This window comes from Ranitomeya imitator, chromosome 4 (genome assembly GCF_032444005.1).
Source record: "Ranitomeya imitator isolate aRanImi1 chromosome 4, aRanImi1.pri, whole genome shotgun sequence".
NCBI classification, from domain to species: domain Eukaryota; kingdom Metazoa; phylum Chordata; class Amphibia; order Anura; family Dendrobatidae; genus Ranitomeya; species Ranitomeya imitator.
Genome location: NC_091285.1, coordinates 610,004,979 through 610,149,157, shown reverse-complemented (window position 1 = coordinate 610,149,157; position 144,179 = coordinate 610,004,979). Strand labels below are relative to the sequence as shown.

The 144,179-nt window shown below is 45.3% G+C and overlaps 1 protein-coding gene across 2 annotated transcripts; it reads right to left on the bottom strand.

The window, feature by feature from the left end:
• Positions 1 to 23,351: 23,351 nt before the first annotated feature.
• On the bottom strand, positions 23,352 to 142,719 carry SLC23A2 (solute carrier family 23 member 2). Of its 2 annotated transcripts, none has more exons than XM_069766582.1 (16): positions 142,543 to 142,719; positions 105,305 to 105,582; positions 83,200 to 83,298; positions 72,488 to 72,604; positions 67,577 to 67,734; positions 66,263 to 66,351; positions 54,214 to 54,281; positions 53,905 to 54,086; positions 51,026 to 51,146; positions 49,817 to 49,973; positions 42,048 to 42,195; positions 38,801 to 38,906; positions 37,163 to 37,292; positions 36,946 to 37,083; positions 30,021 to 30,116; positions 23,352 to 24,739 (listed from the first exon to the last, which is right to left on the bottom strand). In XM_069766582.1, the coding sequence occupies exons 2-16, from the start codon at positions 105,407 to 105,409 to the stop codon at positions 24,507 to 24,509; spliced, it is 1,947 nt and encodes a 648-aa protein (XP_069622683.1). In that variant the 5' UTR covers positions 105,410 to 105,582; positions 142,543 to 142,719; the 3' UTR covers positions 23,352 to 24,506. The 2 variants fall into 2 exon arrangements, with proteins under 2 accessions (XP_069622683.1, XP_069622684.1); XM_069766583.1 differs by lacking the exon at positions 142,543 to 142,719 and adding an exon at positions 127,323 to 127,398.
• Positions 142,720 to 144,179: the final 1,460 nt, after the last annotated feature.

Below are 144,179 nucleotides of genomic sequence, written 5' to 3'. Positions count from 1 at the left end.
GAGCTATGCAAATCATCTCTTTCCACCCCAGTCTAATCCACAGCGCTTGGAACCGCCAAGCGTGCAATGCTGCAGATTAGTTTCTAAATTTACACAGCCAACCAATTCCTACCTGTGGACACATGTTTCGGGCTTTAGGCCCTAATCAGCACAGGGCTGGAATTGGTTGGCTGTATGGAGTGGGGCTGGGTGAGCAAGCGATACATATATGCTAGCCACCTTAGGGAGAGACCCAAGTTGGGCTAAATGTAGCGGGACAAAAGAGACCGAAAAGCCCTCTACTTAAAGGAAATACATAGTGGATGCTTTCCTGAAACGGAAAGTACTTGCAAGCAGCATAATACAAAGAATAGCAGGTTTACCCAGAATCCTTTGCAGTAGGCGGAGCTTCAGGAAAGCATCCACGATGAAAATAAAGTCATTTAGCATATTGGCTTTTTCCTCATCCTCATCCACCATTTCACCCAGACTATTTTTAAGGGGGTCAACACTATAATTTTTTAGTTTCTTACTATTTATGTAGAATATTTTGGGATTATTTTTACTCTCTCTGGCAATGAGTCTCTCGGTCTCAATCTTTGCTGCCTTGATTTGCTTTTTACAGAATATATTAAATTTTTTATATGTATTCAATGCCTCATCACTACCTACTTCCTTTAATTCTCTAAATGCTTTCTTTTTGTCACTTATTGCGCCCCTTACAGCTCTATTTAGCCATATTGGTTTCCTCCTATTCCTAGTATGTTTATTCCCATACGGTATATACTGTGCACAGGTCCTATCCAGGATGCTAATAAACGTCTCCCATTTTCTTTGTGTATTTTTGTGTCTCAGGATATCATCCCAGTTAATTGCACCAAGATCCTCTCTCAACCTTTGGAAATTTGCCCTCCTGAAGTTTAGTGTCCTTGTAACCCCTCTATTACACATCTTATTAAAGGAGACATGAAAACTTATTATTTTGTGATCACTATTTCCGAAGTAATCCCCAACCCTTATATTTGCTATGCGGTCTGGCCTGTTGGTTAATATTAGGTCTAGCAGTGCCCCCCTTCTTGTTGGGTCCTGAACCAGTTGTGAAAGGTAATTGTCAAAAACCGATTACCTTTGCTGGAACTGCAGGTTTCTGTTCCCCAATCTATTTCAGGGTAGTTGAAGTCCCCCATAATAATGACTTCTCCTTGAGTGGCAGCTTCATCTACTTGCTTTATGAGGATAGTCTCCATTGCTTCCATTATTTTTGGAGATTTATAACAAACCCCTATCAGCAATTTATTATTTTTCCCCCTCCCCTTATCTCCACCCACAGGGACTCTACATTTTCATTAAATTCACCTATATTATCACGCAGGATGGGTTTTAAGGATGATTTTACACAGACACACCCCTCCCCCTCGCTTATCTGTACGGTCATTTCTGAACAGACTATAACCCTGTAAGTTAACAGCCCAGTCATGGCTCTCATCCAGCCACGTTTCAGATATCCCCACAATGTCATAACTATGCTCCAACACCATTAATTCTAATTTGTCCATTTTGATGGCAAGGCTTCTGGCATTAGTATACATACACTTTATGTATCTCTATGCACCTCTGTTGTTTCTTAGATTATTAATTGTTCCAACCCCACCTCCCATCCCACCGCTCTGGAACCTGTATACAGTGTTTCCCCGGCTGTACTGATATGCCGCTATCTCCTCCCCCCAACCTGTAATATGTTATATTGCTCCGGACCATGGGTACAATGTGACCCCGGCTACACCGGTATAACGTTATCACCCCCATCCCGACCTGTAATATGTTAAATCGCTTCAGTCTGTGTACAGTGTGACTTCGGCTATACTGATATAACATTATCACCTCCCCTCCAACTTGTAATATGTTATATTGCTCCAGAGTCTATGTGCAGTGTGACCCCGGCTATACTATATAACATTATCATCTCCCCCCGACCTGTAATAGGTTATATTGCTCCAGAGCGTTATCACCTCCACCCCTCCCCCGTGGGACACTGTATGCAGTATGACCCCGGCTGTACCGATGTGCTGCTATCCCCTCCCCCCGACCTGTAATATGTTATATCGCTCCGTACCATGGGTACAATGTGACTCTGGCTACGCCGATATAATGATATTACCCCCTCCCCCCCCCCGACACAGTGTGACCCCAGCTGTACTCATGTAATGTTTTCACCTTCCCCCGACCTGTAATATGTTATATCACTCCAGAGCTTGAGTACAGTGTGACCCCGGCTGTACCACCATGTGCCCAATTTTCCATGTGTGAATACAGTCTTAGGCTATGTGCACACGTTGCGGATTAGCCTCTGGAATTTTTTGTGCGGATTCTGCATCTCTTGGCAGAAAACACAGGTGCGAATTTGATGCGTTTTTTTGTGCGGATTTACTGCGGATTTTGTGCGGATTTGCTGCGTTTTTACCCCTGCGGATTTCTATAATGGAATGGGTACAAAAATGCTGCAGATCCGCACAAAAGAAGTGACATGCTACTTCTTTTAATTCGCAGCGTTTCCGCATGGAATTTTCCGCACCATTACCACAGCATTTTTTTTTTCATTGATTTACATTGTACTGTAAATCACTTGCAGATCTGCAGCGTTTCTGCGCCACAAAAAATGCTGCGGACCCGCAGTAAATCCGCAACTTGTGCACACAGCCTTAGTCCTCTATAATAAACTGCTTTAGCTCCTTCACCCGAGGCCATTTTCCATTTTGTTTGTTTTTCCTTTTTGCTCCCCTTCTTCCCTGAGTCATAACTTTTTTTTTTCCGTCAATATAACCGTGTGAGGATTTGTTTTTTGTAGGACGAGTTGTACTTTTGAACAACACGTTGATTTTACCATATAATGTACTGGAAAATGGGAAAAACTTTCCAAGTGCAGTGAAATTGCAAAAAAGTGCAATTCCACAATAGTTTTTTTTTTACCATGTTTACTATATGGTAAAACTGACCTGCCACTATGATTCTCCAGGTCATTACGAGTTCATAGACACCAAACACGTCTAGGTTCTTTTTTATTTAAGTGGTGGGAAAAAAAATCCAAAGTTCGTAAAGAAAAAAAATGGCGCCATTTTCCAAGACCTGTAGTGTCTCTATTTTTCGGGATCTGGGGCTGGGTGAAGGCTTATTCTTTGCGCACTGAGCTGTCGCTCTTATTCATAGTATTTTGGTGCAGATACGATCTTTGATCGCCCGTTATTGCATTTTATTTGAATGTTGTGGAGACCAAAAAAACTTAATTCTGGCATTTAAATTATTTTTCTCGATACACCATTTGCCGATTGTGTTTATTATTTTTATATATTTATTGATTGGCGTTTTGCAACCCCAATGCAAATGCAGCGATACCAAATATGTTTAATTTTTTATTGATTTATTTTGAATGGTGGGGGTGATTTGAACTTTTATATTTTTTTCAGATTTTTAAAATATTTTTTTCTACTTTTCACTGGCTTCAATAGTATCCATAGGAGACTTGAAGCTACGATCTTTTGATCAATTGTGCTACGCAGAGCAGGGCTACAGCCATTCTTTGTGTAGCAGAAATGCTCGTCAGCAATGAACACCGGGGGCGGCGCTCATAGCAGATCGCAATGACAACCACGGGGGTCTCCTGCAGACCTCTGGTTGTCATGCTAACCGCTCGGCGCCCCGAAATCATCTGACGGGCGCCGATTAGTGGGGTTAGTGAATATTGACAAGTTTCTGGTGTGAGCATGTTAAATGCTGCTGTCAGAAATTGACAGGGGTATTTAACATGTTAATAGCCGCAGGTGGATTGCTATTCCACCCATGGTTGTTAGGGGCACATGATAACTGATGTGCCAAAAAAGATGGGGGCTCAGCGCTGGAGCCTGCATCAAAGGAGGATACATGACATATGACGTATGTACACGTCATGTGTGGTGAAGGGGTTAATAAACTGTTGTAATTTTATCCATGTGGGCAATTTTCTATGTGGGCAATCTTCTGTGTGTAAGCGAAAACCAGGAGTGGAAAAGTGTAATAGAAACTCGTCACCACTTCTGTATTTGTTACTCACTCCTGGTTTCGGCTTACAGATACTGAGGTAAAATACTGACTGTGTGAACGTGGCCTTACAGTTCCAGCAAAGTGGATGTGACTAATCTATATATTAGACTCATTCAAGTACGGTAAACTACATACGCAAAGCACTAATTATATATCTTACAGATATCTATCACATTTATTTACATATCATGTACAGGTGCTTCTCACAAAATTAGAATATCATCATGAAGTTAATTTATCTCAGTTCTTCAATGCAAAAAGTGAAACTTCTATATTATATAGAGTCATTACAGAGTGATCTATTTCAAGTGGTTATTTCTGTAAATCTTGATGATTATGGCTTACAGCCAATGAAAACCCAAAAGTCATTATCTCAGTAAATTAGAATACTTTATAATAGCTTCTTGAAAAATGCTTTTAAAACCTGAAATGTTGGCCTACTGAAATGTATGTTCAGTAAATGCACTCAATACTTGGTCCTATTGCATCAATTACTGCATCAATGCGGTGTGGCATGGAGGCGATCAGCCTGTGGAACTGCTGAGGTGTTATGGAAGCCCAGGTTGCTTTGATAGCAGCCTTCAGCTCGTCTGCATTGTTGGGTCTGGTTTCTTTGATCTTCCTTTTGAATATTCCCTATAGATTCTCTATGGGGTTAAGGTCAGGCGAGTTTGATGGCCAATCAAGCTCAGTGATACTGTTGTTTGTAAACCAGGTATTGGCACTTTTGGCAGTGTGGACAGGTGCCAAGTCCTGTTGGAGAATGAAATTTCCACCTCCAAAAAGCTTGCCGGCAGAGGGAAGCATGAAGTGCTCTAAAATTTCCTGGTAGACGGCTGCACTGACTTTGGTCTTGATAAAACACAGTGGACCTGCAACAGCAGATGACATGGCTCCCCAAACCACCACTGATTGTGGAAACTTCACACTAGACCTCAAGGAGCTTGGATTTTCTGTCTGTCTACTCTTCCAGATTCTGGGACCTTGATTTCCAAATAAAATGCAAAATTGACTTTCATCTTAAAACACCCTGGACCACTGAGCAACAGTCCAGTTCTTTTTGTCCTTGGCCCAGGTAAGACGCGTCTGGCGTGGTCTATTGGTCATGAGTGGCCTGACACAAGGAATGGGACACTTGTAGCCCATGTCCTGGATACGTCTGTGAATGGTGGCTCTTGAAGCAATGACTCCAGCAGCAGTCCACTACTTGTGAATCTACCACAAATTTTGAATGGCCTTTTCTAAACAATCCTTTCAAGGCTGCGGTTATCCCGGTTGCTTGTGCACCTTTTTCTACCACACTCTATCCATCCACTCAACTTTCCATTAATATGCTTGGATACAGCACTCTGTGAACAGCCAGCTTCTTTAGCAATGACCAATTGTGGCTTCCCCTCCTTGTGGAGTGTGTCAATGACTGCCTTCTGGACATCTGTCAAGTCATTAACTGTCTGAAGTCATTATCATTGATATCACATTAAATGCGCCAATTCTGGGATTTTGACCGGCGGTGGCAATCGGGGTAATGGTATTTGGCTTTGATGACAGCTACCATTTCTTAAAAATGACAACTGGCATCAAACAGTGGGGCTAGTAATGCAGAGACCAAATAATCAGGGACCTTCCCATTCTAGTAATATGAGCCCACAGCTGCTTCACCTTGGCTGGTTATCAAAAATTGGGGAAACCCCAAGTCATCTTTTTACATTGTTTATTTTTTTAATAACCGGCTAAAACACCTGCGTAAACGCACTTACAAAGCATCACTTTTTTTGACCTCCGCATTATGACCCTCTAGAAATTATGAGTGAGTGCAGCATAAGGACCCTGTTGATACAGTGAAGTATATATGTAGCCATGAAAAGAACTTGTTTTAACAGTGTAGCAGCGGTATACAAGTACTGCTTATATGCCTGCTCTAACTCTCCCTGAACTGCTTCCTAAGTACAGTGTGCAAAGCATCACAGGGTCTTATATAAGACCTGATGACACGATGCGGCAGGCCAGTCACGGTAATGCCAGTAGCCAATATGGCTACGGCATTACAGTGTATGGCGGGCAATCCTCGCATGTTTATTGGCAGTCTAACAGTCAAAAACACGCGGGGTGCAGGCTTGAGCATGGCACTCAACCACCTGCGACCCTCGATCGAGTGGTGGCGAGAACGCTCGCTCATCACTAGTTATGGCCTGATTTTGTATTATGAGATTTTATTTATACCATTTGGGGATACATGATATTTTTTGATGACTCTTAAGGCTAGGTTCACATTTATTGTGTATTAGATGGAACCAATTACTATAATGAGGACGATGGAGTCACTTTAGACTCCATCCAGCTTCTTTTGCAGTAGTTTATTGGGAACTACTATTTAGGTTGGGAACAACAGGTTCTCCCTGCTATGTCCTGCTTTTTTACTATGAAGCCTCAATAAAGGATGGACACTTTTTGCATGAATGGTGAGTGCTCGTATTCTTTCATATTTTGTTTACTAATGACCATCCATTGCCAAAAGCAACCATTCACACTATGCAATAATGTGAAATAGGGAGTATAATTTTTCCTTGCGGAGAATGACATGCTAAGCATGCCGAACTTAGGAGACTTAAAGCCGCAATGCTCCTCTGGGAAATATGCTAATTATGAAAATTGTCTCTTCAGAGAGGATGAGATCTAGAACTCTAGTGCCACCTATTGAAAGTAATCCTAAAAGTCAATGTCAACCCTTTTAGCAAGCCTTGTCACATGACTTAGGATAATAGCCAAACCAGAAGCTCAGTTTGCAGACACTGTGTTTCGGGGTACTGCCCCTCATCAGTGCAGAGCGGAGATCTGGTTTGGCTGATTGAGAGGCGTCTGACCGGGATCCAAGAAGTATCGTTTCTCCTTGCTAGAGTTCTAGATCTCTTCCTCTCTGAAGAGACAATTTGCATAATTTGTGAAATAGGGAGAACCTTCTCTCTAATGAACAATGACTCATCTAAGGGGTTAAACGACTGATCAGTTCTTGCACCTATTGTGCTCATTATAGTGAGAAGTCAGCTGATGCTCAATGCATCCTCAGGCAATGGGGAGCGCTATTCTCTCATTTCTCAGCACCATAGAAAGCACAGAGGAATAAAGACCATTAATGACCATTGTGAAAAGGTGTATCACGGTCATTGAGTAATAAGGGAGATATTAGGGGAGATTTAGGATATTAAGAAGAAAAACTGCTTTGTTGTTCATAGCAACCAATTACAGCTCAGGTCTTATTTAGTATTCTGCTCTTGAAAAACTAAAGCCGAGCTTGGTTTCTATGGGCAGCAGAGACACAAAGGCCTTTTTTTTTTTTCTTCTTGACAGTGTAGTTTGATTGAGTATGCCACCATTTTTTTTTTTTTTGGGGGGGGGGGGGGGGAGGGTTTGAAATCTGGCAGCAAAATATCCTCTACACCTCTGAATAAAATTAGGGCCTACTGATTAACAGTGAAGACTTAGGCCCCAATTTATAAACACTGGCATTTTGTGTGCCAGTCTTGATGATGTGCATGCAGGAATAAGATGCACCTAAATCTTTAAGGAGGTGTACGTCACTTAAAGGGGTTCTCAGAGAATGTAATAAAACCAAATACATATAAATAGAACAAAACAACAAAAAAGAAAGACAGGGGGCCAACATGAAGCTGCAGACCACTGATAACCACAGTACGGCTTCAAAGCTCCAAGATCTCGGGTGCTATATCCAGAAAAAACAAATCTGTTCACTTGTACAATAGAAAAAAGAAAAGCACTCACCGATCTGAAAAATCCTTAGCTTTATTGCGTCTTCATTAAAAATAGTCCATGGCCGGGAGAGTGAGGAAAGTTAGTGCGAGCAGATCAGAACGACGGCCGTTTCGCGCTATGCCAGCACTTCTACGGGTCCATCTCTAGAGGCAGATTCTCATGCAGATCAGTGTCCGGCCCATTGTCCTGCACAGCTTATTATAAGGAAAACTGTGGATTTCTTTGCAATAAGACATCAGATCACAGATACCAATGCTTCGCTTTATTCAGCTTCCCATGACCTAGATGACCATATAGACAGCTTAGGAGGGTTTATCCTACCGGCAGATTCCCTTTAAACATTTCCAGAAGTGTTAATTTTCTCAATTTTTTTTCAGCCTTCATTAGGATTCCATCAGGAGCCATTTTGAAGAAGTGATATGCACTTTTATTTCCCACATGGCATTTTTCTGAACCAGAAGTCGAAAAACATTCAAAAGTTATAAGAACAGTCTTTTCGTTGCGTCTTTGGAGCAGAAACTCAAAGTTTGAGGATGATTTGGCGAGTTTCCATTCCAGAACTACTACATGGAACATAGTCAAAAGCCTCAACATATGAACTGCAGATTGGTTGTACAATAGGAATTAATGGGAAGAGTCAAGTGTTTTTGTAACCATGTCAGGCCCACACACACAAAAAAAAATTCCATGCACATATACCTTTAGCTCTCCTGACACACAAGGTCTTAGAAGTGTATGACTACATTACCATTTGGCAATAGGGTGTGCTCCATAGTCTCGCTATCAGAAATGGACAGTCAAGGGGTGTAGTGTGGTGCGGTGACCCACGTTACAGCCAGGGGGCGCTGTGTGTGTGCACTTCAAGATGCACTTGGAGGCATAAATGTGATGAGACAAAGTCCGACAGGAGTGTAAATGGCCGGTGTGTGTTGCAGAGGAAGACACTCTGCGCTGTCAGTCTGAAGTTTGGTTGGTGTTCTGGGACCTGTAGTCCCACAAGTAATTGTGTAGTTCTAATGGGAGATTCGCAGGGCTAGTTATGAGAGATGGGAGGGTCGGACTAGTCACACCCACCCACAGGAATGGTTACAGGTATGTAATGTGACCAGGGTGTGGGTTACATGTTCCTGTGTGATTCCTGTGTATGGATATGTTTGGTCCATGTGCAAGGTCCTAGATGGTCGGTGTTGGAGTCTCCTGGCATTGGAGAAGTCCTGCATGCACTGAGACCGTGGACCTGATGAACGGTCAGTGTTGGATTGTCCTGGTATGGGCTGGAATCCTGGAAGCACTGAGACCGTGAGTCCAGCATTAGCCTATGTGTTGGATTGTCCTGAAGTGTGCTGGAGTCCTGGAAGCACTGCTGAGGCTATGGACTGAATGCTCGAGGGTGTTGGATTGTCCTGGAGTCCTGCAAGCACCTGGTAAGAGTGTGAGTCCTGGAATGGTCAGTGTTGGACTGTCCGCCGATGGACTGGAGTCCTGCAAGCACTTGGTAAGATCATGGACTGATGGCCTGTGTGTTGGAAGTGCCTGTGACTGGTCTTCCTGGAAGCGCATGGAAAGGCTGCATCTACAGAGCCTGAGACGGTTTCTGTGTTGGGGAAGCTACAGTTCCTACTGTGGGTCTGGACTATCCGAGGGCCCTGGTCACAAGGACAGTGATCCCAGTGAGGCAGTTTCCCTGTAAACCAGCACTGGCAGGAGGCAGTGTGTGGAGCCGGAGCTCCTGTAAGGTAACTCCAGGTAACAAGGGGTTACTGGCAGACACGGACCTACCATTGGAACAGACTATCGGTGGTTAATGTGTGCCGTTGATATAAATGATGAACTATTTGTGTTATGGTTTATGACGTTTAATAAACCAGAATAGACTGTTTTGTGGAAAAATCATGCCTGTATGCGTTATTCCCATACAAAGCGAGTGTTCCCCAAGACCCGAAGTAAAGGAAACGCTACAGTAGGGACAGACCACACTGATAAAGGGTCTTCACCCTTAACATGGGCTGATAATTGTCTGGACAAGCGTTCATAAAACCACTTATTCCCAATCATTGGCCAGTGGAAACATAGAAGCAATTGTGTCAGCTAATGCCTGAAAAAGAAAATTCTCAGTGTTGTAGGACAACTTCCCATGTAAACAGGCAATGCCCGGCAGATATTATGCAAACTGTATGGGGACAGAAGATCAGTAAGTCTGTATCGGCCATATTCTTGATCAGTGCTAGATGTTGCATGTCAAAGGAACCTAAGGCTTAATGGGTTGTCCGATTTCAAATAATACTGGTCCATAAGCTGAGATACATATGAAATAAAATGAGCTTTTAACTTCCCCTGGTCTAATGACGCCTGTTCAATAATGTTCCCATCTTTGTTGATTGGTTGTTTTTATTTTTTTTCAGCAGTCAACATGTCACGGCTGCAGTCTATCACTGAGCTCTATGGCTTTGCCGATGTAGCACACACGAGCTATTGAACTCAACAATTGGCTGAAATGTGGTTTATGTGACATGAGCACTACAGCCTATCAAAAGGACAAAGAAGAGAGGTATCGCTGGACCCAGGAAAGGCTAGTAAAAGCTCAATTTCATATGTCACTGAGCCCATTTGGAAAGGGACAACTCTATCATCAAGTTGTGAGTTTATTCATACATTTTTTAAATTAGTAGTAGGTCATCAGCACCAATGTAATGTAAAGGATTTGTGCCAAGCATTTAAGTTATCCTGATTGGATCTCCCCAACCCCACCGCTCTCAAGAACAGGACTCAGAACACCATTTGAATGGAGTGGAGATCCAGCATGCGTACCCTCTACTCCATTCATTTTCAAAAGAAATGGAAGAAAATATCGTAGTTACTTACCGATAACGGTATTTCTCTGAACCCATGACGGCACTAACGAGAGAGAGGGATCCGCCCTCAGGGACAGGAAACCCACAGGTTAAAAAGGCGGGACCTCTCCTCCACCTCAGTTGGTTTACAGAGCCTTGCAGGGAATTTCTGCTGTAACTTAATTGGTTATTTTTACACAACAAAATATAACTGTATAACTTATATAAGCTCCTCTATATATATATATATATATATATATATATACACTTTTTTTTTTTTTTTTTTTATGCACACCTCGTGACTTAATTTATAAGTAGTGTGGACACCCATACGTGAAGGGAGGGAATATACAGGTGCCGTCATGGGTTCAGAGAAATACCGTTATCGGTAAGTAACTACGATATTCTCTTACCCCATGACGGCACTAACGAGAGAATTTCAAAGAATGAAAATTTTAGGGTGGGACTACTGCCTCAAGAACTCTCCTACCAAAAGTTAAGTCTGAGGGAGAAGATAGATTAAGCTGATAGTGCTTGAAGAATGTAGAGGGGGAAGACCAAGTGGCTGCTCTACATATTTGATCTATTGATGCTCCACCACGTTCAGCCCAAGAGGTTGCCACCGACCTGGTTGAATGGGCCTTAATTGTGTCCGGAGCTTGTTCTCCGGAAGAGGTATATGACATCTTGATGGCATCTCTTACCCACCTCGCCAACGTGGCTTTCGATGCCTTGTGACCCTTATTTGGTCCCTGAAAGCAGACAAACAGAGCCCTCCCTTTTCTACACTCCCTTGTGGCTGATAGATAGTGTGTTAGACATCTCTTTACATCTAGAGTGTGTAGAGCCTCCTCTTTTTTGTTTTTTGGATTGGGGCAAAAAGATGGTAACGCTATCTCTTGAGATCTGTGGAATTTTGATGCCACTTTGGGAAGGTAAGAAGGGTCAGTTTTGAGGATTACTCTGTCATCTAATATTTGTGTTAGAGGTGGGTAGGCTGATAAGGCCTGCAGATCACTAATCCTGCGAGCTGAGGTTAGGGCCACCAATAAACAGGTTTTCCAAGATATTATTTTTAGTGAAGCCTGAGATAAAGGTTCGAACGGCGCTTTAGTTAGTGCTGAAAGGACTAAGTTCAGGTCCCAGGGAGGAGCGGTGAGATGTATAACTGGTCTGGACCTAGTAGATGCTCTAACAAATCTTTTTACCCAGTGATTCCCCGCCAAATCCTGGTTGTAAAGGGCACCCAATGCTGCAATCTGAACCTTCAGAGTATTTGTTGCTAGGCCTTTCTCTAAACCTTTTTGAAGAAATTCTAAGATTTCCTGAATTGGCATCTGATTTGATAGGATAACTCCTGACGTGGAGAGGAACTTTTTCCAGACTTTGCCGTAGGCTCTGGTAGTTATAGGTTTTCTACTGGCCAGCAGGGTAGAAATTAAATTTGAAGAAAACCCCCTTTTTGTTAACAGTTCCCTTTCAAAAGCCAGGCCGTCATGTGCAAACTTTTTATTTGAGGGTGATTCACTGGCCCTTGATGCAGAAGGTCTGGGATATCTGGGAGTACCCATGGATCCGCTATGGACATTAGGCGTAGCCATGGGAACCATACTCTTTTCGGCCAGAACGGAGCTATCAGTATCACTTTGGCTCTGTCTTCCCTGATTTTCTTCAAGACTAAGGGAATTAGAGCTATCGGAGGAAACACATAAGCTAGATGGAATTTCCATGGAATTAACAACGCGTCTATGGCCACTGGACTCCCCCGAGGATCTATCGAGCAGAAGGCCTCCGTTTTCCGATTTTGATTGTTTGCAAATAGATCTATATCCGGGGCCCCCCAAAGATCCACTATGCGTTTGAATATACTTGTATTTAACTCCCATTCCCCCTGTTTTAATTGGGTTCTGCTTAGAAAATCTGCAGTTTGATTTTCTGACCCTTTTATGTGAAGGGCTGTCAGGGAGGACAAGTTGGCTTCTGCTTGTGACATGATGAAATTTGTCACTTTCATTAGGGATTGAGACCTCGTCCCTCCCTGATGGTTTAAATATGCTACTACCACCCTGTTGTCCGTCAGTAGTCTCACGTGGTGGGAACGGAGGGAAGTTAAAAAATGATTGATGGCGTACTGAACTGCTAAAAGCTCCTTCATGTTTGAAGTAAGGTCTTTTTCTTCTACTGACCAAGGACCTTGGGCAATTTGCCTGTTTAGGTGGGCCCCCCACCCCCAAGGGCTTGCGTCTGTGGTCAGGATTATCGAGACCGGCCATACCCATGGAACCCCCCTCCTGAGATTGGACGGGTCTGTCCACCAAGCTAAGGAAGTTTTTGTCCGAGAGGATATTTTTAATTGCTTTTCTAAATTTCCTCCTGCGTGGGATACCGCCTCTAGTATTTCCCACTGGAGATCTCTCGAGTGGCTCTGAGCCCACTGTACCGCTGGGATACAGGATGTCATTGATCCCAGTATGGACATGGCTCTCCTTAGAGAGATCAGAGGAGAGATACTCAACTGATTCACTAGATGTATCATGTTGGATACTTTTTCTTCTGGCAGACGACACTCTTGCTTTGTTGAGTCTATTAATATCCCCAAGTACAACTGTACTTGAGATGGGATAAGCCTGGATTTTTCCAGGTTCAGAAACCATCCTAGATTCGATAGGGCTACCATCACTCTGTTTAGTTGCTGGCTGCAATGTAGAGAGGAACTGCCCATCACTAGGAGGTCGTCCAGATAAGGCACAATCAATATGTTTTGTTCCCTTATATGGGCCATTACTTCCGCCATTAATTTTGTGAATACTCTCGGGGCAATGGCTAGACCAAACGGAAGAGCCTTGTATTGGTAATGTTTCAGTTCCCCTTGTATCATTACTGCAACCCTGAGATATTTCCGGAAATCCGGATGGATTGGCACATGATAGTATGCGTCCTTTAAGTCTATAACAGTCATGAAACAAGACGGGATAAGGGATCTGACACATGATTTTATTGTCTCCATTTTGAATTTTTCTATTACCAGGTATCTGTTTAGTTGTTTCAAATTTATAATTACTCTGAAAGTTCCGTCCGGTTTTGTTCGAAGAAAGAGCGGAGAATAAAACCCCCTCGTCTCTTCCTGTTGTGGAACTTCCTGTAAGACTTTCTTTTCCAGAAGAGTGAGAACTTCTCTCTGGATGCTTAGCTGCTCGATCTCTGACTTTCTTCGTGGTGTGACCACAAACGGATTGTGTGGCATTGTGTGAAAGCTTAGTTTTAGGCCCGTCTTTATGATGTTTAGAGTCCAGGCACTTCCAGAAATTTTTTCCCAGGTTGGAAGAAAGTGGGTCAGTCTCCCTCCTACCTGGGGCACACCCTCATTGTGGCTGTTTTTTATTATCCGGCTTGTTGAACATGAAACCTCCTCTTTTGAATTTTCTGTCTTCCCACCCCTCCTTTTGATTTTTTGGGGGGCGTCTTTGTGTGAACCTCCTTCCTCGAAAGGGCCGCCTATAAGATTGATTTAGGAATCCCGGAAAGGCTTTCTTTTTATCAACCGCTTTTTCGAGGACATCGTCTAGGGTGGGACCGAACAAATATTCACCTTCACACGGAATGGAACACAACTTAGCTTTAGTTTGCAGGTCCCCCGGCCAGCACTTTAGCCATAATGCTCTCCTAGCCGCATTTGAGAAGGAAGCCGATCTTGCCGTCAGTCTAACTGAGTCTATTGAGGCATCTGCTAAATATGCAGCGGCCCCTCTCATCGCTGACACGGAGTCTAGTATAGACTCTCTCGGGGTTTTATTTTTTAATTGAGTCTCTAAATGATCCAGCCAGACCATTAGTGCTCTAGCTGTACACGTAGCAGCTATACCGGGTTTTAGCCCCCCGCTGGCGGCCTCCCAGGACCCTTTTAGGAAGACATCGGCCTTTTTATCCATAGGATCCTTGAGGGTCCCCATATCTTCAAAAGGCAGAGCGAACTTTTTAGAGGCTTTCGCGATGGCGACGTCTAATTTTGGCGCTTTTCCCCATGAGGCGCAGGCTGGGTCATCAAATGGGTATTTCCTTTTGGGTGTTAACAGTACTTTTTTGTCTGGTCTTTTCCACTCCTTTTTTATAAGGGCTTGAATTTTTTCATTTAATGGGAACACTCTGTACTTCTTTTGTTCCAGGCCACTAAACATAAGATCTTGTACAGATTTTTTGGAACGAGTGTCTGCCAGACCCATTGTCGCCCTAACCATTTTCACCAACGCATCCGTTTCATCTATTGGGAAACAGTTGCGACCGCTTTCTGAAGATGCGGAGGAGGATGATGAAGCTGTAGAGCTATCAGAATCCCCACTCGTACTATCTCCCTCGCTGGAGCTGTAATCTGGAGATTTTTCTTTATGTTTTCTTTTACGGTTTTTTACGCTTTTTAATGCGTCTGCTACTTGGGTTTTAATTAAATCTTTTAATTCAGATGTGAAACTTGGCGTCTCCTCATCAATGGTGTTCTTAATACATGGCGCACAGAGTTTTTTAACCCATGAATCCGGCAAATCTGCTGAACAAAGCGGGCATACTCTATGTTTACTTTTCCCCTGGCATTTCTTTCCCTAGGAAACAATAAACCCCTATTAGAATTTACACTTTCACGGAGGTCACTTACCCTCCTAATGTGAGGAAGATACCGGCTGTGGCTTTGAGGATGCCTCCTCCACTTGAACCACCGTCTCCCTCCTGGATCCACCAGAGCCTCTGCTACGCTGGGATCCTGAGCTGCTGCGCTGCGTGGGTTTTCTTGAGGAATGGCGCTCCTTCGGGTTCTTTGTCACAGGGGCCTGTGAAATTTCTTCCACCGACTGCTCTATTCCACTCATGGTGGTAATCTCTGAGCAGCGGTATACCCCTTTCCTTCTGGATATATACTAATGGAGCGGCGCCAGGCAACTTCCGGTTTACCCAGAGGTGCCCTGCGCCGTCCCGGAAGTGACCCCCACGCCTGCGCAGTAAGTCGCCGAACTCCCCGCGCGCGCTCACTGTTTGCCGGCTCACAGGAGGGACGGAGCTTCCGCAGCCGCCGCTGCTCCCAGCGTTCTCCTGTCGGTGACCGGCGTCACCACCTCCTGTGTGCTTTATGGATCGGTGGAGAAAACCTCCAGGTAGCCGCCGCTACCTATTGCCGATCATCCCTTTGAAAAGGAAGAGGCAGGCTTTCTCGGCATCCTCTTCACTGCCTCCCCTCTGCGCGCATCTACGCAGGAATCCACCTGAGACCGTGGCAGGGCCCCCCGCTGCCTGAACTCGGCCTGATGGTCCCTGGACTCCTGGATGGTGAGTTGTGGGATCCCCGTCGGGGACAGGAAACCGAACTGAGGTGGAGGAGAGGTCCCGCCTTTTTAACCTGTGGGTTTCCTGTCCCTGAGGGCGGATCCCTCTCTCTCGTTAGTGCCGTCATGGGGTAAGAGAAATATCAGTATAGTCCCCAGCTATCACCTACGGTCCCATAGTGAACGTATGCACATGCCCGACCACCATTCTAGAAAAGAAAGTGTCCTTCAAAGATCTGGTCTGGGGATGAGTGGGTGTCCCCATTGTGAGTAAATTCAAAGCCTTGCTCTGGAGATCAGTAGGTGTCCCCCATGACAGTTTTATTCAGAGTTCTGTGCTGGTAAAGTGTGGATGTCTCCAGGACGGGTCTATCCGGAGTCCTGTTCTGGGGGATGAGTATCCTCAGGAAAGGTCTATTCAGATCCCTGTGCTGGAGATTGATGGCTATCCCAGGTAAGGTCTATTCAGAGCCCTGTGCTGGAGAGTAATGGTTGTCCCCAGGAAAGGTCTATTCAGAGCCCTGTGCTGGAGAGTAGTGGTTGTCCCCAGAAAAGGTCTATTCAGAGCCCTGTGCTGGAGAGTAGTGGTTGTCCCCAGGAAAGGTCTATTCAGGGTGCTGTGATTGAGCTTGTTGGGTATCCCCAGGAAAGGTCTGTTCAGATCCCTGTGCTGGAGAGTAGTGGTTGTCCCCAGAAAAGGTCTATTCAGAGCCCTGTGCTGGAGAGTAGTGGTTGTCCCCAGGAAAGGTCTATTCAGAGGCTTATGCTGGAGATAGGTGGGTGTCCCCAGGAAAGGTCTATTCAGAGGCCTTTGCTGGAGATAGGTGGGTGTCCCCAGGAAAGGTCTATTCAAATCCCTGTGCTATAGAGTAGTGGTTGTCTCCAAGAAAGGTCTATTCAGAAGCCTTTAGATTTCTAAAATTTACGTATTTAACATGTAATACCCTGTCCCTACAAATGGTATAATGGTACGGGAGGGAGAGAAGAAAAAAAAAAAAAATGACCAGCAGGTATATCAAGGTTTATTATTTATATTTAACAAGCTTTAAAAATACAGAATAAAATAGCTTTTTTTTCTACTATTATTCACAACATCTGGTCCAATATTACATATTTATCTTAAATATATTTCAACAATAAATGAAAGCCATGTTAGAAAAACAAAACAAAAAAAAAAAAACACTAAAAATATGAAATAATTTCTTTAAAAAATTGTAACAAATTACATCTTGGGAGGAAAAAAAACAAACAAAAACGTATGTTACATAACCAAAAAAAATCCAGCAAATGACTCAATAACTCCTGGAAGAAATGCAAAGAAATTCTTCCCAGTAAGATTTATACATACAAATTACCTTCAATTAGTGGAAAAAAAACAACACATTTTAAAATTAAAAAGTAAAAAAAAAAAAAAAGAAAAATAATTTAAAGGTTTATATTTTCTTAGTTTCAACTTGATACATCAGCAAAAACATCCATTAGTGCATGTACTAGGTCAGTTACACATTTTACAAAGTTTGTCCATTGCAAGATATTCAGGAATGTATGAAATGTCTATCATGGCACAATGTTTTAGGTTTATTCAGTCCCCGGCTCCAGGTGCCAGCAACAACACAAATGAAAGGTCGGGCGCCTCAGATTCCCTGCATCAGGCAGCCAAATAATTACCAGGACCTATCAGGGCATTTAGCAAGGACATGGGGGAAAAAAAGTCTAAAAGCAAAAAAAACAAAAAAAAAAACAACAAAACTGTGTGCACACAGCCCTAGACTTGATTACCGGATAACTTACTATTAAATAATAAATTATATACCTAAACTTGCACGTTCTGTGTTAGAGAAGTACACTTCTTTCTGGCTAAAATGTCTAAAAAGCCCTATGCAAAAGAGATCCTGAAGACCCCTCTCCCTCGGCCCAGCGTGACCCAATGCCGGTTTTAGGCTATCGATACAACTATTGGATGGTGACTGCAGCCATAGCCAGAATACTTAAATTGAGGCCATTACGTGTGTAATTCTGGAGCACAGTGCATGGGTTTTGCCTGTACCCAGTTTAAAACTTTTTAGAAACTGGGCCAGAAAGTTGCAAACTCCCTTTAACAGAGCTGCCTCACCAGTTCATGACTCCTCAGCTAAAATACAGAGGTGCTACAATTAGTCTCTTGCTCTTCAGGACCACGTATGTGCATGGACAAGTCCATTGATTTCAATAGCCTCTGTGTAATACTTTATTTCCCCTGCGGGAGTGCTGTAGGGAACATAAACCCCAGATCCTGAGCGTTTCCCTGCGATACGCTTACTCAGGGGATCCTCCTGACAAAAAAAATATATATATATTTTCCCAAACTAAATTACCCTTTAAAGGGACTCCGTTTGAAAAAAAAAAAATAAAATCTGGTGTAATGTCTGCACGATAACACTTCCTACCTTTAAGTATTGGCTTAAAAAGGACATGAACCAGCCATATAACATGTATGCTAGAAATTAACAGGGGTTGTGGAACCTTCTATTTCCTGGTTCAGTCGCTCATAGGTGGCCAATAACCTAAGCAACTAGTAGTGATGAGCATGCTCGGGTGCTAACACTGTCTCCGGCGTGCTCGAATACTATGTTCAAGTCCCCGCGGCTGCATATCTTGCCGCTGTTTGACGGCCGGAACACTTGCAACGCATGCAGGGATTGACTAATAGGCAATCCATGCGAGACATGCAGCCGCGGGGACTCGGACATTATATTCGAACACACAGAAGTCACTCTTAGCACCAGAGCATGCTCAGATAACACCTTATCCCAGCACGTTCTGGAGAATGAAGGAGATTTTTACTGTAACGTCAACTGCAAAGTTGATGGTGTTTAAGAGCACTTTGCAATTCTACCCACTTACGAACATGGACAACCCCTATAAATCTGTACACAGGTAGAAAAAAAACACCAAATACAAGCGGAAGCAGCGACCACGAGCACAAAAGTTTCTAAAGGGGTTGTGCAAGGTTACAATCAGCAGCGTACACTTCCATGGGTTGCGTCTGGTATTGCAGCTCAGCTCCATTGAAGTAAATTGGGAAAGGATGCAAAACCACTGAAAACTTATGCATTTGTGGCACTTTTTTTAGGATTCCGCAGGGTTTTTTTTTAGTTTAACCCTTCACAACATATACAACTTCATTGCCTAATAACTGGAAAGGTTACTCAAATAGTGTAAGGGCTTTAATACAGGTTTTTCAGCAGTTGTCTTTTCTACATAAAGGGGACATATACAGTGATGTGTAAACTCTTCAAACACCGTAAACTGGGGTGTGTAGAATTAGTCGGGAGCCGGAATACTGACACTATACTCGGTAGGTTTATATAATACTGCACTTTATTTTCCGTATAGAAGACGTTAGGTTTGCATGCTGAAACGGAGGTCATGAAATGAATGGAGGATGCCGCTCAGACCCAAATTGTGCGTACGAACATTATAATCTTGAAGGTCGGGCAGGATCCGATTTCACAAGAAGAGGGTCAGTGAATGAAATTCAATCCTAGCTATTAGGGTATTCAGGGCTGATTAGCGCGGGCGGGCAATGGCATTGTCCGGCACGATATATGTAAGCAGCCAATTTCCTAAGCAGGAGCGACCATGAGCAGATCTGGAGTTAGAAAGCCACCGGAGCATCGCAACCAAAAACGTGAATCCGGAAGAGATCCGAAAAACATACCGAAGACACTCGGATAGCACCCGAGATGACACCTTACCCCAGCACGATCGCTGAGATCTGTCGGATGTAAGAGGCAGTGGATGGCAACGTGGCGATGGAGAACTAAGAATCTGGTCCAGAACGCTATGCCGGCTACGGTAATATAAGACTATGTTCACACGTGGCCTTTATGCTGCTTTTTTTTTAATATATTTTATGCAAGTTAAAAGCTACTTTTTACAGTACCAGCAAAAGCTGAGATAATTTGTGCAAACTGTAAAGCGCTGTGGAATATGTTAGCGCTATATAAAAATAAAGATTATTATTATTATTATTTTAGAAATCTCATGCACACGCTGTTTTTGGGAAAACTGCTACTTTTTGAAACTTTTTTCCCCATAGACAGCAATGAGAACTTGCAAAAACCCTTTTTTTTTAATGCAGGTAACACCAAGCTGTGAAACCCATTTGTGAATTTCTCAAACTATATTTAAGTACTTGGATTAGAAAGTAATTGGCCATTAGTTTTTCTTTTTTAGTAATCTATTTCTTTCTCCCCACGCCAAGCATAATTTGATTAAATTAGTGATAATTAAAACCAGTGACATGTGGGAAAGTAAACGTCGTCTGACAAAGTCAACTTCCCCCGGTTTTTAGGTTGGTAATTGCACATTTTTCCCCCATACACTCATAACGTTTGGTCACGGCTGCGCTTTATATGGCTTTTTTTACAGAACAGATTGTGATTATTAAATTAGCGATGTGTGTAAAAAAGTAAATAATGCCCTAATAAAACTAACAAAAAAAAAAAACTTCCACCCCCCAGTAATTTGATCACTTTTTTTCTTGCAGAAGTGTCCTTCACTTGCATCATTGCATTGGTGGCCTAATACCTTGTGTTGTCATGCTTGTAAGGTGGAAGTAAACGTGGACTTTGGGATCCTGAAAAACCCCATAAAATATAACAAGAAAAGCGGAGCAATAATGCAGCAAGGAAAACAACAAAAAAAAAAAACCTGCATTTTGACTGAAGATTTTTTACTGCTAAGAGATCAGGTTTCGGCTGCAGAAAAAGATTCAACGTGTGAACATAGCCTTAGGCAGTTTTCGAAATATAGATTCGACAGGGGCTGCACAAACTAAGGTTGCATGACAAAAAAAAAAAAAAAAAATCGAAGTGTAATGCTGCTACATTATTATTATTTATGTAGCATTATTGATTCCATGGTGCTATTGCCGCATAATACAAGTCACTGAAGTGGCATTGCCACCCGCACACTATTGCAACCAGCAGGTTGCCAAAAAAAAAAAACAGATTTATTGCAGATTGCGATGTGACCACTCATTTGGAAATCAATATTTGGCAATGGCCTTTGTTGCCCTTAGCAACCAATCATCGCTCATTCGGGCTGTTGCTATGGGCAACAGTTTACTTTCATTAAAGGGGTGTTCCCATCGCCAAGATCCTATTCCGATATGTAGTAGGTGTAATAATAATAATATAAGTAAATATCTACAATTAGAAATGTAGTATAGTTCTACTGATAACCTGTGTTGCTTATCCCATGTGCAAGCATTGCAGTAGCTTAGGTATCCAAGGTTGCATCCAAAAAGCAGCTGTGGTCGTAACCATGGATACCTAAGCTACTGCAATGCCCTGCACATTGGGGTAAGAGACATATAAATGTAGCATAGTTCTACTGATAACCTGTGTTGCTTATCCCATGTGCAAGCATTGCAGTAGCTTAGGTATCCATGGTTACTTCCAATAGCAGCTGTCTCTATGAGTGGTCGTAACCATGGATACCTAAGCTACTGCAATGCCTGCACATGGGGTAAGAGACATAAAAATGTAGTATAGTTCTGATAATATTCAGAATACCTACAATTGAGTTATTACAACTACTACATATTGGGATTGGAGCCTGGAGATGGAAATACCCATTAAGTTCTAATAAATCTGCCCCAAGGTGAGGAACCCTTGTGTCCTAGGTGGTTTCTTTGCCGATGCTGCCTTGTAACTGAATAATCCCCAAATATACAGATATACTGGGTCTCTTTTCAAAGCGTCCCGACTGCCCACCAAACAATTAAAAACGGCATCTTGATCGGTTGCTATGGGCAACAAGGCGGCCTTATCAAGACGATATTGATACACCATGCCCATCCTGTAAGAAACCACGAATTACTGTCCGTCCGTCCTCTGGTCGGACAGGAGAGAACGTTTCAATTGTCAATCAGAAATCAATTACCTTTTAAAGTGTACCTGCCACTTGTCCAGACCGGTAATATCGAGGACAATGAATGGGGTGATATCAGTGGTCCTAAGGCCTCTTCACAATTTGCTTTGGCTACGGATTAATGCATTAGGCTGGTTTTCGGGTTAATTGCATTACAAAAAAGGATGGCACTTGTAGCTAAAGCCACATTTATAAAGCCTTCAAGACCCACGCAGCTTTTCAAGATTTCAGCGCCAAAAAGTGGAAGCAAACTAATGGTAAGTACAAGGCGCACACCGTATTACCGGCAGGAACGATCCTCGGGAGCTTCCTCCTATGTTCACATGGAGAATTTTGAAAAGTTTATTTTTGGAAGCCGATCAGCTCCAAAATCCTCCTCAAAAACACTAGGCAAACGCTTACAGTTCTTACGAAAAGTTTTGTGAGCATTTTATTTTTTATTCCTGAAGAAGTTTTGAAAGATATCAAACTAGGAACTGAAATCAAAAACACTTCAGGAAAAAAGGAAACTCTGGAGAACATCTCCATAAACCCTCTCCTGAAATGGTTTATGCTTGAAAATAAATGTGTTTTTGAACAATTCAAAAATCTTCATGTGAACATAGCCATCGGGTAAATGGTATACGTCACACTGAAAATTTGCAATAATTCACACCCGTTGCGCATTTTTTCTGTCGGATGGGACATTTTTTGAAAATCTTAGAAAAAATATTTTTAGTAGTCAGTGTGAAAAAACTAAAATCAACGTTTCTATTTTTCCTTTTAAAACAAAAAATGTTCAATAAATTATAAAAATGTCTGATTATTTTTGTCAGTGTAAAATTATAGTACATGTCGAAAAAAATATTTTAAGCAATAAGTAAGTTTTTGTACAATAAAAAAAGATATACACTAAACTGCATGTATTTTTTGTAGTTCGCGTTTAAAAAAAAACAACATTGACAAGAATACATGCTGAATAGTGTGTATATTTTGTAATTTTACAAAAACCAACATACTGAAAAAAATAAATTATATATATATATATATATATATATATATATATATATATATATATATATATATATATATATATATATATATATATTATACACACATTTTTACAGTGTGTAAAACAGTTTTTACACATGCATTAAAAATTTTACACTGACGGCAGAAAATATTTTTTTCCCCATTTTTGTTTAGTGCATTTAAATCTTTTTATTTGTTGTTTTACACTGATTGTAGGAAAAAAGTTAGAAACATTGATTATCATTTTCTCTTAAATGAGAAATATATATATTTATTTTTTTCTAACAAGATTTTTTAAAAGTTTCCTTAGTAGCCTCTGCAGTTCTCCGACTGTGCACTCATCCTGCAGTCAGTGATTGTCTGCAGAGGTCACCTGCACATGGTCATCCCCGAAGGGCGGCATATTTAAAAAAAAAAAAAAAAAAATGTGATTTAGGATATTTTTTTATTTTCTCTTTTTTTTCCTGCAGTTTGGGAGTTTTTGAAGCTTCAGACAACCCTTTTAACACGGGTAAAAAAAATGCAACTACAAAAAGTGCAAAGTGAATGTATAAAAAGTTTTTTTTTTTTTTTTTTGCAATGCAGCACTCCACCACTTAGGGTGAATAAAGCCGTTATTCTTCAGTGATATCACTTGTTCCTCACATATTGTTAAATATGAATATTTAGCCAATATGGCCACTTCTATTACATGTCAGTAACATGTACACTTTAAGAATACGATCCCATGCGGATGGGACTGAACGTAGTTACGCTGTTTAAAGTAGAATTTCACTGGATCTCTTAATAGTTGCACAGATATGTACTGTGGATTCCAAAGGGTTTTTACAAATTGGAAACTGAACACCCTAAAAATCCACAATATATCATTGAAATATCATTAAGGCAAATGGAATCCAATAAATAGGAATTATTAAAAAAAAGAAAAAAAAGGAAATAAATATTACAAGAATTTTGCTGCACTGGTAAACCAGATCAATGATATGAAAGATGGCTGTGCAAACGACAACATAAATAAATGTACATATAGTTCGGAGGTCATCTCCATCTACATGGCCGATGGTCAGAAGTGAGCACCACCTAGTGGCTATACTGGCCTCTACAGAAAATTACACCCAGTCCCCTCTCCGCAGCTTTAGTCTCCTGGTGGAAGGATGGGGTGAAGAAGGGAAGGACAATCCTCATATTAAACATTGCACTTTAGGGTTTTTTGGAGGAGACTGGTGGAAAAGAAAGCTATAGAAATATTTCAGAGCTGAGACTGAGGGCCAGCAAGCAGGTGGTGCCTACAACTGGCATGGTGCCAGTTTACGCCGGCCACGCACAGAGGAAGGGCGAGTTGGCAAAGGTGAGGCAGGACATATTGCTTTTAAAGATTAACGAGAGTAAATAAAAGGGGGCGAGGTTAAAAAAAAAACTGGGTGAAAATGCAGGAAGAGAGGCACAAGGTCAAGGCGGTCAGAGGGTTAGGCCCACCGTACGCCCTCATGTCTCAGCCCTGGAATTTTTCCATGTAAGTATACGGAGTAGAACACACGACTGGTTCAAAACTCGGGGAATCTGGCAACAAGTTTTCAGAGACATTACTGTAGGACAAAACTGGATCTGGAGGCCGGGGCTATACGGTGGGCTCGGACTCCTCCTCCCCTCTCCGACTCTTCCGGCTTTTCTTCGCCGCCTTCCACTGGTATCCTGCAAACGTGGGACTGATCGGAAGGTAGCTGAAGCACTTGTACTTCCGGAGAAAGTTCATAATGAACGGCAGGTCGTAGGACTCCATGCCTTCAGCAGCAGACGCTCCTTTGCCTACTCCACGCTTCCATTTCCGGATGCCCCTTTCTTCAGCCGTGCCTGGAAGGACAATGATCTGTAGTTATGCAGAGAGCTACTGATATAGTAAAGACCCTTTAATCTTTGTAACGTCAACTCTGTAAGCCTACCCATTGAGGAATCCACAGCCTGGCATGATGCCTGGACTAAACTCTTCATCTAATGATCTGTTAAAGGGGTTGCCCCATAAACATACCTATCCACTAAATAGGTATAAATGTAGAATTGCTGAGGTTACAGCCGATGGAACCCCCAGTAATCCAACAGCAGCAGTCCAAAATTATCTGTTAATGGAGTCGTAGCGAAAAGTGCTAAGTAAATAGTTAAGTAAATAAGGCAGCACACTGCAGCGCTAAAACATGCAAACTTGAAAACACGAAATTTGAACTGCATTACTGCACTAGAAATATGAAAAATGAGAGCTTTTAACGCATAAAAATGGCCAATTTTATGTGTACCTGGTAGCCTCTTTACGACATCTCTCTTATACGAGGTCCTACGCTTGCCTTACCTCGCTGAGAATAAACGTCTCCATCTGAATGGGTACATGTGAAACCTCTTCCTAGACTGAAATTCTCTCTCTCTATGGAGGGGTATTGGACCTGCTGTAATTAAAACACCTGAAGCTAGGGGGCGGAGTGCACGATCAGAAGGCTAGAGAATACATTTCAAAAACCTGACCTGCACATCTAAACATAGACTCAGTGTGAACAGGTGCTGAACCCAGAGTCGCCAACTCGTATATAGTTAAATAAATAAGGCAGCACACTGCAGCGCTAAAACATGCAAACTTGAAAAAAACGAAATTTGAACTGCATTACTGCACTAGAAATATGAAAAAATGAGAGTTTTTAGCGCATAAAAATGGCCAATTTTATGTGTACCTGGTAGCCTCTTTACGGCATCTCTCTTATACCAGGTCCTACGCTTGCCTTACCTCGCTGAGAATAAACGTCTCCATCTGAATGGGTACATGTGAAACCTCTTCCTAGACTGAAATTCTCTCTCTCTATGGAGGGGTATTGGACCTGCTGTAATTAAAACACCTGAAGCTAGGGGGCGGAGTGCACGATCAGAAGGCTAGAGAATACATTTCAAAAACCTGACCTGCACATCTAAACATAGACTCAGTGTGAACAGGTGCTGAACCCAGAGTCGCCAACTCGTATATAGTTAAATAAATAAGGCAGCACACTGCAGCGCTAAAACATGCAAACTTGAAAAAAACGAAATTTGAACTGCATTACTGCACTAGAAATATGAAAAAATGAGAGTTTTTAGCGCATAAAAATGGCCAATTTTATGTGTACCTGGTAGCCTCTTTACGGCATCTCTCTTATACCAGGTCCTACGCTTGCCTTACCTCGCTGAGAATAAACGTCTCCATCTGAATGGGTACATGTGAAACCTCTTCTTAGACTAAAATTCTCTCTCTGTGGAGGGGTATGGGACCTACTATAATTAAAACACCTGAAGCTAGGAGGCGGAGTGCACGATCAGTAGCGAAAAGTGCAACCTCTGCTCTATTCACAGTCTATAGGTGTGGTGGTCCATTCAAATAGAGGACTTTGGGACCCCAGTTCTAAGGATCAGCGGGTGTCTCTGCAGCCGGACCCCTAGAGATTTTAACCCCTTCGCGACCCGGGGTTCCCATTTTCATTTTTTGCTCCCCTTCATCCCAGAGCCATAAGTTTTTTATTTTTCTGTCCATATGGCCGTTTGAGGGCTTGTTTTGTTGTGGGACGTTTTGTACTTTAGAACGACACCATTGATTTTACCGCCTAGTGTACCAGAAAATGGGGGAAAAAATTCCAAGTGTGGTGAAATAGCAAAAAAAAAAAAAAAAAAAAAAAAGGGCAATTCCACAATTGTTTTTTGGTTTTTTTTATTTACCATGTTCACTAAATTCTAAAACTAACCTGCCATTATGATTCGGTCATTATGAATTTGCAGATACCAAACATGTCTCCTTTCTTTTTTTTTTTTTTTTTTAAGTGGTGAAAAAAAAATCTAAAGTTCGTAAAATAAAAAAAAAGGCGCCATTTTCCCAAGACCTGTAGAGTCTAAATTTTTCGGGATCTGGAGCTGGGTGAGGGTTTATTGTTTGGGGGCCAAGATGAGGTTATTTAAATACCATTTTGGGCTCGATGAGCTCTTTAGATCACCTGTTATTGCAATGTTGCGGCGACCAATAAGACACAAAATTCTGGAGTTTATATTTAGTTTTTTCTATTACATAGTCTACCGATCAGAATCCTTTTTCTTTTGATAGAGCAGGCATTTATGAACGCAGCGATACCAAATGTGCATTTTATTTTGAGTGGGACAAACGAGGAGTGATTTGAACTTTTATATTTTAAAAAGTTTTTTTTTTTTTTTTAAACTCGCCTTAATAGTCTTTATAGGAGACTTGAAGCGGAGTTCTTCTGATCACTCGTGCTACCATAGAAGGGCTGAGCCCTGCTATGTGCAGCAGAAATGATCATCTGCTATGAACGCCGGCCATTGGGCTGCTGATCAGCAATCACAAGCACGGGGGTTCTTCTGCAAATCCCCGGCTGTCATGCCAACCCATCGAGCCCAGCTATTATGTGACGGGGCGCCGATGGGCGGGGTTTGTGACACGCTGCCGGTGTGAGCATGTTAAATGCCGCCACGGATTGTAATTCCACCCGTGGCTGTTAGGGGCACATGACAGAAGATCAGATCAGCTGTCACGTGCCTGAAAATCTGCGAGCTCAGCACCAGAGCCCGTATGGAGTGCAGGGACACGACCTATGACATATACACGTCATAGGTCATGAAGGGGTTAAATTTACCATCTATTCTGTGAATAGGTAAAAAAATGCTGATTATGAGACAACTTCTTTAAGTAAAGGGGATGTATCAGGAACAAAACGTGGCTCATACATACCATTTGTGAAAATAACAAAAAGTTAGAAATAATAAATTTATACAAATAAACTAGATCTGCCCAAAAATAGCCCTTGTATCTGAAGTGTCCAGCAGTAGTTCTAAGTTTCCAAAGTCGAGCTTGCACAAAAAAAAACAACAAAAAAAAAACCCTTCTGGCTCCTTAGGTTTTTCCCTTGTAAATTAATGACACCTCTACTCCCCTGCGGTACGGTTCCAGCAGTGTCGGCACTGCGCTCATCGTTATGTCGCGCTATCCCTGCGGACAAGCAGAGCTGGCTTTACTCTCTCCTCCTTTTAACGTATCAAATACATCCAGAGGAAACGAGAAAGCAGCAGCTCTGACGAGCTCCGGATGTATGTGGTTTGTCCGAAGGCAGGAGAGTGAGGTTAGAGTGAATTGGCTGCAAGGATCACATTACGCGATCCCCGGGGGGAGTCAGTACCGACACCGCCAAAGACGAGAATTATTTCACAATGGTGAAGCTTGGGGATTGGGAAGGGCTGGTCTGAGTAGTGAACAACCCCTTTAATGATTAAAGGGAACCGGTCACCCCAAATCTTCTTACGATGACGTCCTCCTCTTGTCTTCAGAAGATGGGAGGCCCCGGACCGCGACGCCCATCGGATCCGGACCGCAGCGGGAACGCCCCTGGGTGAGTATAATCTAACCTGTTTTTCTCATCTTTCAGGTAACATCGGGGGCTTATCTACAGCATTACACAATGCTGTAGATAAGCCCCTGATGATGGTGGCCGCAGCTCATCTTCGATGTTTGGGGTGACAGGTTCCCTTTAAGCTTGCTATGCTTTAGGACTCAGATGTCAGGGATTTTCTTTGGACACAAAAAAAACAAACGACTGTCCTCAGTGTTTAAGATCAGATCTTCATCGTTGTTTGGGCGGTATAAGTCCTTACCATCAGAAGGTCATCACTTTTACTCATTTAAAAACATTAAAAAAAAAAATTAAAGTCTCTTGAGCTTCTACCAGTCAGTGAAAAATGGACAACGCAAAGATGACATTATTATTATTACTATTCTACATTTTTATAGCGCCATTTATTCAATGGCGCTTTACATGTGAATACGGGGCAAATATAGACAAATACATTAAACATGAGCAGATAAGGCACACGAGTACATAAGGAGGGAGGACCCTGCCCGCGAGGGCTCACAGTCTGCAGGGGGTGGGTGAGGATACACTAGGAGAGGGAAGAGCTGGCTGTGCGGCTGTTCAGTAGGTTGAGACATCCTTTTCTTTACATGGACCCATAGACTTGCAAATCAAAATAGGAGATGTCTCCATTATTTTGTGAAGACCACTTGGTTCACAAAAATACTCGGACATGTGAACAGCTCCATAGACTAGAATAGGTATGAGTTCTATACATGAAAACATAGACAAACCCCAGCATGACAAAAGCCGACGTCTGAAGGAGCCAGTACACCATCCTCTTGCCAAGGTAATCTAAAGGTACCTTCACACTAAACGACGCTGCAGCGATCTAGACAACGATCCGGATCGCTGCAGCGTTGCTGTTTGGTCGCTGGGGAGCTGTCACACAGACCGCTCTCCAGCGACCAACGATGCCGGTAACCAGGGTAAACATCGGGTTACTAAGCGCAGGGCCGCGCTTAGTAACCCGATGTTTACCCTGGTTACCATCCTAAAAGTAAAAAAAACAAACGCTACATACTTACCTACCGCTGTCTGTCCCCGGCGCTGTGCTTCTCTGCTCTGGCTGTGAGCGCCGGGTAGCCGGAAAGCAGAGCGGTGACGTCACCGCTCTGCTTTCCGGCCGCTGTGCTCACAGCCAGAGCAGAGAAGCAGAGCGCCGGGGACAGACAGCGGTAGGTAAGTATGTAGCGTTTGTTTTTTTTACTTTTACGATGGTAACCAGGGTAAACATCGGGTTACTAAGCGCGGCCCTGCACTTAGTAACCCGATGTTTACCCTGGTTACCAGTGAAGACATCGCTGAATCGGCGTCACACACACCGATTCAGCGATGTCAGCGGGTGATCCAGCGACGAAATAAAGTTCTGGCCTTCTAGCCCCGACCAGCGATATCACAGCAGGATCCTGATCGCTGCTGCGTGTCACACTAAACGATATCGCTATCCAGGACGCTGCAACGTCACAGATCGCTAGCGATATCGTTTAGTGTGAAGGTACCTTAAGTATCAAACAGGTGAACATGTAACACGAGGTTCTCAACTTATGTGAGAAGAGGGACGGGCGGAGGCACATCAAGTATTAGTCAGGACTTGAGGTCCCCTCCGAAGAAAGAATGGTCACATAAGTGGATAGAAGCAGATATTAGCCAAAAGCCATTTCAGCTCCTTGGAGGAAGAGCTTTACCACCAGTTCTATCAGGAAACCACTCACCAGGAATAGTGTTATCCAGGATGAACGCCACACAGCCTCCCACAAACATGGCTGTGGTAAGCAGCACATTTAATACTTGGTCAATCTCTGCAATACCTGGGAAAGGAAAAGGGACATGTCATAGATGCAATCAGGGCATAGGTGCTTAGAGAGGATCTTATCCCATAAATCAAATGGAGAAAACATGATATAGGAAAGATCTACATCTTGGTTCAGTGTTCGCCAGTAGATAGAAAAACATTTAGAATTGAGAGTCCTCAGTGGTTGATACCTTTTAGTGGCTAACTGAAAAGATGTTAAATTGTAAGCTTTCGAGACTACTAAGGTCCCTTCATCAGGCATAGACAATTAGAAATTCTGAAGAATCACATATTTATGCACAATACAGCCCAGAAATAATGCCATAGATAAGACCGATGACGTGAAGCAGAACTACCATTATGTGAAAGTGATAAACAGTTGTGTCCATAAATATTGGAATAGTTAATAGATAAGGAAGTCTAAATGTTTTATGGTCCTCTGAATGGGCCTGGTTCTGTGTTATGATGCCCCCACACGGTCTGAGGAGCAAATTCCTTAATTGAAGTAAAAAGACAAATCCATGCGACACATTCATTCCTGCACTGAGTGTCAAAGGTCATCATCAGCTTATATTCCCAGACTCTTCTGTCTCTCTGAGATTTGAAATTACCCTTTAATACCAGTAATCTCATGTCCATGGTGCTATGATCAGGGAGACAAAAAATGCTTAGCCACAGGTACATCTATTCTTTTTTCTCTTATTGTGTGGTGATGAGAATTCAACCTTGTGCTCAGTTTTTGCCCTGTCTCCCCCACATACAGACCCCCAGTTGGACATTTGGTACAAATAATTAGGTACACCACATTAGACGTGACTCAGCTGAAAGTATCTGGGATCTTGTAGTCCTGATGTGAATTGGGGATCTTTATCTTGTCCGTGGTCATTATAAATAGACAGGTTTTACATTTTTTCTGGTTGCAAGGAAAGGTTCCTGCAGCTGTTGGAGAGGACAGGGAGCTTCTGACAATGATGTGGATCGCCCCCACGTAAGGGCAATGGGGTACTCGGTACCGGGTCCTTCAGTTACCTCAGCGAGGATGTTATGGTGGCCCGACCCGGACCGTGGCCCTATGAGGGGCGCCCAATAAAAGGCAGAGTTCGTAAATAACGGTAGTGTTCGTGACGCCACCTGTGGTATTCGATCAGAGTGACAGACACTGCTCAGGGGTCCGCTTGGGTGATGTTATGGCAGCTAGATGGTATACCTTCCCACAGGTGAAGTATTTCCCCAGGGCTTCCCAGAAGTGGATGATGATGGTGGATGATGTAAGGCGCGGCGAATAACGAGGACACACTGGGTGCAGTCTCTTTACCTTTACTGAAGGCTTCAGCATCCACAGTCCAGAGTGCCGGATGACAGGGTAGGCAGAGTCCGGCCGGTCTGATGGCAATTCCAGAGTCCCCTTATCCAGGTGGAAATCAGTAGCCTTCCCCTTGCGCACAGTAACGTAGTAGGTCCCTACTTGCATTAGCTACCATAAGGTCCTCACTCTTGTTACTTCTCTCTCTCTGTCCCCCAGATGGATAGGACAAACCCGTATGACGGTGGTGGCCTGAGGCTATTTTATAGGGACCCTAGTGTCGCCCCTCCTCCGCGTTGCCACCTTGTCTGCTTAGGTGTTTAGGTCCGACAGCCAAATTGGAATCGACTGCCCTGCCGGTCTCTATTACTTCCTCGGTGTTCCGGACACCGGATCTGCGCTTCAGATGGAGGCAGCCTGCTTCTAGCTGGTCTCCCACTGATGTTTCACTCCTGTTGCTATGACTTATGTGCTCACTCACTACGGCACACTTCCTTTCTTGTCCTCTCTTAGGAGGCTGCCACATGGTTGCTGGCACAGCTCCGTGTCCTTCTTTCCCACTGGGCCGCTGATGTTCTTTCCTTTCTCCTGTCTGCCTGCCTGACAGGAATTCCCTGGGCCAAGCCCAGTCTGCTTCTCTCCCTCTCTTTCTCCTTCCGACTCCTGGCTGACTGACTGACTTCCTAACCAACCCACCAGTTTTACCCTTTGTGAGGAGTGGCCTGGTACATAGAACCCTTAGCTCCCCCTGGTGGACCGGCGTGTGAAGTGTGTGTGTGGCTGTGATACCTGGCAGGGTGAACTCCTTTGGTGCCATCAGATGTAACATCGCTCCCCCTGGTGGAAGAACGACAGTACTGCAACGACCAGGACTCTGCAGATGCTTCTTAGAGTAATGGGGGGGGGGGGGTCTGGAAAAAGTGGATTGCAATTGGGCATCTTTTTGTAGTAAAGGTTGTAATTTCCGTGCAGCTCCCGTTAGCACCTCCAGATTTGGATTGCAGGTGACTACTTGAGGCACCCGGTTATTTTCTTCTTTAGCTTTGTAATGTAGCAGGTGATTCCTTGATATTCTAGTTGCTCTTGTAATCTGGTTTTCAATTGTTCTTGGATGGTAGCCCTGATTCAAAAAGGTCTTTCTGAGGCGACCAATGTGTTTATCCCTAACCATGTGGTTGGAACATATACGATTGTATCTGATGGCTTGGCTGTAGACAATAGAGTTTATGTGTTTTAGATGGAAACTGTCCCATTTAAAAGTTATGTTGGGTGGTCGATTGGCTTCTGATACACGGATGTCTCTTTTTCATTGTTCTGCAGCTTAATGATGGTGTCCAAAAAGTTACCGTATATACTTGAGTATAAGCCGAGAATTTCAGCCCATTTTTTTAGGCTGAAATTGCCCCTCTCGGCTTATACTAGAGTCATACCCAGGGGTCGGCAGGGGAGGTGGAGCAGCAGCTGTGTAATCATACTCACCTGCTCCTGGCGCCGGCAGCTTCTTCCTGTATTGAGCGGTCACATGGTACCGCTCATTACAGTAATGAATATGGACCTCACTCCACTCCCAAAGGGGTGGCGCCGCATATTCATTACTGTAATGAGCAGTACCATGCGACCGCTCAATGCAGGGAGAAAGTACCGGGAAACCAGATACCGCGCCAGAAGCAGGTGAGTATAAGCAGTGCGCAATATTCACCTGCTCCCCGTTCCACCACCGCCGCTCTGTCTTTCCTGTCCTCTGCACCGACGCTCAGGTTAGAGGGCGCGATGACGCTATTAGTGTGTGCGCCGCCCTCTGCCTGAACAGTCAGTGCAGAGGACGGGGAAGACACAGCGGCGGTGGAACGTGGAGCAGGTGAATATAGCAAGTGCCAGGGGCCTGAGCGACGAGAGGAGAGTATGGGATTTTTTTGTTTGTTTATCGCAGCAACAGCATATAGGGCAAATATCTTCATAGAGCATTTATGGGGCATAATCAACGTTTGTACAGCATTATACGGGGCAAATGTCTGTATGGAGCATCTTATGGGGCCATAATCCGCATTTGTGCAGCTTTATATGGGGCATATTTTAATATGGAGCATCTTATGGGGCCCATCAAACTTTATGGAGCATTATATGGGGCTCCTGATTCAATATGGATATTCAAAAACACAACCTACTGATGTCAATTAATTTTACTTTTATTGGTATTTATTTGTATTTTTGACATTTACCAGTAGCTGCTGCATTTTCCACCCTAGCCTTATACTAGAGTCATTATGTTTTCCCAGTTTTTTGTGGCAAAATTAGGGGGGGGGTTGGCTTATACTCGAGTATATACGGTAATTTCAGTGCTGGAGTAGTTGAGTTGATGGTGGGATGAAATTGATTAAACTGTTCATGGAACGTCTTTAGCTGTGGCTCAGACTCCGTCCAGATGATTAAAATATCATCAATGTAGCGGTAGTAGGCCAGAGGCCTGATGGGACATGAGGACAAAAAGTCGCTTTCAAGCTTGGCCATGAAAAGATTTGCATGCTGTGGAGCCATTTTACTTCCCATTGCTGTGCCAGTCTCCTGTAGATAAATCTTTTTGTCAAATTCAAAGTAATTGTTGGTGAAGATGAATTTTATAAGCCTCAGCACAGAATTTGCATCAGTCCCTGTGTTTACCAGGAAGAATTTGAAGGCATTTAATCCATCTTGGTGTGGGATATTAGAGTACAAAGATACCACACCCATGGTGGCCACGATGGTTCCTTCTGGTAGAGGACCTATTGCTGATAGTTTATTCAATAGGTCAGTTGTGTCCTGAATGAAGCTGGGTGTATCCTTTACCAGGGGTTTAAGAATACCCTCTACCCATCCAGATACCTGCTCAGTAAGGGTGCCCACATGAAATAATTGATCTTGCTGGATATCCAGATTTGTGGATTTTGGGAAGCATGTAGAATATTCCTGTTCTTTGACTTTCTGGTATCAGGTCATTGGCTCTTGTGGATTCGTCAGGCAGACAAGATACCAACTTGTTTAGTTCCTTGTAATAGTCCTGTGAAGGATCCGACTCCAATTTTTTGTAGTAGCATGTGTCCATAAGTTGTCTGTTTGCTTCCCTCATATAGTCTGATGTGTTCCTCCTCATACCGTGTGGAGGCATCATAACAGAACCAGACCCATTCAGAGGACCAAAAAACATTTAGACTTCCTTATCTATGAACTGTTCCAATATTTATGGACAACTGTTTATCACTTTCACATAATGGTAGTTCTGCTTCACGTCACTGGTCTTATCTATGGCATTATTTCTGGGCTGTATTGTGCATAAATATGTGATTCTTCAGAATTTGTATTTGTCTATGCCTGATGAAGGGACCTGAGTAGTCTCGAAAGCTTGCAATTTAACATCTTTTCAGTTAGCCACTAAAAGGTATCAACCACTGAGGACTCTCAATTTAAATATTTTTCATGGAGAAAATGTGGCACTGATGTATACTGGAAGCAAATTTATTGGGTGCAAACAATCCAACATGTAGATGTTCCTGTCAACGACCTTCATCATTAGTGCGGATTACAGGGAAGAGCAGAGAAAACCAACGCTGTAGAGTAGCAGTGCAGAAGAAACGCTATCCTTTCCTACAGAACGCACTGCTATTCTACAGAGTTGGTTTCTCTGCTCCTCCTCCCTGTAATCCGCACTACTGATGAAGGTAGTTGATTGACCGGAACATCTACATGTTGGATTGTATGCACCCAATAAATTTGCTTCCAGTATACATCAGGGTGCTAAGTTTTCTCCATTTAAATTCCTTCCAAAGACAGGTCCAGAGAATACTACAATTTCCCTGATACGTCACGTGTCATAGGAACATCACCAAACCGCTCAGGTGATTGATGGCCTGCAGGGCTCTTGTCAATGCTGTGCACCCTTCATTGTTTACCCACACAATGCTGCACTAAGAACTAAAACATGGGAACTGTAGAGCAGAAAAATGACAGCAGGTGCTCTGAAATAAGGAGGCAAAATGTGTCTGCAGGAACAGGGAAGAATGGGGTGGAGTGTCCTTTCAAATCTGGGCCTGAAAGTTTTGTTTGGGATTAATGGTGACTTCAGTATTGAGAAATACAAGCAGATACTTATCCATCACGAGGGACCATCCGAAAGGCGTCTGATTGGCTGCAAATTTATTCTACAGCAGGACAACAACCCCAAATATATAGCTAAAGTCATTAAGAACCAACTTAAAGGGAACCTGTCAGCAGGATTGTGCTCAGTAACCTACAGTGTCAGGCTGGTGGGTTAGGCTACTTTCACACTTCAGTCTTTTGAGATCCATCACAATCCGTCGATTCTTTATCGTCCCCGGACATTTGATTCCCGGAATTTCTGTACGACGGATCAGTCATTGCACTGCATCCGTCACACATTTTTACCTATTTTCATGACGTATGTCGATACGTCATTTTACTGCACCACAACGGTCCCAAGAAAACGGAAGTCTGAAAGTAGCCATAAGGGCATATCATCAACTTAAAACTGAAAAGGATAAACAACCACAAGACAGATTTAATCAACCAAGGTATGGATTTTAATCAGTATAACTGCACCGATCTGACTCTGTAGGTTACTGTGCACAATCCTGCCGACAGGTTCCCTTTAAGTGTAAAGAACAAGGAGTCGTGGAAGTGATGATATCATCCCCACAGAGCCCTGATCTCATCTCTATTGAGACAGAAGGATTTGCACAAGCCTATATCCATAGAAGATCTGCGTGGTTAGTTTTTCAAGATGTTTGGAACAACTTCCTTGCTGAATTTCTGAGGGTATGTGCACACGTTGCGGATTTGACGCTGCGGATTCGCAGCAGTTTTACAGTACCATGAAAACCTATGGAAAACAAAATGCTGCGGAAAATACCGCGCGGAAACCCTGCGTTGTATTTTCTGCAGAATGTCAATTCTTTGTGCGGATTCCGCAGCGCTTTACACCGGTTCTTTAATAGGAATCTGAAGGTGTAAAATGCAGGTGAAATCTGCACAAAAACCGGTGGAAATCCGCTGTAAATCTGCACAGAAAAATCCGCACACAAATCTGCAACGTGTGCACAAAGCCTCAAAAAACCTAAGTGCAAGTGTACCTCGAAGAATTGATGCTGGTTTGAAGATTAAGTTTGGGGGCATCAAATATTAATTTAGATTTCTTTTTTGTTCATTTTGAATTTTTTTCCTAATAATAAAGTATTAACACTTCTAATTTGGAAAACATTCCTCCTCTGCAGCATTTTTTTTTCACACCTTAAAAGTTTTGCATAATATTGTATGGGGCTGGAGCCTTCCCCTGAGCTACAGTGCCACGCTCAGCCATTACAAAATGTACAGAGCGGTGCCTTATAAAGGGGCACAGTGCTGGAAGCATTACAGCTCATTCATTTGATTAGTACGGGTACCAGAAAGTAGGACCCCCTAAATCTGATATTGATGGCCTTTCCTAAGCACAGCCAATCAACATCGCAGTCCCAGAAAACCGCTTTATTATAATAAATCTGAGGTTGGCACTTACCTGTCACCAGTGGGTTCTGCTTCAAATAACTAGGAAGCATGAGCCCAAAGAAAATAGAGAAGCCTAGAACAAAAAGGTTCCTGGACGAGTTTAGGTCCACAAACTGAAGGTTGGAGAGTCCCACGGCGGTGATCATGCCTGCGATGAAGAGCACACGACAGGTTAATCCCTATAGGACTTATTCATTTTACTTCTAATGTATGTTTCACCATCTTACCAAATAAGGTGCAGAACAAAGCACCAAGAACGGGATCCGGCAGAGAGGCAAAGAGGGCGCTGAACTTCCCAATCATGCCCAACAGCAGCATGAAGGCGGCACCGTACTGAATAACTCTGCGGCTGGCAACCTGTCAACAAACACAAGATGGTCGTGGTACAGAAAAACTGGAATAAAAGAATCTCAATGATGAAGACATCACTACTGCACTACACGTGTCCACGTATCTGCCAATAAGTGTAAAGCGGACCTACTAAATATGGATATACCAGCGGCCTGTAGGACTCTGCACTTTCAAACTTTGCAAATTTAGATTTTTTTTCTAATAACCACTAATACTTACAAGCTTCTAAGGAAAAACAGTGGTCGTTCCTGGTTTACTGATAATCTCCTTAAATTAGGGCACGTAAGCTGGTGACTGCTCCAGGCCAGCGGGAAGAGGAGGGCGTTATGTAACCAGGCGCACCGCACCGTTCTAGTAAAGAAGTCATAGGAGGACACGCTCACAGGAGCGAGGACCGCACAACAGTGTACAGCACCCGCCAGCTATTGGTTACTAGGGCGTGTAGCAGATCCGTTCATTCACACAGGGTCAATAGGTGGCCCTGCAGCCATACTTCACTCGGTCACACAGTTTAAGAACCCAGCAGGAGTTCAGAATGCAAAGGATTTTATTTTATGGATTGAAGCTGGACTCGCTTCTTTCACAAGGAATATTCAGTCTGTTGCCCGATTCCAGTTCGTTAATGCCCAGAACGAGACAGGGCGCCTTGTTAGGGTTACCCCTTTCTCTACCAATTCAAGAACGACCCCTAACAATCACTGTCAGAAAGGAGGATCACTCAATCAAGTTCTGAAGGAGCAACATAATTGCCATGCAAGTGCGCTCAGCAATTCTCAGAGCTACAAATTCACACATCCATGTGGATAATGCCAGGATATTCAGCACATATATATTTATGGGATATCAAATTATAGATTATTCCCAATCAGTTCACTCCTCACACGCTCATCAAGCAGCTGTGGATGAAGAAAAAATACCAAATACCAAAAATACACTTTATCCATTAGCAACTACCTTCAGTTAATAACATTGCGTTAAGTTTCATTTTACAATCTTCCTTTCATTCATTTTCAGACCCCATGAAATGCAGTTTCCAGCCTGATCCAAGTGTCAGATTTATTCTCATGGGAGTGTCTCTCCTAGTAATACAGGCTGGATGTGAGGTTTGTGTGTATCCAGGGTGCGGAGGTCTTTATTGGTTCATATGTCAGCACATCTTCTATCCTGCACTTATTTCCTCTCCAAGTGCTTTCCTCCCTTTCTATAGCCACTATTCTCTTGTCCTCCACAAAACTCTCTCCCCTCTCCACTGCAGATTAGTATGCTAGTCCTTCCCTCTCCTTTTCTGCCATTTACAGCACAAATAAGGAAGAGGAGAGCAAAGAACAATGAGCAAAAGCACTCAAAGGAAAGGACTTCTAGACACTCCGCAACTTATTTTTAGTTTGCTTCCTAAATGCTTAGCTAAGCAACTTTCCAAATAAACTTCATAAAAAATGTTCTCTCGTTTTGCTACTGCAGAGTTATACCTAGTCTTACATGGGGATTGCAGTAATGTATTCAGCCGACCTTACCTTGGTTATCCCCAGAACACCAATGTTGGGACTGGACGACGTAGATCCATTTCCAGTCCCGAACATCCCATCCAGCACACAAGACAGGCCTTCTATGAAAATCCCCCTGTCATGTACACAATAGGTCGGTTAATAGACATTTCACATCAATATATACACACATCTGGAGAAAGGAACCGTTTCATTAACTGCCATTCCAAAAAACTAAATGTGTTCCATCAATTATAAATCTACTACTTTTTGTGGTTTGGGCTAGAGCCGCTAAAACTATGCTACAGATACCATATGCTACAGATAGATTTGTCCAATCCAGTGGACCGATCGGTAGGACCACCCGATAATGTGTGTAGGGAGAACATATGATCGCAGGTGTTGGATGTAAAATGCCTGTTCCTGAGGTGCGATTGTTGGATGACTGATATTAATCTACTGTAATATCCGGCTTTGCAACGAGACGATTAGCAGACGGAGCCCACATGTGTTAATGTTAGAGACGGAGCGGGAACCCACATGTGTGAATGGGAGCAAGACGGAGCGGGAACCCACAAGTGTGAATGGGAGCGAGACGGAGCGGGAGCCCACATGTGTTAATGTTAGAGACGGAGCGGGAACCCACATGTGTGAATGGGAGCAAGACGGAGCGGGAACCCACAAGTGTGAATGAAAGCAAGACGGAGCGGGAACCCACATGTGTGAATAGGAGCGAGACGAAGCGGGAGCCCACATGTGTGAATAGGAGCGAGACGAAGCGGGAGCCCACATGTGTGAATGGGAGCAAGACAGAGCGGGAGCCCACATGTGTGAATGGGAGCGAGACGGAGCGGGAACCCACATGTGTGAATGGGAGCGAGACGAAGCGGGAGCCCACATGTGTGAATGGGAGCAAGACGGAGCGGGAGCCCACATGTGTGAATGGGAGCAAGACGGAGCGGGAGCCCACATGTGTGAATGGGAGCAAGACAGAGCGGGAGCCCACATGTGTGAATGGGAGCAAGACGGAGCGGGAACCCACATGTGTGAATGGGAGCAAGACGGAGCGGGAACCCACATGTGTGAATAGGAGCGAGACGAAGCGGGAGCCCACATGTGTGAATGGGAGCAAGACGGAGCGGGAGCCCACATGTGTGAATGGGAGCAAGACGGAGCGGGAGCCCACATGTGTGAATGGGAGCAAGACAGAGCGGGAGCCCACATGTGTGAATGGGAGCAAGACGGAGCGGGAACCCACATGTGTGAATAGGAGCGAGACGAAGCGGGAGCCCACATGTGTGAATGGGAGCAAGACGGAGCGGGAGCCCACATGTGTGAATGGGAGCAAGACAGAGCGGGAGCCCACATGTGTGAATGGGAGCAAGACGGAGCGGGAACCCACATGTGTGAATGGGAGCAAGACGCAGCGGGAACCCACATGTGTGAATGGGAGCAAGACGCAGCGGGAACCCACATGTGTGAATGGGAGCAAGACAGAGCGGGAGCCCACATGTGTGAATGGGAGCAAGACGGAGCGGGAGCCCACATGTGTGAATGGGAGCAAGACGGAGCGGGAACCCACATGTGTGAATAGGAGCGAGACGAAGCGGGAGCCCACATGTGTGAATGGGAGCGAGACGAAGCGGGAGCCCACATGTGTGAATGGGAGCAAGACGGAGCGGGAGCCCACATGTGTGAATGGGAGCAAGACGGAGCGGGAGCCCACATGTGTGAATGGGAGCAAGACAGAGCGGGAGCCCACATGTGTGAATGGGAGCAAGACGGAGCGGGAACCCACATGTGTGAATGGGAGCAAGACGGAGCGGGAACCCACATGTGTGAATAGGAGCGAGACGAAGCGGGAGCCCACATGTGTGAATGGGAGCAAGACGGAGCGGGAGCCCACATGTGTGAATGGGAGCAAGACGGAGCGGGAGCCCACATGTGTGAATGGGAGCAAGACAGAGCGGGAGCCCACATGTGTGAATGGGAGCAAGACAGAGCGGGAACCCACATGTGTGAATAGGAGCGAGACGAAGCGGGAGCCCACATGTGTAAATGTTAGCGACAGAGCGGGAACCCACATGTGTGAATGGGAGCAAGACGGAGTGGGAACCCACAAGTGTGAATGGGAGCGAGACGGAGCGGGAGCCCACATGTGTAAATGTTAGAGACAGAGCGGGAACCCACATGTGTGAATGGGAGCAAGACAGAGCGGGAACCCACATGTGTGAATGGGAGCGAGACGGAGCAGGAACCCACATGTGTGAATGGGAGCGAGACGGAGCGGGAACCCACATGTGTGAATGGGAGCAAGACGGAGCGGGAGCCCACATGTGTGAATGGGAGCAAGACGGAGCGGGAACCCACATGTGTGAATGGGAGAGACGGAGCGGGAACCCACATGTGTGAATGGGAGCGAGACGGAGCGGGAACCCACATGTGTGAATGGGAGAGACGGAGCGGGAACCCACATGTGTGAATGGGAGAGAGACGGAGCGGGAACCCACATGTGTGAATGGGAGCGAGACGGAGCGGGAACCCACAAGTGTGAATGGGAGCGAGACGGAGTGGGAACCCACATGTGTGAATGGGAGCGAGACGAAGCGGGAGCCCACATGTGTGAATAGGAGCGAGACGAAGCGGGAGCCCACATGTGTGAATGGGAGCAAGACAGAGCGGGAACCCACATGTGTGAATGGGAGCGAGACGGAGCAGGAACCCACATGTGTGAATGGGAGCGAGACGGAGCGGGAACCCACATGTGTGAATGGGAGCAAGACGGAGCGGGAGCCCACATGTGTGAATGGGAGCAAGACGGAGCGGGAACCCACATGTGTGAATGGGAGAGACGGAGCGGGAACCCACATGTGTGAATGGGAGCGAGACGGAGCGGGAACCCACATGTGTGAATGGGAGAGACGGAGCGGGAACCCACATGTGTGAATGGGAGCGAGACGGAGCGGGAACCCACATGTGTGAATGGGAGCGAGACGGAGCGGGAACCCACAAGTGTGAATGGGAGCGAGACGGAGTGGGAACCCACATGTGTGAATGGGAGCGAGACGGAGCGGGAACCCACATGTGTGAATGGGAGCAAGACGGAGCGGGAACCCACATGTGTGAATGGGAGCGAGACGGAGCGGGAAGCCACATGTGTGAATGGGAGAGATGGAGCGGGAACCCACACGTGTGAATGGGAGAGACGGAGCGGGAAGCCACATGTGTGAATGGGAGAAGAAACACAAACTTATAAGAGTGAAATAAAATTATTAACCTATTGATGGCATGTATTGGAGGTGGCGGAGCACAAGACAGCCGGGCACAGGCATAGTAATCGCCAATGGACTCGATAATACTGGCTACCACCGCACTCAGCATCCCGATGACCCCTGCAGCTGACACGGTGGGGAGACCCCACTGAACTGCAAGAGAACACATGGAAGATCCATTACAGACATGGCAGTAAAGGGTTAAGGTTTACAGATTATGCAGAGTCATAAACCAGTTTGAGTATGATCACATAACGACCAGGTGTAGTTCAGCCCTACCCCACGTCTCGTTGACCTTGTTCATGACGCAATAGTGGTTACAGTTTCTAACATTCAGTTTACTGTATTTCTGAGGTTTTCCCCGTCACCTACAAAAGGTTAGTGATTACCGAACTAATTGGCATCACACGTGACCCTCAAAACTACGCTAGAGCTAAGCCCAATTATTCTGGGTCCCCTATTTCTGCAGTGTTGCCTTCAGAAAAAGCCCTGTAGGGATATGTTCTTGCACTTTGCGCCCCTACTGCTCTTTTACAGGCAGAAAATAAAAAAATGTGTGAGTCAGGGCAGCAATCTGCCCAAACTTCTGCTCTAATAGAGGTTGTCATAGGGGCAGATGAACGATAAAATCAGGGTAATCTGATTAGAAAGCACCAGACTGCTACTTACTACTCCGTTTTCTCAAGTCCAATGGAAGCAGTGGAGCTGGACTTCATTTTTCACACACTGCTTCTTATTTTGGCCTAGTTTTTGTTAAAATTCTAGCATTCAAAGTAAGTGTTCATAAGAGTTTCCCATACCAGCAGGCAGTAATGTAGACTTTCTGGCTACCATAGTTAGGAATGACTAGTCATTTAAGGGAATCAAGCCAGGTGTACAACAGTAATGGATTCATACTGCCGTAAATGATAACCACTGGGAGCAAACTCAGAGCCCATAGACCATGTGTAAGGGATCAGGATTAGGGTATGGCACAACAGGAAAACCTATCTGGGCATATGGACATCACAAATGAGGGTCTACGGCAGTGTTCCCCAACTCCGGTCCTCAAGAGCCACCAACAGGTCATGTTTTCAGGATTTCCTTAGTATTGCACAGGTGATGGAATTATTGCCTGTGCAGGTGATGCAATTATCACCTGTGCAATACTAAGGAAATCCTGAAAACATGACCTGTTGTTGGCTCTTGAGGACCGGAGTTGGGGACCACTGGTCTACGGCATGGGATCTGTTCGGGAGGACTTAAGTCGTCCAGTAGCCATCTAATGCTTCATTTCACCCGCAGAGGTCCCTGCAGGTACCGTACCCGGCGGGCAGCAGCTACCTTCAGCAAAATCAGCTCTTTGCAGGGGTGCCAGAGGGCATATGATTGCGCCATAAGAGGCGTTGTGAAAGGGGATGTCTCTGATGAGACCATTGCTTTAAAAACAGGACTCGTCGCTTCTAGGTCATTGAGAATCTGTTAACTACTCTTGCTTTTTACCATCAATGCTGGAGAGTGCCTCTTCATATTAGCAAAAAGGAAAGATTTATCAGTTTAAATGGGCTGCCCAAGATTAGAAAAACATGGCTGCTTTCTTTCAGAACTGCTGCAAACCCAAACCATGGATTATATGTATGGTATTGCAGCTTGGCTCCATTCACTTCAATGTGACTCCACTATAATACTACACACAACCCATATTCAGGACTGGCACCGTTTCGTAAGAAAGTAGCCATGTTTTTCCAATCACTTCCTTTAATAGAAACCTGATCAGCTGATCAACACCATTGCCCAAAGGTGAAGTGTAGGACGGCCATTCAGATGGACATGGACAGGTAACACCGGCCATAGCAGGAACAGTACTCTGATCTTCCTTATAAAGCAGGGTCCTGACCATAAAGACCCTTCTCTATGACCTCCATATGCCGTTACAGTGCTTGCAGAGGGGCTGTGGTTGCAGGACTGCCCCTCTAAGCCTAATGTGAATGGTCACCAGGTGGCAGATATCTGGGCATTCTCAGAGTCACCTCGCTATATGATAACCCTGTATGACGGGCATCACCTACTATATGATGACTTTTTCCTTTTGTCACCGTTCTATGCCGAAATGTTACATCTGATCCAGCTGATTGGCAACAACTGCGTCCAATGTCACCATTGTCACAGGGGTTGTCATCTGCTTTAGTTAGGCAGTCATACTTTGACTTCCATACAACGTTAATATAGGACTAAAGGAAAGCCGGGTGACAACGCACGTAGGCGCAATACTAGAAGTCACCCAGCAGGGGCTGACACCGAAATCACAACCCTAATGCATCTCACTCTTAAAGGGAATCTGTCAGCAGATTATTGCTATGTAATATGAGAATAGCATGAGGTATGAGCAGAGACCCTGATAAAGGTACCGTCACACTAGACGATATCGCTAGCGATCCGTGACGTTGCAGCGTCCTCGCTAGCGATATCGTCCAGTGTGACAGGCAGCAGCGATCAGGCCCCTGCTGTGCTGTCGCTGGTCGGGGCAGAAAGTCCAGAACTTTATTTGGTCGCTGGACTCCCCGCAGACATCGCTGAATCGGCGTGTGTGACACCGATTCAGCGATGTCTTCACTGGTAACCAGGGTAAACATCGGGTAACTAAGCGCAGGGCCGCGCTTAGTAACCCGATGTTTACCCTGGTTACCATCCTAAAAGTAAAAAAAAACAAACACTACATACTTACCTACAGCCGTCTGTCCTCCAGCGCTGTGCTCTGCACTCCTCCTGTACTGTCTGTGAGCGTCGGTCAGCCGGAAAGCAGAGCGGTGACGTCACCGCTCTGCTTTCCGGCCGATATGCTCACAGACAGTACAGGAGGAGTGCAGAGCACAGCGCTGGAGGACAGACGGCTGTAGGTAAGTATGTAGTGTTTGTTTTTTTTACTTTTAGGATGGTAACCAGGGTAAACATCGGGTTACTAAGCGCGGCCCGATGTTTACCCTGGTTACCGGCATCGTTGGTCGCTGGAGAGCGGTCTGTGTGACAGCTCTCCAGCGTCCAAACAGCGACGCTGCAGCGATCCGGATCGTTGTCGGTATCGCTGCAGCGTCGCTAAGTGTGACGGTACCTTTACAGCGATGTATCACTTACTGGGATGTGTTTTTCAGTTTTAATACAATCAGTGTTTTATCAGCAGGAGATCATCATTACAGGAGAACTTGGCACGTGCAGGGTAGTCTAACCCCGCCCCCAACATGGATTAGCTGCTCGGTCACTATACAAGGTACACAGAAAGCTGTAATGTGGGCAGGGTTATACAGGGCTCAGCATTCACAGCTCTGCAGCAGAGAAATCTGTCATTTTAGGGTTACTGCTGCACCCAAATATAAGTGATACATCGCTGGAATCAGGGTCTTTGTTCCTACATCATGGTGCGGTCATATTGCACAGCACAAACCTGCTGATGGATTCCCCTTATTGGAAAATGGCAGGACCTGGAGTTTTCTAAAAGTACAAGCAATTGTTAATACTCTGATGTCAGAAAGTGGTTTAGGGGCTTAACCCTCCTATAAAAGGCCGTTTCTGAGCAGAAGTGGGCTGAGGGCTGAAGGGGTGTGGGTTTAAAAACTTCCCTAAATTGCCAATGTTGGTAACTGCAACCCTAGAGAAGTGGTCTGCCTCTGTGTAAAGATAAGCCGCTGTCACCCAGGTATCAATTTTATTTATGCAGAAAAGGTTAATCATTCTCTGTCATCGGTATCATGGGGAAACTGTAACCAGGTTTTTGCTAATGATGTAGGGGCTCAGACCCAGATTTCAGTGATGTATCACTTACTGGGCTACTGGCTGCAATCTTGATAAAAGGATTGGTGTCTCTTGTAAATCTACCAGTTCTCTGAATGCTGAGCTCTGTGTAGCCCCACTGATTGGCAGATATCTGTACTCTGTGCATAGCCAGAAAGCTGCCAAATCAGTGGTGAAGGTGTGTTTGAACTACATGGCAGCAGCTTTACTTACTAGTCCCCTAGTGATAAAACAACGACTTTATCAGCACAAAGTTATCAACAATACAGCAAGCAGCCCGTAAAGTAATATCACTGGAATCAGGGTCTCTGTCTCGATCATGCTGCTCTCAAATTAGACAGCCAACACCTGACAATTGCAAATTTCATCAACGTACAATTTTTTTTTGTAGTGACCAAAACAACAAATGAATGGAATATACGATGTTACCTTGATTTTTACAAGAATCGTTGTCATAGACTGATGCGTCCTGAAACCAGCTTTCGAAAACACAAGATATGCAAGCCCCTGTGTACACTGCTCTAATGGAGGGAAAGCCACAAGCGGTGAGATTAACGCTGTAACGGCAAAAGTACAAGATGATTTCTAAAGGGCTTAGCCTGTTTGATCTCCAGTACAAATCCCAGAGCAGCCAGTGGGGGGCAGTAATAAACACGGCGCCATCATTATTACTCCCCCTTCTACCAACAGTGGGGTCTAAGCACACACAGTATGGGGCAGAGCAGTGTACACAGAGAGTGCGGTCTGGGGGATGGCAACGCTTAAAGGGGTGGGCCATTTCCTAATCATTATAAACATGTGCAGGAAATAATCGCATATTCTGGTCCAGAACACGATCACTAATGGAGGGGAGCGAGATCAGTCTGCAAATCAGAAACGGGCACATGAAGCATTTATTCTACAGCAGAGGTCCCCAACTCCAGTCCTCAAGGCCCACCAACAGGTCATGTTTTCAGGATTTCCTTTGCATTGCACAGGTGATGCAATTATTACCTGGGCAAGACTAAGGAAATCCTGAAAACATGACCTGTTGGTGGGCCTTGAGGACTGGAGTTGGGGACCTCTGTTCTACAGGAGTCACATGACCTCCATTAGCAGCTCGCTCCAGACATCAGCGCCACATAGTGGGGGAGGAGCGGCACTTCAGGACATTGGGGTAACAGCATATTACTAGCTGGAGTAAACGGATGGTTCCTGGACATTTATAAAACCAATTAGAAAGCAGCCCACCCCTTTAACCCTGTGCCAGACGTCAGCCATGCTGCTAACACAGTAGTTATTGGGGTACAAGTCAAGGTGGCGCCATGTTATACAAAGAAGAAATCAGACTTTTCCCACTTTGCATTACATGTATTAGGCTCTGTTCACACAGCGCCTTCCAGCTGCGATATACGCCGATGTATGGCGCTATATGTACGATCAGAGACACCAGGCTCGCGTCCACCGACTATGCTAGTCCAGAATGTATGACAATGCATACCCAAGTGGGGCACATGGAGTCAAAGCCCCGGGGAGCTTTCCTGGCACATACGCATGAACACTTATGTGAACAGAGCCCTACAGTGCGGCACATGGCGCTTTATTAGTAAGCATGAGGACGTAAAGCTCCAGATTTGCCCATCATTGTATAGTCTACATCTACATTCACCGACATCCCATTACAAAGTACCCTCTAAATTTGGACGAACACTTGTCAGAAGATCCCTCCATCTGGGAGAATGCCCTGCTTATTCAGGGTCTGCCCCGATGGAGGCCAGGACCGCTTGTCAGAGGTTCCCTCCATCTATGAGCATGCCCTGCTTAATCAGGGTCTTCCCAGAAGAGGCCAGGACCGCTTGTCAGAGGTTCCCTCCATCTGGGAGCATGCCCTGCTTATTCAGGGTCTGCCCAGAAGAGGCCAGGACTGCTTATCGGAGGATCCCTCCATCTATGAGCATGCCCTGTTTATTCAGGGTCTGCCCAGAGGAGGCCAGGATCGCTTGTCAGAGGATCTCACCATCTGGGACCATGCCCTGCTTAATCAGGGTCTGCCCCAAGGAGGCCAGGACCACATGTCATAAGGTCCCTCCATCTGTGAGCATGCCCTGCTTATTCAGGGTCTGCCCAGAGGAGGCCAGCACCACATGTCAGAGAGTCCCTCCATCTGTGAGCATGCCCTGCTTATTCAGGGTCTGCCCAGAGGAGGCCAGCACCACATGTCAGAGAGTCCCTCCATCTGTGAGCATGCCCTGCTTATTCAGGGTCTGCCCAGAGGAGGCCAGCACCACATGTCAGAGAGTCCCTCCATCTGTGAGCATGCCCTGCTTATTCAGGGTCTGCCCAGAGGAGGCCAGCACCACATGTCAGAGAGTCCCTCCATCTGTGAGCATGCCCTGCTTATTCAGGGTCTGCCCAGAGGAGGTGAGCACCACATGTCAGAGTCCCTCCATCTGTGAGCATGCCCTGCTTATTCAGGGTCTGCCCAGAGGAGGCCAGGACCGCTTATATTGTTGCTACGGTTAGATTAACGTCGGCCGAACCTGTCAATATCCGCGGGATCAGCCGAGTGTTGAAATGTGAATTTAGGCCTCCTGACGACCCCGACTGACGATGTTCAGGCAAGAAAGACCCAGCATGTTCGATTTCCGATGGCCAAACCTTTTGTTCTATGGGAATGTAGCAGTGGCTCCCGCATAGAGAATACAGGAGCACCCGGCCGAGCCGAACGTTCCCGTGTATGGAGGAGTTGGGAGAGATCGTGTCAGCCAGACGACTGCTCAGCCAACAGCCATCTATGGTGTATAGGAAGCATACTGTGCAGTCACCCAATATACAATTGCTAAAGGAGTTGTCTACCTATGGAAAGGGGAGAGGTTGGTTTTTTTTGGTATCCGGGGCTAAAAAAATTTGCAATTATATGTTTTTGCAGCGTTTGGCTTTTACGGCTTCCTTTTTCTTGAATATTCAACTTTGATGTGGTCTGTGATTAGTAATCAGCTGAGAGGAGCACAGCAAGTCACATAAAAGGTTAAACTCTGTCATATCCTCATAATGGACGTACTGACCAACTCAAATAACTCATTTTGCAGCCAGCAATAGACAGAGTAAGGCCATGTTCACACCTTCAGTATATGGGGAATTTTTTACCTCAGTATTTGTAAGCCAAAACCAGGAGTGGAACAATCAGAGGAAAAGTATAAGGCTGTGTGCACACGATGCAGATTTGGTGCAGAATTTTCTGCATAAAATCTGCACTAAATCTGCATCTACTGGCAGAATCCGCAGGTGCGTTTTTTATGCGTTTTCTAATGCGTTTTTTATGCGTTTTTTTACCAATGGATTTCTATTATGGAGGGTGCAGAAACGCTGCAGAACTGCACAAAAGAAGTGACATGCACTTCTTTCAAATCTGCAGCGTTTCAGCGCAGATTTTTCTGCACCATGTGCACAGCTTTTTTTTTTTTTTCACATTGATTTACATTGTACTGTAATCACAGTGCAGTTCTGCAGCGTTTCTGTTGCAGAAAAATCTGCTGCAGTTCTGCACTAAATCTGCATCGTGTGCACATACCCTAATAAAATACAGAAGTGGTGACGTGTTTCATCACCCACTCCTGGTTTTGACTTACAAATACTGATGTAAAATACTGACCAAATATGGATAGTGTGTGAACGTGGCCTAATACAGCGGCTGTAGGAAGCAAACGCCCCTACTGTCGCTATAAGAAATACTCGTCCTGCTGTTTAGCGCGCAACAGAAGAACTGACCCCTATATAATCTCTGTGGAGTCACAGCCCTCAGTGAATAATGGGGCTATAGAAAGGCAGCAAATGGAGATACACGATTGTAGGAGCATATAGAGCCAGAACCCGTGCAAACGTTACTTTACAGGTTATATAGACGTAGACTATAAAGTGATCTACAAAAATAGAGCTACGATTTCATGAAAAATTAAATAAATATGGAGCACCACCCTTATGATAAAACAACAAATGCCGTGTTATGGATACTATAAAGAACCACACTTACATGGGTATGGAACATTGAACCAAGGGGCAACTGCCAAAACCCCTTGCCTGGCATCAGTGCGGGCATAAAAGCCATACTTGCTACTATCTGGTGGAAAGACATCGGTCACAGTAAATATGAAGCAGAGCAGCCATGACACCAGGATGGCCATGATGATCTGTATGGAGAGAAGGAAGAAAGCGCTTACAAGCTGGTTGATAACATGCGTTAAGGGCATATATTAGTAGGGGGCACATCAGGATCATCTGTATAACATTACATCCACCACCATTCAGGGTGATCAGCTTTCTAATGCATCCTGCCTAGATTCCTGAAGGAGAAAAACTACAGTTGCAAGTAGAAAAATAAAGCTTCCAAGACAATACCGTCGACAGAAATTATATATTTAGTTTTTGTTTCCATAGATTCCACTGTGTATATGAATAAATAACATAATAAATTTACTCACTGGGTCAGTATGGTCATGGAGGTACCGCTTTTTCACTTTTTTATTTTTTTTTTATTTTTCATACGCTATTTTTGCAAACTAAAAACATTAACTTAACTTTGTTCGTCCTGTAATCGCTGCGTCTGCTGCTGAGTGGCCAACAAGAGGTACGCACGATATACAGGGATTAACCCAAATCTTGTCGCTATGACTCGGGAGACAGAATTTCAGTTACTTTAGTGTCAGCGGGATAGACCCTCAACTGTGAATCTCATGGGAATAACATTTTTTTAGCTTAACATTTTTTGAAAAAAAAAAAAAAAAATACAAAATTGCCTCTTCAGAGAAGAGGACTAGAACTCTACCACCACCTATTGGAAGTAGTAATCCTAGAAGCCAATATGGACCCTGTAACGAGCCTTGCCATATGTAGATTGTGAGCCCTCGCAGGCAGGGTCCTCTCTCCTTCTGTACCACTCGTGGCATGTATGGTTTAAGATAATAATTATTATTATTATTATTATTAATTATTAACAACAACTTAGGATAAAAGCCCAATCAGAATCTCAATTTGCAGACACCCATTTTGCACATTTCATTTCCCAGAGGAACACTGCATAGCCTACAAGTCTCCTCACTGACATGCCAGGCCTGGCTTGTCTCTGTACACAAGGAGAAGCGTTACCCCTTAGGACCCAGGAAAAGGGGGGGGGGCGGGAAAATCGAAGCTTGGCTAACATGTTGTACCAGGTCATCCAACGATACATGGAGAGGTAACTTACGGGAAACATTTTGAATAGCTGTAACTTGTAAGCCGTCCATCCCTTCTTAGACTTGTACACGGGAAGTGGCAGCTTGACATTTCTGGCGTATTGAGAGAAAAGAAGGACCAGGAATATGGTGCTGAAGGGAGAAGGAAACGTCGTTATCACACGGGCAGACACACACAGGTAGCAGGGCACGGGTGCCCAGAACATTAGATCCCATCACCTACTGTGCCCTGTAAGTCAATAAAGGCACAGAAGAGGGCTAGTCTCCATTTACCTACAGTATTAAAAGCTCAGTATTAGTCATTTCCCATATTCTCCAGAGAACGTTATGCTGGTGAACCCAAAAAATAAAAAAAGGTGACATTTAGATATAAGATTACAATGTGTATTTAACTGCCACACAGTCCGCATGAGGATTACTGCAGCGAGGCTCACCTCCCCGCCAGCAGATAGAAAGTGTATTCAACCCTTATATAATCGCCAACCACTCTGCAAATACAGAACCGGCTCAGGGGGTAGAGGTGGGCATACGGATTTTCATTAGGGGGGTACAAATGATGTTTGGAGTCTTTCAGGCAATATTCTTTTGGGAAAAAAGTATGTAAACTACCCTTTGTCCACCAGCAAATAAAAAAAAAAAAAATCTATAGCACCCCCTATAGGCAGCTAATCGGTAAGTCAATGTCTGACCCTTAAGAATCATGAAACCTGACGATGTAAGGAATCTGTCAGCAGGTTTTAGCTACGTCATGTAACAATATAGGGAAAGAGAACCCGATTCCAGCGATGTATCACTTAGATCAGGGGTCCCCAACTCCAGTCCTCAAGGCCCACCAACATGTCATGTTTTCAGGATTTCCTTAGTCTTGGCCAGGTAATAATTGCATCACCTGTGCAATGCAAAGGAAATCCTGAAAACATGACCTGTTGGTGGGCCTTGAGGACTGGAGTTGGGGACCCCTGACTTAGATTACTGGGTGCAGCAGTTCTGACAGATTTTAGATGTAGCAGAGCTTAGAAAGCTGTCTCTGCCCACACCAGGCTCTGTATGGACATAGTCTATAGACAGTGAGCTGCTTATCATAGGAGGCGACATGGCCGGACCACTTAGCATGAGTGAGCTAATCTGGGCAGTGATAAACTCCTGGTGATGAAACGTTTATTGTATGGAAACAGCACACAGCCTAATAAGTGACACATCCCTGAGATCTGTATCCCGGCCCCTACCTCATGCTGTCCTCCGATAACAGCCATAAACTTGCTGACAGATTCCCTTTAAAGGGTTAATCTAGCCTCAGAAGAAAGGTCTGCAGTCCTTTTGTGTGAGTGAATGCTGCTGAATTGTGACAGTCTGATGGACACACTGCAGTGACTCTCCTTTGTGTGGGTGGGCCGTCACATGATGCATATATGTGATCTCCATACTTGCAGCTAGACCACCGGGCTCCTCTCAAGAGGAGAGAACTTAGAGAAGTGGAGGAGTCTAGTCGGCCCATGACCGCACGTAAGTAAATCACATACATGAGGTCACGTGAGCGCCCTCCCCCCCGTACAGGGAATCATGACAGTGAGTGGATCACACACACGCGCGACTCTGCAGACTACAGGCACACGCAGGGACTGAAGACTATTTGTAGGACTGAACAAATTTAAATAAGAACACACACCCATCTGTAGAGGAGACGCCAATAAAAAGGACGAAGGGCAAGAATCCAAAACAGCAGTCTACAGACGGGTGCCCATCTCCCAAAACTCTTCTGGTCAGACACGGACTTACAGGGTAGGAACCTATAAGCAGTACCAAAGAGACAGTTTTCTTCTTTTTGGAGGGGTACAAATTTGCATGTGCCCCTCCCCCCACCAAGGAGCATTGCCTGTAAGACACCATACTTAAAGTGGAAGTCCTCAATGAAAACCAATAGGTCCTCAACTGTGCCATAAGGCATCCAGCACCCCACTCTGTACCAACGAGGGGTAAGGACTCTACCATAGTCATTTATCGAAGGGTTTCTGGTTTATGGACATCTTTTTGAACATGTGGACCAGTGACATGACTGCGCTGATGGTCTGAACTGTACAGTCTCCTAGAGGTAAAATTTCTAAGAAATCCATGGCACCAGGAATGATTAAAAAAACAAACAAAACAAAAGTGAGGTAGACGAGGCAAATATATCCATATCCTATGGCCCATTATGGCCAAAACGTTGCCTTGTCTGCTTCAATTCTCTATTGCTCAGTGATTTGGAAAAAAAATTACGCTATGCTTTTCACATGCTAGCCACGTCTGGTGCCTCGGAGCTCTTGGAATTTTTACTGTCTTTAGGACCAAGTCCAGAGTTGGCACAGACTTCCCAATGGCGCAGGAGATTTTCTCACCGACTCTCCCAAGGTAGTGTTACTTCTGCAACATCATGGGCACCGACTCCGGCCTGACCAGCCAGCTTCAGAGCAGCGTTTACAAGCTTACAAAGAGCTGGGAAGCACTGCGCTCCTTGCCTAGGAATTGGCCACCACTATGGAGGAGCCGGGTAATCTGGGCAACCAGCAGTAAAACTAGAACACGAAGAATCCCTTTGTTTTTGAGAAAGGAAAGGATTTTTAATAAGAGGTAAGTGGCTATGTTGTACCTTTCTACAAGCACATTGCGGTCCTGCCCATTTCGGGACTTGAAAATACTTTAGGTTTCCACACTTTGCCTTTTCTAACCTCAGTGTTGAACGCTGGTTATATAATGAGGTAACTGAGAATCGGTCAGTGAGCTCTATCTCACAGGAGCGTTGGGAAACTAACTGGAAGCCATTATAATAAACAGGAAAAAAAGATGAAAGTCCTACAAAGTGCTCTCTCCTTTACGGCGTCACACACTAGCTCCACAGACTGATCGCACTTACAGCATAGCAATGCCCCAGTGTTTGCCCGCTCTCTCCCCGGCGGCCTGGAACCCCGAGAGGCCGATTAGTGACACAGTAGGCGTGATGGTCAGCGGTCCTATGTATCTCAGCAAGGCGCCAGGAAGACCAAGGAAGCCGATGACCACTTCTATGAGCGACGACATGATGATGGCACCTTGTATCTACAAAAGAATGAGACCAAGTGAAACGGTTACACCAAGGGGAGAACCTACAGAAATCACAGGCAACATGGCCGCACACCTCAGACTAATGCTGGACCCTCCCCTACTAATACATCACACACGTTACCTCACGAATCCGCGGCTGCCATATGTGTCCAGTGTCAAACGTCTCCGTTCCATTAGCGAAACTTATATCTACAGGAAGAGAAGAGCCAATGATAATCTCACAGGACTGACCGCCATATCTGCTTATACCTGGATACTGGGAATTACAAGGGTTACTGTTACACGACAATCCCCTGTCACCATGCTAAAATAATAATGGCCGTACAGAAAAGGCCTACAAAACTGGGGTCTGGCACCACTGTTACTGCATCTGCCAACAAACCTGTGACAAGGCCTTATAGGGAGTCTTGTCAGGGCAAAATGACATAGTACACCTCCATTCAGGGCAGCTTGCCGGAAAGGGAATTGTATATTTCATTGATTAATCTGTGGACAATTCAGGAAAACCTTTAAAGAAGCCACCAAATTATGTGTAAAGTGCACCAAGGCCGACTGTCCCAGAGCAGCTTCTGTCACACAGTCCGGCCAGCTTACTGACACCACTGGATTCACTTAGGCCAAATCCTGAGCACACCGCCTGGTGTCAGCCATGCACAGCACAGGCCAACTCTAGGAGAAAGGCCTGCAAGTGCGCCAATACAGCGGCAGAGACCGCGCCGACCCAAGTGCACAGAGACCGCGCCGACCCAAGTGCACAGAGACAGCGGAAAAGACCGCGCCGACCCAAGTGCACCAAAACAGTGGCTAAGACCATGCCAACCCTAGTGCACAGATACAGCGGCAGAGACCGCGCCGACCCAAGTGCACAGAGACCGCGCCGACCCAAGTGCACAGATACAGCGGAAAAGACCGCGCCGACCCAAGTGCACCAAAACAGTGGCTAAGACCATGCCAACCCTAGTGCACAGATACAGCGGCAGAGACCACGCCGACCCAAGTGCGCCAATACAGCGGCAGAGACCGCGCCGACCCAAGTGCGCCAATACAGCGGCAGAGACCACGCCGACCCAAGTGCGCCAAAACAGTGGCTAAGACCATGCCAACCCAAGTGTGCCAATACAGCGGCAGAGACCGCGCCGACCCAAGTGCGCCAATACAGCAGCAGAGACCGCGCCGACCCAAGTGCGCCAATACAGCGGCAGAGACCACGCCGACCCAAGTGCACCAAAACAGTGGCTAAGACCATGCCAACCCAAGTGCACAGATACAGTGGAAAAGACCGCGCCGACCCAAGTGCGCCAATACAGCGGCAGAGACCACGCCGACCCAAGTGCACCAAAACAGTGGCTAAGACCATGCCAACCCAAGTGCGCCAATACAGCGGCAGAGACCACACCGACCCAAGTGCATAGATACAGAGCCAACCCAAGTGCACAGATACAGTGGAAAAGACCGCGCCGACCCAAGTGCACAGATACAGTGGAAAAGACCATGCCAACCCAAGTGCGCCAATACAGCGGCAGAGACCACGCCGACCCAAGTGCACAGATACAGTGGAAAAGACCATGCCAACCCAAGTGCGCCAATACAGCGGCAGAGACCACGCCGACCCAAGTGCACCAAAACAGTGGCTAAGACCATGCCAACCCAAGTGCGCCAATACAGCAGCAGAGACCGCGCCGACCCAAGTGCACAGATACAGAGCCGACCCAAAGTGCACAGATACAGTGGAAAAGACCGCGCCGACCCAAGTGCACAGATACAGTGGAAAAGACCATGCCAACCCAAGTGCGCCAATACAGCGGCAGAGACCACGCCGACCCAAGTGCACAGATACAGAGCCGACCCAAGTGCGCAGATACAGTGGAAAAGACCGCGCCGACCCAAGTGCACAGATACAGCGGCAGAGACCACGCCGACCCAAGTGCACAGATACAGAGCCGACCCAAGTGCGCAGATACAGTGGAAAAGACCGCGCCGACCCAAGTGCACAGATACAGCGGAAAAGACCGCGCCGACCCAAGGGCACCAAAACAGTGGCTAAGACCATGCCAACCCTAGTGCACAGATACAGCGGCAGAGACCACGCCGACCCAAGTGCGCCAATACAGCGGCAGAGACCGCGCCGACCCAAGTGCGCCAATACAGCGGCAGAGACCACGCCGACCCAAGTGCACCAAAACAGTGGCTAAGACCATGCCAACCCAAGTGCACAGATACAGTAGAAAAGACCGCGCCGACCCAAGTGCGCCAATACAGCGGCAGAGACCACGCCGACCCAAGTGCACCAAAACAGTGGCTAAGACCATGCCAACCCAAGTGCGCCAATACAGCGGCAGAGACCACACCGACCCAAGTGCATAGATACAGAGCCAACCCAAGTGCACAGATACAGTGGAAAAGACCGCGCCGACCCAAGTGCACAGATACAGTGGAAAAGACCATGCCAACCCAAGTGCGCCAATACAGCGGCAGAGACCACGCCGACCCAAGTGCACAGATACAGTGGAAAAGACCATGCCAACCCAAGTGCGCCAATACAGCGGCAGAGACCACGCCGACCCAAGTGCACCAAAACAGTGGCTAAGACCATGCCAACCCAAGTGCGCCAATACAGCAGCAGAGACCGCGCCGACCCAAGTGCACAGATACAGAGCCGACCCAAAGTGCACAGATACAGTGGAAAAGACCGCGCCGACCCAAGTGCACAGATACAGTGGAAAAGACCATGCCAACCCAAGTGCGCCAATACAGCGGCAGAGACCACGCCGACCCAAGTGCGCAGATACAGTGGAAAAGACCGCGCCGACCCAAGTGCACAGATACAGCGGCAGAGACCACGCCGACCCAAGTGCACAGATACAGTGGAAAAGACCATGCCAACCCAAGTGCGCCAATACAGCGGCAGAGACCGCGCCGACCCAAGTGCACAGATACAGTGGAAAAGAACACGTCGACCCAAGTGCAGAGATACAGCGGCAGAGACCGCGCCGACCCAAGTGCACAGATACAGAGCCGACCCAAGTGCACAGATTCAGCGGCAGAGACCGCCCCGACCCAAGTGCACAGATACAGCGGTAGAGACCGCCCCGACCCAAGTGCACAGATACAGCGGCAGAGACCGCCCCGACCCAAGTGCACAGATACAGCGGCAGAGACCGCCCCGACCCAAGTGCACAGATACAGCGGCAGAGACCACCCCGACCCAAGTGCGCCAATACAGCGGCAGAGACCACGCCGACCCAAGTGCACCAAAACAGTGGCTAAGACCATGCCAACCCAAGTGCACAGATACAGTGGAAAAGACCGCGCCGACCCAAGTGCGCCAATACAGCGGCAGAGACCACGCCGACCCAAGTGCACCAAAACAGTGGCTAAGACCATGCCAACCCAAGTGCGCCAATACAGCGGCAGAGACCACACCGACCCAAGTGCATATATACAGAGCCAACCCAAGTGCACAGATACAGTGGAAAAGACCGCGCCGACCCAAGTGCACAGATACAGTGGAAAAGACCATGCCAACCCAAGTGCGCCAATACAGCGGCAGAGACCACGCCGACCCAAGTGCACAGATACAGTGGAAAAGACCATGCCAACCCAAGTGCGCCAATACAGCGGCAGAGACCACGCCGACCCAAGTGCACCAAAACAGTGGCTAAGACCATGCCAACCCAAGTGCGCCAATACAGCAGCAGAGACCGCGCCGACCCAAGTGCACAGATACAGAGCCGACCCAAAGTGCACAGATACAGTGGAAAAGACCGCGCCGACCCAAGTGCACAGATACAGTGGAAAAGACCATGCCAACCCAAGTGCGCCAATACAGCGGCAGAGACCACGCCGACCCAAGTGCACAGATACAGAGCCGACCCAAATGCGCAGATACAGTGGAAAAGACCGCGTCGACCCAAGTGCACAGATACAGCGGCAGAGACCGCGCCGACCCAAGTGCACAGATACAGTGGAAAAGACCATGCCAACCCAAGTGCGCCAATACAGCGGCAGAGACCGCGCCGACCCAAGTGCACAGATGCAGTGGAAAAGAACACGTCGACCCAAGTGCAGAGATACAGCGGCAGATACAGCGGCAGAGACCGCGCCGACCCAAGTGCACAGATACAGAGCCGACCCAAGTGCACAGATACAGAGCCGACCCAAGTGCACAGATTCAGCGGCAGAGACCGCCCCGACCCAAGTGCACAGATACAGCGGTAGAGACCGCCCCGACCCAAGTGCACAGATACAGAGCCGACCCAAGTGCACAGATACAGAGCCGACCCAAGTGCACAGATACAGCGGTAGAGACCGCCCCGACCCAAGTGCACAGATACAGCGGCAGAGACCGCCCCGACCCAAGTGCACAGATACAGCGGTAGAGACCGCCCCGACCCAAGTGCACAGATACAGCGGCAGAGACCGCCCCGACCCAAGTGCACAGATACAGCGGCAGAGACCGCCCCGACCCAAGTGCACAGATACAGCGGTAGAGACCGCCCCGACCCAAGTGCACAGATACAGCAGCAAAGACAACGCCAACCCAAATGCATCAAGCCCCTCAATTGCACAATGCGCTAAAGCAAATCTTTCACCGGGTTTTGGCCACCTTATCTGAGAGCAGCATAAAGTACAGCCAGATACCATGATTTCAGAGATGTGCCACTTACGAGAGTACTGTACTTCCTGCAGTTTTGATTAAAAAAAAAAATCTGATTGGTAGCTTTCTGTGTGGACTGTGCATAGGCAGAAAGCTTCCATCCAGTGGTGTGGGGGCGCGGTTATACAGAGCTCAGAGAAAAGCTAGATCAGCAGGAGAGAATAGGCGATCACTGGAATCAGGATCTCTGTCCCTACATCATGTTGCTCTCAGTTGGGGGTAGGAACTTCTTTTAAGGAAATGTTTATTGGAAATCTAGCCCATACGGAAATCTTGGAACAAAAAGTATAATGATTCTTAGATCAAACTGCTGTACATGGAGATGTGCTCAATTTAAAACGGCGTGTTGCCCTGACAGACTGTCTGTAACTTCACAAAAAAAAAAAATAAAGAAGAATACTAGATAAATTTAATGGGAATGGGTCATTACACAAATCAAGTTTGTTTGTTTTTTTCTCATGTGTAACAGTCAAGTTGATTTTTATTAATTTTTATTTTCTGTACCACCAGCTATATATAATTTTTACTCTGGCCTCTTCCTGCACAGGTCACACGCCAGCTCAGAACCTTCCCCCATAGAAGTCAATGAATCATGTCCAGACTACAGGTATCATGCACCTGCTGTAAAAGAAATCCCTAAAGGTTGGTAACGCAGGCAAGAAGATGGCTACTCCAATATTATGTACAGGGAATAGAAGAGAGAAAAAAACTACAATCTGAAAATAATAAGTACGCCTGGAACGAATGAATGAATGAAGGTAGGTAGAATATATATATATATCTCACACATATGTAGGTAGGTAGGTAGGTATGTATGTATGTAGGTAGATAAATCTATATACAAACAGCATCACATTTTAATATCTAAAATGTTATAGGTTATATATTTAGCATAATAGAGTTAAAAAAAATAATCCCAAAGATAGATGATGCATGTAGATTGTGGATCCGGACGTCCCCGCCATAAATGATGCAGCTTTGTGCCTAATCACTGCTCCATGAACTTGTATGGCAGTAATGGGCCCCATGGTGATGCACGGCCCTACCGCTCCATTCACACTAGAGACATTGGGACTCCCGTTTTTGTCAGCAGATCCCCACACTAGAGGATACGGCCATATAATACGGCATAGAAGACAAATCCCGTTTTACATGTCATGAAAATTTGCTAAACCCTCAAGAACAGAAGAACAACTCCTGTCATGTGTCTTAAGCACCAATAGGGGGCGACCTACACTATATACAGTCATGTCCTATGTTACCGTACAGCCCTCCGAAGAGAGGAGATTGCAAAACCCAAAAACTAACATTTTCCATTGTGTCAAATACGCCTGACCTGTGCGGTGGTCTGCAGCGAGAGAACCAATATCATCAACTGATATATCGGACCACCGGTCAAGAACCAGTAATGGTGGTCCCTGACAGACACTGTTGGATCTGCTCTAATCAAAACAGATCACTGCAAAATAGAATTCGAGCTCCGGATAATCTACAAGAAGAGCTGTTTAATAGTTTATAGTCACAGAACGGCGAGTACAAAAAACAAAACAAAAACAAACAACTTTACTCCTGATAACTATTGTGCCACAAATCTGAATACAAACCCCGTGCCCGAAGGAAATTTCCATTCAAGAGCTTCCCAGGGATGGCTCATTACAACTAATCTGATCTTTGACCTTTTTCCATGAAGCAAATATTTTCCTTTCATCTTTGATCCAGAAAGGATATGGCAGATTACAGGAGACCGGACGTAATCTCTGGCCATAATTGTCCATTACTTGCCCCGAGCCGTCCTACAACGTTCCTGCTACCAAGCCCATCCCATAGTCAACTGTATGGCGACTACATTATACAATCCGGTGAAAGACCGGCTTTAAAGTATAGACAGTGGCATGTAAAAGTTTGTGCACCCCTGGTCAAAATTACTGTTCTTGTGCACAGTTAAGCAAGGTGATGATGGAATGATCTGTAAAAGGGCTAACATTAAAGATGACACATTGCCTTTGTATTTTAGGCAAAAAGTATATTTACATATTTTACATTTTAAAACTTACGAAAAGGAATTTGGTCCGATGGAAAGGTTTGGGCACCCCTTTCGCTGCGTTTTTCAACACCCATTCAAGTCAGTGGGTGAAAAACGCTGAAAAAAATGCAGCAAATTGCTGATAGTGACACGCTCTATGTCCAAAAAGGCAGCGAAGCACAAAATACTGATCACACAAAAAACCAATGTGTGCGCATGAGATTCCTGAAATCTCATAGGCTTTGCTGGTACTGTAAAAAGCAGCTGAAAATTAGCATAAAGAAACGCAGTAAAAACTCCCTGCAGGAGAATAATCTAAGAACATTTTACAGGTAGAGGGAAGAATGGATTCAACGGAATTTCAATAAATTGGTGATACAAACATAACAGTTTGTAAAAAAGCTGAAGCTGAAAAGAGGATGGCATCTACAAATGGATAATGATCCTAAACACCCGTAATAAATCCACAATACACGACCACAAAAGGCGCAAGCTGAAGGTCTTACAATGGCCCTCACAATCCCCTGATCATCATTGAAAATCTGTGGCTGGACCTCAAAATAGCAGTGCTGCAAGATAACCCAGGATTATCACAGAACTGAAAGAATTTTCCAAGGATGAATGGATGAAAATCCCTCAAACAAGAACTGAAAGACTCTTGTCTGGCTACAAAAAGCATTTAGAACTGGTGACACTTTTAAAAAGGGGGGTGCTACTAGGTACTAACCATGCAGGGTGCCCAAACGTTTGCATCAGCCCATTTTCATTTCTGTAAATTTTTAAAATGTAAAAGATGAAAATATTGTTCCTTTTTACATAAAATACAAAGGAAATCTGTCATCTTTAACTTTGGCCGTTTTAGAGATCATTTCATCTTTATCTTCCTTAACTGTTCACAGTAACAGCAATTTTGACCAAGGGTGCACAAACATTTACATTCCACTGTATATATTAAATAGACCTTTTTGACTTGATGAGGCTGGTCATCTCCACAAACGTCGCTGGACTGACGGCTCCTCAGTGTCCCTCCTCCCTTCTGCTGCTGAGATATCTCACGGCTCAGTACAAGCTGCAGCTGTCCGGCTGGGTGGGTGGAGACCATACACTTTGACTCATGAGCTCTCACAGCCAAGTATATGGATAGTATAGCAATTGTGAGATGGATTTCTAAGTACATAATCATCAGGTCTAGATCTATTTCATAAAGTATACTGACTAGCATATAATCAGCCCACAAATCCACTGTCCACTGCTGAACTGCATCAATGGCCCCTAGGTGGTAAAAAAAAAAAAAAAATAAAGTTTAACAATAGGGATGAGCGAACCTGTGGATGTTCAGATTCGCCAGAACTTTAGTTGAAAGTTCTGTTTGGGTACCAGAACTGTATCTGAACCCCATAGAAGTAAATGTTGTAAAATGGTTGGCTAGGGGGCTGCCAAAGGAAGCAGAGTCTCTCTGCCTATTAACTGTTGAACAATTTACCTGTAACACTAAAGCGGACTACCAGGAGAAGTCAGTGTTCGGAGTTCACCCCCGGACATGTGTCACGTACGAACCTCGGACTTTACAGTTCAGGTTCGCTCATCTCTATTTGATACTCAGCTTCTGAAGAACTCGTCTGTCGGCAGCATTGTGCTTCCCACAGCCCTGCTGGGACAAACATCTGGCCGGGAATTCACAGCAGCGACATTATGTCCAAGCCGAACTAGAAGTTCTGGTCAAAATAAAAACAATTCTCTCACCTCTTGGTGCCCATTAAGGGCTTCTCCCCTTTCAGAAAACTTTTGCCTTCCGGCTCAGCTCATTGTAAGAAAAACAAACCACACTTTACTTTCCCTCCCCAAGTCCAGAACCGTGTCTCCACCGCTGGAGGTTGTCCCTGGGCAATGTAAAGAAGCATTTCAATGAAGTTCTCTGGGAAAACTAACATGGCTGAACCAACAGTGACTATACAATAAATTATTGGAGTATTGGTGCCCGAGAAGCTCTGAGGTGCCCATTACTCCCTTGTCCCGGCTCAAGGACCGGCCTTGGCTTCCTCCCCCTACAGCCGGCTACCTCTGTGCTAATGCACGTCGGGTTACCAGATTCATTTAGAATGGAAATGAACGCTGCTATGCTCGTGAGCAGTAATGAGCAGACCCGTGGAAGTGCAGGTTACATAGTAACATAGTTAGCAAAACCCAAAAAAGACATTTCTCCATCCAGTTCCGCCTATATTCCATCAGAATAAATAGCCAGATCAACATCCTTTTAAAGAACCTACTATTCCAGGAAGACATCCAGGCCTCTCTTGAACCCCTCGACTGAGTTCGCCATCACCACCTCCTCAGGCAAGCAATTCCAGATTCTCACTGCCCTAACAGTAAAAAATCCTCTGCTATGTTGGTGGAAAAACCTTCTCTCCTCTGGTGGCCTAACTTTACCCAAACCTGAATCAGAACCCAAACCTCATTGAAAACAATGAGAACCCCAACTTTTCAACTGGAAAATCTTTCTTTCTTCCGGACCTCCGAACATTGCAACGGGTGAAGTCAGTGTTCGGCGTTTACCACCGGACACCAACTGTCTGGTACGAACCCTGAACCTTTAAGTTCAGGTTTGCCGATCTACTCGTGAGTTATATCCACACCTCTAGCTTTGCTCCTACAAGGTGCGCCATTGTTTATCCAATTCGGTAGCTCCTGAGTGCTAGCCGCACATCTATCTTTAGGCCAGATGGTCAACTCAGCTCTGCTGTTTTTGAGTGCCATTCGCAGACTGCATCAAGGTACCGGCCAATCTATTCACTGCAGATTCTAGGTTTTATACACAGACTCAACTCTACTGCTCCAAAGTACCTGCTTGCCTTCTCCTCTGCTGCTCCATGGAGCTATCCGCACACTCTGGAACATCAAGCTCCACTAAGACACGCGCCACTCTGCAGAGCCAGCCCCACTGCTCCATGTGCCGTCTCGCAGCTCCACTTCATTGCCCTAACCCCTGCTGCTCCGCTTGATCTACTACTTAGTGACTACAACTCATCAGGGGAGCCGCTAACACTATAATCATGAACCTTAGAAGGAAGCTCTACCTCTTATCATACTAATGCTTTATGGTTTATGATCTGGCAATTCATTTATTGATATCTTTATTGCAGTCAGACATCGGTGCAGGATCTGAGGTGTAGAGATCTTCTCCGAGACTGAAACAAGCTCAACACAAAGCGCCTTGGAGCTGGTCTTAGCGCAACCCTCAGGTCAGCACTTCGACTCCTTAGTTCTAGTGATCAGTAAAAGCATGAGTGCTAGAAAGATCTGGTAAGAGGAGAATTAACACAAAACTTTGTTAAAAATAAAAAAATTGAAAAAGTTATGGTAGATTTTAACATTAAAAAGAGTACTCGGCTATTGAATATTTGACAATATTCCATAGATCAAGTCCACATACAAAGTAGAGCATCTACAGGAATACTTTGCCTTTCCCCCCCCCATGTACAGTACCACGGAGTAATTAAATGTCATTTTATTGGCTAATCAACAAGTACAGACTTCTGCAGTTTTCCTGATATCACAAAGTAATGCATTGTAGGAAGTCACATAATAGAGGCCAGCTTCTGTAAATGGCAAGATCACGGGTCATGCAGCGGATGGAGCCCAACTGCTGTCCGGGCGAAACGAGAGACTTCAGGGGTAATTTTAGTGTCCACGTGAACATGGTACATATATCATTATAGAGATAGAGCATTATTTTTTTTTTTAGTAAGAGTCCTGAAAGGCTGTTAATAGGTCAATTGCTATGGTTAGAGTATCAAAAATTATTATTTTTGCTTCCATGTGCTTTTAGTGATACGCTCTTGACAGAATCAGTCTCCTTCACCCTCTGGCAGCTAACTTTATCGTCCATTCTTGCTTTTCTGCAAAACAAGTCATTTCAGCTGTACCGCCATGCCACTATTCCTCTCCTGACAAGCAGCACAGACGACCATTTTTATTAGCTGTTGCTATATACTAAAATGAAGTAAACCGGCTGGGAGGTGAGTAAGAGTACGTGGGTCTACCAGCACATTACTTTTTTTTAACTGCATGTAAACGGAAAAACCTGATCATTTATATTCTACTAGATGGCAGCCCGATTCTAAAGAATCGGGAGTCTAGAATCCATATATACTTTATTTATTCAAATGTAAAAATAATACAATTAATAAATAATAGTAAGAAAGAACAAAAAATGGCTGCACTCACCAGCTCTTGACAATTCTTGTTATTTAAGGTACAGTTACACAGGATCCATGAACATGCTTATGAGGGGAGGGATGAAAGACATCAGACGACAACTTTGCGTGTTGTGGCAAATGCCACAACAACGGTTCTTTGCTTAAGAACAATGTCAGGTAGTAGGAAAATAGCCAGTTAATAATAGGCAATAGTTCTTTGCAGGAATGCAGATATTAATAAATAGGCAGCTTATATTGCAGAGAAATTGCTGGGCAATAATGGACAATGTCCTTATGTGGCAAATAATAGAGCAATATACCCAATGTGGCAAAGAAGAGGTTAATAAACGGCAGTCTCTCAGTATAACAGTCAGTGAATAATAGGGAGTATATGGAGAAAACACCAAACAAAAGTTCAAAATTGGTGTGAAAATGTCACTGAACCACTTCACAACTAAATATATATAGTTTTGGTAAATGGTATTATCATTTTTTTTGACGAAATTCGGCAGGAGCTTGAAGAGCAACGTCACTGGGCCCGCCTCCACGCAGTAGAAACTTGCTGTGAGGTAAAAATTCAAAAATCACACCAAAATGGCGGGCGGAGTGTGTCACAGTACGGCACGTTTCTGATTGGTCGCTCGCAGCAGGCGGCAACCAATCAGACACTGAACACTGTTGACGTCACTTATCTCCGGACATTAGCTCCGGACATTAGCTCCGGACATTATCTCCGGACAGGAAGTTGGCACAACAGGAAGTAGTATTCTAGGCAATTATATATTAGATACATTTGATATTTCATGGCTGGACAGCCCTTCAATCCTAGGCAGTTTCTCCATTAGTAAACCTTATCCTGCCTAGGACACTTCCACACATAGCAGCACTGCAGCTAAATGGACCAGCAGCCTCCTGCATCCACTGTGCGAGACCCTCCACGATCAGCTGAGGCTTCCTGAGAATGTGACCTCCAGCTCTTGCACTGTTGCTTTCCCCTGACTTTATGGTTTTCAGTACAATTTCAGCTTAATTTCTTTACCCATCGGGTTAAGCCCAAAGGCTCCAGTGTCAGATTATATACATTCTTCTCTTCACAGAAGGTGCCCCCTCGCTCCCTGTGGAGAAACGGATTAACGAGCTGCCAGCAAGGAAAATAATCCCAGGAGAGTCTCACGCCTGTTCTTTCCAGAGTTCTGCTCTCCTAGCCGGGTGCCCGTCCAAAAAACAAAACAACGGCAATAGGGTGTGACAGGGAGTCTCAATATCACAAGGCTCAGACCAGTTGGTTATTTACCTGTAGTATTACATTTCCACTTCTCAAGGGATAGGATGGCACGGGCCGGAGCAAGGAACGCAAATGCACTTGCCTGGAACAAGGGTAACCTGCAAAGAAAACACAGATCATGTAGTGACAATTATACGGATGCATGGCACCATCGCTTAATATGTAGGAAAAAGCTGAGGAGCAAAAAGAGCAATAGGGTCTTATCCGATAATGAAGGACATTGCTCACCTGGCAAAGCCGTGTATCGCACAGCAAAGATCAAGCTGAAAATATGGCAGCTGCTGCCGGCCCACGGGTTACAAAACCGCTGAAAATCCAAAAGAGGAACAACAAGTGGACATCTGCGCTGCTGATGGAGATCCAAAAGAATGCGCCAAGATAGGAAAAGTAGACTTGATGCGGTTTTATTACAATGCGTTTCTAAGATTTCAGGCTTCTTCTTCAGGATTATCCACATACTGACTTCAGTTATACACTGATGAAGAAGTCTGAAATCATAGAAACGCGTTGATGAAACCGCATCAAGTCTACTTTGTATCTTGGAGCATTCTTTCCACCTCCATCAGTAGAGCAGAGACAACCACCTATTGTTTCTCTTCTGGCACCGTAGCGGTAATGGTGGATACCCCTGGTGGCACCATGATCAACACTGCCAGATACCATTTTTATCTAAATCAAGCATTAAAGAGGTCATCACCAGATAGTAAATCTACATCACAGATGTAATAAAGATGTTCTACTTCTATCAACCTTATGCACTTGGCACGTGCCACTTCCGGACTGGGCACTCAGGCTCCAAACTACATTTCCCACAAAGCATTGCGGTTATTACACAATTACTGGGTCCCAGCGGTGGGTCACATACATGGTGCAGGTGCTGTGAATCGCGCCCCCGTATCACATAGCCTGTGTGCGGAGTTCATGTAGACTGTGCACGTGCTGTGACCAATGGCTGTGCCAGTGCAGTGGTCTTCTAGTGACAGAGCGTCCCATGTATTTGTCTGGTCATTAGTGATGGGACGTACATTACAGGTGGAATTAGACCACTACTCACAAGAGGTTGACGTGTGTCCAGTTTGGTGGTCACAGGTGAATGACTGCTGATCGCGGGGGTCCTCACTGAGAACAGGGCTATGAAATACCCCGGCAGGACGGAGTGGAGGCCACTGCTCTATTCCTAGTCAAAGGGACTGACGGCAATAGCCAAATACAGCACAGGATGAGACGGACAGAAGACTCCTCTTCCTGGACTGACACATCCACAAGTTTCCGCATTGATGTTCTCTAATCGAAAAACAAGTGTGTCACCATTACGCGCCTTACCTGCACCCAAACGTTGTCTGAAGCAGAGTAGTGATTCCTACACAGAAGAAAATGGTCCCAATTAGTTGGCTGGTAGCCCACTGGTCAAAGCCCACGCACATGGCTTCTGCAAGCAGGAAGGGGACCGCGACCGTCCCACTGAAGCATGTCAGGTAGTGCTGTGGAAAGAGGCACAGATCGTAAGCGGGTCACACAATCCAGAGCACTTTTTTTTTCCCCAAAAAAGAGAAAGAGAAATAAGGAACAAAGTATGTTTCATACACACAAGGGCAAGAGAAATGTGACAAACATGAGGCCGAACATCTAGGATTACACAGCGCAGAACACGTATGGGCTGGTGCTACGGTTGCGTGTAGGACACTCCCGGCTAGGGGAGGGATAGCAAATCATTGCAGATCATAAAATCCGGTCTCACCGAAAGCACAGAGTCCCTAATATCACAGGATGGGGTCTGATGACACCCTTTGTTTTCGCGCTCAGCTATATAAAGCTCTTATGAGCCAAGTCCACATGACAGACCTAAAATGGAGTTTACCACTTGCCGCTCAAATCTCAGACCTGCCATATACTGGCGTGTGATGGCATAAGAACCGCTAAAGTGATTCAATCCCAAACTCGGCCCACATGGTGAAGCCTTATTGTGTGCCCATCCTAACCATGGATGCCATAGCTATACAAAATGGCAGCAGCCAAGTCATGTGATGAGAAGGTGCAGATACGAGCCATCCATGGCTTCACAGGATGGCTATGGATACTGCACTCGCGTAGAGGCAAGACAAAAAAAAATCTTCTGCTCTTGCACCTCCGCCACAGCAGAGGGTGCAGTCGCGGCCATCAGGGGGAGCTATACACGCTGCTGTTGGCTTCCATGCACAGAAGAAGCTCCGCTGGGGGCACAAAGTAAAGCAGAAATCGCTTTAGTGTTCCTAACTCCGGCCGACATCAGAGGATGGCATTTCTGAAATGGGAGCAGAAAGTTGCCAAACCCTTAAGATTACACTGAAGGATTGCCAAGAAAAGCATAAAAAAAATCCAGTTCACCTGTCATTGATCATGCAGATCTGAGACCTCGCCAACTGCTGTACTGATATGAGCACCAATAGTACAGGCGTGGCGTCGGAGCGATCGTATTGCATCACGCACCGTGCACTTTACACAACGTGACCCGAGGACACGGCGTCTACACCCCCGATGTGAGGAACACCGGCCAAGTCACACACACACAAGACGCCGTGAATTTCACAATTCACACAATTACCGCTCTCCTTTATTTAGTTTCAGATTCCTCATGTATTTATGGCATATCCATTACCGGGATAGGATTGAACTGCTTGCAAAAACAAGCACTTTTGCAATTCACTGCTTACTAACATCTGCAGCCATTCCTGAGATATTAACACTATCAGCTTGAAGTGCTTACAAGCTCAATAGAAAAGTGCTTGTATGCTCTGCCCAATGCTTGCTCTCTAACAGAGGTGGCTGGTTTCCAAAGCAACAAGCAGAAAAGTATTACCATCTCAAAACCACCCGAAAGTTTCAAGAAAGCAGTGATATCCAAAAAATGGCTGTTTTTCACAAGAACTAACCGACCATACCCATTTATGAAGATGGGAATAACCCTTTAAAATCTCGTTAATCTGGATTAGTAATCTACCTTTTATCCTTGTATTGCTCATCAGTATTCTGCATATTAAGTTATGTGCAACAGTGTAAAAGTTATACTGAGAAACCAGCCTAAAAAAACCTTATTAAAAACAGACTAACATGCAAACTATACAGAGGATTTTAGTGCGCACTTCGTCACGGATAATGACTGCATTAAAACCATTTTCACAACAATTAAGAATCGGCAGCGCGCGTTTACAGCAGTCACATGGATTGTAGGAGTCAAGAGGCTAGAGATTTTCATTAACTTCTGTGGGATAAGGAGAGTGTTGTGAGCACGCTCTATGACCTGTAAGGAGGTCACGGAGCAGCGAGGGGGAGAAGGTGAGCTGTGTCTCTTTAAAAGGAACCCGTCATGTCCCCCATGCCAGCAGCATTCGTATATGTATTACTAAATTCTGTGCCTAGCCAGCCCTGTATACTGTTAGTCCATGCTTAAAAAAAGGAATTATAAGCATGGTGTTTGTTATGCTAATTAAGCCTTTGACTAGTGGGTGGGTCGTTAGTTCCCCAGACTAGACAGTCCTCTCCGGTTGTGATCACGCCTGTAGGGGCATGACAACATGATTTGCAAGTGACGCCATCACCAGCTCCCTGCAAATCCCACACATGCACGCGGCTCTATGTGGCAGCGTCATTGCATCTCTGAAGCTGGGAGTTCGCCTGCCGCCTTTGGAGGCGCACCGCGCATGACGTAAAGCGCAGCAGATGCCTGTGAGCAGTCAGAGAATAAATGGTCAATCCAGGAAAGGGCATAGGGGAAAGCATATTTCTCCATTTTATTGGAGAATTCTACTACAACGTCAACATAGCAGTGCGGACAAGTCAGCCATTCCCATTATCCCTATAGCCGGGGTGTGCGCACTGCTATGTCAACGTAGTACATTACTTCAGTACAATGGCGCTAGAGTCAGCGTGTGTGCATACCGTGATCTCCGGCGCCATTTTATTGGAGACACTTAATAAATGTTCCAATAAAAATGCTCACCACCCGGGCATAGAACAGGTTCAATACCTAGTCTCTTATAATTTTATTTTACTGGATGCTATAATAGAGCCTTCTACAGCACATGAAAATGGCGTTCCAAAAGCAACAGCAGTTTGATGGAAATGTAGTAATGGAGGCGCCTGAAGGCAACAATTGATAACATGGACCATAACACACAATTTACTGGGACAACTTAGAAGGTTTATGTAGAGCATCCCCCTTCTGCAGGGGTCAGTGAGAGGCCCTAATGATGTGGAGTTTGTCAGGCATTTGCCAATTCTTGCGCACGATCTGTGGGTACAGTGTACCCGACAAGATGTAGGAGAAAGAGGGGCTAGACAACGCCATTATAGGGAATGGATCATCAGAAAATGACAAAAATTGTCAAAGGCTAGTTTCACATTTGTGTTTAAAAACGCGTTTTAAACGCAAACGCATTTGGTGAAAAAACGTGTTTAAACGCTGAGTTTTTTTAGGCGCATGCGTTTTTGCATGTTTTAACACAAACGCGGCGTTTTAACGCGTTTACATGCGTTTTTTCCTGCGTTTGCGTTTTTGAAACGCATGATGAGAAGTGTGTGACAGCTGCCAGTCATCAAAATCAACTAGAAAACCCACTATAAAAAGAAATACCTAGGGTTAGGATCCTTAGTAACTCTAGGGATCCTAACCCAAACTCTAACCCTAACCCAAACTCTAACCCTAACCCAAACTCTAACCCTAACCCAAACTCTAACCCTAACCCAAACTCTAACCCTAACCCAAACTCTAACCCTAACCCAAACTCTAACCCTAACCCAAACTCTAACCGTAACCCAAACTCTAACCCTAACCCAAACTCTAACCCTAACCCAAACTCTAACCCTAACCCAAACTCTAACCCTAACCCAAACTCTAACCCTAACCCAAACTCTAACCCTAACCCAAACTCTAACCCTAACCCAAACTCTAACCCTAACCCAAACTCTAACCCTAACAAGCCCTAACCCTAACACAAGCCCTAACCCTAACCCTAGGGATCCTAACCCTAACACAAACCCTAACACAAACCTTAACCCTAGGGATCCTAACCCTAGGGATCCCTAGGGTTAGGGGGTGGCTTATCAGTGTGTATTCTTGTGTTTTTCTATAAAAACGCATGCAAACGCATGTGCTTAAAAACGCATGCGTTTACATAGACATCAATATGTTTTTTTGCCGCAAAAAACGCATGCGGTTTTTTGCGGCAAAAAAACGCCGCTAGAAATTACTACATGTTGCATTTCTGCAACAACGCAGGCAGAGAAAAAATGCATGCGTCGTCAAAATGCGTCCAAATGCATGCAAAAAAAACACATGCGTTTTTAATGTTAAGTATAGGAAAAAAACGCAAAAAAAACCCGCAAATGTGAAACCAGCCTAAAATAGAGGTTTTTTGTTTTTTTTTGTAAATGTACTTTATTTTTATTGTCTGGATTCAAATTAAAGTAAAAAAAAATTTCACTACCCAATTCAAAAGGTAGACCATTCCTTGTGGCCCAATGTAAAATCTATTGTAAAGGCATGAACCAATCTTTTGCCATTTATAACAAACTGATGTCTTTTTACAAACTAGTGCCTTGAGGTAGAACTTGGGTGTGACTGCCATTTTGGCAACCCATATAACCATGTCCCTGGTTTTCAACAGTAGGGCTATCCAGGTTTGGTCTCAAGACCATGGCTTAGATTCATCAAGACCAGATACCTTCTCAACAATCTTGATGAGGTGGGTTTGTAGGAGTCAGACGCTCCCGATTCATTAAGAGAAGCACTCATACCACTAACCAGAGGTGTGCGCTTTCATGTTCCAAACCAGAAATCTTACTCTGGTTCCGTGCTACGCAGCTCTGCCCATTTTGGCACAGTTGGGAAAAACTAGAATGAAAACGCCAACACTCGCACAATTTGTGCACAGCTCCAAACTGTGTCAAATTTTGCAGCATTTTAAGTCTATTTGCAGCAGATTCCTTGTGACATTGCTTTGATGAATCGGGGCCATAGCTTCCATGAGTATAGGTGAGCACACAGAAGCGTGGTTGTAATCAGGGCTGTGGAGTTGGAGCCCATTTTGGTGGAGTTGGAGTCATGGAAATTGAGGAGTCGGAGTCTGAGGTTTGGCTTACCGACTCCACAGCCCTGGTTGTAATACCCCGTTTATGCAGCCTGGAATGAATCACTCAGTTTGATCTTAGAGGACCCGGTAATAGAAAGTAACCGAAGTAATGAATACATTATCATACCTGTAAGCCTAGGAAGATGCAGAGATACCATGGCGGTACATCCTCCACCGTATAGATCATGTCCATCCGCTGGCGGTCTAAGCTTCCGCTGCTATCCAGGGTCTCAGCCAAAGAGCTCTGCAACACAAACAAGTAGGACATAAGATACAAGCCGAGAGGGTCTCCAAAGTCCAGAAGGTTTCCTCCCCAATATTCTGCTGCTGATTGACCCAAACAGACAAATACCATCCAAGACCATAAAGAGGTCCCCTGATACATGTAGTGACTGCTATAAAACCTGCTGTACGCCATCGAGGGACAAAGAAATCCTTGATATTCTGGGTAAATCTTTGACATAATTACTAATGAAAATTTCTCCCGCTCCTAAAGGCCGTTATGTTGCCTTGCTCAGTCCATGCGCCCATGCCCTCATGTTCCACATAGACAAGGCTGTTTGGGGGTTGCCAGACGAGATTAAGACATTCTGTTCAGATAACATGATTTCCAGACGGCTCTGACACATTTCTTTTTCTATCAATGCATACACAGAAAAATAAAAAGGGATTGATAGAGGGAGCTCGCCACGTGACACCCCAATCCAGGATTTTACCTTCTCTCCATGAAAACAAATCAAAAACACAACTCAAAAGTAATGTCTGAAAAATTATTCTCAAGAATAAATGAACCCGGTGGGGACCAGAGTGTGAAGGAAGAGTGATCAGAATGAGTGCCTTCCTTAAATTATTTGTAAAGTAATTGTACTTGCAGCTAATAGCGAAGATTGAGATAGAGAGATAAAGAGATAGAGAGATATAGATAGAATATATATATATATATATATACACATATATATATATATACACATATATATATACACATATATATATATACACACACATATATATATATATATATATATATATATATATATATATATATATATATATATATATATATATACATATACATATACACACACATAGCCATAGGGGACTGAGCCAGAAGAAGATATTCCAAAGCAAAGAGGAAGAGCAGAACTGCACCAGAGCAAAACCTCAACCACCACTGTAGATGGGAGTCCTCCAATATTACTGAAACAAGGCAGCCAAGCTCCACAGGTAAGGCTACTTTCACATTCCCGTCGGTATGGGGCAGTCACGAAGCGTCGGCGCGACGTACCGACAGAAGTGTGTGCTTTCACATTTCCGTCAGACTGCAGGGTGAGGAAAGATCGTGAGAGCTTTTTAGCCTGCCGGGCATGCGCAGTCTGAAACACTGGATGCGACGTACAGAAAAACGTTCCCTTGAAAGTTTTTCTGTGACGACGGTCTGCCAAAACCCGACATACGCAACGTGTGGCCATATGTCGCGATCCGTCGGCAATACAAGTCTATGGGAAAAAACATATCCTGCGGGCAAATTTGCAGGATGCGTTTTTTTTCCCAAAACGACGCATTGTGACGGATTTAAAAAAAAAAAAAAAAAAAACACGGAAATGTGAAAGTAGCCTAAACTGTGCTCAGCTGAGAAAAAAAAATTCATGTGTATTCAAAATTGGCAAATGGATGAAAAACAGCAGCATTCTCCAAGTTGAAAGCAAATATTCAGTCCTTTGTTACACAATTCGCAGTGTGTTCAAGAGACAGGTGGACGTGCAGGTTCAATGAGGCATGCGGGAGGAGAAAGAAAGTGGACGATGGCCGTTTCGCGAGTAATCGCCCTGTACCCGTTGAAACGATTACTCGCGAAGCGGCCGTCGTCCACTTTCTTTCTCCTCCTGCATGCCTGTTTGAACCTGCATGTCCACCTGTCTCTTGAACACATCACGAATGGTGTAATAAACGAACAAATATTTGCTTTCAACTTGGTTGAGTGCCGCGGTTTTTCTTCCATTTGCCGACAGAAGATATTCCAAACCTTACACCACCATAGGAGCGACAAAACAGAACAGAGCCGAAATGTTTTAGGCAGCCATTTAGTGATCACAGTGACCAACATGAATAATACCAACAATTCAAGTGAGGATTCTGCCTTGAAACCTGTGTGAAATCCACCAAAGTCAAAATGGAAAGATTTCTCCGCATGACAGATCACACATGGAAGCAGATTGCGAACAGAATCTAGAGCGGGTATGTAACATGGATTAGTCCCGCAGTACGAGACTCCTCCAGTGCGGATCTGCAATATATAAAATAGTCCCTTTGCTAAATCTGAGCTCCACAACTTACTCCGAGATTTTCTCAGTGGCATGTGGATGAGATTTAGAAAAGTCTTTCCCACTATTCACGTTCGACGTCCTCCACTCCATTCATTGTCTGGAGAAAGCAGAGTACTGTCCTAGAATACGACCTATAGTCCACTTTACTCAATTTATGGGAGGTGGAACATGAGCACCTCTGTTTCTTTCAATAGGATCTCCGAATCGGTGAGGTTCCCAGCAGTCTAAACTCCTTTCCGCCAAGTTAATGGAACAAAACTCAGGTGGCTATATATATTTTAACAGGAAGCTAAAGGTCCCTATATAAAAAGTGTGTGAAAGGAAGAGAACTGAAACAAACACAGCCAATCACTTTTTTTTTTTTTTTTTTTATGCTGCAAATCCAAGGCCTATCATGGAGAAAACAACCCCAAACAGCGTACTGGTTCTGGCAGCATCACAATTACTTGTGCTCCTTGAGGTAGTCTATCAAAAAAAAATAACGGCCAACAACTAATACCATAAGTAGAAATAAAAAAAACAAATAAATAAAGATACTTAATTTGAGTTAAGAGAAAAAAAAAAACGAACATCGAGTTAAAAACACTTGGTTATATTATTACTTGACCCTTCTCGAACAGCAGCATTTCTAAGATATTTTATTCAATCAGTCAAGACAGCCCAGAATTTTCCCAGGTCAAGAAGTATTTGTGTAAAGTTCTCAGAACTATTTAAAAGTGGATTAACATCAGATTTTCAGCCTTGCACGCATGTCGCATTAATACAGAAACAGGCTTTGGACATCTGCCTAACTAAGACACTGACCTTAAACTTTGCAATCTGGTCAAAGACTCCGCAGATTAAATACAACAACTTCTGTCTGCCAAACTGGCCAGACATTTGCCAGATGTGAAATGTGCACTAAATCCTGCAATATGTGGATCAGGTGCTTTTAGACAGCATGAAAATGTAATCTCTAAAGAATTGTATAAAACAACCCAAGGTTGCTCATCTCTCGGACTCTAGCGATAACCTACTGAGAGGTTTTTAGGGCAAATGCAAGTCAACAAAGTTGACTTCCCCAACAGATCATCCATTAAAAGTAAATGGCTGCCCACTCTCCCCAGTCCCACAAGCTCACTGTTTCGGGGAAATCCTTGAAACTTGTATCTTCTTCAAACCACATATCCTAGCCCTTTCCACTTCTTACCGCCTTCAACTCAAAAAGATTTCCCAGATCCGTACATTCCTCAACCAAGAATCTGCAAAAACCCTAGTCCATGCCCTCATCTCCCGCCTTGACTACTGCAACCTCCTGCTCTGTGGCCTCCCCTCTAACACTCTCGCACTCCTCCAATCTATTCTAAACTCTTCTGCCCAACTAATCCACCTGTCTCCCCGCTATTCCCCAGTCTCTCCCCTCTGTCAGTCCCTGCACTGGCTTCCCCATTACCCAACGACTCCAGTTCAAAACCCTAACCATGACATACAAGCCATCCACAACCTGTCTCCTCCATACATCTGTGACATGGTCTCCCAGTACGTACACTACCGTTCAAAAGTTTAGGGTCACTTACAAACGTCCTTATTTTTGAAAGAAAAGCACTGTTTTTTCCAATGAAGCTAACAAATGATTCAGAAATACACTATACATTGTTAATGTGGAAAATGACTTCTAGCTGCAAATGTTTGGTTTGTAATGCAAAATCTTCATAGGTGTATAGAGGCCAATTTCTAACAACCATCACTCCAGTGTTCTTATGGTACTTTGTGTTTGCTAACTGTATAAGAAGGCTAATGGATGGTTAGAATACCCCTGTGCAAGTATGTTAGCACAGCTGAAAACAGTTTGGCTGATTAGAGAACCTATAACCCTGACCTTCCTTTGAACTAGTTGAGAATCTGGAGCATTGCATTTGTTGATTCCATTAAACTCTCAAAGTGGCCAGGAAAAAAAAAAAAAAAAAAGAACCTTCATGTGAATCTCGACAGTATTCTTGTTCTTAGAAATGCAGGCTATTCCATGCGAGAAATTGCCATGAAACTGAAGATTCCCTACAACGGCATGTACTACTCCCTTCAGAGAAGAGCACAAACAGGCTCTAACCAGAGTAGAAAGAAGTGGGAAGCCCACTGCGCAAATGAGCAACAAGACAAGTACATTAGAGTCTGTAGTTTGAGAAATCAAAGCCTCACAGGTCCTCAACTGGCAGCTTCATTAAATAGTACAAGCAAAACGCCAGTGTCAACGTCTACAGTGAAGAGGCGAATCCAGGATGCTGGTCTTCAGGGCAGAGTGGCAAAGAAAAAGCCATATTTGAGACTGGCAAATAAAAAGATTAATATGGGCAAAAGTACACAGACATTGGTTATGGACAGACGAAACCAAGTTTGAGGTGTTTGGATCACAGAAGAACATTTGTGAGATGCAGAACAACTGAAAAGATGCTGGAAGCTTGTCTGACACCATCTGTCAAGCATGGTGGAGGTAATGTGATGGACTGGGGTTGCTTTGGTGCCGGTAAAGTGGGAGATTTGTACAAGGTAAAAGGGATATTGAATAAGGAAGGCTATCACTCCATTTTGCAACGCCATGCCATACCCTGTGGACAGCGCTTGATTGGAGCCTATTTCATCCTACAACAGGACAATGAACCGAAGCACACCTCCAAATTATGCAAGAACTATTTAGGGAAAAAGCAGGCAGCTGGTATTCGATCTGTAATGGAGCAGCCAGTGCAGGCACCAGATCTCAACCCCATTGAGCTGGTGTGGGAGCAGCTTGACCGTATGTTACGCAAAAAGTGCCCATCAAGCCAAAACAACTTGTGGGAGGGGCTTCTGGAAGCACGGGGTGAAATTTCTCCAGATTACCTCAGCAAATTAACTGCTAGAATGCCAAAGGTCTGCAAAGCTGTAATTGCTGCAAAGGGAGCATTCTTTGACGAAAGAAAAGTTTGAAGGAGAAAATTATTATTTCAAATAAAAATCTTTTTTTCGAACCTTGTCAAAGTCTGGACTAGATTTTCAATTCATTTGGCAACTCAGTTGATTAATAAAAGTATAAGTTTTCATGGAAAACAATTGTTTGGGTGACCCTAAACTTTTGAACGGTAGTGTACCTGCACGCAATCTCCAATCCTCACAAGATCTTCTATACTCCCCTCTTATCTCCTCTTCCCACAATCGCATACAAGATTTCTCCCGCGCATCACCCCTACTATGGAACGCTCTACCCCAACATATCAGACTCTCACCTACCATCGAAACCTTCAAAAAGAGCCTGAAGACCCACCTCTTCCGACAAGCCTATAACCTGCAGTAACCACCGATAGACCAAGCTGCTACACGACCAGCTCTACCCTCGCCTACTGTATCCTCACCCATCCCTTGTAGATTGTGAGCCCTCGCGGGCAGGGTCCTCTCTCCTCATGTACCAGCTGTGACTTGTATCGATTAAGATTATTGTACTTGTTTTTAATTATGTATACCTCTCACATATAAAGCGCTATGGAATAAATAATAATAAAAATAGGGTATAAAAAAAAAAGGCTTCTGTTACAGGACAACCCCCCCTGATCACCTTAAGACCATTGAGTTACGTAGATATTTACTGTATATTAAGTGGTCATAGCTGTTTCCATAACTCCTAATGGAGACAACAAGAGCAAAGGATTAACTTGGAAGCAAAAGCTTGTTTTTACTAGGTGAGGGGTTCACTAGATGGGACCATTATCCTTGAGCTGCCACCTCAATTCTTAGTAAAGAGAATGGTCAAATGGTGGAGTCTCCCAAGCATTGGGCAAAGGATGCAAACCAACGCTCCTCTCCTCTCTAGTGCCATCAATTGGAGACCGCAACCCTACACAGTCTATAGCCATACAACATGGCCAAGGATATCCATCAAACCCGAAAACTATATTCTTACCAAGAACCAGTTCTACCAGAGCTGCATCAAAGGCATCTGACCAAGCCAACCAGTAGTCTATTCTGTGCAGATGAGGGGAAACCACCCTCAAACTGCTGTTTATAGGTGTCAGTTGGGTGGACTTGCCAACTCGATTTTGTGGTTTTAAGGGTACCGTCACACAGTGGCATTTTGATCGCTACGACGGCACGATTCGTGACGCTCCAGCATCGTAACAATATCGCTCCAGCGTCGTAGACTGCTGTCACACTTTGCAATGTACGACGCTGGAGCGATAATTTCATGACGTATGTGCGATGTAGAAGCCGTTGGTTACTATGCGCACATCGTATACAATATCGTGCACACCTTTGTTACACCATGCGATCATGCCACCACAGCGGGACACTAGACGACGAAAGAAAGTTTCAAACGATCTGCTACGACGTACGATTCTCAGCGGGGTCCCTGATCGCAGGAGCGTGTCAGACACAGCGAGATCGCTGGAACGTCACGGATAGATCGCTCGAACGTCACGAATCGTGCCGTCGTAGCGATCAAAATGCCACTGTGTGACGGTACCCTAAATGGCCACTGATTGGCAAACATTAATCAGTGATCAATAAGAGCCTGTTTACACAGGTGGTCTATGCTTCAGATGCACATTCAACTTTAAGAGATCTTTCTGAGCACAAACTTCCATTGATCTCAGCAGCACAAGTCCTGTTTACACAAGACAATGTGCTGCCGAGAACAATTATCTTTTGTTATCACTTGTTCATGATAATCTCGCACTTTAAGAGGCTCTTTGGAAATGGCGTCATGCCTGTTAAAGCAGTTAGACATTGACTTACAGGGTGGTCAACTTGAAAAAGGATGTTTCAGGGCGCCTCCTTCAGAGGATCCTTAACCCACATTATCCACGTGGAGGAATTTTTTTTCTGGGAGAGGAAAATCACCTCCATGTCATTATAGACGGGCAGCATACCGTTGAAGGATCACCCTGGTTTGTAAACTTTTCCCAGTATTGTTCCTCCTTGCACAACCACACATCTGTGCAGCTCAGCCCCGTGCTTCAGAGCAGATTGGCCATTTTATAGTACAGTATTGCAATGTATTGTGCCAGCAATCAATTTCAATGCAGGTTCAAGTTCCCTAGGGGGAAAAAAAAAAACCCAAGAGCGGAGAGGCCAAGGATGCACAAAAACCATGCATGACAAGGTGTGCGTTATAGGAATGGTCGTAACCCAAGAATAAGAAACTAAACTAAGAAACAGTCTTAATAAGATTTTTTTAAAAATGCTGGTCATAAAAAAAATAAAAAATAAAGCACCACTCCAGTCTTTAAGCAGCACTGGAGTGGCGCTTAAAAAGATGAAATAAAAATTGCACCAGTCAAAGTTATATAATAGCTGTGAAATGTTTTTTTTTTCTTTGCAAAGACTGTAGGCAGCAAACTCTTCCAGCCAGAAGAAATGAAGAAGCACTTTTCAGGCCACAGCACATCCAGGCCTCGAGGTGCTGCAATGGGCAAACATGGCAGAAAGACTTAAAACTGGCAGCTAGTGAAAGACGATTATTAACAGAGGCAGAAATGCCGTGTGACTGACGAGCATGAGACTGCCGAAATAAACGAGTCAAGTTAAAAAACAAAAACAGTCCTTAACACAAAAAGGTCCAATGTTAAAAACTGAATGCCCCTAGGAAGCGCTTAAAGAGAAGCTGTCAGCAGCGTCTCACCTCAAACTATTTATATGTGTGTATAACGGTTAGGGCTCAGTCACTTGCGTGAAATACGGCCGAGTCTCGCATGTTAAAACCCGGCTCTGCCGCCGACACTCCAGATAGCATAGTAATACATGGAGCTGTACACTCCGCTCCCAAGTGCCAGCGGCAGAGCCGGGTGTTACCATGCGAGACTCGGCCGTATTTCACGCAAGTGAGTAGTATGAGCCCTTAAAGACAAGTCCAGCAATACCGTTACATGGGCGCTCAATGTCTTTTCCCTACCCTGTGCTGCCTCCACCTGCTGGATTGACAGTTTCTTTGCTGTGTGACTTCAAGCAAACGAGCTGCCAGTCAAGGAGAATGAGGCAGGGCGGAAAATAGAGCCGGAGTGACAGAGGCTTGGGAAGTGCCACCACACAGGAAAGCACTACAATCTCATTTGCATATCCTTTCAATGGCCGGTTTCTCAGTAACGTAGAAACGGATCGGCAACGGAAAGTTATTGCTGGACTTATCTTTGACAGAGCTACATGCACATATAAATTATTTGGCGGGGGGTGGGGAGGGGGGGTCCTGCTGGCATATTCATTTTAAATGGGAAAGTTTATGTTCCTTCTGACAGACCTGTGAGGGGGTAATCATCTTCCAGCCACAAGTCCTTTTTCAATTCCTTTCAAGAGGGCAGATCAAGACTTATATCCTACTGATTAACCCTTTGTGAGAATTGGCTTCGGCTCTGATGATTGTATAGACATCCTTGTTGACTGCTCCTTGTTTGGTCTCGTAAGGCGATTATTATTATTTTTTTAATGATTAAAAAAAAGGAGCAAATACTCTGAAAATTGGTCCTAGTGGGCATGGGTCCGCCTGATAGGAAAACTTCCATTGACTCAAATGACGTTCAGCGAATATTTTAAAAACAATTTTCACCGCCGATCGGAATCGTATTTGGAAAATTTCGCTGAACTCTAAAGAAAAATGTGTGTGTGGGGGGGGGGGGTGTGTTGGGGGGGGGAGAAGGAAAAAAAAAAAAAAGAAAAAAAGAAAAATCAAACAACTTTATTGACTACAAATCTATATATTAGAAGAAAAAAAAGAATTCTATATTAGAATATAAAGATGGACGTCTCCATCAGTTACAAGCTAAAATGGAACAGACTCCACAAATTGGAGAGTCGCTCGAAGCTCGGTCGGCAGGCGATAACCAGTTCACCAACTGGTTTTTTGATTTTCTAAAAGCCAGAGTCACCTTGTCACAATTTACATCATTTTAATAGTTTTCTCCAAGGCTACCCCTGACCCAAGTTCTATAACAGAGCCGCTGTGTGAAATATTATAATTGATAACCAGACATGAAAAGAACGTTGTCAAGTGCAGCCAATGTAACGGCATACAAACAAGCTGGGGGCAAAGGAGTGATGGTTTAATGACACAAAGACAAACATATCTATGAAAATAAGTGTGACAAGGATGTCTCAGTGTGACAGCACCACAGGGAAGGGGCCTGAGGTTCATGTAAGGACATGGGGGCTCCGCAAACACGGATGATGCAAGACGAGTTACACCTCGTGTAAGGGGATGGACATGCTGCACATGTTCACACTTCAAATAAGTTTATGGTGGTAAAGTGAGGCAAAGTGAACTGTGATGTATTGGGTGAAATATGATGCGTGTTTAAGGTAATAGTGATGTGTGCAGTTTGAACATAGGGGCAGTTAGAGTTAATGTTTTGGACTAGCCCAAAGTAGAAGTGGATGAGTTGATGAGAAACTGGCAATTTCCGGTCAGATTGTGACGAGTGCACAGAAAGAGGACCAGAGATCCATTGGGAGAGGTGCGGCATTCTGGGGTGTCCCTAAAGTGAGAGGAGACCGAAGGAAAGAGATCGCAAGATCTGGAGCAGAAGTGAAAGAGATAGAGTGATCTATTGGAGACGGGTCCTGGGAGAGGACACCTAGCAGAAAGGTCAAGAATTTATAATAGGTAAGGGACCTAGACGGGACTGAACGTGAGGCGGGGGTTCCAGAGTGTGAAAACTTGAAGCCAAGTCCGGCCATATTGGCACACTAAGGGGAAAGAAGATGCAGAACTGCGGGACGAGTAAAGGACTCTAGACTGTAAAGTTAATCTGGCTTGTGATGAAGTATTGAGAAATATTGGCGATCGAGGAAAAGTAGAGCGTGTAAATAGGAAAGGTGAAAATGGAGAACAATAGAGAAGAGAAGGATGGAAACTCAGAAAAATGCTTTGAGCTGCAAAGGAAATGTTCATAAGACTGTACCTGCTATCTCTTGTATAAAATCCTTACCAAGCTGCCGTTCAGAAAAAAAAAAAAAAGTTTATTTTTGAACAGTGATCTCCTTCATTGAACTGTCCAACATCTGGTCCTGGCAAACCAGCAACATCGGTTACATATGGCCTGCACTGGCCCTCACAGCACAAATCCACACACTGAACCAGGACCCCCCACCTTCATGTAACAGAGGGGCGCAAGAGAAGAGTATGTCGCCCACCGCTACCGACCGGTAATGGTTGAGCACATCGGCCGGCACAATTAGTAGCCTCCTGTTGGCATATGTTTGACCCTTGTGTAGAATGAACTGCTGCATCGTCGATTAACATTTTCAGCAGTTCCTGGTAAGGGGGCTCTGGAGAAGATGAGATCAGCAGCCCCCCGGAACTTTTGCAATTGCTACTGCTGTAAAAAAAAAAAAAGCTATAGATCATGGTAAGAAAATATTAGAGCGGCTCATTAGATCATTATGTACTGTGCCCTCTCAGTACTTCAGGAGCCACTAATAAAATGCCTTATTTATGGAAATGTTTGCACCAACAGGGTATCAGTGCCAAACCTGATCCGGCAGCACAAAGGACATTTCTACAACCAAAAATAAGCGCTACCTTCTCAGCGATCACGCTCTCCGTTGTATAGATCGCCATCAGTTCTGTGTCTTCTGTATCTTGATCCACGCTGGGTGTGGCTCCTCCATTTATCACCACCTACAATGAAAGGTAAAAAACATTCATAGAGTGTATGAAGCATTAACATGGAGCAGGTTTTATATATTATTCATGTAACAAGGCATAGAATATAGAATGACAGACGAACAGTGGATTTACGGGTTTCTCTAATCTTCTGTCCTCAGGAGCACAGCAGTCGTCGGTCTCTCTGCTTCCTGATTGTTAGGAGAGCGGGGTGCTTTACTGAAGAAGGACCGTTCGGATCAGTGGATGTTTGCAACGCTGGTCGGAACGGTGCAGCAAGTGCAGCCTGCAGGAAAAACTAAAGCTGGCAGCTCCAGGGAAGCTAGTAAGCACTGCGCTCCTCGCCTAAGACTGACCAACTCATGAAACATTCCAGAGGTGACCATGCAGTACTCTATACAATTATAAACAGATAATCTGAGTCCCTTTAAGTCTGGCACTACATTAAAGGGCTTTAAGCAATGAAGCAAGCATTGTACAGGAAGAGTGGAGCAAGCGACTGCTTCCTTCACTGGATCTTTTTGCTCCTGTGGGGGGCAATCGCAGTTACCAGTCTGCAGCCCCACAGATTGAGGACACTCCATTTCCCTTCAATGATTTCTCCAGACATAATAGCTGGCAGTCTCCAGCACTCAGGAATATTACAAGCGGTCCCTGGGGAACACTTCATACTCCCATCACCATCTAATCTAATTAAATAACGCCATCTTTCCATGATTGCCAAGGATCTGACTTTAGGGACCCCGGTAGAGAAAAACAAACCTATAGCACCATTTCAGTGCTACATCCCCTTCAGTCATCACCTGGACAAAGGCTGCAGAAAGCAGTAAGAGAAAACAGCTCGCTGCCATCAGTGTGGTTCCGGAGCTCAGGAAGGCAGCGCAAGCTGCATAGGAAAAGGGATCCAGCTCCACAGAAAGAATTTAAAAAAAATTTGAATTCAGATCCAATACTGAGGGTTAAAATGTCCAGTCAAAGATATAGCATAGCGTGGATATGAAGGATCGACCAGGTGACCTACACGTTTCTGGCGTCATCCATCCTTAATCATGAGCCGCCCTATACAAGCTTCTGAAAATCCAGTCTTATATGCTATAGGAAACTGGTGAAGGTCCTTGGTTTGAAGTCTCTGCGCAGATCAATGGGGGTTTTAACTTTTAAATGAGGTCTTTAATTCTGCTAATCAATGGTGGTCCAAGAACATAGACTTCATCAAATGATTTGTCCAACTTTATATACATAGAGCGCGATGACTTGGCCTATTGTTCATGAAAGGAGAACGTCAGCTTACTGTCTTCGGCTCCAGAATTCAATAAATACTAGACACTGGTAGGACAACATGACCGTTACCGTACCGGAGGACACCGCCGGCTTAGCAGATATTTTGTGCACGTACTGACCAGCCATATAAAACTTAAAGTTGATTTAAAGGGAGAAAAATAATTTGAGTCGGAGCTGCCCTTTGGAAGTACAACATTTACACAAAGTTAATATTTGTTCTGGAACCATATAAAAAGTCCTGACCGCTCCACCACATCGTGTTCTGTACTTTTAGACCCTCAGATTAGAAGGTTGGGAGGTCATGTTGTAACGGTGGTTAAGCAACCACTGCCCGAATGATCGCTTGATGTGCGCTCGCTTCATAGACTTGACCATTCCCGCCGTATTCGACCACCGACAATAGCGAAGAGGAAATCTGTCGTCATATACATTAGAGAAAGCAGATTCTCCCGCCTCCTGGACTTGATCATTAATTCTCAATATTCTTAATTCATGAGTAAAATCTGTCTTCAGTGAGTACAGACCTTCCCATTATGGAGATAGGGAAGGACAGCTGATGCTCAAAGTTCTATAGAACTTTTTGTACAATGTATCAGATTCTAGCTCCTCCTCTCTCCATGGAATTTTACAAGCACCAACTGTTACCAATTTCATTTCAGTAATGGGGGGGAAAAAAAAAAAAAAATCAGCCATCTTCACAGAATACAGATTTTACCCAAGAATTATAAGGGTTAAAATTTGACCAGCGATTTCTCATTTTTACAACGAAATTTACAAAACCATTTTTTTAGGGACCACCTCACATTTGAAGTCAGTTTGAGGGGTCTATATGGCTGAAAATACCCAAAAGTGACACCATTCTAAAAACTGCACCCCTCAAGGTGCACAAAACCACATTCAAGAAGTTTATTAACCCTTCAGGTGCTTCACAGCAGCAGAAGCAACATGGAAGGAAAAAATGAACATTTAACTTTTTAGTCACAAAAATGATTTTTCTGCAACAATTTTTTTATTTTCCCAATGGTAAAAGGAGAAACTGAACAACGAAAGTAGTTGTCCAATTTGTCCTGAGTACGCGGATACCTCATATGTGGGGGTAAACCACTGTTTGGGCGCACGGCAGGGCTCAGAAGGGAAGGCACGCCATTTGGCTTTTTAAAGGGAACCCGTCACCCCGTTTTTTGAGATTGAGCTATAAATACTGTTAAATAGGGCCTGCGCTGTGTGTTACTATAGTGTATGTAGTGTACCCCGATTCCCCACCTATGCTGAGAAATAACTTACCAAAGTCGCCGTTTTCGCCTGTCAATCAGGCTGGTCAGGTCGGGAGGGCGTGGTGACATCGCTGGTTCTTCCTCAGCTTTACGTTGGTGGCGTAGTGGTGAACAAGCAGCGCGCGATCTGCGCTGTCATCCCTTTCGTCGGTGGGGGCGGCCATCTTCCTGGGGCCGCGCGTGCGCAGATCGAGTGCTCTGCTGCACGGGGCTTCAGGAAAATGGCCGCGGGATGCCGCGCGTGCGCATTAGAGATCGCGGCGGCCATTTTCCCAAAGCCGAGATGCAAACTTCACCACTACGCCACCAACGTAAAGCTGAGGAAGAACCAGCGCTGTGAACACGCCCTCCCGACCTGACCAGCCTGATTGACAGGCGAAAACGGCGACTTTGGTAAGTTATTTCTCAGCATAGGTGGGGAATCGGGGTACACTACATACACTATAGTAACACACAGCGCAGGCCCTATTTAACAGTATTTATAGCTCAATCTGAAAAAAACGGGGTGACAGGTTCCCTTTAAATGGAAAATTAGCTCCAATCATTAGCGGACACCATGTCGCGTTTGGAGAGCCCCTGTGTGCCTAAACATTGGAGATCCCCCACAAATGACCCCATTTTGGAAACTAGACCCCCAAAAGGAACTAATCTAGATGTGTGGTGAGCACTTTGAACCCTCAAGTGCTTCACAGAAGTTTATAGCGCAGATCCATGAAAATAAAAAAAAAAATGTCTTGATTTTTTAGCCCAGAATTTTTTAATTTTCCCAAGGGTAACAGGAGAAATTTGACCCCAATATTTGTTGTCCAGTTTCTCCTGAGTACGGTGATACCCCATATGTGGGGGTAAACTACTATTTGGGCACTTGCCGGGGCTCGTAAGTGAAGTAGTGACGTTTTGAAATAGAGACTTTGATGGAATGCTCTACGGGCATCACGTTGCGTTTGCAGAGCTCCTGATGTGACTAAAACAGTAGAAACCCCCCACAAGTGACCCCATTTTGGAAACTAGACCCCGAAATGAAATTATCTAGATATGTGGTGAGCACTTTCAACCCCCAAGTGCTTCACAGAAGTTTATAACGCAGAGCCGTGAAAATAATAAATACGTTTTCTTTCCTCAAAAATAATTTTTTAGCCCAGAATTCTTTATTTTCCCAAGGGTTACAGGAGAAATTGGACCCCAAAAGTTGTTGTCCAGTTTCTCCTGAGTACGCGGATACCCCATGTGTGGGGGTAAACCACTGTTTGGGCACACGTCGGGGCTCAGAAGGGAAGTAGTGACTTTTGAAATGCAGACTTTGATGGAATGGTCTGCGGACGTCACGTTGCGTTTGCAGAGCCCCTGGTGTGCCTAAACAGTAGAAACCCCCCACAAGTGACCCCATTTTGGAAACTAGACCCCCCCAAGGAACTTATCTAGATATGTGGTGAGCACTTTGAACCCCCAAGTGCTTCACAGACGTTTACAACGCAGAGCCGTGAAAACAAAAAATCATTTTTCTTTCCTCAAAAATTATGTTTTAGCAAGCAATTTTTTATTTTCTCAAGGGTAACAGGAGAAATTGGACCCCAGTAATTGTTGCGCAGTTTGTCCTGAGTATGCTGGTACCCCATATGTGGGGGTAAACCGCTGTTTGGGCACACGTCGGGGCTCGGAAGTGAGGGAGCACCATTTGACTTTTTGAATACAAGATTGGCTGGAATCAATGGTGGCGCCATGTTGCGTTTGGAGACCCCCTGATGTGCCTAAACAGTGGAAACCCCTCAATTCTAACTCCAACACTAACCCCCCCACACCCCTAACCCTTATCCCAACTGTAGCCGTAACCCTAATCACAACCCTAACCCCAACACACCCCTAACCACAACCCTAATTCCAACCCTAACCCTAAGGCTATGTGCCCACGTTGCGGATTTGTGTGAGATTTTTCAGCATCATTTTTGAAAAAATCCGCGGCTAAAAGGCACTGCGTTTTACCTGCGGATTTACCGCGGATTGCCAGTGTTTTTTGTGCGGATTTCACCTGTGGATTCCTATTGAGGAACAGGTGTAAAACGCTGCGGAATCCGCACAAAGAATTGACATGCTGCGGAAAATACAACGCAGCGCTTCCGCGCGGTATTTTCCGCACCATGGGCACAGCGGATTTGGATTTCCATATGTTTACATGGTACTGTAATCCTGATGGAACACTGCTGCGGATCCGCAGCCAAATCTGCACCATGTGCACATACCTTTAGAATTAGGCTATGTGCACACGCTGCGGAAAACGCTGCGGATCCGCAGCAGTTTCCCATGAGTTTACAGTTCAATGTAAACCTATGGGAAACAAAAATCGCTGTACACATGCTGCAGAAAAACTGCACGGAAACGCCGCGGTTTACATTCCGCAGCATGTCACTTCTTTCTGCGGATTCCGCAGCGGTTTTACAACTGCTCCAATAGAAAATCGCAGTTGTAAAACCGCAGTGAAATGCGCAGAAAAACCGCGGTAAATCCACAGCGGTTTAGCACTGCGGATTTATCAAATCCTCTGCGGAAAAACCCGCAGAGGAGAAGAATACGTGTGCACATCACGGTTCGTGAGTATATATTTTAACCTAATTTACACACCAGTCACCCCTTGAGAAAGGCACCGTGCCGAAACGCGCGTTGGGGGGACGGGTCCTGGATGCACATACACACCCACTCTTATACTACTGGTATGTATATACTTGGATATTGCAATCGTTTGCTATGATATGTTTATCAGTGTTTTATACATGCTCTGCATATATATGGTGATGATATGTATGATATGGGTTAGTGTGCATTAGTTCCTGTCCATCTGTATGTGCTGTTGTTAGCACGGGTGGTTCTCCCACTTTTACTGTACACCTAATATGTAGTATCTAATAAAGTTTGTATATTTATATTTACTTGGACTCTTGACTGCGTTTCTTTGGTTTGTGAGTTTGTTATGAATATGCAGTTTGTCCAGATGGTCCTAGTCAGTCATATACTACGGTTATTTTAATTATATGTTGTTAGTGACTGACATGTTTCCCACTAAGTGTTTTCTGTTTTATATTTAGTATCGCCGCGTCCGTAACAACCTGGCCTATAAAACTGGCCCACTAGTTAACCCCTTCAGTAAACACCGTAAGAAAAGAAAAAAAAAACGAGGCAAAAAACAATGCTTTATTATCATACCGCCGAACAAAAAGTGGAATAACACGCGATCAAAAAGACAGATATAAATAACCATGGTACCGATGAAAACGTCATCTTGTCCCGCAAAAAACGAGCCGCCATACAGCATCATCAGCGAAAAAATAAAAAAGTTATAGTCCTGAGAATAAAGCGATGCAAAAATAATTATTTTTTCTGTAAAATAGTTTTTATCGTATAAAAGCGCCAAAACATAAAAAAAAGATATAAATGAGGTGTCGCTGTAATCGTACTGAACCGAAGAATAAAACTGCTTTAGCAATTTTACCAAACGCGGAACGGTATAAACGCCTCCCCCAGAAGAAATTCATGAATAGCTGGCTTTTGGTCATTCTGCCTCACAAAAATCGGAATAAAAAGCGATCAAAAAATGTCACGTGCCCGAAAATGTTACCAATAGAAACGTCAACTCGTCCCGCAAAAAACAAGACCTCACGACTCTGTGGACCAAAATATGGAAAAATTATAGCTCTCAAAATGTGGTAACGCAAAAAATATTTTTTGCAATAAAAAGCGTCTTTCAGTGTGTGACGGCTGCCAATCATAAAAACCCGCTAAAAAACTCGCTATAAAAGTAAATCAAACCCGCTTCATCACCCCCTTAGTTAGGGAAAAATAAAAAAAGGGTATTTATTTCCATTTTCCCATTAGGGCTAGGGTTAGGGCTGGGGCTGGGGCTAGGGTTGGGGCTAGGGTTAGGGTTTAGATTACATTTACAGTTGGGAATAGGGTTGGGATTAGGGTTAGGGGTGTGTCAGGGTTAGAGGTGTGGTTAGGGTTACCGTTGGGATTAGGGTTAGTGGTGTGTTTGGATTAGGGTTTCATTTATAATTGGGGGGTTTCCACTGTTTCCACATCAGGGGCTCTCCAAACACGACATGGCGTCCGATCTCAATTCCAGCCAATTCTGCGTTGAAAAAGTAAAACAGTGCTCCTTCCCTTCCGAGCTCTCCTGTGTGCCCAAACAGGGGTTTGCCCCAACATATGGGGTATCAGCGTACTCAGGACAAATTGGACAACAACTTTTGGGGTCCAATTTCTCCTGTTACCCTTGGGAAAATACAAAACTGGGGGCTAAAAAATAATTTTTGTGGGAAAACAAAAAGATTTTTTATTTTCACGGCTCTGCGTTATAAACTGTAGTGAAATACTTGGGGGTTCAAAGCTCTCAACACATCTAGATGAGTTCCTTAGGGGGTCTAGTTTCCAAAATGGTGTCACTTGTGGGGGGTTTCTGTTTAGGTATATTAGGGGCTCTGCAAACGCAATGTGACGCCTGCAGATCATTCCATCTAAGTCTGCATTCCAAATGGAGCTCCTTCCCTTCCGAGCCCTCCCATGCGCCCAAACGGTGGCTCTCCCCCCCCCACATATGGGGTATCAGCGTACTCAGGACAAATTGGACAACAACTTTTGGGGTCCAATTTCTCCTCTTACCCTCGGGAAAATACAAAACTGGGGGCTAAAAAATAATTTTTGTGGGAAAAAAAAATTGGTTTTATTTTTATGGCTCTGCATTATAAACTTCTGTGAAGCACTTGGTGGGTCAAAGTGCTCACCACACATCCAGATAAGTTCCTTAGGGGGTCTACTTTCCAAAATGGTGTCACTTGTGGGGGGTTTCAATGTTTAGGCACATCAGTGGTTCTCCAAACGCAACATGGCGTCCCATCTCAATTCCTGTCAATTTTGGCATGAAAAGTCAAATGGCGCTCCTTCGCTTCCGAGCTCTGTCATGCGCCCAAACAGTGGTTTACCCCCACATATGGGGTATCAGCGTACTCAGGACAAATTGTACAACAACTTTTGGGGTCCATTTTCTCCTGTTACCCTTGGTGAAATAAAACAAATTGGAGCTGAAGTAAATTTTTTGTGAAAAAAAGTTAAATGTTAATTTTTATTTAAACATTCCAAAAATTCCTATGAAACACCTGAAGGGTTAATAAACTTCTTGAATGTGGGTTTGAGCACCTTGAGGGGTGCAGTTTTTAGAATGGTGTCACACTTGGGTATTTTCTATCATATAGACCCCTCAAAATGACTTCAAATGAGATGTGGTCCCTAAAAAAAAAAAAAAAAAAATGGTGTAAAAATGAGAAATTGCTGGTCAACTTTTAACCCTTATAACTCCCTCACAAAAAAAAATTTTGGTTCCAAAATTATGCTGATGTAAAGTAGACATGTGGGAAATGTTACTTAAGTATTTTGTGTGACATATCTCTGATTTAATTGCATAAAAATTCAAAGTTTGAAAATTGCGAAAAATTCAAAATTTTCGCCAAATTTCCGTTTTTTTTCACAAATAAACGCAGGTAATATCAAAGAAATTTTACCACTATCATGAAGTACAATATGTCACGAGAAAACAGTGTCAGAATCACCGGGATCCGTTGAAGCGTTCCAGAGTTATAACCTCATAAAGGGACAGTGGTCAGAATTGTAAAAAATGGCCTGGTCATGGACGTGCAAACCACCCTTGGGGGTAAAAGGGTTAACTGCAGTGTGCAGACACAGCCAGACTCTCCACAGAGAAGGCAGAGATGGTTTATTAATGCTCTGCATTCACGAGCGCTCTGTGAACAATGCTGAACAAGTGCTTTTTACACAGTATATGAAGAGCTCTCGGCGCTTCCTCCGGGCCCAGTGCTCGATCGCTGGGTGTGGGAAAGAGCAGAAGCTGCAGGGACCCAAGACCAACTCCGCTCTGCTATGCGGTCAGGAGCATGCAACTCCACTGTAACTGGGGCCAATATACCAACCCCAGTTACAGACAAAACCAGCAATAAGAATGTTTTAATATGATAAGTGACGGGGGGGGGGGGTGGGGGGGGGGCAGCTTTTAAGAATTTACAAGCCCCATCCCATTGACAAATAATATGTCCAAGTTATAAAATTAATATCTAAAAAGATAGGGGAACGGAACACTAAGAATATATAGATTTTTTTAAACACCGGGAAAAAATATAAAAGATTAAAAAAAAATTAAGCCGATATTTTGCTAAAAATAGAGACAAGCATTTTTGTTTTTGTATATCCGAATGAGAAGAGGTTTTAGACAGCCGTTAAAAATCTTATGTACAAGAAAGTCTGATAATGAAGGTGGAAAATGGCCGGATCCTGAACTGGTTATTATTGGCGACTTTGCTACCGTATTTTTAATGCAGAGTTCAGCAACTTGCAGCACTTTAGCTGCTGTGAAACTACAACTCCCAGCATCCCCAGAATTGCAGTTTCACCATCGCTCTAGTGAGAGGTTGCGTAGCCAGCTATACTATATCACTAGGGATATACATCATCTTTTCGGTTTGGTTGCACTGGTAAAAAAAAAATCTGGCCAAATAAATGTAGATCCTGCATGGACGTGACGCTGTCGCTTTAAGTGAGGCATCAAAAATATTTTTACATAGTGCTAGGCAAAAAAAAGAAAAAAAATGGGGAGTAAAGGCCTCAGGCTACAGATAAGCTAGCGCTCGGTCAATGTCACGGGATGTACGTCACCGACCGGTGACAAACCGGCTTTTCAGTGTGATGACTTGAAGTGACTCAGCAGCTTTCAGGAGAGAAAGCGCGTGGTTCTGAGAAGGGGAAGAAGCTACAAGGAAACCGTCACATACAAGGAAATAAAAGCCAAAGTAATCAGTCCTTGCAAGAACAGTGAGCAGTCGCATTACATCACCGCAAGGTGTATGGTTTGAAAGAACACCCCCTCTATTCATTCACTGTATCCGTCTTCTATTCATGGGGTATAAATCCAGTGCGTCACCAAGCAGAAAGGTCCTAAATGTCTTCTGATCAAGATTTCGCCAATATCACTTAAAGGGATCTTTTTAACCCCATGAACAAAATTATTTTTAAAGTTGATTTTTACAAATACATCTTGGAATAATAATAATTTCAACAATTGGAGGTGTTTAATAAAAAAAAGTTCCTGTACGGAGTTAATCTTATAAATGTGCCCCTGCTGTGTACTGTGTAATGGCGGAGTCTGTCCTATAAGAACATGGTCTGATCATACCACAGCTCCTGGACAGGGGAGGAAGCAAAAGAGTATACTGACAGGAAATCATGGGATCGCAGATGATTCTTTTTGTGAGAAAACTTTTCTCTGTTTAAAAAAATGTTTTACCTCAGAAGAAAGCATTATTAGTGATCCACTGCCTGTGTACATTTTTTGTCTTTCACCTTTGCCCAGGAGCTGTGATCCATCACGTAGGTAGACACACGGCTGCTTCCCTGGTACTGCGTCTCCGGCACAGGTACTAAAAGCAATCATCACATACATATGTACAGACAGCAGAAGCTCCTGCTCAATGCGGAGCCTGGAAAGCGGTCAAGAGATTACGCACAAGAGTGCCACCATGTTGAACGTTATAGTTGCCATCACAGTCCAGAGTTCACAGCTCTGATCCGTGGGAAGCAAACAAGGCAATAGGGCACTTACGGTATGTATTCGTGTATTAGTGGGTGGGAATTTATTGCGTTTTGTTTTATGTTTTTGCGTTTCAGGAGATAATTGGGAATTTATGCAGAATGATGTAATCTCTGTGGCCCCTGATTCTTAAGATACCTTCACACAACGATTTTGTTAACGATATCGTTGCTTTTTGTGACGTAGCAACGAAATCGTTATGCGTGACAGCGACCAACGATCAGGCCCCTGCTGGGAGATCGTTGGTCGCTGGGGAATGATCAGGACCTTTTTTTGGTCGCTGATCACCCGCTGTCATTGCTGGATCGGAGTGTGACGCCGATCCAGCGATGTGTTCACTGGTAACCAGGGTAAATATCGGGTTACTAAGCGCAGGGCCGCGCTTAGTAACCCGATGTTTACCCTGGTTACCATTGTAAAAGTTAAAAAAACAAAACAAACAGTACATACTCACATTCCGATGTCTGTCACGTCCCCCGGCGTCAGCTTCCCTGCACTGTCAGCGCCAGCCGGCCGTAAAGCAGAGCACAGCGGTGACCGCCGTGCTCTGCTTTACAGCCGGCCGGCGCTGACACAGTGCAGGGAAGCGGACGCCGGGGGACGTGACAGACATTGGAATGTAAGTATGTAGTGTTTGTTTTTTAACTTTTACAATGGTAACCAGGGTAAACATCGGGTTACTAAGCGCAGCCCTGCGCTTAGTAACCCGATGTTTACCCTGGTTACCCGGGGACTTCGGCATCGTTAGTCGCTGGAGAGCTGTGTGACAACTCTCCAGCGACCACACAACAACCTAAACAGCGACGCTGCAGCGATCGGCATCGTTGTCTATATCGCTGCAGCGTCGCTAAATGTGACGGTACCCTTAGGTACGTTATCCTTATCTCAGTTTTACAATCAAGTCCTCTGAACTCTTACCCAACAAACTACAGCAAACAGCAGTGACCCTGCTCGTAGCCAAAGCTGAACTTTCCTCTACACAAGATAGGGACAACAGTCATTTAACGTATACTTCCACAGGAAAAAAAAAAAATTCCAGCTCCAAAACATGTCGACCTTGACATTACTGAAAATTAATTACCAAGTATTCATTTTAAAACCCTACTATACACCAAGTCAGCCATAAAATGAAGTAACATTAAAAGGGGTTGCCCACTGATCGGTGGGGGTCTGATCACTGGGACCTGCACTGATCGGCAGAACGGGGAACCTTTATTCCCATCAGAATGTAGACAGTACATACGTTATCCGAGAGCCCCATAGGGAATGAATGTATTGGATAATGACCAATCGACTTGCTGTTCCTTTTTTGTATTGGCAGTAAAAAGTCCTCAATGTGCCAATCGGTGACGGTCCCCAGCAGTCAGCTACCCGCTGATCAATAAGTGGATCAGCGCCAACTATCATGTGGATAGGTGATAACTTGCTTTCACTGTACGATCTGTTAATTACCTTGTGACAATGCCATCAATCAAGCAATGGGATAAATAAGCCATCAAATAATCCATTAGTTCTTGAGGTTCAAAAGCTTGGAAAAAAACAAAACTAAATGGCGGTTACTACATTCACATACATCCTCGTGATGTCCGATTTTTTCTTGGAGAGCACATTGACCAATAGAGTTCCACTGATCCATGGAGGTCAGTTTAAAAAAAAAAAAAAAAAAAAAAAAAAAAAAACCAGGTCAGTGTCTCACCAGACTGAGCGTTTCCTACTCATCTATTTAGTGGATTAGACTCGGCCATTGAAGACTACAGGGAACCATAAGGTGCAAAGATGAAACTAGGCAGACAGACTGTGTACTTAAGCTCTCCAATCCATCCCAGTTTCATCTGTTCTTGTCCAATGCCTTGTTAAGAATCAACGGGTAGAAATTTCAGTCTGCCCAATTCAGTAAAAAACAAACAAAAAAAACACGGAAGCTACAAGCATGACTGAGAAACAGCTCAGTTTGCTCCTGTCCGATGGTAACACGCACACGGGTGAGTGAATCTAGCCTGAGCATGTCAGGTACTTTAAGGACGAGCACATTTTGATGGCTGGGCAATTGGGTGAAGACATCACCAAACATCCGGTCTCTTTGGTTTTCCAAGGAACGCATTGGTTAGTACAAGGGGCGTAACGATACCAGGCGCACCGGGCCCTGGAGCAAAGTCTCTTTGGCAAATATGAAGAGATTATTGCTATTAAAAGGCCTGCGATAGATGGAGCCCTGTTGGAGATTTTGCATTGGGGCGCAAGAGATTCGAGTTACCCAGCTGGTTAGTAATAGTGATGAGCGAACGTGCTCGGATAAGGCGCTATTCAAGCATACACGACCGGAATTTCCGAAGAAATTTCCACGGCAATGCCGCAACTGTGCTGCGGGTAAAACGCATGCGGAATTGGCATGTGTTTTCCCACTAAACACTAGCATTTTACAAGCGTTATTAGCTTGCAGAATGCTAGCGTTATACAAGCGATCTGTAGCATCGCTTGGAAAACTGATTGACAGGTTTGTCACACAGTGTTTGACAAGTGTGACCAACTTTTTACTATTGATACTGCCTATGCAGCATCAACAGTAAAAGATAGAATTTTAAGGCCATGTTCACACTATGCGTTCTGTCCTGCGGGTTCTCCCGCAGCGGATTTGATAAATCTGCAGGGCAAACCCGCTGCGGTTATCCCTGCAGATTTATCGCGGTTTGTCCTGCGGGTTCCGCTGCGGGATTTTACCCCTACTATTGATGCTGCATATGCAGCAATATGCAGCATCAATAGTAATGTTAAAAATAATAAAATCATGATGATATACTCACCCTCTGACGTCCCGATCTCCTCGGCGCTGCAGGCGGCGGTCCGGTTCCAAAGATGCTGTGCTACTAGGACCTTCGGTGACGTCACGGTCATGTGACCGCGACGTCACCGAAGGTCCTGGTCGCATAGCAAACCTGAGACCGGACGGCCGCGTGCAGTGCTGAGACTTCAGAGGTGAGTATAACATGATTTTTTATTTTAATTATTTTTTTTTTTTTTTACACAAATATGGTTCCCGGGGCCTGGAGGAGAGAGTCTCCTCTCCTCCACCCCAGGTATAACCCGCATTACTTCCCGCATGGTGTGCACAGCCCCATGCGGGAAGTAAGCGGATCAATGCATTTCTATGTGTGCAGAATCGCTGCGATTCTGCACAAAGAAGTGACATGGTCCTTCTTTTTTTCCGCAGCAATTCAGCGCGTTTTTTTTTCGAGTTTTTCCACATCACGTGCACTGCGGTTTTTGTTTTCCATAGGGTAAAATTGTACTGTACCCTGCATGGAAAACAGCTGCGGACCCGCAGCGGCAAAATCGCCGCGGTTCCGCAGTAAAAACCGCATAGTGTGAACATGGCCTAAAAATAAATTTTAAAAAATTGTGATATTTTCACCTCGCGGCAATTACCCCAGATGACAAAGCGGTCTCGCAAGACCGCTACGTCATCACAGGTAATTGCCGCAAAGCACACTGGAAACGTAAGTATCGCTAGGAGCGGGAACGCTGCGAGGGCCCCCGCAAGGTGAGAATATCACAATTTATTATTTTAATTTTTTTTTTTTTTTTTAACAATTATATGGTTCCCAGTCCGTGGAGGAGAGTCTCCTCTCCTCCACCCCGGATACCATCAGCACATGATCCGCTTACTTCCCGCCAAGCGCAAAACTCACCATGCGCAAAACTTGCTACACACAACTTGCTACACTAACCTGTCACATGCAACTCGACACAAAGTTGCTACACGCATGTCGCCACACTCAACTCAACACATACAACTTGACACATGAAACTCGCCCTAAAACACACACAAGTCTGGTATTATCCTTCAAAAATAAAAATCTGATTAATAAGCAGACAAACTACAAGAGCAACAAATGTACCATATAGGAAATAGGCAGCTGTCAGTCACATGACCTATTATGTTTATGTGTGAGCTAACATACTGCCAGGGGGAGGGCTTCCTGTTGGCTGGGGATTTATCGGGCTGCCAATAGCAACCAATCACAGCTCAGCTTCTATTTTGCTACAGTTAATTAATCTGAGCTCTAATTGGTTAATATAGGCAACAAAAGACATTTTCAGTATAACAAAGCTTGTGTGAGGTAATAGCATGGCAGTTAGGGTGTGTTGGTGGAAAGGCTGAGGTCAGTCACATTACCTCTATGTCAGAGGATACAGACACTGCCAGTTACAGACTATTTTTACCACAATAATGCCTCATAAGAAAAAGAATTCCATGGCACGAATGTCAGCTGATGCGAAAAGAAAAGCTGCATTACTGGCCAATGAAAAATGTGAAGACCGGGAAACAAGGCTGACACACATGAGAACAGCAGCTGCTTCCTCAAGAGCAGTAGAAGATTACTTCACATTACTTGGCCAATTTACGGAAGTTAAATCTGTGTGGAATATCTCTGGTGTTGAAATATATGTTGTGAACTGCTTCTATTTGCTTAGTTTTTGCCGTTTAATAATCACATTTCTATCTGTTTTGTGGTTTTTGTGTGCAGAATAAATTTTTGTTGACACATTCTATTTTGTTAAAAGCAGTTATTAACCCGGGCGAAGCCGGGTAGTACAGCTAGTTATAAATATTTTTCTATCTACTGGCTAACACGGTACCAAAACTATAAATAAAAATATACATATATCTCGTATATACTCGAGTATAAGCCGAGATTTTCAGCCCATTTTTTTGGGCTGAAAGTCCCCCTCTCGGCTTATACTCGAGTCATATACCCGGGTGTCAGCAGGGGAGGGGGAGCGGGGGCTGTGTAGTTATACTTACCTGCTGCGGCGCGGTCCCTGCAGTCCCTGGCTTCTCCGGCGCTGCAGATTCTTCCTGTACTGAGCGGTCACATGGCACCGCTCATTACAGAAATGAATAGGCGGCTCCACCCCCATAGGGGAGGAGCCACATATTCATTGCTGTAAAATGATCGGTGCCATGTGACCGCTCAATTACAGGAAGCTGCTGCGCCGGAGAAGCCAGGGACTGCAGGGACCGCGCCGCAGCAGGTAAGGGGAGCGCAGCGCTGCGCTATAATAACCTGCTCCTCGCTCCGGTACGGCTCCGTCTGCAGCGTCCTCTAGCAATGACGCTCAGGTTAGAGGGCGCTGTGACGTAGTCAGTGCGCGCCCTCTGCTGAGCGTCAGTGCTGGAGACGGAGCCGCACGAGGAGCAGGTAATTATTGAAAGCGCCGGCGTCCTGAGAAGAGAGGGGAGTATGTGATTTTTTTTTTTTTTTTTATGGCAGCACCAGCAGCATTCTAAGGAGCACCTATGGGGCCATAAAGGTGCAGAGCATATAAGGGGCACAGCATTATAAGGAGCACCTATGGGGCCATAATGAAAGGTGCAGAGCATATATGGCACAGCATTATAAGGGGCACCTATGGGGCCATAATGAAAGGTGCAGAGCATATATGGCACAGCATTATAAGGAGCATCTATGGGGCCATAATCAAAGGTGCAGAGCATATATGGCACAGCATTATAAGGGGCATCTATGGGGCCATAATGAAAGGTGCAGAGCATATATGGCACAGCATTATAAGGGGCATCTATGGGGCCATAATCAAAGGTGCAGAGTATATATGGCACATCATTATAAGGGGCATCTATGGGGCCATAAAGGTGCAGAGCATATATGGGGCACAGCATTATAAGGGGCATCTATGGGGCCATAATCAAAGGTGCAGAGCATATATGGCACATCATTATAAGGGGCATCTATGGGGCCATAAAGGTGCAGAGCATATATGGGGCACAGCATTATAAGGGGCATCTATGGGGCCATAATCAAAGGTGCAGAGTATATATGGCACATCATTATAAGGGGCATCTATGGGGCCATAAAGGTGCAGAGCATATATGGGGCACAGCATTATAAGGGGCATCTATGGGGCCATAATCAAAGGTGTAGAGCATATATGGCACAGCATTATAAGGAGCACCTATGGGGCCATAAAGGTGCAGAGCATATATATGGCACAACATTATAAGGGGCATCTATGGGGCCATAATCAAAGGTGCAGAGCATATATGGGGCACAGCATTATAAGGGGCATCTATGGGGCCATAAAGGTGCAGAGCATATATGGCACAGCATTATAAGGAGCACCTATGGGGCCATAAAGGTGCAGAGCATATATGGGGCACAGCATTATAAGGGGCATCTATGGGGCCATAATCAAAGGTGCAGAGCATATATGGGGCACAGCATTATAAGAAGCATCTATGGGGCCATAATCAAAGGTGCAGAGCATATATGGCACAGCATTATAAGGAGCACCTATGGGGCCATAATCAAAGGTGCAGAGTATATATGGCACAACATTATAAGGGGCATCTATGGGGCCATAATCAAAGGTGCAGAGCATATATGGCACAGCATAAGGAGCATCTATGGGGCCATAATCAAAGGTGCAGAGCATATATGGCACAGCATTATAAGGAGCACCTATGGGGCCATAATCAAAGGTGCAGAATATATATGGCACAGCATTATAAGGAGCACCTATGGGGCCATAATCAAAGGTGCAGAGCATATATGGGGCACAGCATTCTAAGGAGCACCTATGGGGCCATAATCAAAGGTGCAGAGCATATATGGCACAGCATTATAAGGGGCATCTATGGGGCCATAATCAAAGGTGCAGAGCATATATGGCACAACATTATAAGGGGCACCTATGGGGCCATAATCAAAGGTGCAGAGTATATATGGCACAGCATTATAAGAAGCATCTATGGGGCCATAATCAAAGGTGCAGAGCATATATGGCACAGCATTATAAGAAGCATCTATGGGGCCATAATCAAAGGTGCAGAGTATATATGGCACAGCATTATAAGGAGCATCTATGGGGCCATAATCAAAGGTGCAGAGTATATATGGCACAGCATTATAAGGGGCATCTATGGGGCCATAATCAAAGGTGCAGAGCATATATGGCACAGCATTATAAGAAGCATCTATGGGGCCATAATCAAAGGTGCAGAGTATATATGGCACAGCATTATAAGGAGCATCTATGGGGCCATAATCAAAGGTGCAGAGTATATATGGCACAGCATTATAAGGAGCACCTATGGGGCCATAATCAAAGGTGCAGAGCATATATGGCACAGCATTATAAGGGGCATCTATGGGGCCATAATCAAAGGTGCAGAGTATATATGGCACAGCATTATAAGGAGCACCTATGGGGCCATAATCAAAGGTGCAGAGCATATATGGCACAGCTTTATAAGGGGCATCTATGGGGCCATAATCAAAGGTGCAGAGCATATATGGCACAGCATTATAAGGAGCACCTATGGGGCCATAATCAAAGGTGCAGAGCATATATGGCACATCATTATAAGGGGCATCTATGGGGCCATAATCAAAGGTGCAGAGTATATATGGCACAGCATTATAAGGAGCACCTATGGGGCCATAATCAAAGGTGCAGAGCATATATGGCACAGCATTATAAGGGGCATCTATGGGGCCATAATCAAAGGTGCAGAGCATATATGGCACAGCATTATAAGGGGCATCTATGGGGCCATAATCAAAGGTGCAGAGCATATATGGCACAGCATTATAAGGAGCATCTATGGGGCCATAATCAAAGGTGCAGAGCATATATGGCACAACATTATAAGAAGCATCTATGGGGCCATAATCAAAGGTGCAGAGCATATATGGCACAGCATTATAAGGGGCATCTATGGGGCCATAATCAACGGTGCAGAGCATATATGGCACAACATTATAAGGAGCATCTATGGGGCCATAATCAAAGGTGCAGAGTATATATGGCACAGCATTATAAGGGGCATCTATGGGGCCATAATCAAAGGTGCAGAGCATATATGGCACAGCATTATAAGGGGCATCTATGGGGCCATAATCAAAGGTGCAGAGTATATATGGCACAGCATTATAAGGGGCATCTATGGGGCCATAATCAAAGGTGCAGAGTATATATGGCACAGCATTATAAGGGGCATCTATGGGGCCATAATCAAAGGTGCAGAGCATATATGGCACAACATTATAAGGAGCATCTATGGGGCCATAATGAACGGTGCAGAGTATATATGGCACAGCATTATAAGGGGCATCTATGGGGCCATAATCAAAGGTGCAGAGCATATATGGCACAGCATTATAAGGAGCATCTATGGGGCCATAATCAAAGGTGCAGAGCATATATGGCACAACATTATAAGAAGCATCTATGGGGCCATAATCAAAGGTGCAGAGCATATATGGCACAACATTATAAGGAGCATCTATGGGGCCATAATGAACGGTGCAGAGCATTCTATATAGCACAGTTGTATATGGAGCATCTATGGGGCAATAATGAACGGTATGGAGCATCTATTTTTATTTTTGAAATTCACCGGTAGCTGCTGCATTTTCTACCCTAGGCTTATACTCGAGTCAATAAGTTTTCCCAGTTTTTTGTGGCAAAATTAGGGGGGGGGGGGGGTCGGCTTATACTCGAGTATATACGGTATATATAATTTTTTTTATTTTTTTCCTGTATCATAGCGCCAGACACCGAGATCTGCGCGGTATACATAAACAGTATGCTCTGATAATCGGTGGGAGGGTCATATTTAATTATAACAAATGACTCAATCACCACATCAATGATGTATAGATGCATACATTATCACGTACGCTTGCTTATCTCACGCACTTTATATTAGATGAATTGATTATCTGTACTGTCACAAGTCAGCATGTATGGGTTTTACCCTTATTTTGTAAATTGCACAATGATTACATGTTCTTCTGTATACTCCCCACGTACACTTATTCCACTGCTTCACTTGAACTGAAATGTCATCTTGCCATATCGGCTAAAGAAAGTCCACTTGCTGTTGGTAAATATTGGAGGGCTGCCTACCTTTACTTACATTTGTCCAAAGGTTGGATGTTTTGTATGGGAGGCTTTGCACCCACACTGTAAATTTTGTAGTGTGCTGTTTCAATTTTTTATTTGGGGGGAAAAAAGAAATATAAAAAATATACACATACATACGCGTAGTGTAAACAGAACACGAGAGGAGTCACCGCACATAATACTGTAGAAGGGCCGCACCCTGGTCAGGTCCATTCCTGCCCGATAACGACCCCCTCACCACGAGCACGGCAGCGCTCCGCACACCGGTATGTCGGCACATTTTGGGATATAAGGATACAGGATGAGATGAGGGCGGAGGAGTGCATGATAATTCTCCCCAAACCATAAAGAAGGCTACTTTACTGAGCGGGAAGAAGCAGGTTTCCATGGTAACCAGACAGTTGGATAAAAGCGGCAGATCTGGGGCATGCAGCAGATAATTAAAGACTTCTATTAAAAAAAAAAAAGTGGAAAAATAAAAAAAGATTTTAAATATCAGCGCTCCATGTTGCGTGCAAACGCAGATAACCTTTAATCAGCTGCATCCAAGAAAACAAATTAATGACAGTGTGATGTAGTGCATCATTCGGAGAAATCGTACCATCGAGCATCAGGCTCCGCAGCCGGAAAGGGGAGAAAAGTCAAGTAGTCCCAAAGACTGCCGGGAGAGGCCGTCTGAGGCCTCACAGTATCACTGACCAAGTGGACAGGACGTTCGTCTCTATACATCTGTTCACACCCCGGGGTGACTGCAGCGGTCATCAACCAGATGAAAATGGTCAAGCGTCATACTGGCGTGACATCCCTAGAGCTGGTAAACAGGCTGGAGTGGGACAAAAAGCGCAGGGGATTGGCAAGGAAATATTTATTTTGTTATTTTATATGATTATTAGCTCTTGGGAAAATTCAATGTGTTTAAAAGAGGTTTTATTAAATATGGAAGTTATTCCCCATCCTTAGGGTAGGGGGATAATATCCCAAACGCTGGGTGTCCCATTAATCCAGATAACCTGGGCTCTGAGGAGCCCTGGGTGAATGGATCAGTGGAGGTCCTAGCGGTTGGATCCCCAGCGATCAGAAAGTTATAGATAATCACTTCAAAAATGTGAGACAACCCCCTTTAAAGTGATTCAGTTCTTCTAGTAGTTGACCAAAAAGACTAAACAAATGGTTAGACTTTCTCTGGATACATCTTCCACTGAAGCAGGGACCATAATATGAAAGCTTCTGTATGGAGAAATGGTACCACTTGGAACTACAGTCAGAAGCCGGTCGTACATCAGATCTCCTGCTTTACACTGAGGAGCAACACCCAGAAACTCGAGTCAACAAACGGAGATTCTGCTTTGGCTTTTAGACAAAGTCATGTGGCAAAAGTACCGTAATTAAAGGGTCAATATTGACTTTTACGATTGCCACTCACAATAGGTGGCGCTACACTCATAGCGAGTACCTAATGGACAAAATTCACTTTCTAGGGAAAAAAAATCCACAGCTTCTCTGCTGCAAGTCATTCCGAACATCAAAAGAAAAACCATAACTCATCCGAGTAATAAACTACGCTTTATCAGATCCAAGGTATTTTGACCTTCATTGGCCGGCAGGTGAATGTGCGCCGTTGAGGTTATGAACATTGAGAAACTGTAGATGGACAATTTCCGATAAGACCATAATCTTAGAAAGCGCGGGCATCATCAGATTGTCACCTGCAATACACAGATTAGGTAGTGAGCAAATCCTACTCATGTGTAATCCTCCTCCTGATCTAGAAGACTGGACAACTGGGATAATCTGCATGGCTCACGCCCTAACAAGGAGGACAATCGCGGCTCGGAGGAACATAGAGAAGACTGGCACCATTACAGGCCTGTAGGCACCGGGAGCGCTCGCAATACACCACACACTGCTCCATGCCAACATCTCATCCTTCACAGATTCTTATATGGCTCTCGTAGCTCAAACACGGAGCAGGCGTCCATTCTATGGCCAAGCCCTGACAGTCACATTTGACCCAAATTAAACTGAAGAATGGCAATCCCATGCCATCCTGCTTTATGGTAATTTTACTATGGCGAGAGATATTGCCATAAATCTCTAAGCCAATATCTGGAGTTCTATTTTGGATTAAGAGCTACTGTTACTCCTTTACAAGAGGAGCTGGTAAGATTACAGCCCATTTATAGCTAGAAATTGCTGACTGGATGCTCACTAAACAAATAAATCTAAAAAAAAAAAATCCAGTTGTATAAAGGCTTACATGCAATACAAGTGCAAGACTGATTTTCTATAGAAAGACAAATTACTGTGACTCCCGAGGTTTGGCAGAGGGCGGTGGAGGGGCTGGGACAAAAAAACATTTCTCATCATATGGGTGGCATTATACATGCTATAATTTATTACTTAAAAGGGAGTTCTGAGTTTAAAAATGTATCCCCTTATCCATAGGGGATAACTTTCTGAACGCTGGGGGTCTGACAGCCATGGCCACCACTGATCCCAAGAACAGAGGCTGGATAGAACAAAGGTCAATCATGTGGACTACCGTTCCATTCACTCTTTATGGGGGTGCTGGAGATTGCCTAGCGGCATGCTCAGCTGATGTTTGGCGCTCCTATTAGAATAAATGGAGAGGCATGGCACATCATCAACTTCTGCTCCATTCAGCCAGAGCTCTTTAAAGTGCCAGTTCTTGGGATTGGTGGGTGGCGAGTGCAGTCAGAACCCCAACAATTGGTAAAGTTATCCCTTATCCTTTGGATGAGACATCATTTTCAAACTTGAGAACCGACCCCCCCTTTAATCCCTTGGTTAGCCACCAGTTGCAAATTAGTCCATAATCTCAATTCTATCCTTATGGCAAGAGAATAGTAAGAGAATCTCTACCTATCAACCTTACCGGTAGAGTGAAGAAGGTTGTGTGTTTTGGTTCCTCCTCGTACTTCCCATCGGTTGAGTTTGTGGATTCCATTGCCTTAGATGAGGGATTCCGACCAATGCCCATCGCTGGAGCAGTGTCCACTTCTGTCTTGCCTCGGCTACGCCTGGCTCAAGGGAAATTTCCAACAATAGTGTCTTCTTGTGTTGAGGGATTGTGGTCTCAGGGATCAGAGAGATGTGTCTGCCTCCCTAAGCATCCGGACTGATGAGAACAGCGTGGACGGTCTTCAAAGATACCTGGATGTCCCAATAAAACAAAAAAAGAGTTAAAAGCTGGTTTTGTACTACTAGAAGGGGAAAAAGCAGCACATTTTCAGGGGAATGAGTTAGGTGACCCTAGAGCACCCTGTAGAATGGGTCAGAGGACTTACAGGAAAAGTCACCATACACATCAAGCTAATTTCTGGACACCCAACAGACAATTTGGAAATTTGCACCCTTGTGGTTCTCTACAAGTGTCAGTCTTAACCACTTTCACCAGCAGGCAACTATTCTCCATCCTACAGAAGCTATTCCAGTATGTGTGGACACCATGCCCACTGCCAATCTGTCCTGAAAAGTCCCTTGGGAACATGGTCACCAGTCGAGGTACTGAACAGTCAATATATGTAGCAATTACTTCATATTTAAGTATATCTTAGCATTATATATACACAGGGTGTAACTTATATAACCTCCTGACCACACAGGACAGAAAAAAAAATAAAATCTGCTGTAGATTTCAGAAAACTCCTAGATGAGCCTACAGAAAGTTTGGGCACCCCTGGTCAAAATTATTTTTCACTGAGCTGCTCGCGGATAAGGCTACTTTCACACTAGCGTCGGATTCGGCCCGTCGCATTGCGTCAGGGCGAGATTCCGACGCTAGCGTTTGTTGTGCCGCACAACGGAGGCAGCGGATGCATTTCTCCGGCGCATCCGCTGCCCCATTGTGAGGTGCAGGGAGGAGGGGGCGGAGTTCCGGCCGCGCATGTGCGGTCGGAAAAAGCGGTCCGTCGGCTGCAAAAAAACGTTACATTTAACGTTTTTTGCTCCCGGCGGTCCGCCACAACACGGCGCAACCGTCGCAAGACGGTTGCGACGTGTGTCAATACGTCGGTAATGTAACTATGGGGCAAAAACGCATCCTGCAAACAACTTTGCAGGATGCGTTGTTTCCCCTAAACGACGCATTGCGACGTATTAAAAAAAACGCCAGTGTGAAAGTAGCCTAAGACATTCAGAAAGATTTAGCAGATTTTGGAGTTATGGTGCATTGAACAGAAAAACCAGACACCAGCACAAATGACTTTCATGGGAAAAAAAAAAAAGACAAAAATACACAAGAAAACTTCTTGTGTGTCCTCAAGCGTCAAAATTGTGCTGAAGAACATCTAACCAAGCCTGATACCAATGAGGTTAAAATAGAACTCAATGGCCACAATGATCAAAAAGGTATGTGTGGAGAAAAAAGGGCACAGAATTTCAGGAAAGGAACATCTCGCCAACCAGTAAGCATGGGGGTGGGTCAATCATGCTTTGGGGTTGTGTTGCAGCCAGTGGCACAAGGAACATTTCTCAGGTAGAGGGAAGAATGGATCAACGGAATTTTAACAAATTCTTCAGCAAACATAACACCACGTATAAAAAAGCTAAAGTTGAAAAGAGGATGGCTTCTGCAAATTCATAATTATTAGCGATGAGCGAGCATGCTTGGGGGTTATCGGAGCATCTTGGGCATGCTTGAGTAAAATGTCAGACTCCCTGCACCTGCATGTTCCGTGGCTGCTAGGAAATTCCCACATGTGTGGCCGCTCACGAACAGCAGTGAATCATGCGGGGGACTCTAACATATTACTCGAGCACGCCCAAGATACTCGAATAACACGATAGCCAAGCATGCTATATATATATATATATATATATATATATATATATATATATATATATATATATATATATATATATATATATATATATATATATATATATATATATATATATATATATATATATATATATTTGTCTAAGGGTTTTTCCGTCTGTCTGTCTTGGAAATCCTGCGTCTGATTGGTCGAGGCCGCCAGGCCTCGACCAATCAGCGACGGGCACAGCGACGATGTCATAAAGGACGTAGACATCCCGCGTCTCTGATTCAGCGATGGGCACAGTATCGACGTAGATGTCATAATGGTTGCCATGGCGACGATGTCATAAAGGTTGCCTCAACCAATCAGCGACGGGCACAATCTGCCGCGAATTCTGGAATCGTCATTGTCCATATACTACTGGGACATGCATATTCTAGAATACCCGATGCGTTAGAATCGGGCCACAATCTAGTTATGAATAATGATCCTAAATACACGTCAACATCCACAATACACTACCTCAAAAGGTGCAAGCTGAAGGTTTTACAATGGCCCTCACATGCCCCTGGTCTTGTCATTGAAAATCTGTGGCTAGACCTCAATAGCAGTGCATGCAACACAACCCAATGATCTCACACAGCTGGAAGAATTTTCCAAGGAAGAATGGATGAAAATCCCTCAAACAAGAACTGAAAGACTACTGTCTGGCTACAAAAAGCGTTTACAAGCTGTGATGCTTTCGTAAGGGGGTGATACTAGGCATTAATCATGCAGGGTGCCCAAACCTTTCATTCAGTTCATTTTGCAAATTTCAAAATGTAAAAAAAAATAAAATAAATTGTTTTTATTGCAACATGCAGATGAGACTTGTAAGAATTTAATCCAAACTATATTCCACTGTGGATTTTTCACCTGCACATCTAGAGACGGAAAATTTCCTCTCCGTGTGGACGTACCCTAAAGGCTGCTATCCTGGTTTTAACCACTAACCATAAATTAATTAATTCTTTGAAACGTAGGCTTGGACGTAATGACATAAGTATCATAATTAATGTGGTTATAATCAGCCTCACCCTAAATGATGTGCATTGGTAATGTATTAACCCCAGAAGAACAGGGGGCCCAGATATTGATTTATGTTACCGATTCCTCAGGAATGATTCATTGTTGCTGCAATCATTGCATCATTACTACATTATAAATCACCGTCTCCAGGGAAATCTTCTTTATAAATAAGTCTCCGTTCTTCAGGATGAGGAATGTGAGACTAGAAGCTTCTATACGGTGATCGGGGATGTACAAGACGCAGGGCGTTACCCTAGCCTCATACCTTCACCTAGTCGCACAAAAGAAGGACCTTAATCCCACTTTATTCCCATGTCAGGACTCAGGTGTTCATACATGTTGTATAAGAGGCTTCATTGTGATCCTAAATATATTCTAAATACCTGAAAATTACACTTATTAACCCTGTAACCACAGGAACAGGTATTCGGCCATTATTTTGGAACTGGGGGGGGAAGTGGTTAGTATCTGGACTTTCTATGAGGCATGGGTTCTTGACCCACATGGAGTTACATCCAAGATCAGTCATGAACCAGCCTGGAGAGAGGTGGCCAAAACTGGCAACCTAAAGCAATGTCAACACACTGCGAAGGTAAAGCCAACAGGCGCTTAGCTAAATATATATGATCCACCCCAAAAGGTTAAATGGGTAGCCCAGTGTCAGCAACACCACCAAATAAGTGATAGTTTATTGATCAGTGTGGGTCCTACCGCACACCTTCAGCAGAACGGGAAACGGTTTCCTAAAAGGGACACTATTAAAGGGAATCTGTCACCTCCTGGATGATTTCTATACATTACCATGGGCAAACAGGTAATTGAATGGTTAAACCAGTCATACTTGTATGCCTCACAGCTGTGGTGTAGCCATCGAGAAATTTATAGTCTTTTAGCCTAATTATTTCTTCCAGGCTCCAGACCCCAACCGATCAATAAGTTAACACCTGTCCTGTAAATGACAACTTGTTTGCACCATACTTTTTTTTTTTTTTTTAAAAGGGTGGTATCTCAGTGGATCTAGAATGGTGAACCAAAAGAAAAAAAAAAAAAAAAACACTTTTACACATGGGTGGGTTGGGTAAAGTAGCCACTCCTCAAAACCACTCTTCAGCTGGAATCAAACTTGAGGTATATACACACACACACACACATACAAAGATAAGCCAACCCCCTAATTTTGCCACAAAAAAAACTGGGAAAACTTAATGACTCGAGAGGGGGACTTTCAGCCCCAAAAAATGGGCTGAAAATCTCAGCTTATACTTGAGTATATACGGTATGTATCTACATATATTCACACTGGAGGCATCAAAACTATGAATTAACTCATGTGGAATTATATACTGAACAAAAAAGTGTGAAACAACTGAAATTATGTCTTATATTCTAGGTTCTTCAAAGTAGCCACCTTTTGCTTTGATGACTGCTTTGCACACTCTTGGCATTCTCTTGATGAGCTTCAAGAGGTAGTCACCGGGAATGGTCTTCCAACAATCTTGAAGGAGTTCCCAGAGATGCTTAGCACTTGTTGGGCCTTTTGCCTTCACTCTGCGGTCTAGCTCACCCCAAACCATCTCGATTGGGTTCAGGTCTGCTGACTGTGGAGGCCAGGTCATCTGGCTTAGCACCCATCACTCTCCTTCTTGGTCAAATAGCCCTTACACAGCCTGGAGGTGCGTTTGGGGTCATTGTCCTGTTGAAAAATAAATGATGATCCAACTAAACGCAAACCGGATGGAATAGCATGCCGCTGCAAGATGCTGTGGTAGACATGCTGGTTCAGTATGCCTTCTATTTTGAATAAATCCCCAACAGTGTCACCAGCAAAGCACCCCCACACCATCACACCTCCTCCTCCATGCTTCACGGTGGGAACCAGGCATGTAGAGTCCATCCGTTCACCTTTTCGGCGTCACACAAAGACACGGTGGTTGGAACCAAAGACATCAAATTTGGACTCATCAGACCAAAGCACAGATTTCCACTGGTCTAATGTCCATTCCTTGTGTTCTTTAGCCCAAACAAGTCTCTTCTGCTTGTTGCCTATCCTTAGCAGTGGTTTCCTAGCAGCTATTTTACCATGAAGGCCTGCTGCACAAAGTCTCCTCTTAACAGTTGTTGTAGAGATGTGTCTGCTGCTAGAACTCTGTGTGGCATTGACCTGGTCTCTAATCTGAGCTGCTGTTAACCTGTGATTTCTGAGGCTGGTGACTCAGATAAACTTATCCTCAGAAGCAGAGGTGACTCTTGGTCTTCCTTTCCTGGGGCGGTCCTCATGTGAGCCAGTTTCTTTGTAGCGCTTGATGGTTTTTGCCACTGCACTTGGGGACACTTTCAAAGTTCTCCCAATTTTTCGGACTGACTGACCTTCATTTCTTAAAGTAATGATGGCCACTACATTTTCTTTACTTTTGTATTATGGCAAGAAAGGACTACCAGCTGTGTATCCACCAGACTTCTGCACAACACAACTGATGGTCCCAACCCCATTTGTAAGGCAAGAAATCACACTTATTAAACCTGACAGGGCACACCTGTGAAGTGAAAACCATTCCCGGTGACTACCTCTTGAAGCTCATCAAGAGAATGCCAAGAGTGTGCAAAACAGTCATCAAAGCAAAAAGGTGGCTACTTTGAAGAACCTAGAATATAAAACATAAAAAAGTGTGAAACAACTGGAAGTATATAATCCCACATGTGTTAATTCATAGTTTTGATGCCTTCAGTGTGAATGTACAATTTTCATAGTCATAAAAAGGTTTTTTAACAAAAAAATACCAACATTTTCAGTCCAACAATACTCCGTTCAGTCCCTGCGGACTCGTCCTATAGAGCCACAGGCCTGTGTAACTCCCCAGTAACGCTATTCTGCCCTAAAAGACATCTTAAAATTAACATGATTGGGTCATATGCCAAAACTGTGGAATCAGAGGAATATGGGGCAGTGTGGCCTGACAAACTTCATAACATGGCTCCTTATAAGACGAGATTCACACATCCAAGAAAACTGGACAGGTTTTGCTTTCCTCAGATGTCCTCCTAGTTGCCACAGTTTGTTTTTTTTATCTCGCTTCCAAGCCAATAAAAAACCCTTGGAAGATTAGGTTTTTATTCAAGATTAACACAGAGCGACATATCAGCAATACAAGGATGCAAAACAGAAGTCTTGGGATTTGCATCTACGTTTCGCAGATCCCCATACACTTGAATGACAGATTTTGACTCGGAAATCAGAGGAGACTAGGACGTGCTCCAAGGCACACGGATCTCACTCTCAGATCTATGATGTTAATGTGCATGTGTATACATCTGTTCTACTCAGAGTCCAAGAAGGGGGGGGGGGGGGGGGGGTGGAGGGAAGGTTGAAGGAAGGAAAAAAAAAAGCCCCCGGATGTATCAGGCAGATGTGTGAATGGAGCCTAATGCAAAGGCTGTTGTGCGAGAGCCCGGTTTGGTATAATTGTTTATTCTTATGATAACAGTAACAGACTATGAAAAGTAACTTTAGGAAAATGGTGGATCTCATAAGTACCAAACATGGGCAGCTCAGCCCTATGTTCAATGAACACATGCGGCATCACCTGCATTCAGAATCCAACAGCGCTTTGGACGGAGCAGATATGTGCTGCGCCCAAAGCGCTGCCAATTACTGACCGTGTGAACATACCCTTAGACTATCCAAAACAACTCGTTACCTGCATTTAAGGCTACGTTCACATTTGCGTTCTGCCGGGCTGCGTCGGGCGCAGCCGCGGCGACGCATGCGCCCCTATATTTAACATGGGGGGCGCATGGACATGCGTTGTGCTGCGTTTTGCGACGCATGCGGTTTTTTTGCCGCAAGCGTGGGGCGCAGAAAACGCAGCAAGTTGCATTTTTTTTGCGTCCAAATTTCAGCAAAAAAGGACGCATGCGTCACAAAACGCTGCGTTTTAGCGTGCGTTTTTGTTTGCGTTGCGTCTCCGACGCAACATCGCACAACGCAAATGTGAACGTAGCCTAAGACAGCTGTCTTACATAGTCACCTATATAAGACTCCTGTCCACAGACTCAGACTAACCTCTACAACATGGGCAAGAACAAAGAGTTTTATAAGGATGTAAGGAACAATATCATAGACCTGCACAAAGATGGAATGGGCTACAAAACCATAAGTAAGACGCTGGGTGAGAAAGACATTTGTTGGCGCAATAGAAAAAAAAGAATATGGAAGACAGACAAAATGACTGTCAATCAACATCAATCTGGGACACCATGCAAAATCTCACCTCGTGGGGTATCCATGATCATGAACGTGAGAGATCAGCCTAAAACTACACAGGGGAAACTTGTTAATGATCTCAAGGCAGCAGTGCCCGCAAGGTCCCCCTGCTCAAGAAGACACATGTGCAGGCCCGTCTGAAGTTTGCCAATGAGCACCTGGATGATTCTCTGAGTGACTAGGAGTAGGTGCTGTGGTCAGATGAGACACAAAATTGAGCTCTTTGGCACTAACTCAAATCGCCGTGTTTAGAGGAAGAGAAATGCTGCTTATGACCCAAAGAACACCATACCCACTGCCAAGCATGGAGGTGGAAACATTACGTTTTGGGGGTGTTTCTCTGCTAAGGGGACAGAACTACATCACCGCATCAATGCGAGAATGGATGGAGCCATGTACCGGAAAAATTCTGAGTGACAACCTCCTTCTCTCCGCCAGGACATTAAAAATATGTCGTGGCTGGGTCTTCCAGCAAGACAATGACCCAAACCATACAGCCAAGGCAACAAAGGAGTGGCTCAAAAACAAGCACATTAAAGCGAACCTGTCAGCAGTTTTGGCAGATATAAGTTGCGGCCACCGCCTTTCAGGGCTAATATACAGCATTCTGTAATGCTGTAGATCAGCCTCTGATCCGACCTAAAAGATAAGAAAAATAAATTATACTCACCCGGGGGGAGGTCCGGGCCGATGGGTGTTGCAGGTCCGGGGCCTCCCATCTTCTTATGATCGCCGCCCTCCTGTTGCTTCATCGCTCCCTGGTATGGCGCTCCTGCACAGGTGTACTTATCTGCCCTGTTAAGGGCAGAGTAAAGTACTACAGTGCGCAGGCACTGGGCTTCTGACCTTTCCCCGCGCCTGTACACTGCAGTACTTTGGTCTGCCCTCAACAAGGCAGATAAAGTATGCCTGTGCAGGAGCGCGATATCGGAGAGCGATGAAGCAACAGGAGGGTGGCATCACAAGAAGATGGGAGGTGCCGACTGACACCCATGGGATTGGACCGCCCCCCAGGTGAGTATAATAAAACTTATTTTTCTTATCTTTTAGGTAGGACTGGGGGCTTATCTACAGCATGCTGAAGATAAGCCCTGAAAGGCAGTGGCTGCATCTCATATTGGCCAAAACAGCTGACAGGTTCCCTTTAAGGTCATGGAGTGGCCTAGCCATGGAGGGGAGTTGAAGTTCTGAGTTGCCAAGCAACAGCCTCAAAATCTTAATGATTTAGAGATGATCTGCAAAGAAGAGAGAACCAAAATTCCTCCTGACATGTGCGCAAACCTCATCAACTACAAATATGTCTGACTGCTGTGCTTGCCAATAAGGGTTTTGCCACCAAGTATTAAGTCTTGTTTGCCAGAGGGATCAAATACTTATTTCTCAATGCTACTGTAAATGCAAATACATTTATAGAATTTATACAATGTGATTTTCTGGATTTTATTTTTGATATTCTATCTCTTAATGTTAAAATTAACGTATCCTTAAAATTATGGGGGCAGCACGGTGGCTTCATGGTTAGCACTGCAGCCTTGCAGCGCTAGAGTCCTGGGTTCGAATCCCACCAAGGACAACATCTGGAAAGAGTTTGTATGTTCTCTTCGTGTTTGCATGGGTTTCCTCCGGGCACTCCGGTTTCCTCCCACATTCCAAAGACATACTGATAGGGAATTTAGATTGTGAGCCCTAACGGCGACAGTGATGATAATGTGTGTAAAGCGCTGCGAAATATGTTAGCGACATATAAAAATAAAGATTATTATTATTATTTTTATTAATTATAGACTGTTCCTGTCTTTGTCAGAGGGCAAACTTACAAAATCAGCAAGGGATCAAATACTTATTTCCCCCACCGTAGCTGGGAATGCCCACTGAACGTTTTCAACAATACAGGAATGGGTAATGTTATAGCTCACTGCCAACAACCAGTTCCATTAGGATGAGAGCAGTGATGAAGATTACATCAATGTTTTTACTAGAAAGTAATTGACATCATGGGAAGCAGGAGGGACATAGAGCGGCAGCATGAACAGATGACCAGATGATAAGTATAGTTAGTGTCTAATATGAATGTAATACACAAACTAACGAGAATCATTCATCCCCAAGATCTCTAGATTAAGTCCTACACCCCGGTATCAGCAGATCTCCACGACTCTAGTGGGAACTAAACATAAGGAAACTAAATAAACACAGCGCCTGAACAAGAAGCAGCATGTTCCAGGTTCTCAATCTTGGAGCGGTTTATTCTGGGTTCTGTAGTTTCCGTACACTCTAAAATCACATGAAAGTCAATAGACTGGAAGGATTGAGGAGATCGCGGGGGCAGCGGGGGCGCTCTAGGAACAGCTCAGTGACGGGGGTTTCACACACAAGAGGGCTTTTTCTGGCCCAAGACAGAAGTAATGGAAAATAGAGAGGACGTCTACTTTTTATTTTTTTATTTTTTAGCAAAATAAACTTTTGGGATTGGTTCGCAAAAACTTCATCAAAATCTGAAGTGAGTTTAAAATATAATATATAAAGACTACACAAAATCGAGACCAGTAAATACAATAATTAACTACCGAAAGCGTCTCATCCCATCCCAGATACCCCCAATTATTACACAGGAACAGATTGGTGGTAAAATATAAGACGGTGGTTGCACACAACGCAGCGGAGACTGTGGGGAAGTGGAGACTAGTGCGTTTACAAATGCCCCAAGATGGGTGGTCACCTTCTCATTGCTGGGGAGGGGGTCCACTAGATGGACCATCGGTCCACTCATTCATTGAACATGGGACGGAGTGGGATAGCCGGGCGCACTGCTGTCCCATGGGGCGGTGTTGTGCATGTGAGAACATCGCTCCATTAAGACGGGGTATTCTGGATCAGCGGGAGTCCCAGTGGTGTCACCAAGCATGAGCGGCATGCTGTCACCGATCCGGTGGACAATCAGCATGGTCTATAGCTCTGGCAGGAAACGTTAAAACTACGTCCACAACCACTGCCCCCGTACTAAATGTCACTTAAATCTTTGGTTCTGTAGTTATGACCCAGTTAGACAGTCTCATAATTGGGAAGGACTGTCCTAGGAATGCTCTATTTTCTATCAGACAAAAGGAAAATCACCCGACAAATGAGTAAAAAAAGTAAACAAAAACAAACAAACAAAAAAAAAAAAAACCACTTGTTCGTCAGGCGAGAGGATTTTTAAGCTGCTTAACAAAAAAAATATAAAAAAAAAATCAAAAAAAAAAAATCAGTGTTCTCGGCAGCACATCATCTTGTGGAAACAGAAGAAGATGTGCTGCCGAGAGCATGATGTTGTATCTGCACAGAACAGTAAATTGTTCTGCGCACAGAGAATTGTGGTCCTCCTATAAACTGGTAAATCGCTGATCTGCGGCTGACTGACGGCCGGGCGGTGTAAATAATGGACCCTTACATGACATTGATGAGAGGAAGGAGCGGTGCGAGTCTCCAGGGCTGCCGGAACCACATTTACAGGGCAGACCCACGCCTCTCCTAGTAAAGTCTCCAGTCCACACAATGCACAAGGGGGGCTCTGTTTAGGGCTCACACTTCTCCCATGGACTCTTCACCCAAAATGATGCAAGAATGACAGCTCAAAAAACACAAGTAAAAAGCAGCAGAAAGGCAGACGTGGGCTTCTTCGTAACACATGAGCACGGTCTTGGAGACACGGCACAGAACGCATCCTCAGCTTATTATCCTGCAAAAACAACGCCAAAACTAATGACAAAAGGGATCAGAGCCTTCTTCTGTCATCAGTGAGACATGTCAGGTAATTAAGAAGGTGCACCTTTTCGGTTTGTGTCACAACAGATATGAATTGCACATCCTGTCTGGAGGAGAACCAGAATGGCTGCCCCCCGTGCCCCCCACTGGTCATAGTTGTACTTGACAATAGACTTTGCATAGGACGGTATCATGCAGCCAGGAGACGGACAGCAGGGCCCCACACGAGAGATCAACGGCTGGGACCTGCAAGCCAATTTAAGGCCTTTTTCAGTAAAAGCACTGGCTGTAGGCTTGTTTGTTTTTTAATTTGGGGGGGGGGGGAATGAACACCTTCCTGCTTATGCTTCACCCTACCCAGGTCCAGCAGCCACATCCCCAGCACTCTCGGGGTCTGTTACTGTCTGTAGCGCTTGTTGGCAGGTTGCGGGATGCAGTAACGGAAAGGAGGCAGAGCAAAGGTTAAAATTAACCTTACTATAACAGGGGTATACTAGAGGCAGGAAGGCGAATGTAGAGGCAGGGGGTATTAACACTTTCTATATTACTGACAGAGGGAATGAGGGCGAAGGGTATAACCAATGTTCAGCAGTAGTAAACTTATCAGTCAGACGGCTTCAGAGTTGAGAGTCTCGGATGCACACGGTGGGTGGTGCCGACACGGTCAGCATGTGATGGATACATTGCAGTACCACTTCCTGGCGGTGAGTCTTCCATGTCTTGCTCGGGGTCCTGAGTAACAGGAAGAAGAGCAGTCCTTTGCACTGCCGGGGCTGGACAGAGCCTGGCAGAAGAGGGCGAGTATGGGTAAAGTTCTCAATAAGTCACCCAGCTTCTGTTACGCGGCACGCGCGAGTTATACGGTGGCCCATGACGTTGAGTAACTTGAGCAGTGAGGTCCAACGGGTGGAAACCGGTTCTCCAGTCGCAGTCTTTGTAGGGAGTAGCCGGAGCAACGTAGCGCGGTCCTGCGCTGTTACAGTGCTCAAAGGACGGAGCACCTAAACTCCCCGGCTGTGTGCTGCGTCTTCCCACCAAGTCTCTTCTCCATGTCGCACCCCCTGCTGTCTGTCGAAAAGATCAGTCCAGGTCTCTAAACTTTCCCCCCAAACAACAAAGGTGACAGTCCCGACAGTTCCGGCCCCAGCATGAGAAAGGTACCCCCGGCACGGTCTCGCCTCTTACACGCTCATGTCACAACAACGTTGCAAGCAATTGTGCAGTCAACTAAACGATTGGCTGCAGTATGAGGAGAACGCTGCAGACAATAACAGACACTGGAAGAAGCTACTGCACCTGGGAAAGGAGAGTTCCACCATGTCCACACGTTTAGTTTTTTTTTTTTTTTTTCTCCCCCAATCAGTATTTGAAAGCCAAGAATCAGGAGTGGAACAATCGGAGGTAAAGTGGAAGGCTGCGCGCCCACGATCAGGAATGGCGGCTTTTTGTTGGATTTGTGCTGCGTTCTGCAGTACAAGCATCTATGGGATTTATAGAAATCCTCTGCCCACTGTGCCTCTATTTACCGCTGTGTAGCCTCAGCCGCGGGGCAGGTTTACGAGCCGCAGCATGGTCATTTTGGCATGGGAAACACTACTGCCCGCTGTATAGTTTCCCCATAACCAGTCATTAGATGGGGTAAATCTGCGCGATTAGAACGCAGCAAAAAAAAAAAAAAAAAAAAACCTACATCCGTAACACTGCTACTCCTGATCATGGGCACCCCAATAGGCACACTGCACCACTTGGTCTGGCTTACAAATACTGATGTGAAACACTGACCAAATACTGAACATATGAACGCAGCCTAAAACAGGGTATTGATTATTTTATTTTATTTTATTTATTTATTTTTAAAACAAACCCAATGAACAGGGATTTTACTAAATCAGAAAACACCTTTAGGCCATGTTCACACGTTCCTGATTTCCCTGCTGTTTTTTCTGCACTAAAAACCGAAGCTCTTGGCAGAAAACGCAGGTGGATTTTTTGGTGCGTTTTTGGTGCGTTTTTTGATGCAGTTTTAGTGCGGTTTTTTATGCAGTTTTCTCTGCAGAGTCTGTATGTTTTCTAGGAAGTTTTTTTTAGGGTTAAAATGGCTGAAAATACCCTACCCCTACGGCTATATTCACACTTAGCGGTTTTTACCGCGGAACCGCCGCGATTTTGATGCTGCGGGTCCGCAGCAGTTTCCATAGCGTTTACAGTAACATGTAAACCCTATGGAAACCGCAAACCGCTGTGCACATGCTGCGGGAAAAACCGCGCGGGAACGCAGCGGTTTACAACCCGCAGCATGTCACTTCTTTGTGCAGAATCGCTGCGATTCTGCACCCATAGGAATACATTGAACCGCTTACTTCCCGCATGGGGCTGTGCCCACGTTGCGGGAAGTAAGCGGATAATGTGCGGGTGGTACCCGGGGTGGAGGAGAGGAGACTCTCCTCCAGGCCCTGGGAACCATATTTGGGGTTAAAAAATAAAAAATCTGGTTATACTCACCCTCTGATGTCCGGAGCTCCTGGGCGCTGCACGCGGCCGTCCGGTCAGAGTTGCTGTGCGACCAGGACCTGCGGTGACGTCGCGGTCACATGACCGTGACGTCACGAAGGGTCCTTCTCCCACAGCATCTTAGGAACCGGACCGCCGGGTGCAGCGCCCAGGAGATCCGGACATCAGAGGGTGAGTATAACCAATTTTTAACATTACTATTGATGCTGCATATTGCTGCATATGCAGCATCAATAGTATAGGCGGAAACCCGCAGCGCAAAACGCGGAACAAACCGCGATAAATCTGCAGGGAGAACCGCAGTTGTTTTGCCCTGCAGATTTATCAAATCCGCTGCGGGAGAACCCGCAGGGACCCGACGCAAGGTGTGAACATAGCCTAACTGTAGTGGGGGGGGGGGGGGGGGGAGTTCTTTATTTTATTATTGTTACTACCTATGGGGGTGATAAGGGGGGGGGGGGGGGTCATTTACTTTTTTTTTTTTTATCACTGTGAGGTTATCGCAGTGATCAAAATGTGCCTGGAACGAATCTGCCGGCCGGCAGATTTGGCGGGCGCATTGCGCATGCGCCCGCCATTTTGGAAGATGGCGGCGCCCAGGGAGAAGACGGACGGACACCGGGAGGCCCGGTAAGTATGGGGGGGGGGGGGAGGAGATGAGGGCACGGGGGGAGCGTCGGAGCACGGGGGGGTGGCATCGGAGCATGAGGCGGTGGGATTGGGGCACGGGGGGGCAGCCACACTCCGCCCATGCACTTCCTGCTGCAGCGGTTCTGCACCACAAACCGCAGAAAACCCGCAGATATTTTTTTCGTCTGCGGGTTTTACTGCGGGTTTTACCCTCACAATAGAGGTCAATGGGTGCAGAACCGCTGCAGTTCCGCACAAAGAAGTGACATGGTCCTTTTTTACCGCAGCTATTCAGCGCGGCTTTTTTTAGTGAATTTCCGCATCATGGGCACAGCGGTTCCTGTTTTCCATAGGGTACATTGTAATGTACCCTGCATGGAAAACAGCTGCGGACCCGCAGCGGCAAAATCGCGGCGGTTCCGCAGTAAAAACCGCATTGTGTGAACATGGCCTTATCCGTCCTGTAAATAATAAATTGCCATTTAATTAAGGAGTGCAAATCAAGTTCATCATGCATCCTCCTACAGCACTGTGCAAAAGCCACATATTACAGTAGTCCTCTAAAAGGTCCCAGCTATGAGAATACTAAACAAAAAAAAAAAAAAAAAAAAAAAGTATAAACCTTTCAGATCCAGAGATTTAAATCACGTTTTTGGCATTACAAAAGACGCCTCTTGCAGCGTTTCCTAATTGAGGTGGTGCCATTACAGCGGATAAGTCCCCAGATTTCACAACACAAACTTTGCAGATTACTACTCTGATCTCCCAGACCAAGTGATTGTAGTGAAGTTTGATCATCATGGCAGAATTGCTGTATAATCCTTAGTAAACATTTCTCACTCTTCCCTAGCCTGACTGACAGCTCCTCAGTGTGCCTCCTCCCTGCCCAGACCTCACCTTGCTCTGCACAAGCTGCAGTGGTCAGTAAAGCTGGGTGGGTGAGTGAAAGGAGACTGAATACACTGACTCCATTTTTAACTGATCGCAAAGTGTAGCTAATAAAATCGGAATTATTCAGCCATTCTGACATGGCTTTTCAAAGTAAACACATCAGCCCTATCCGGTCCAATACATTGCTTCATTAGGCATGTAGTATGGATTGTGAAATCTGGTAACAGATCCACTTTGAGAGCCCATTTACGATCTGCTGACAGTTTGGGTAGCGACTGGTGAGTTGCTAACAGCAGAGGAAGGAATCAATAGCTTGTAGTGCGGTAAAGGGTAAAAAGCAGGATTTGGTGCCGACTTATCACAGCACGTGGAATCTGTGCCGATGTGTGGGACACCAGTTTACTAACAGGGTTTGTTTTGTTTTTTGTTCATTTGACATTTTTACAGTTCTTCCTGAATGTGAATTTGTGGAGAGGGTAGAAGATGCACGGCGGCGTGTGTAAGGCTACGTTCACACTAGCGTTGTGCGCCGCTGCGTCGGCGACGCAACGCACAACGCACGCAAAAACGCTGCGTTTTGCGACGCATGCGTCGTATTTTGCCAAAATTTGGACGCAAGAAAAATGCAACTTGTTGCGTTTTCTTGGTCCGACGCTTGCGGCAAAAAAGACGCATGCGTCGCACAACGCAGCACAAAAAGACGCATGCGTCCCCCATGTTAAATATTGGGGTGCATGACGCATGCGTCGCCCAACGCAAACACGTCGCAAAACGGGAAACGCTAGTGTGAACGTTACCTAAGTGAGGAGACCACCCACTGACCCCCAAAAATGCAGCAAACACACAAACCAGAAGCTGTCTGCAGACTTTACTGCTTGACGTAAGGCTATATGAACATCTGGCCACAACAGATATGGAGGAAAATAAGGAGTATATTAAAAGCTTCCTTAACATCAGCATAGAGTTCAAGCAGAGCTTGCTGGGACTTGTTGTCCCAGCCCCACACTGAGCTACCACTGGGTTAAACATACAAATCTGTTGGGAGAGGTAGGAGGCCGGTGAGAGAATGTCGGACTGATGGCAGAACAGCACAGATCTCATTAAGCGCCTGGTGGAGTAGAAGTCGTGTGTGAAGGTGCACAGTGTGAACAGGCCAGCCCCCTCCATCCAGGAGGATCCCTGCCCACCCCAGGAGGAGGCAATATCCTGTCCTTTGTGCATGAAGACGTCTGGTGACTCATCAGGATGAATCAGTGGCCTAAAAATGGACATTTCTGATGTGCGGTGACTTTACGTCATTAACAGCCGAGGCATTCAGATAACAGATGATGGGGGTTATATCCTCGAAAACCGCCCCCCTGTGATAACAGGTGCAGCTATTACCAATTTTATCTAATGAACTGGTTGTATAAAAAATAAAAACCTATCCACTTGGCATCCATTTTTTCAGGGGTATAGTCCCCAACATGTTATTTTCTACACTGATGTCAAGACTATGGAAATTTAAAAAAAAAAAAAAAAAATTATAATGGTGTCGGTATTAACCGCATACTCGCATTACACTCATGATCCAGGGTGTAAGGCTACTGAGGAGCAACATGAAGAGTCCTGTGAGGCTGGTGGACCATTCATTATATGTAGGATTAGCCCACCCAAGAATGACATCTAATAGGCTCCGGACTGCGGGGCTGTAACACGGCCCAAATCAGCAGCCAAAACATCCTGCTCCTATTCTGCCAGAGTGAACATCTCCGTGCCAGGGGAAGCAGGAGAAGGCGCTGCGCACATGGCGACACATCAAGCGCCAGTTACATATGTTCCTATATATAATAATAATGAAGTGCGGGGGGCTGCCGTCTGCCGGAGTCTGAATCCATCATATGTGCCAGCTAAAAAAGACTGAGGGAATGGAGAGCCGTGAGGCATGTATTATATGTTACACATTGGGGCCCATTGGTAAGAAAGGTACACTGCTTTAGTGGGATCCACATGGGAAAAAAAAAATTGCTTAAAATGCTCTTTGAATGAACTTCCTATCGATTTCAATGGGAAAACCAGCTATGACTGCTCTCCTCTGTCTTTCTGCTGATGTGGTGATTGAAGTGTCTCAGAGGAGGCATTTCTGCCTGGGAAGAAGAAGAAGAAAAAAAAAAAAAAAACTACTTCCTTGTGCCATTGAGAACCACAAGAAATAAAGCAGATATGTCACCAGATTTTATGATGCACACTGCATCACATTACATAGATTTTATACCTGTTGAGACTGGTGTACTCACTTGGAAAATCCATGTCAGAACAGACATGAAGGAGCTAGAAATGGACTCAAAAAATGCTCATATTTTAAAGCATCCACATAATATTAATTTTCATAGTAAGCACATCAGCCTCATCAGGTTTATCTATATAATAAATGATTGCAGTTCGTATTGAAAAAGAAAAAAAAATAAATAGTGACATCTGCTTTAAATGGAGTGCAAAGATGCCATTTAGTTGCCAATATAGATTTAATCTGCAGATAGTGTTAAAATGCTGCCTTACGAAAAGTATCGCTACTGGAAGAAAAATAATAATTACGGTATATACTTCCGGGAGCTGCTCACCTTCAGTCACAGTGACGTGCACGCAGTCTGTACAGTCACCGCATGCGGCAGGATGAATGGCGGCTGTAGTCACTCCCTGGCTATTTGACAGAAGCGATCGGAGCCCAGAGACAGATGTCGGCCGTGTAATGTAACCGGCATCTACAGCGTTTGGAAAGAGCTCCGCTCCCAGGCCCTCTCCACACAAGGGAAACCCCGCAACCACGTACACACGATAAAGAGTTTACAGGGTATTTCCACCTCATACATTTATGGCAGATCTGGAATAAGTGTATAGAAGAGGTGGGGCCGCAGCCATGTCGTGTTCAGGGCCCTGATGTGCTGCTGTCGGGGGAGAGGTGGTGAGGATTCCTAATCCCTTGTGAGGGAATTCCCACCTGGCAGCGGCCATGATGGCACCCCGATCGAGATAAATGTTCTGGTATATTCAGCAGTCAATTACAATCTTAGAACAGCGCCATATGGATGGCAATATGTAGGCGAGGACGAGTCAGAGCCGATCCTGTCAGACAGAGGGGCCCATACACCGTCCTTGCACAGGGACCCTCTTTCGTCTGCCAGTGGCGGACACAATACAGGAGCAAAATAATCAGTTTTCACTGGATGAAGAAGGGATGATTTCTTACGCTTGTCTGAACTCAGGGCTACATGACTGAAATAAACGGTTACTGATCACGGAGCAGCTTTATTTTCAGGGCCTCTAAATAAATAAGTCAAATTTAGCCGTTCTGTGAATGAGATGGAGCCTCAGAAAGGGAAAGGTGTAAGGAAAGGTGCGAGGCCATCAGCAGTATGTGATTCATTCACCAGAGCAGCGCTCACTCCTATCCAGTGTTGCCAGGAGACAAGGAAACCGGAAGCGTCGAGAGACTTTACAACCGGCTGTACAGAGGCACATGGGGCGACGAGAGCACATATCAATACACTTCAAAAAGGGCCAATTAAAACAATTCTTGATTTGGAGCAAAATTCGTGAACCCTGTGCACAATTTTGAAACATTTGGAGCAAAAAATGTCAAATACAAAAAAAAAAAAAAAAAATAATGAATTGAGGCTTTAAGTTTTTACAATGAAGTTCACTTGAACTTGTATTTAGCCTGGTATACGTTTTTAGTTAAACATAAAAAACAGATGACAAAAATTGGTATACGGGTGGCGTCTGGGCATGAAAAAAAAAAAGAAAATTTTCATACAACAATCTGAACCCCGAGGGCTCGTTCACTGCTGGATTTTTGCACAGTGTTTTTCCTGCCACAACACTTTGGTGTAGAAAAATCTGTGCTGCAAATGCATGTTTTGCATCAATTTATCTTGATTCACGAAACTGATGAGGATAGGACATGCGCTAAATTTAATGGAACAGATCAAAAAATTTTTTTAAAAAGTGAATGCTTCCATTAAACGGCATATACCAAGATTAGATGTCACCCTTTACCTGTAGCACAGGATCGCTGGGGTAGGACTGTTCGGACCCCCCACCAATCCCAAGAATGGGCGAGAGCTCTCAGAGAAGTGCAGACTGAGCATGTGCACCTCTGCTCCATGCCTTCTCCACAGGACCGCCAGAGGTGGCCAGGCGCCGCGTTCAGTAGTCTCCATCACTCCCATTAAAAATGAATGGAGCCGAGATGCGTATGCGCTCCATCTTTGCTCCATTCAGACCCCATTCTTGGGATCTGTGGCGACCCCAGTAGTTGGACCCCCCGCGATCAGGAAGTTCTTCCCGATTATGCAGATTGAGGGCCACATCTTGACACACACTGTAAACGCTGCGGGTCTGTGTGCTCCATCGCAGAGGAGATAACCGGACGCAGCCTAAAAGCAGATCTAACAGGCAGGAATCTGACTGATCAGACCTCAATGACAGTCAAAGTGACATATCCAATGGGGTGTAACAAAATGGAAATTCAGAAATGATTCATTCATTCGGGAAGCTACAATTGGTTCCATCCTGATCCCATATAAATCCACGGAAAATGCCAGATTGGACACAACACAATCCCGGCACAGGGGGCCTTTATACAAGCACTGCACACGTCTAGGAGCTGGGAGATCAATACACTATTGCCCAATAGTCATTCTACAGTGAACGTATAAAAGGGACAGGAAACCATAAAAATAGCTGGATCCATGACAACTACCGGTAGTTTAAGTTGCATATCTCCAGTTAAGTTGTCAAATAATACAATTCCTAGAAGAATAAAAGATAAAGGCACAACAACAAAAATAAAGCTTCCAAGCGCAAAAAGCGTTTCAGCCTCATTTATATACTAATGAAGTTGGCGACTTCTCGGTGATGGAGGAACCAAATGTATGGATGGACTGGTCTTCACAAGAGCTACATGTGCATATGAACAGTGTCAGGGGCGAAATCCTGCTGTCCGTCCCTTTAACTCCACAGAGTCATTTTTGCCTATAAACATAATCAGTATGTGCCATCTTGGTTGGCCGTTTTCCCTTAGCTTCTGATGAAGGCCCCAGTGGTGGCCAAGACGTAAAAACATACAGAGGACCGCTATTCCAAAATAAAATCTTCATTCAGAATTGACTGTTCGCTTACCCGATCGATGGTATAAGGAATGTTTCGAGACAATTAGGCAAAGAAAAAACTGCAATTAACAGTACTTAATTTATATATTAGTTGCAGAAATACTGCAACATCAAAACCTCATCATGGGAACGGCGCCCCAGTGTCCTGATCCACAGCACTTCATTACTTCTAGCTAGCAGGACGGAGGTAACCACCGTATCCCACAGCCCATATTGGCTGCTGCATCCTTAACTAGGTTATACACCAACTAGCTATAGTGACTCGAAGACAGAGGTATATACCGTGTATATAAAATATTAATCACCATCTAACCTAGAGAAGAAGGCTGATGGCAGAAGACGATCTTCTGGTGAACGTTCCACCAATAACATAATAGCCCATAATGGTGTTAGATGTACAAACTAGGCAAACAAACTGGCCGACTGACAGCTAGTATGGGTGACTGACAGCCAGCAAGGACTAAAGTGATTGTGACTGCGTTGGTGGAATGTCCATCAGAAGATACATTTCAGCCTTCTTCTCTAGGTCGGATCGTGATATCCATCATATCCCTATATCCTCTAATCACAGATGTTCAATGACACAAGGATGGACAACCTTTCTGGCAAGTCCTTTGGTAGATTGGTGACTACTGTGTGCGGAGTGGATAAGTACACGTACCAGTACAAGGTCTTGTGGCGGCTGCAGAGCACTGGTTTGCAGTATTAGGCAGTGACCACTAAGTGTAGCGCTCCTCTGCACACTACCTACATCCAGCCAACGCCATGGGCATGAGCTGTATGGTCGGTGGGGTCAGACTGCACCAATCTGATAACCTGGCCTAAGGATAAAGGTTCTCATTGGGTGTACTTCACGGCTCATATAGGGTCCTTAATACCCAGACTGATCCGTTCTGAAACGACAACCTCCGACACATATGAGGCCGGAGATCAGAGTTGGGAGACCCGCGATCAGTCCGGGTTCTGTGCTCCGTATACGGACTGTGGCATAAAACACAATAAATTTGTATGTGCACATTTAGGATACATCACATTAGTCAATATTGGTACACCACTGGGAAAGACTGATCATAAGACGGTGGGACGCTGGGCCATTTGTTATGAGGGGACTTTTTCAAGTCACTACTCTCTGTGTTGCACCAGTTTTAATCCATTGGGCTGCCCTAGAAAGGTGACTCCACTTTTTAAATCTCAACCTTACTGGTGTTTGAGACCCTTTTTGAAGTATAAAAAAATAAAAATAATATGCCGTAGCGTTACATAAATCTGGCTTAAAACACGATTTTTATAAGCAAGTGAACCCTCTTTTAAAAAAAAGTGACATAAGTTGGAAGAAGATATTTAAGCTATTAAAACTGTGGCAAACGCCTGGACACGTGGCCCCCTACCACTATATGGCGCTCGGACCACAGTACAACGGCCGACCTGGGGGGCATCTGCCCTGAACTGCCGGCTGTATAGGCAGATCATGTCTCAACTGTCGGACATTACAGGCCGTGGCATCAGTACAGGTAGATAGATGTATATGATGGAGACCACCGTACCCATAGGTGCTACGGACAGCAGGCAGCGGTCAGGCACAGACGTATGGGGAAGGGGAGAAGGCAGAGTATCACAGCGATGGATGGGCTCACATAAAGTAATATACAGGGAACATGCCGGCTCCGAGACGTACCCACCACAGAGAACAAAGACCGTGCCCAGACACTGCTGCCAGCTCTGCCCACCCCACACACATCATCAACCAGGGACATACACAAGACACATGAAAAAGGCAGAAAGCAGAAATAAATATGAAATATTCAGAGCTGGTAGTAATGGAGTAGAAGGAAGCAGAGAACATGTGTGCAGTGTAGTACGGGGACCCTCGCTCACCTTGGGGGCAGGTCACGGCTCGGGGAGGACATGTGTCTTCGGTGGCGCTCGCTCGCTGTCTGGGTCATTATACAATAGCACAGCATGCTTATTTAAGATGCCGGAAGAATGCTGCATTGCATAAGAGGCCAGCAGTCCTGCAGGCTGACTGCATCCAAGAGTGCCCCCTAGTGGCCAAACTCAGAACAGCGCTGATCTCAAGAGAATGGCATCTACCCTGGTCACTTACTGATGTAAACGCTGTGAAACCCCTCCGAAGGACCACCACTAGGAGACCACCACCCCTTCATCCAGGACAGATCTCACTGCAAGATGAAACCATTCCATGAAGATCAATAAAGGGCCACGCTCTCATTTCCATCTAATAACCTTTGTGCACAAGAAACTTCTCACGGGTGAAACTTTGCTGCAATTGCATCCAGGCTGGACAGGGTTAGATCTGCACAAGTGTCCGGCAATGGCATCCAGGCTGGACAGGGCTAGATCTGCACAAGAGTCCGGCAATGGCATCCAGGCTGGACAGGGCTAGATCTGCACAAGAGTCCGGCAATGGCATCCAGGCTGGACAGGGCTAGATCTGCACAAGTGTCCGGCAATGGCATCCAGGCTGGACAGGGCTAGATCTGCACAAGAGTCCGGCAATGGCATCCAGGCTGGACAGGGCTAGATCTGCACAAGAGTCCGGCAATGGCATCCAGGCTGGACAGGGCTAGATCTGCACAAGTGTCCGGCAATTGCATCCAGGCTGGACAGGGCTAGGTCTGCACAAGAGTCCGGCAATTGCACCCAGGCTGGACAGGGCTAGATCTGCACAAGTGTCCGGCAATGGCATCCAGGCTGGACAGGGCTAGGTCTGCACAAGTGTCCGGCAATTGCTTCCAGGCTGGACAGGGCTAGGTCTGCACAAGTGTCCAGCAATTGCATCCAGGCTGGACAGGGCTAGATCTGCACAAGAGTCCGGCAATGGCATCCAGGCTGGACAGGGCTAGGTCTGCACAAGTGTCCAGCAATTGCATCCAGGCTGGACAGGGCTAGATCTGCACAAGTGTCCGGCAATGGCATCCAGGCTGGACAGGGCTAGATCTGCACAAGAGTCCGGCAATGGCATCCAGGCTGGACAGGGCTAGGTCTGCACAAGTGTCCGGCAATTGCATCCAGGCTGGACAGGGCTAGGTCTGCACAAGTGTCCGGCCTACACAAAACTGGTCCCTAGTCACTGGCAGCAAACACCTTACACCTTGTTTAAAATCCCCATCCTGTATTATGGAAAGGGAGAATCCCAAATACCCTTAGTGACTGCAGAGGCGGCATAGTATCAACTATACATTATATCATACGGATACAGTGGCTGGCAAAAGTATTGACCCCCTCAGCATTTTTCGTGTTTCGCTACCTCACAACCTGCAATTGCACTTTTTTTTTCTTAAGGTTTAGCATGATGCTGCCACCACGTTTCACTGTAGGAATGGTGTTCTTGGGGTGATAGCTGCGTTTTGACGCCAGTTTACATTGGTGGCCAAGAAGATCGATTTTGGTCTCATCATCTGACCACAGCACTTTCCTCCACACATTTGGGGAGCTTCCCACGTCTTTGGGCAAACTCAAAACGAGCCTTACAATTTGTGTGTAAGTCAAGGCTTTTTTTCTACCCACACTTCCACTCTCTACGGCAGGGGTCCCCAACCTGTAGCTCCGCGGTTCCATGAATTGCGGCTCGCGGCTGTCTGCAAGCTTGGTGCACTAGCTCCAGATTTAGTAAACTGCTATGAAGAGCACATCTCAAAATGGTGAACTTTGTGAGTAGCCCTGCACAGAAGAGCAGATATTGGTACATATCTACTGGTCTTGGGGGTTTAGAGGTAATTTAATCATGGTATGCTGGAGACAGGACGATACTACCGGTCAGAGGAGGTGCTTGAAGCTGGATGTGACTGTGTTGAGAGTGAAGGAAGAATGCTGAATGGGGGTTTGGTGGTAACCCCTGGATCTTGGTGTACTGCTTCAGGGTGATTTGTGTGGAAAAGCTTTGGCGATCATTATACCCGTTGGGGACTTTAGTTGCCACTACTGTGAGGGGGGACAGGAGCTGGATGAGGCTCAAGGTTAGAAAGGTTGGGGACCTCTGCTCTGTGGAGTGTACGTAATGGTGTGAACGACACCTATGCAGATGTGTGTGCAACTGAAATACGGCCTCCCCACTGATGTTTGCTGGGTTAGTAAGTGACTTGTTTTCAGTATTTTGCACCCTGTGCGGCCCCTGCTTTTACCTTGGGGGACCCTCTGAATCCTGTCTATGTATTTGTGTCAGGACATGATATTGCAAGTATGGCTGATTTTCCCCGCTCAGTGATATTTTTTAATTTTGTTTTCCCTTTTTCAGTGAATTTATTGTGGTAGTACAGACATATACTCCAGTCTGTGCTTGGGAAGTCCGCAGCTCCTTCAGGGTTAACTTTGGCCCCTGGCTGCCTCAATTAATGTACTCCTTGCCTGGGCTGAGAGTTTTGGTGGATGGCCATCTCTAGGCAGGTTTGTTGTGGTACCATGTTCTTTACATTTTATAATGGATTTGATAGTGCTCTGGGGGGGAAATCATCAGAGATTGGGATACGGTTTAATAAACCAACCCTGACTTGTTCTCGACAACTTTGTCCCGTGTAGATCTCCTTGGTCTTCATGGTGTTAGATTAGTGGAGCCTCTTTCTTAATGGTGCAGCTAGTGATGAGCGAATGTGCTCAGATAAAGTGTTGGCCGAGCATGCTCGTGTGCTAACCGAGTGTCTCAGGTGGGCTTAAAAAAAATATGTTCAAGTCCCTACGACTGCATGTCTCGTGGCTGTTCGACAGCTGCAACACATGTGGGGATGGTCTGTTTATTAGGCAATCTCTGCATTTATTTAACAGCCGTGAGACATGCAGCCATGAGAACTCGAACATAATATTCGAGCCCGCCGAAGACACCTGAGCATGCCCGGATGACACATTATCTGAGCACATTCGCTCATCACTAGTTGCACCCTCTGTGGCCTTCCAGAAAAGGTGTGCACCGTATATACTGGCAGACAGATTGCACACAGGTGGGCATCCTTTCACTAGGCATGTGACTTATGAAGGGAATTGCATGCACCAGACATTTTTAGGGGCTTCATAGCAAACAGGGTGAATATATATGGACAAGCCAATTTTTTGTTATTTGATACTATAAATTTAATTTATGCCTATATTTTTCGCACTTCACCAACTTAGACTACTTAGTGCTGATGCATCAAACACAAGTGGGATTCCAAAAATATTAACAGGTTGTAATTTACCAAAATAGGTAAAAAACAAGGGGGTGGGGTAAATACTTTTGAAATCCACTGTATAAAGAGTTTGCAGTCTTTTCTCCTAAAATGCCTGTTTTAGTAGGCAATAGTATTACCTAGCACAATCATGGGCATCTTCTCATCCAACTTTTTACAGGGCCGTTATGGTATTATTGCTTCTAGAAATTTACAAATTGACAATTGAGTGTTGCCATTTCTTGTCAAAAAGGGATGTTGCCCTGGGTAGTCTGGAGTCACCAGCACCGATCGATGGGGGGCAATCATGCGCACCTCCACTCCATTCATTCCTATGGGAGTGCTGAAGATCAGCCAAGTGAAGCGATCCACTATCTCTGGTGATCCCAAAGAGTGGAGACGTGCAGGATCAACCAGCACTCCATTCACATGGGGCTCTTCTGAGCTCCGGTTCTCAGGATATTTGGATGTTCCAGAGGTCAGACCCCCAGCAATCGGAAAGATTTCCCTTCTATTCCATGTATAGGGAAGAAATAAAAAAAATTAATAAATAAATTAAAAAAAAAAAAAAAAAAACCTTGAGACAATCCCTTCAAAGCGATTAGGTTACTCCAAACTAGAGAATACCCCTTTAAATGCCAGATCTGGTAAGGATCAGACTACTGGGACTCCGTCCCCCAAAATCCCCCTTGTAAATTTAAACATGCCACATATTCCCCAACAATTCCCTAGCGGGGAAAAAAAAATAGCACAATGACAAGTAGCAGAGTTCAGTGCCAACATGCAGCAAACTATTATTACACAATAGTAGGATCTCCATCTGCCCGTGTCATTACGACATCCCCGGCCGTCAGTGTCACCTGCGCCCTCGCCTTACCATTCCGATACTAATCTTACTGAGCATTGTGCCTGCGGGACAATCGTAAGACGACAGCGGTAATATATACCCAAGAGATAGGAAAATCCCTAAAAATAGATGCTGCATTAGTTACCAGCCACCTGAGGCCGCCGGCGTAAATTATGTCTGGATTAGAGCCAAAGCATGTGAGCTAGAAAGAGAACGCAGAACAGCATGGCTACCTCACCAAGGAAGAGGTCTACAGCCAAGCACGCCACTGCCAGCAATGCAGAGGTATACCAAGAGGAACATGGCGGGTGGTACTGTGCCAGATGACCGCTTTCAATAGTTATTTTCCTGCGTAAGATAATAATAATAATACACACCTCAGCGTTACAGCTAAATCCAATGATTGGCTGCTCATCATAGAGAACATGCCGGCAGGAAAATGTTCATGTTCTTGATTTGCCCAACAAGATGGATCAGATTAAGCTGGCCATACACAGACGACTGGCGAAACGATGCTCCAGCTGACAGCCGACTCTCCCATATACACGAGCGCTCCCTCATCCCACGGCCATGTCAGCCGACTCTCCCACATACGCGGCCATGTCAGCCGACTCTCCCACATACGCGGCCATGTCAGCCGACTCTCCCACATACGCGGCCATGTCAGCCGACTCTCCCACATACGCGGCCATGTCAGCCGACTCTCCCACATACGCGGCCATGTCAGCCGACTCTCCCACATACGCGGCCATGTCAGCCGACTCTCCCACATACGCGGCCATGTCAGCCGACTCTCCCACATACGCGGCCATGTCAGCCGACTCTCCCACATACGCGGCCATGTCAGCCGACTCTCCCACATACGCGGCCATGTCAGCCGACTCTCCCACATACGCGGCCATGTCAGCCGACTCTCCCACATACGCGGCCATGTCAGCCGACTCTCCCACATACGCGGCCATGTCAGCCGACTCTCCCACATACGCGGCCATGTCAGCCGACTCTCCCACATACACAGCCATGTCAGCCAACTCTCCCACATACACGGCCATGTCAGCCGACTCTCCCATATACACGGCCATGTCAGCCGACTCTCCCATATACACGGCCATGTCAGCCGACTCTCCCATATACACGGCCATGTCAGCCGACTCTCCCATATACACGGCCATGTCAGCCGACTCTCCCATATACACAGCCATGTCAGCCAACTCTCCCATATACACGGCCATGTCAGCCGACTCTCCCATATACACGGCCATGTCAGCCGACTCTCCCATATACACGGCCATGTCAGCCGACTCTCCCATATACACGGGCGCTCCCTCATCCCACAGCCATGTCTGCCGACTCTCCCATACACACGAGCGCTCCCACATCCCACAGCCATGTCTGCCGACTCTCCCATATACACGAGCGCTCACTCATCCCGCGGATTTATTAGTGCAGTTTTTGTGCGGATTTCACCTGCGTTTTTACACATGCGGATTCCTATTATGGAATAGGTGTAAAACGCTGTGGAATCCGGACAAAGAATTAACATGCTGCGGAAAATAAACTGCAGCGTTTTCGAGCGGAAATTTTCCGCAGCATATGCACTGCAGATTTGGTTTTCCATAGGTTTACACGGTACTGTACAACGCATGGAAAACTGCTGCGTATCCGCAGGGCCAAATCCGCTGCGGAGTCGCAGCCAAATCTGCAACGTGTGCATATACCCTAAGGAAACTTCTAAGCCAAGCATGGCCAAAAAGTCTCCGTACACTCGCATGTCGATCTCCACAAAGAGAAACTTCATCCCTTAGAACTACTGAGGATAAAAAGTTTGATAAGTCAGAGCTAGCAGGGAATGTTTCTCAATAGTAACGATGTATAAAAATGATTTCTGATAAGTGTCTGTCTAGAGATTCTATATAATGGGTTAAATATGAGCTGCACCATAGCAATTACTCCTAACATCATTACCGCGACCGCACAAAAGCCAGGCTCATCTGATAATTACACTTAACACACTGCTCACCATTTAATCCCAGAATCTGAGGAAGGCTTGCCTGGGACAAGTGTGGTTTTTGCAGAGTCTTGCCTACAGATGCCATTTAACCACTGAGAACAAGCTTTCACTAGGTCCCTATAGAAAGCTGTATAAGCGACTTATGCGCCTGGATAGGATCATCAACAACACGTCGCCAGTTCTGCATTTATCACCCACTCCTGATTTTGGCTTACAAATACTAACGTAAAGTACTGACCAAATACTGAACATAGCCTAAAGGTCACATACGCTTTAGGTCAAAACTTAAGATGTTTTTTTGTTTGTTTGTTTTTTTTAACTAAATTGGTAGAAAAAAAAAAACTAAGACAACAAATATGGCTCCATTATTTCTCTAGCAGGAGTCGTGACCTGGTTTTCCAAAACTCCCCAGTAACAAATCTTAAAAATTAAACGAGAAGTCTTGAGGGAAAAATATAGCAATAGAAAGCATATAAAAAAATATATACTTTAAAAAAAAACGAAAAAAAAAAAAAACATTGGGCTGGATGCAAGCCCCGATAGGACCAACAAACAAACAACAAAACAGTGTGAAAGCTCCCTGAGACACTACTGATGTAGGAGAGGAGGAAGTAATACACGTTGTCCAGGATTACATGTTGAGTGGGTTGAGGTCCAAGTAGTAACAGGAGTTTCCTATACATGAGAATACACACAACGTAAATCTAGATGAATCCCTAAAATTGACATACAAGTGGCTAAGGCAGTGAGGAAAACTACCCTTCCATTCATTTGAAAATATGAACTGAAAAACTAAAAGTTTAAGGCTATGTGCACACATAGGAAATGTGGTGCAGAATTTTCTGCACTAAATCTGCATCTCCTGGCAGAATCCGCAGGTGCGTTTTTGGTGCGGTTTTAGTGCGGATTTTGTGCAGTTTTTACCACTGTGGATTTCAGAAAAGCTGCAGAACTGCACAAAAGTAGTGACATGCACTTTTTTTAAATCTGCAGCGTTTCTGCACAGATTTTTCTGCACCATGTGCACAGCTTCTTTTTTTTCACATTGATTTACATTGTACTGTAAATCACAGTGCAGTTCTGCAGCGTTTCTGCTGCAGAAAAAAATGCTGCAGAACTGCACTAAATCTGCATCATGTGCACATACCCTAAAATAATATTGGAAAACCTCTGTGGCTAAATTAAAAATCTAACGTAGCATCTACAATCTTGTCTTGCGCAGGCGTGTACTTCGGAGGACACAGCATGAAATTCAACCCAATATTGCGGCCAGCATGCAGCCAGCGGGTAAGGAAAGGGTGAATCAAACACCCGAAAACCCCGCCCCTATGACCGCAAACCTGTCCCGCCAAATTCAGGTGACAGGTTCCCTTTAACGATATCGTTGCTTTTTGTGACGTAGCAACCATATCGTTAACAAAATCGTTATGCATGACAGCGACCAACGATCAGGCCCCTGCTGGGAGATCGTTGGTCGCTGGGGAATGATCAGGACTTTATTTTGTCGCTAGATCTCCCGCTGACATCGCTGAATCGGCGTGTGTGAGGCCGATTCAGCGATGTCTTCACTGGTAACCAGGGTAAACATCGGGTTACTAAGTGCAGGGCCGCGCTTAGTAACCCGATGTTTACCCTGGTTACCATTGTAAAAGTAAAAAAAAAAAAACAACAAAAAAAAAACACTGCATACTTACATTCCTGTCATGTTCCTCAGCGTCAGCTTCCCTGCATCACCCAGTGTCAGCGCCGGCCGGCCGTAAAGCAAAGCAGAGCGGTGACGTCACCGCTCTGCTTTCCGGCCAGCGCTTACACAGTGCAGGGAAGCTGACGCTGGGGGACGCGACAGGAATGTGAGTATGTAGTGTTTTTTTTTTTACTTTTGCAATGGTAACCAGGGTAAACATCGGGTTACTAAGTGCGGCCCTGCGCTTAGTAACCCGATGTTTACCCTGGTTACCCAAGGACTTCCGGATCGTTGGTCGCTGGAGAGCTGTCTGTGTGACAGCTCTCCAGCGACGCTGCAGCGATCGGCAGCGTTGTCTAGATCGCTGCAGCATCACTTAATGTTTCCTAAGGATATGTTCCAACGGTCAGTAAATACTGCGGCTTGGACGCTGAGCACATCCGCAGTGTCCAACCCGCAGCAACCAGATGTTATAGCATAGTGGATGGCATTTCATTAAATCCCATCTCCACTATGTATTCAGAGACGTCCCCAGCATCCCTGCAGAGACGGACATGCGGCACGTCTTTCCAGACCGCAGCATGTCTATTTGTGTTGCGGAGATGCTCAGTCTCCGCAGCATTAATTACCCTTAGACTATCATTAGATGTGGTAAAACTGCATTATCTTTATAGTCACATGCATATTAAGTGCGAAAACGCAGCTTACTATGCATGTGAACTAATTTAAATAATGTCTTACCTTGTGACACAGCCGAAACTTTGTGTCCACTGCAGTTCTCGCGATGAGCGGAGCTGACGTGCACGCGGCTGCCGGGGTTATCTCCGGTCATTTGCCAAGTTCTCAGTTAGCTGATCGTGAGAACTGCAGTTCAGGTGACCGCCACAGACCAAGTTATCTTCCGTGGTCATCTACTGTACAAGCTCCGCCGTGTCTGGATGTCAGTATGCCACCATCCAGCCTGCCACCGTTCAGCCTGACATAAAGATGTAGCAGAGCTGGACTCACTGTGGGACATTATGGATTATCTTCTCAGCGGACAGGTATGGTCTACTGTTGCTTTTTTTTTTTTTTTCCCCCAACAGGAGATCGAGGGTTTCGGGGAATTAGGTGTTGCAGTAAGTATGGTTTAAATTTACAAAATGGAAGATGAAAGGAGTCTGTCTTTATTTCAATTAAAGATTGCCTTGCGCAGGCGTGTACTATGGAGGACAGAGCATGAACTTCAATCCAATATTGCAGCCAGCAGGTAAGGAAAGGGTGAATCAAACACCTGAAAACTCCGCCCATATGACCCAAAACCAGTCCCGCCAAATTCAGGTGACAGGTTCCCTTTAAAGGACTTTATTCTGGCTGTGTCTTTATTTACCATAACTATAGCATTAGTAATGGATAGGGGTCTTATAGACACCTCACCATTACTAAGCAGTGGGCTTGATGTCACCTGACAATACAAAGGTGACATCAACCCCACAATTACCCCGCTTTCCACTGGTGAGGGCCAAAATCCATGGGCCTCGCCAGCCTGAGAATACCGGCCGCAGCTGTCTGCTTTTTCCTTGGCTGGCTAACAAATATAGGGGGGCCCTATAATAATATTTGTTTTGGAGGGGATCCCACTATTGCTATTCATCCAAGGTAAGCAGACTGCTGCGACCTGGTATTATCATGCTAGTAAGGTTCATGGATATTGGATCCTTACCAGCCTGAAATACCAGTCCCAGTAGCCTGCTTTACTCTGGCTGTTTAAATATAGGGAGACCCCGCACCATTTAAAAAAAAAAATATATATATATATTTATTTATTAAAGAGGGAGCCTCCGTGCTTTCCTCCACTTCCTGTGTCTGCATGTCCGGCTGTGCCACAAGATTCACCATTATGTAAATTAGTTCACACACGTAGTAAGCTGCGTTCCCGCACTTCATGCGCATGTGACTAGGGAAATAATGCTGTTTTACCGCATCTAATGATAGTGAATGGGTAATTTACACAGCGGACACTGAGCATCTCCCCTACATAAATTGACATGCTGCAGTCTGGAAAGACGCTGTGCATGTCCGTCTCCGCAAGTGATCAGCAGGGCGTCAGTGCATGCAGAGTGGGCATGGGATTTCTTGAAATCCCATCCACTATGCTGTAACATCTGGCCGCTGTGGGTTGGACACTGCAGATGTACGCAGCATCCAACCTACAGCGTTTACTGAGCGTGGGAACATACCCCAATATATCTGCAAACAGGAAATCACTTTTTTCCCTTCCCAGAAGCCAACTTTCAATTAGCTTTATTTCAAGTGACAAAAAAAAAAAAAAACCGCATGCAATGAAAAAACGCATCAAAAACACAGGTGACCTACCAGTGAACTCAGGTGCAGATTTCACCTGCATCAATTCCTAAGCAAATACTGAGCCAATCCTGACTGTGGGAACATACCCTTAAAAAAAAAAAAAAAAAAAAGTTTTCCTCGTCCCCAATAAAGCAGGCCTCATTATAGGAATAAAAGGGAAGAGAAGTTGGAGCCACCCTAAGGCCCCTTCACGTGTGTGTATAAAACACGTAGAGTAGGTGAATAAAGCAGTAGCGGGTCTGTATTTTACCATCACTGTATTTCCAGTATGGATAAAGGAGGAATTAAACTACAAAGCTTCTCCTATACGTGCAATGCTAAACACGTAAGGCACATGTATGCCATCCACGCGCTGTACGGTTTACACGGACCCATACACTTACCTATCCATTACAGTAAACGGCTGCCCACTCTCCCCAGTCCCACAAGCCCGCTGTCTTGGGGTAATCCTTGACACTGATCTCTCCTTTAAACCACATATCCAAACCCTTTCCACTTCCTGCCGCCTCCAACTCAAAAATATTTCACGGATCCGCACATTCCTAAACCAAAAATCTGCAAAGACCCTAGTCCATGCCCTCATCATCTCCCGCCTTGACTACTGTAACCTCCTGCTCTGTGGCCTCCCATCTAACACTCTTGCACCCCTCCAATCTATTCTAAACTCTGCTGCCCGACTAATCCACCTGTCCCCCCGCTATTCCCCGGCCTCTCCCCTCTGTCAATCCCTGCACTGGCTCCCCATCACCCAGAGACTCCAGTACAAAAACCTAACCATGACATACAAAGCCATCCACAACCTGTCTCCTCCATACATCTGCGACCTTGTCTCCCGGTACTCTCCTGCACGCAACCTCCGATCCTCACAAGATCTCCTTCTCTACTCCCCTATTATCTCCTCTTCCCACAATCGCATACAAGATTTCTCTCGTGCATCCCCCCTACTTTGGAATGCTCTACCACAACATATCAGACTCTCGCCTACCATCGAAACCTTCAAAAAGAACCTGAAGACCCACCTCTTCCGACAAGCCTACAACCTGCAGTAACCACCGATTGACCAAACCGCTGCACGGCCAGCTCTACCCTCACCTACTGTATCCTCACCCATCCCTTGTAGATTGTGAGCCCTCGCGGGCAGGGTCCTCTCTCCTCCTGTACCAGTTGTGACTTGTATTGTTAAAGATTATTGTACTCGTTTTACTATGTATACCCCTCCTCACATGTAAAGCGCCATGGAATAAATGGCGCTATAATAATAAATAATAATAATAATAATTATTGGCCCTGGTCATCCGTGCTGCTGGAAACACGGACACGTCTCCGAGTGTTGAGCACAGACACCATCACTTCGGATGGTTAATCAACGCACAGATGTCTGACCTATATCTGTCTACAAGGAAGATTTTGGGGGGGAAATCCTCTAGATTCTAATAAACTTCTTTCTCATACAAATAAAGATAACTTTAAAGAAAAAAAACCAAAAAACATCATCCCCCTAAACAAACAATGGCATCGTTACAATTCGCCTCATCCATCACTGGCTCCATAAAGGCACGTGCTCAAGAAATGCCTTAGGCTCAAACACACAGGGCCTCTTATGTCCCTCAGCTTTTCCTGTTGGATTGATCTACCTTGTCTCCAGACTAGAAAATCTTCCTCTCCGGTCATCAACGATCTTCGCCTCTGGTGGTTAAAGAAATAACTTAAAAGGAAAAAGTTGGCAACAGTTCTGTCAATAAGTGTCAAAGATGGCGAGGTGCTACTATAGTCGATCTATTTCCTTCAAAATCTGTGCTTGGTCCTAGACAGAAGGCCAACAGTTATCAATTTTCCAAACCTCACGGAACACCAACCTCAGGACTCCGGTCAGACAGACTTCATTCAATGTGACCACAGTGGCTCATGAGACCAGGGCTGTGGAGTCCGAGCCCATTTTGGTGGAGTCGTGTCATGGAAATTGAGTCGGAGGTTTGGTTTACCGACTCCACAACAGGGTTGAAAAAGCCAGAAGAATCTTGGAATTTGTCAGCCAAAATGTTTTCCTGGAAGGAAACACATCCTTTCACTCTACACATCATCTAAAAGGATCATCCAACAAACAAGTCGACATTCTGAGCCGGAAAGACTCTGGATGATTGTGTTTTAAAGGGAACCTGTCACCCCGTTTTTTGAGATTGAGCTATAAATACTGTTAAATAGGGCCTGCGCTGTGTGTTCCTATAGTGTATGTAGTGTACCCCGATTCCCCATGTATGCTGAGAAATAACTTACCAAAGTCGCCGTTTTCGCCTGTCAATCAGGCTGGTCAGGTCGGGAGGGCGTGGTGACATCGGTGGTTCTTCCTCAGCTTTACGTTGGTGGCGTAGTGGCGTAGTGGTGAAGACACAGCGCGCGATCTGCGCTGTCATCCCTTTCGTCGGTGGGGGCGGCCATCTTCCTGGGGCCGCGCGTGCGCAGATCGAGTGCTCTGCTGCACGGGGCTTCAGGAAAATGGCCGCGGGATGCCGCGCGTGCGCATTAGAGATCGCGGCGGCCATTTTCCCAAAGCCGAGATGCAAACTCGGCTTTGGGAAAATGGCCGCCGCGATCTCTAATGCGCACGCGCGGCATCCCGCGGCCATTTTCCTGAAGCCCCGTGCAGCAGAGCACTCGATCTGCGCACGCGCGGCCCCAGGAAGATGGCCGCCCCCACCGACGAAAGGGATGACAGCGCAGATCGCGCGCTGTGTCTTCACCACTACGCCACTACGCCACCAACGTAAAGCTGAGGAAGAACCACCGATGTCACCACGCCCTCCCGACCTGACCAGCCTGATTGACAGGCGAAAACGGCGACTTTGGTAAGTTATTTCTCAGCATACATGGGGAATCGGGGTACACTACATACACTATAGGAACACACAGCGCAGGCCCTATTTAACAGTATTTATAGCTCAATCTCAAAAAACGGGGTGACAGGTTCCCTTTAAGTAGTCAGTCTCCTGCTTAACTAGAAGATTGAGGCATCCAGATGTAGACCCATCGGCCTCAGAAGAACACAAAGCCACCACTCTTCTTCACCCCGAATCCGAAGCCCCAGAGGAGATGTTCTAGCTAATCTCTCCAAATTCAAACTGGTCTATGCATTTCCTATTCCTCTGCTTCCAAGAATTTTACAGAAGGTCCATCAGAAAAGCTTAAGAGCATTCTAACTGAAGCTCTGTGGCCACAAAGGAGCTGCTTCATACAGCCGAACAAGATTAATTTAGAAGAACTTCCGTATTTATTTTTCCAATCAGCTCAGATCTCCTTCAACAGGGACCCATTTTCTATCTGCAGTCAGAAAACTTATGTCCTACAGCTTGGCTTCTGAAAGCCAAAATGTCTGTCTATCATCCTTACTTTACAGTAAAGTAGAAAGTTACAAATAATATATTAAATACTTGACAATTTTTGCATCCTGATGTGGTGATCCTACACATAACATCTCCAAAATCCTGGGTTTTCTCGAAAACACGTAGGAGAAAACATCTCACAAGTCCATACTGTGATGAGGAGCTTGGAAATAATGGCGGAATAAAAAGGTAATGACAGCGGCCAGATGTCCATTTCCTAGGGTCTCTGATCTGTTGGGAAGGTACCCACTGTTCTTAAGGAATAACCATTTTTGTTAAGCTACTATATGTTCTAAACTTGGACAGTATCTTAGCTGCATTCTTAATAGACATCCCAAAGACAAAGCGAGAAACCCAGGCCTTCTCTACTAGACAACCCTACCTAAACTGCTTCTTTTGATGACCAGATTATTCTTCAAACTAAATAAGTGGCTTCAGAGTTCGGTCTCCGGCATTTATTCTGGGCTTTTTGTTTTGTTTTTTTTCGCCAGAAACTGACAAAGAAGAATTCCCTCTTTACATGTTCCCAGAATCATCAGCTGACTTGAGAGAACCAATACCTGGGGAGAAAAAAAAAAATCTCTTCGTCCAAGTGGATCCAAAAATGGCAAGATAGCGTCTAAAATTACTATTGCCTCCGGTATTAGGAGTAGCAATATTCTCAGTTGCCCAAGTCAAAAGCCATCTCATGTAGAGGAAATAAAGGCTCATTCCACCAAACCCCAGATGTCACCTGTGACCCGTGCGGTCAGCATTGTCCAGTGCCAGCATCAGGAGGGTGGGAAAAACTCTGCTGTAACTGACAGATCCCGAAACTCCATCCACGGAACAACCCCGAAAGCATCCAGCTCGGTCCTACACATCCAAAAGATACATCACATCCATAACAAAGTGTGCCCCTAGCCAGCTGGGCCATGGATGCCTGAGGGCCACAACATGAGACGTCTCTCCTGAGAACCACCATGTGTGGGCCAGTCTATCCACACTGAGCTCTCCCAAAACTACCGCCAATATCCACTAGTGGTAGTCACTAACGTGCCCCTCTACAGTATTCAAAGCAGCCTTTGCCCCAGTCAGATCACAAATGAGGCTAATCACCCAAAACACAGGGGCAGATTCAGCAAAACTGGAGCAGCTCGCACTATGCAAGTCTTAATGGAGCAGAAGAGGCGACAATCTCATTATTGGGAATCCGTCAGCAGTTTATCGACACGTAATCCAAGGACAGCGTGCTGTAGGGGTTAAAACACAATTCAATGATGACACATCGCTGGAATCAGGGCCTCTGCCCCAACATCATGCTGCTCTCAGATGAAACCTGCCACAGATAAGAGGCGCACAAGGCGTCATACACTCAGCACGGTTATGGCACCACAAGCACCAGCAGTGACCCCCGACCCCAGCTTCACCCATCTCATCAGAACTGTGTTCATATGAATGGAGGGAGCGGGCAGCCACCCCCAGCTCCTGCGGTACTACAAGTCCCAGTAACACCCAGGGCTGTAGTGTTCCTGCTGCACCATGCAGGCAGGTCTGGGGAGGATGCCATGCAGTGTGGCAGTGCCCGCAAACGCACAGCGAGACACTGCCACCACCTGGTCAGCAGAGGTACATACAGATGCTGTGCCCACCATTGCCCCTGGTCGCCAGCCCGTGCAGCCCCGTATGTATTACCTGCCATCACCGGCTCCAGACGGCGACTCCCCGCAGTGGCCCGTAACCCCGGGCTTTCGTCTGTCGGCGGCGGCGGCACTGCCAGGGGAGAGAGGCGGACCGCACCACACACACAGCAGAGCGCCACTGACAGTTCAGAGTTAACCACGCCTCCTTACGTCATTACGCAGACGCCGTGCTCTGGCGTGAAGCTGCGATGCGTGACGCGCTGCCAGCACCTGCTGTCACTTCCTGCTCAGTGGCCGCCCGCCCGCCACGTGCTGGAGCTGCTCATACGGGATGTCAGTCACTGAGTCAGTGCAGTAATGGCCGTCACTGAGGTCACTGCTGGGGTCATGCAGTCATCACATCAGGGGGGTTCACATTGCGTCAGCAGCAGCCCGTTCAGCACATACGCTACCGGGCTGCTGCTAGCGCAAGTGCCTGCGCTACATCACGCTATATGCTAGCTCTATCTGCGCCAGCAGTGACGACCTGGAAACTCTGCAGCCCGCCTCTCGGGTCCGTCACTCAAATGACGGCACATCGCTAGCGCAGGCCCATTGTGGGCGTGCGCTAGCGATGCGTTCGCCATTGCATTAAATGGCGGCGTTAACGGACTACATTACACCACGTTATGCTGCGGTGTAAGGCTACGTTCACATTAGTGTTGCGTCGGCAGCAGTGGTGACCCATGCGTCATGCGCCCCCATATTTAACATGGGGGGTGCATGGACATGCGTTGCTCTTGCGTTTTGTGACGCATGTGTCAGGGCGCAGAGGACACAGCAAGATGCAGTTTTTTCTGCGCCAAAAAGCATGCAAAAGTGAACGCATGCATCACAAAATGCTGCGTTGTGCATGCGTTTACATTTGCGTTGTACGTTGCGTCGCCAACGCTGCACCGCACAATGCAAATGTGAACGTAGCCTAACGTAGTCCGTTTAACGTAGTCAATGAACGCAATGTGAACCTAGGAGGGATTTCCCATGGATGTTTTTCTTTGCACCCACGTATAAGAGGACGTCGCCTGTATAGTGTCCTAGAGCCCTGCCTGCCTGGTGTAGAGCACACACGTCCTTAGGAACATCCAGTACCAGGCTCCCCCATCGCTCGCGCTCTCCCAGACCCCACAGATTAGCAGGAGACCATCTATAAGACTACTGTCCATACAGACGTGTCCGCGCTCCGATCCTCGCCCGCGGCACAGTTGTCACCCTGGTTATGGAGTCCCGCAGTTATAGACATCCATGCTAATACCAGAGGTGGGCACGGGATGGCACCGAGGACATGGAGGGGTCTGGTGATGTCGCCTCCCTTCACTAGCAGTGGTCTATAGAAGCACCCAGCTCTGGGGACCGGGTCCTATAGGTCGCCATGATGCATGTTATTATGTAGAATTCTACCTTTATATAGATGGAAAACAAGAAATGAAGCTGCAGAACCGTAACTAACAAAAGAAAAATAATGCTGGCAGTGCTCTGGTTATAAAATGGACGCTGTATGGGCTCATATGAGCAGACGGCAACAACTCGTGCCTTTTGTCAAGCGAAAACACTTTGGCCCCAATTCAATAAACCAGAGGCGTAGCTAGGGTTTTGGTTCAGGGGGGCGAAGCTTCGGTAACCAGGTAACCTTGATAACAGCTCGGTGACGCA

What these genes read in the sequence shown, in the direction of transcription:
- SLC23A2 (XM_069766582.1), bottom strand. Translation starts at nt 105,409, where the DNA reads ATGGGCATTGGTCGGAATCCCTCATCTAAGGCAATGGAATCCACAAAC. An exon ending in CAGACAACGTTTGGGTGCAG is followed by an intron (nt 66,352 to 67,576) that starts GTAAGGCGCGTA and finishes TTTTCTTTGCAG; the next exon opens with GTTACCCTTGTTCCAGGCAA. An exon ending in CCTGGATAACACTATTCCTG is followed by an intron (nt 24,740 to 30,020) that starts GTGAGTGGTTTC and finishes TTGTCCTTCCAG; the next exon opens with GCACGGCTGAAGAAAGGGGC.